At 44.1% G+C, this 144,179-nt stretch overlaps 1 protein-coding gene across 1 annotated transcript; it reads right to left on the reverse strand.

Annotated features, from left to right (window-relative positions):
- Positions 1–1,044: 1,044 nt before the first annotated feature.
- MERTK (MER proto-oncogene, tyrosine kinase) lies at positions 1,045–121,333 on the reverse strand. Its single transcript, XM_088477379.1, has 19 exons — positions 121,071–121,333; positions 105,854–106,214; positions 104,306–104,406; positions 102,556–102,729; positions 87,125–87,211; positions 77,610–77,725; positions 62,647–62,833; positions 59,759–59,907; positions 43,962–44,112; positions 37,277–37,430; positions 31,919–32,007; positions 31,536–31,631; positions 26,742–26,822; positions 24,399–24,491; positions 23,451–23,569; positions 21,924–22,033; positions 21,282–21,441; positions 5,145–5,281; positions 1,045–3,517 (listed from the first exon to the last, which is right to left on the reverse strand). The coding sequence occupies exons 1-19, from the start codon at positions 121,132–121,134 to the stop codon at positions 3,031–3,033; spliced, it is 2,916 nt and encodes a 971-aa protein (XP_088333505.1). The 5' UTR covers positions 121,135–121,333; the 3' UTR covers positions 1,045–3,030.
- Positions 121,334–144,179: the final 22,846 nt, after the last annotated feature.

Below are 144,179 nucleotides of genomic sequence, written 5' to 3' on the forward strand. Positions count from 1 at the left end.
CGTGATTGGGCACAATTTACATAGGGGGCGGGGCCAAATGCTGTGATTCATGCAGAATCACAGCTTAAGCCCCGCCCCTTCACGGAGACCCGCGATTGCCGCGGGTATTCTCCTAATTCTGTCCACTTCACTAGGAAGTGGGCAGAATGCGGGAGAAATGTCTACCCTTCCGGGGGTGCGGGGGGTTACCCGAAAAATCGGGAGCCTCCCGCGAAAACCGGGAGGGTAGGCATGTACGCATTAAACCCAGGCCTGGTGTTACTGCTAAACTAAGCTAGGCGGTCACTTAGGGAGCCAGGTTGTAGGTGTCTCCTAATACAATGTATGAGTGACATGTCACTCATCAGGCCCGATTCAGAGTTTTACGTAAACCCGATGGTTTGTGCACAACTCCGAATGGCAGGGGGACCTCCGTTGTCACACACAATGCCTACTAAGCCGCAGTCTGATTGATTGGGTATATTTACTAAAGTTCAATTTTGTTTGATTTTGAATTTATAGTGAATTTGAATTCGATTTTCATTCGATTTTACACATCAGATATTTACTAAAGGCAAAACTGAATGTAAAATTGAATATAAAACCAAATCCCGTTCAAAATAGAATATCTTCAAAACATCGGTACTTTTACATAGATAAACATAGGATCTCCTCATTTACGAACATTCGAACAGAAAATCAAACACAAATCGAACACAAAATCCCCCCAAAAATATACTAATAGCAGAGAGACGATTTCAACAACATCTATTCCCTAAACCTTCATTATGATGCCTACGAAAGTATAGATGACAGACGATATGCCGATATTTTTGCAATTGAGTAATTATTGGTAAATTCCTCATGCATATTATTCACACTGCGGATGCAGCAAAATCTAATAGTGACGCTTCTCCCAGCACCATGGGCATCGGAACGGGGGGAGGGGGGGCGCAAGGGGGCGGCTCGTCCCCCAAACATTTCAAAGGAACGGCGGCCGCGGACTGTCAGGGCTGTGCAGCTTTATAGTAATAGGCCCTGCACCGCATGGAGGAGGAGGTGTAATGTGTGGTCTTTAAGTTAAAACACAGCACATTACACTTCCTCCTCCGTGCGGTGCTGGGGCTGTTCAGCCTGTTACTATAAAGCACAGCCCCTGACAGTCCACAGCTGCCACTGAGGTAAGATGGAGGGGAGGGGCGGCGTCTGAACGATTTTATATTGCCCCCCCAACATAAAATCATTCCGACGCCCCTGCCCAGTGCTTACCTTTATGCAGAGTGATTGACAGCCAGGCACTGTTTCTGGCCGGTGACAGGTGAGTGGTGGCAAAAACACAGACAAATCATGGCTAGTTCTGGAGCGTGTCACTGGGTGCGCCTGCGAATCTGTACTAAAGCAGTCTGCCGCAGGCATCTGTTCAGGCTGCCATGCTTCGTGTCCATTGATTTAATTGGGCTGACGATTATCGATGGATGTGCGTGTGCGCTGGGAATGTGTGCGCAGTTGCTGTGCCTTGTGATTGCTCCGCAGGGCGTCTCTGTATTTTTCAGGGCTGCTGGGTTGTTTTTAAATAATTTTGCACATCCTCAACATACACAATCGCAGCTGCAATCACCATAGCATCCGTCAATGAATCAGGCCAGATATTAATAATACTGTAAAGGCTCTATGTGACAGGTCCAAATTACATGATTTTAGATGTTTTTAGCAATTTAAAAATAATTCAAGAAAAACTTTAGGATTTGCGCACATTTCTAATAAAAATGCATCCAAACATGTGGTTCACTGTGGCTGTAGGAATTATGGACAAAGATTGGCGCAGTGCACCTCGCTCCTGCGTCTTTTGGTTCCTCCACACCCAAAAGGGGGCACTGTGTGTGATGACGCAGGATCCGTTCTGCACATGCACAGTACGGGTCCTGTACATACGCAGGCGCCCCACCATCGGAGATGTACGCAAACCAGAATTAGAGGAGCCACAGTAACTTCTTGCATGTGATATGTTTGGCCTATAGGAATACATAAGGAAGTGTTTGTCGCTTTTTAATTCCATTTCATAAAATTTTATGGGTGAATTTTCGATTTTGAAATAGACATCCAAAACTGAACAAAAAACCACTATTCAAAATCGACACACATCGAATTCGATTTTGAAATCAAATTAACAATCGAATCTTTGTAAATGGGGGATTTTGTCAGTGAAAACGAATGTCAATTTGATTCGATTTCAGACGAGTTAAATCGATCATTAATTCAAATGCAAAATCGAACTTTCATAAATAAACCCCTAGAAGTCACAATAGTGCTCTGTGACACAATAACATATTAGACTGTGTGTGTCTTGTGTTATGTAATGTCTAGCTCTGGTATATGTATAAAGGGAAATGACAGGACAGAAGGTATGAAACCTTAATAAAACAGTGTATATACTGTACCACTGTGACATACACTCTCTGTGTTACTCTCTGACACGGATGAGGAACATCCTAACACATCCACATAGTGAAAGATACTAATATAATTGATGACCAGTAATGTCAGAGGATAACATAGATGACCGATATCTTTCACAGCTGTTTATGGAAGCATTCACACATTCATGTATTACACGTCTACTGTATGTAAGACATGTCCATTATCTTTGGTGGTTACTCCTACTATGTTTTTCTATAGAAATAACAATTACATGATGGAGAAAGCAATAAAAGGCACAGAACACTAGCTACAGCCATGGCAGAGAGGGGAGCTAGTGGTTTCTTCAAACAGTAAATGAGTGGCTAGCTCACTCTTCATAAAGACAACCCCTGCTTTATATTGCCTAAGGCACAATTCTGAACCACAGCAAAACCCTGCATCAATTCATATAATGTATACGCTGAATATTTACACCTTTTTTCTGTCATCAATCTCTATATAGTTCATACATTTATATACAATAGTCACCTATATTTCTATTTACAGAATCCTGAGTGGTATTTATATTGGTTCAATGGAAAAATATTTGTCCATAAGGTACAAAAAGTGAAATATATATTTATGTCGAGCTTTCTACACTATGATTTCAGAGTCTTCTGCAAAGTCATCAGCATAGAGAAGCTCCTCAGTCAATGAGTTTCCATCCAGGAGAGTGTTGCTCTCACACCACGGACCTCTTTTACTTGGGATGCTGCCAATTAATAGTGGAGCACAGGCTTGTTCCAATTCCCCAGCCTGCACTTCAGACGCCCCCTCCAGGATGTACCTCTCCTCATTGGAATTATTTCCATGGACCTCCACTGTCACCATGGTGGTGTCAGACCTTGAAGGAGTGATATGTACATACTTTGAATCCAAGTCCAGGCCCATGTCACTGATCTCTGGATCTTCTGTGAAAAGCTCACTGTCTTCGGGTAAGCTTGTGTTAATATAAATAATGTCTTCCTTGCCCAGTGCTGGAGGCAAACCTTGAAGAAACTTCTCCAAGTCATTCTTCAATTCTGTGAATGTAGGTCGATCAACTGCATCAGCTCTCCAGCAGAGATACATCAACACATACCTGCAAAAGGTTTAAGAGAATGAGCTTGCTATACTACAAAATGTCCTTAGGATCACTCTGTTTCCCTGCTAACTCAGGCCATGATTCACTACCGATCTTAACTGTGATTCCAATTTCGATTAAGCAAGCAGTTCAACTGCGATAGTATGCTAATCCATTGTGGACGCTATGCCGCCGCAGTATAACATAAGGACAGCCACTTTAGCTTACACACATCCGTAATGTTTAGCAAGACTGCTAAACCACTGGTACAATCGAGTACCATCTCAGCCTCATGCACACTTGCACAAGCTCTGACCTTGCTCAGAAATTGCTAACTTAATTGCACACTATGAGGCCTCAAGCTGTGAAGGCCACATAGCAGTGGATAATTTATGCATGCCCATGCAATGGCGTTGAAACGCACTGACACGCCTGCGTTTTGCCGACCAACCCCCATCACCACCCACGAACGGCACTTCCTGTCAATCACTCTGCGATCTCCGTGGCCAGTTCGCGCATGCGCAGTACTAAACAATCGGCTGATTGAATGCGTAATCGCAGTTCCAATTGGTAATGAATCAGACCCTCAGTAAGGACCTTCACAAACTGACCCATCAATAATGAAATCCAATAGTTGCCCGTTTATCAAACTGCTTGTCTATTATTCTTATTATACAAATTGTAACTCAACTGTAACTGTCTCATTACTTGACATCAATGATGACTCAATGATCAGCAGTTGTAATGTTGGGTCAGGATGTAGTCAGCATCCCAACAGCGGCATCCCGACTGTCAGGATAACGACCAATTGTGAATGTAAGTATCAGTATTAGGGTTAGGCACAGGGTTGGGGAATGGAGGGTTAAGATTAGGCTGTGGGATAATTATAAGGGTTATAATGCTTGCAGAAATCTGTCAGGATTTTGACTGTCGGTGTTCTGGCTGCCGGGATCCCATACCCAACCCACTGGGTCCACATGTAAGAACTAATGTAGGGGGATAAAACTGGATGGAGAGTATTACATAGGGGGCATTTAGTAGAGCAGGGACTGGAGTTGATTTGACAGAGGGCAGGAAAACTGGTGCGGTTTCAAGAAAGTCAGGAGTTTGGGTGAGGGTTTGGATTTGTACAGTAGTTGCAATAAGATTTTCAAGGACAACTCTAGGAGTGGAATTGGAGGAAGGAGATTTAGATCACATGTGTTTTGCAAAGTGTTTTGCAAAGCGATATCAGAATGGTATATGTGGGTCTGGGGTCAATATTTCAGAAAGTGTATTCCTAGATGGTTATGCAAGGACAGGAAAAAGGTCATTGGATTTGGTTGCAGACCATGGATGGTGAATTTTCAATGTGTAGTGAAGACCTAAATTTACAGATGTATGTATCTTATTGTGATGTGAGCCCCTGTGTTTACAGAGTGGCTGTGCTGTGTGTGCTTATCTCTATCTTCTCTCTAAAATAGTTCTTCCAGGCGCAGGGCATTGGACGGCACTGGTGTAAATGATATTTATTATCTGAAATGGACTAGTAGAAACTGTGCCACAAAAACAACCAAGATGCATTCAAGATTATTTTTGTTTGAAAAATAAACATTTGTACAGTCACTGCATAATAATACTCCTTTGTGCAAAATTCAGTACTCACAGTTCATCCAAACAGTCTGGTGGCTGCTTTAGCCTGTGTCCCTGTAGTAAATGGTCATATATTTCGTGGTTCTGTATCCCTGGATATGGAGTCATCCCTCTGGTTGCAATTTCCCACATTGTGATACCAAACGCCCACTGTTGATAACAAACAGAAGTAGTAGGATGATGATCTTTCCAGAAGCCCTGAATTACTCCTTTCACACTGAAAGGCCAGCTCCCAGTAACCCACTCATGTCACGTTCAGGCACTAACATTTACATGTAACAAACTAGAAGAAAGTTTTGTCACAAACTCTCTACAGAAGGTTATGTAGGATGCCATCTGTATCCATGTACTGTAACAAACAAATGGTTCTGTCTCCATTGAATTGCATTTAGCAGTCTGGCATTGTTGCGTAATAAGTGTGTTACACAAATATGACAATTACTTCAGAGCTAACATACTGTATATATACAACCAGGGGCGTTTTAAGAGAGGAGGGGGCCCGTGTTCTTTCCCTGTACGGGGCCCCGACCTCTCTCCCCAGCAGCCGGCAGCAGACTGACACGTCTGACCGCTGACCGCAGCATCAATAGACTTTGGGCACTAGAGTGTGCCCAGAGTCTACTGCGCATGCACAGGTCGCTGAGGAAACGCAATTTACCCAGCGGTTTTCCTCACTGCGCTTGCGCAAAACGCCGGAAAATAGCTGGAATGGCCATTTTCTGGCGTTTTGTGCAGGGCTGAGACACCCGACGTGGGACCTCAGAGAGGTAAGTATTAGATAATATGGGTGCAGGGTGTGTGGTGTGGGCCCCCCCTGGACCCAGGGGCCCGTGTGCACCACATACCCTGCACCCCTTATAGATACACCCCTGTATACAACCTGTTGGCAGAAGGCAGGATGTGGAATGGTACATAGGACCTAATTCTGAGTTGGGAATAAAGCAAGAATGAGTGACTGTGTACATAGAAAAACCATGTAGCAATGTAAGGGGTGCATATACTGTACATACATTTTTTTAATGCAGCTAACAAATCCTGGACAGCTTTATTTTTACATGCATATCTTAAGCTGGGTACACACTAAACAGATATATCTGCAGATCGAGTGGTCTGCAGATATATCTGTAGATGATGGTTGATCATACACACTGAACAACCATCACCTGTGTTCTGTGTGTTGGAGGGGAGGTGGGACCCGCTTCCCCGCGGCTGCCGCTGCAAGTGTACGGTCAGTCGGCTGACCGCCTGTACACACAACACGATGCCCCAATATATCTGCAGATATATTGAGCATCGGCTGTGCAGCAAAGCCAACACGATATGTCTGTGAACGACGTTGTTCACAGACATATCGCTGGTACACACTGTCCGACAGGCACCTGATATATTGGTCGATCAATTGATCGGCCAATATATCTGCCAGTGTGTACACAGCATTAAAGCAAACACTCCCTCCCCCCACAATGCAACATGGTTTTACCCAGGTGCAGTTACTTTCTCTTTCTTGCTTTATTCCTAACTCAGAATCAGACCAATAATGCATTACCAGCACTGAAGTCACACATTACATATTGTCAGTTTACAACAGGTTCAACTATTGCACAGGATCTAACACTTTTTATATTATTTATATGGTCCTCAGAATTTTTTGCTTCTACTTTATTCATGATTAAAGAATGAAAGCCCTTTGCCCTTGCAGGTAACACATAATCCACGTGACCACAGGAATCCAGCTGGCAATTGCACATCATTGGACAGTAATGGTATTTCTCACTGACAGGTGTAATGTAATGAGGTCTGTACAGTTTCATCCTGTGGAGAGTTTAGGCTATAATATATGAGAATGTTTAGTCATGCTTTGCAAATGCCACCTGGTTAATTTTGCTAACAGAGTATTCTATGTCAAAAACTTTCGTTTTTAAATTTTAAATTTTAATGTAGTTATTTATTTTGCGTAAGATACCCATTTCCTTACTGCACATATACGCACGAAAAAATGCGTATTTACATCTCCTCCTGAGGAAGTCAGACTGGACAAAGTACATTAGAGTTACCAAGACAATGTTTCAAAATAAACTTCAATGTTATTGCATTTCTTGTACATGCATTATATTTTTGCCTTCATTAAAGCTATTACTGATTGAAATGTGTCCACTCTATATATACACAATAGTCTCCTTATCCGGACAATCAAATACATTCACATTATCCCATATAAGATGTTGATCATAGGGGGCGTGGCCTGATAAGAGAGCTGAGCGGAGGTGTTTTATATCAGCTCCAGCGTTATAGCTAAAAATACCCTCTTTACTCATTAAAAAAGGGCATTAACAGCCTCTGCCCTACAACCCACAGCCTACTGTACCTTTCAGACCCATCAGAAAGGTCATATTGGACTCTGGAGGACTGCTCCTGATCCCAGGGCTCTGAGGCCTACACCGCGCCAAAAGCCGCGGCCTTGATTCCGGGTGCTGCCCGACGCCTTTCCCGCGGACATCCCTGGAGCGCTGAGGACATGGGCGGCACTCCCTCCCGCTGATCCCCCGGCCGCAGGGGACCCCAGGTACCTGCCGCTGGTCACTGTGCCCTGCTGTAACGGCCGGCGGCGACTGCTGACAGGCGCGCTGCTGAAGCGCTGATTTCTCCTGCTGCCGGCTCACTCACCTCCAGACACTGAGACCTCGGTCCACAGCCTTCCCTACACTTCTCCCCATCCGACTGACCACACATCTGAGGAGATCTGTGCCTCCTTGCTCTCACGCCCGGCGGGCTGGAGAGATCGCAGTGTACAGTGTGAGATATTCTGAAGTGCACAGCTTCTCCACACATCCTAACATCACTCGTGTGTGGCCTGCTACATTGCCCATGAATCTGTTGCTCAGCCCTCTATAATCTTTAATACTGCCACTCACAAGGGTATTTTAAATATTAAAGTATTTAGGAAATTACCTTTTACTGAAACTAAAGCCTTACTTTATTACATACTTGGCTTTAAACCCCCTTCTGTGGCCACAGGTGGATTGACAACTAACACACCCCAATTAAACCAAATTATATAGCACTAGGCTTTCTCCATTCACAGATGCCGGATACCCTCTAAAGAATCTATGGACACTTTGGTGTTATATAATCACTTACCAACTTTCATAACGATGCCAAAAGAGCCCTGAGTTTACTTTAAGTTCTGCAAAAATACTCAAACGACAGCCATCATTTTAGGATACCCACAATAACTGTGATGGTTCTGAATACTTGTTAAATAACAAGTTATAACTGCTTCCGGCGAGTGGACCTCAGTAAAGGCTGCTTTTAACTGTGCTCCTTTGTCTCTCCACTGGACACTTAAGACAAAGCTGACCTACAACAAGAAATATCGGGGTAGGAGACCGCTGCGGGAGTGATTCCCCGCAGGTATATACCGTCAGAAGATAAAAAAAATTATTGTTTATCCTTGTGCAAGTAACGCCCATTACCAGCTGAAATAACCGCAGAACGCAAGTGTACAGGCGTATATAACATACACTACCTCTCTCAGCTAACGTGAACTCCAATAACTGGGAACCTACGTAAGATATATTTGATTATTTGCATGGAAAAGTACATGGCCAAGCAACAGCATGGCTCAAGAGGGGGCACTATTCCCAAAAGCAAAGAGAAAAATACTACTGCTGACCCTCCTCGTCTTTTGGGATCCCCAGAAAAGGTGAATACACCTGACATGACCGAAGAGAGCTCCCAGTACAGTGCTCAATCTCTTCAAAGAGCTCAGGAAATATCGGAAATCATATCTCCTTTACTGGACCAAAAGTTGGCAGGAATTTCTGAGCTAAAACAATCTGTAGAATCTGCACTAGGGCAGTTACTACAACACTCACAACGTCTCGATGAGGCAGAACAGAGAATCTCAACTTTGGAAGATGAGCTCACAGAGTCAAAAGCCTTAGGGCCTGATTCAGAGCCGGACGCAATTAGCGCTCGCTCGTCCAGAAAATAGGGGTGGCTATTCAAATGAACCGTTCGCTCTTTGCGGCCTGTTCACGCCTCTAGGTGTGAACAAGCGAACAAAACTTGCGGTCGTTTTTTGGAAAACTACGCCCCCTGGCCGCTCGCATCCTACATCATATCCGCTATTTATTTGATTAATCGAGTACATCGACCAGCGTATGAACTGCTCGCTATTCTTGTGGCTCGTTTTTGCTACCACAATTTTGCGAGCAGTTCTAGCTATAAAATAACCCAGTGACGTGGTCAATGACGCTGCTGTTTTAATTATGCACACCCATAAAACGCCTGTTTTGACCTTTAAGCACGCCTGCGTTCGGATCTCCACTCCCCGTTTTCAAGCACCTTCCCCTGTTACCACCCACATACGCCTCTTTCTTTCACTCAAATTATCAGGCATTCGCTATTTTGCGAGCACATGAATTTCGACCGCACTGACTGGTTCGCGCATGCGTATAACGATCCGTACGCATGCGCAGTTGGGCAAACATCGCTCGGAGCGAACGAGCGGCCGCTTGCGAGCGGCTCTGAATCAGGCCCTTAATTCAAAAACAGGAGTTAGCCATGGGTGCATTTCACGACAAATTGGAGGACCTGGAGAACAGGAACAGGCGCAATAATCTCCGCATCATTGGCTTGCCTGAGTCCGTAAAACCAAGAGAACTGATGGACTTGGTGTCGCAATGGCTTTCTACAACACTGGGCATCGATATTAAATCTCATCCTATTCTCATTGAACATGTGCACAGGGTGGGCCCCGAAAACTATACTGAGAAGGTTCATCTCCTAGAAGCCTACCGAAAACACATTGATCTGACATACCAGGGTGCAAAATTGCTATTTTTCCAGGACTTTTCCTACAGTGTTGCTATGCGCAGACGTGAATTCTCCCCTGTTTGCAAAGAACTGTTCGAAAACGGCTTCAGATTTGCCTTATTATATCCGGCTAAATTACGCATCCTACATAATGGCAAAACTCTATTTTTTGACTCCCCGAAGGCCGCATCTAACTTTCTTAGCTCGGCTATACCGTTGTCTCCTCCTACAACTGCGAATGGCGATAGATCACCACGCAACAATCACTGATTAACTCTTGTGATGCAAATATCCTTTATTACAGTTTAAATGTTTAATTATACAATGCACTTAAGTTTGAAATTGATAGTACATTGTTTATACTTTACTTTTTTAGGTTGCTTACCTATGTTTTATAGATATAGGAATTCCTGTAAATGGGAACATGTTCCATGTACATTTTTCTTACCGAATACGTTTTATTTGTTGGTAATGGGACCATACTGGTTCCTAATTTTGGTTCTTAAAAAGACACACAATGACATAATTAGATGTAGTAAATATTTGTTAATCTATTTGAGATATATGATTATTCAGTTGAAACTGAGTCGTTCGCTGTTCCATTTTCAGTCATGGCGTGATGGCTGGGACATGCCATGGCTAGACAAAACACTTAATTACATACGGTTTTGGGTCAAAATAGGGATTGGCTAGATGTCACAACCAATAGATATAACTTTAGACTCAGTAAGGGTGAAACATTCAGTTATATTTGTATCTTGGAATGTGGAAGGCCTAAACACCCCGATAAAAAGGAAAAAAATAGTACATCAACTGAGAAGGTTTAGACCAGATGTGGCTCTACTTCAAGAGTCACATTGGAAAAATAGAGATAATAATGTAATTCGGGCAATTGGATTAAGAATTTCACTGCGGCTTCATATGCCACAAAAACAAGAGGTGTAATTATTTTATTTAGCAAATCGATACAATATGAGATCATTGACACTCTTATAGACACACAAGGGCGCTATATCTTTATGAAATTACACATGGATGGAGAAAAAATGACAATTGCTAATATTTATGGTCCAAACAATTCACAAACACCCTTTTTTTCAGAAATCTTTACCAATTTACAGGGCTGGATGGAAGGCCCATTAATCCTAGGAGGCAATTTTAATACAGTGCTTTCCTCATCCCTAGACCGATCTGGAAATTCGGGTAGGTCAGAAGGAAGCGCACCCTCTTCTTTGTTATACATGAAGGAGTCAATGCAGTTAACAGACCCTTGGCGATACCAACACCCAGCCGACAGGGAATACACCTTCTACTCCCATCCTCATGACACATTCTCCAGAATAGATTTTTGGTTACTATCCCCTTGTTTACTCCATAGAGTGATAGACTCTGGCATTTACAATATCATGATTTCAGATCATGCCCCCATTTGGTTCGTTCTAAAATTACACACCAGTCTCCAGCTCATATAACTGGAGATTTCCCGCTTATCTTGCTAATTCAGAAGATTTTAGAAAACTACTAGAACATAATTTTACAAATTATGCCACAGACAACTCACAACATATTTCTGACATTAACCTATTCTGGAGCGCCTCGAAACCTGTGATGAGAGGCCATATTATTGGCTATGTCACCCACCGCCGTAGGAAATTGATTAATAAATTAAGAGAACTTAGCCAGACACTATCAGGGACATATTCCTGTTTCATGCAAAACCCCAGGGATGACAATAAAAATAAATACAAAGAAGCCAAGCTGCTTTATGACAATGCCTGTGCAGAGCAAGCCTTATTAGATGTCACATTTCAAAAACAAAGATATTTCAAATGGGTAACAGACCTGGCAAATTATTAGCTTCCATGCTTAAACAACATACGGCCCCCAAACATATCACAAGAATCCTTTCCAACACCTCGGAGGTTCTTGCAAATCCCAACAAAATAGCGGAAGAATTTCTCCAATACTACCAACAACTTTATGAAATCCCTAATACTGATCAGAACTTAGGGATTGAATTTCTACATCAGGCAGGACTACCCACACTCAATGAGGAGGAACGCTCTAGTTTAGATGACCCAATAACTGAGGAATAAATTAAATGTATTATCAACTCCTTACCAGGAGGAAAATCCCCTGGTCCTGATGGACTGAGTACAGAATACTACAAGATGCTATTACCACACATCACCCCATACCTTAAAGATTTGTTCAACTCCATACTGAATGGTAATACAGCCCCACCACAATTTAATGTGGCTCGTATTATAGTTCTCCATAAACCTAACCGTGACCCTACCCTAACTTCTCCTATCGACCCATCTCCTTGTTAAACCAAGACTTAAAAATATTCTCCAAATTAATAGCACAAAGACTACAACCTATCCTTTCTAGAATTATACACCCATCTCAAACGGGCTTTATTAAGGGGAGACACTCCGTACACAACATAAGAACCCTTATAGCGGCAATGACACACACCCACCAAGCCAAAGAATTATCCAACATCATTGTCAGCTGCGATGCCGATAAGGCATTTGACAAGGTATACTGGTCTCACTTGATAAGAATTTTTCACTTACAGCATTTTGGCCCAAATTTTATTCATGTTTTTGAGACATTATATAACTCCCCATCTGCATTCTTGACAATAAATAATCTTAACAACAAACATTTTACTTTACACAGAGGAACGCGTCAAGGCTGCCCATTATCCCCCCTGCTGTTTAATCTAGCAATTGACCCACTAATAAGACATTTTGTACAGCAGGAGGGATGGAAGGGTATAACTATAGCTAATCAAGAACTCAAAGTTTCAGCCTTTGCCGATGACCTATTACTGTATTTTCAGAAACCCAGACAGGCTATCCCACTACTACAAAATATACTTAATAAATTTGAATCCATAGCGGGATTTCAGGTTAACACTGTCAAAACGTATGCTTTAGCTTTCCTTTTAAGGGGGCTTCTACGCAAATAAGCTACTTAGGCATCAAAATACCTGTACACCCCTCCCAACTATATGTTGCTAATCATGGTGAAATTCTAGCTCAAATGTTGAGAGACTTTAAGACATGGTCTACCTTACCCCTATCTTATATTGGACATTGTCATGTTGTGAAAATGGTGAGTTTCTCCCGAATCCTATATATAATTCAGATGTTGCCCTTGCTATTCAAGAGAAAAGATCTCCGACTCTTGAATAAAGAGATGCAGAGATTTATTTGGGCAGGAAAGAGACCCAGAATTTCTCTTTTTAAACTTCAACAAACTACTGATTTAGGAGGAGTGAACTTACCATGCATTAAAACTTATTCCTTGGCAGCTAATTACCAATTCGCCATGGACTGGATAGGTGGCCATAGTAATTTTAGCAATTATAGTATTGAACAGGCATTTAGCCCCGGAACACATCTGGCAGCTTTATTACACATGCACCCGGCTAATATCCCGACAGACATTAAAGAGAGCATACTTTTATCCACCACATGTGCAGCCTGGAGACAAACTCGATCAACATTAAAATTATCCTGGTCCCATACTCTTTTTCTCCCATTGTCAGACAACCCCCTCTTCCCTGGCGGTAGGACATCTCCCTACACAAAGGCCTGGTCCCTTCATGGTCTAAGATACTTATACCATATGATAGATACTAATACTCAGCAACCATACTCACATAGCCAGCTTCAGCAACAATTCCCTAACCTACTTATTCCTATTTTTCCTTATTTACAAGCATCTAGCTACTTACAAAGAACAATGAGAGTGTTTAGAGAAGCAGACAAGCAATTTAGGCTTGATGAAATGCTACGTCTTCAGCTGGGTGATCCTTTCCCCTCTTCCAATATATATGCACATATAAGACCCATACTGGACTTATCTAAAATAACGGGAGGATTGGCCAAGTGGAAAAACGACTTCCCTAATTTGGATTTAACCTTCCTAACCCAAGCCACCAAAAGACTAAACAAAGATTTGATTTCCATTTCATATGCAGAAATGAATTATAAAATCCTACATAGGGCATATTATACCCCTAGATTACAATACTTAACAGGGAAATCCACAAACGCTGACTGCTTTAAATGCAAATCTCCCAACGCCGATATTTACCGTTGTCTATGGACATGCCCATATGTTAAACAATTTTGGGAACAGGTCTCTTTATATATTAAAAATACGCTACACAGAGACTTTTTGATGACTCCGGAATGGGCCTTTTGGGGTAAATATGAATCTTCTTCTGTATATATATTGAGCAAATCGGAGAAACTTCTCTTGACAAAAGTAGCAGCTACAGCCAAAAAAACGATCTTATCCTGCTCTATAGAACCCAATGTACCTTCCCTTAATCTGATGATGCCAAGAATACTTTACTTATTTAATATGGACTGGTCTTCCACAACTCTAGACAAAGAAAAAATTAGCAGGGAAGTTTTTCTCAATGTGGCTTCCTTTCATACATACATTAACACCCGAACTGAAAACAGCTCTCAAACGTAGTTTTCAGTGGACGAATTGGTACAATTTAACAATTATATAAGGATAGCCACCTTTATAATATAAAGAAAAATTGAAAACTAAACGACTTAAATAGATATGGTTTTCTAAAGATATATGGTTATGTGTTTTAAAATATGTTGACAGTTAATTATATATGTCAATTAAGACAATATTACTCCAGGAGTTAGATGGAGTTGTTTAATTTGTGAAAAAGGAATACAATAAAGTCTACTGTTTTCTTAAGTTAAACTTTATACAATAACAATGTATAATATGACAAGAATTTTACATTATTGTAACTTTTTGAATTTATGTCAATAAATAAAAAACTTTATTCAAAAAAAAAAAAAAATGATGTTGATCATAGATTCTTGTGTCCTGTCCTGTTATTTAACTGTTAGTAATACTAGGAGTAGTAGCACCCTCTAGTTTGATATACAGAGAGAGAAGATTTTTCCAGAGAAATATACTAGGGTAAGATAGAAACAACAGAAATATTATTTAATAGATAGACTTCTGTACTTGGATCAATTTGATCTAGTATCCTCTCTTGTGTATCTGACCAGTGACGAATTCTACCTCAAGGCTGCAGCCCCCCAGTAAAATCCACCACAACTCCAATGAGCCTCCCTCACACCTGTAAGCCAAGATATAATTTAATTCTGGCAGCCCTGAGTTACTGAATATTGCCCCCTCAGTGGCAGTGGAGTGGCTAGCTGAGCCCTGCTGGCGCCCGCTGTAATCACCACCCCTTAAATGCCTCTGCCTGTTGATCACGCAGAACCCATTCTGCACATTTGCCTAACGGGTCGTGCAGACGCGCAGTTTCCCTATAATCGGGAACCTGCGTTCAGCATTCTACATACATGCAATGCTGAATCAGGCCCAAGGTATGCTACACTTAGAGTGCATCCGGAAAGTATTCACAACGCTTCACTTTTTCCACATTTTGTTATGTTACAGCCTTATTCCAAAATGGAATATATTCATTTTTGTCCTCAAAATTCTACACACAATACCCCATAGCGTAAAAAGTTTTTTTGCGATTTTGCAAATTTAATAAAAAAAGAAAAACTAAGAAATCACATGTACATAAGTATTCACGACCTTTGCTCAATACTTTGTTGATGCACCTTTGGCAGCAATTACAGCCTCAAGTATTTTGTCACAAGCTTGGCAGACCTATCTTTGGGCAGTTTTGTCCATTCCTCTTTACAGCACATCTCAAGCTCCATCAGATTGATTGGGAAGCGTTTTCAGATCTCTCCAGAGATGTTCAATTGGATTCAAGTCTGGGCTCTGGCTGGGCCATTGAAGGACATTCACAGGGTTGTCCTGAAGCCACTCCTTCGATATTTTGGCTGCGTGCTTAGGGTCGTTGTCCTGCTGAAAGATGAACCGTCGCCCCAGTCTGAGGTCAAGAGCGTTCTGGAGTAGGTTTTCATCCAGGATGTCTCTGTACATTGCTGCATTCATCTTTCCCTCCATCCTGACTTGTCTCCCAGTTCCTGCTGCTGAAAAACATCCCCACAGCATGATGCTGCCACCACCATGCTTCACTGTAGGGATGGTATTGGCCTGGTGATGAGCAGTGCCTGGTTTCCTCCAAATATATAACGCCTGGCATTCACGCCAAAGAGTTCAATCTTCGTCTCTCATGGTCTGAGAGTCCTTGAGGTGCACTTTGGCAAACTCCAGACGGGCTGCCATGTGCTTTTTACTAAAGAGTGGCTTCCGTCTGGCGACTCTACCATACAGGCCTGATTGGTGGATTGCTGCAGAGAGGGTTATCCTTCTGGAAGGTTCTCCTCTCTCCACAGAGGAATGCTGTAGCTCTGACAGAGTGACCATCGGGTTCTTGGTCACCTCCCTGACTAGGGCCCTTCTCCTCCGATCGCTCAGTTTAGACGGCTGGCCAACTCTAGAAAGAGTCCTGGTGGTTCCAAACTTCTTCCATTTATGGATGATGGAGGTCACTGTGCTCATTGGGACCTTCAAAGCAGCGGATATTTTTCTGTACCATTCCCCAGACTTGTGCCTCTAGACAATCCTGTCTCGGAGGTCTACAGACAATTCCTTGGACTTCATGCTTAGTTTGTGCTCTGACATGCACTGTCAAGTGTGGGACCTTATTTAGACAGGTGTGTGCCTTTCAAAATCATGTCCAATCAATTGAATTTACCACAGGTGGACTCCAATTAAGCTGTAGGAACATCTCAAGGATGATCAGTGGAAACAGGGTGCATCTGAGCTCAATTTTGAGCTTCATGGCAAAGGCTGTGACTACTTATGTACATGTGATTTCTTAAGTGTTTTTTTTTTATAAAATTTGCAAAAAATTTTAAAAAAAACTTTTTACACGTTGTCATTATGGGGTATTGTGTGTAGAATTTTGAGGACAAAAATGTATTTATTCCATTTTGGAATAAGGCTGTAACATAACAAAATGTGGAAAAAGTGAAGCGTTGTGAATACTTTCCGGATGCACTGTATGTATTACTGAGATAAGGCAGAAACATAGTTAGTTGCATGCAGTAATCTCAGTTCTGAAGCAAACCACAGAGAAAAGCATCCGTATTTTTATACCCTTAGTGGCATGGGCGTATTAATGCCCGAGGGTGCCTGTATGCAGCAGGTCCCCTCCTCTTAGCCGCACCCCCAAGCCCTGTATCTCACATTGTGCCTGCAAGCGGGTCGCCCTTCTTGTGCTTCACTATCCCAGTGATATGGCGGAAGATGGAGCATGCATACAAGATAGCAAAGGCTTTGGCACAGTGTGGTGCCACCTTACCAAGATGACACTGGGTAGATGGTGCTGTGGAGGAGGAGGAACCCTCATGCCCGCACAAGGTAAGTAAACTATGGGTGCAGGGTGTGTGGTGCGGGGGCCCCGTGGTGCCTATGTGCACTGCATACCCTGTACCCATTATAAATATGCCCATGCTTAGTGGCACATGAGCATTTTGTGTATCTGTGCTTTATAGCACCCAGAACCCATCACTTGCATGCTGTATATGATGGCACAGAGCCTATAAGTGCTGATGCCCTACACTAATGGCAGCACATTGATGCTGGTGCGTCAGGAATGCTTAAAGCTTATACCACTTTATAGGTCATTCAATTAGGGCATGCTAATCCACAAAGCACTGGTGTGTCATTACCTTAAATGTTTAGACCAAGTTTCCTCAATTATGGATCTCAAATTCTCTTATCAAGTCATATATTTTAATTGTCTTAATAATGCAGAGATTAATTATTCTTGACTTTCACTACTTATCCCATCAATTCCCACAGTAGGAAATCCATGACACGTTGAAGGTACTTGAGAACAACCTCTTCCTTCCTTGGTCAACCAGACACTATTTTCACAGCTCTACGAGAGAGATGGGAGAGACAGCCAACAACTCTAGGGAATGCTGATCCTTGTAGTTCTATATTGGGGGATCTTGGAATGACTTCAGATGAATCAACTTATAAATACATGAATATATGACACAAAATATGGCTATTATTATGTAATGTAGGACTACCTGAGCAGAGGCGCCTTGACACAGTGGCTTATCATACAGTCATGGCTGTACATTTGCAAATATATGTAGCTGAGACCCCTGCATTTCATTATTATGTAGGATGCATGCAGTGGCGTCACAAGGGGGTGCGGGCCACACCCGGGTGTCACCCGCTGAGGGGTGACCCCAAAGTGCCGACTCCCCCTCAGTGACAGGAGTCGGGTGCTGCACTGTAGCATTACATGCAGCACTCAGCTCCTGAAACAGTCAGGGAGCTGGTACTGTGAACTTACTGGTCCCCGGGGGCAGTCTGCACCTCCTGGACCCCCGTAGTGATTTAACCAGGTGTTCGTGCTGTGAAGCCACGCCCCTTTTTTCCTGGCACGCCGTGCGCACTACTAGCTGCCCAGGAGTAGTCTGCACCAGGTGTCTCACAGTAAGTGATGCCACTGGATGCATGTCTCTTATGCTGACCTATTGCAGTGTGCTGGAGGATTCTGTGTCTTGTTTAGTTATAGTTACCTAGTGGTCACATAATGTTTGTCATACATACAAAAGACAATTGTAAGTTATGTCATACACCGAGTTGCCCAACATTTCTTAATTTAGTATCTTACCCAGTGCTCGAAGTGTGCCGGTAAGTAACGGTATGACATACCGTCACTTCAAGCACTGAACTTTTTTTTTTCCAGGTTTTCAGGACTGTGTCGAGGCCACAATCAACGCCACCTGACACAGATGAGCAAAGATCCGTTCAGAGCCTTTAGCTCCGCTCTGCCCCTACAGCTCTTCCCCCTCATTGACGTGTGACATCACTTCTTGCTGCCGTCGCCGCCACCACATGGGATGCAATGCCTGCAGGGACAGTCGAGCAGGAGAACCACAGCGCCGGGGACAGCCTCAGCCACTCAGTGTGACTGCGTGTGTGGAGAAGCAGGAGAGGGACCCGCCAGGTGCAGCACAGAAACTTCAGCCAGGACTACAAGAAGGAGCCAAAGGATGTAGAGGGGCCGCGCAACAATGACTTGGAGCAGCCACAGCAGGAGGAAAAAAGGTGAGTAATATATATGTATATCCTGGCCTATCGCTTACTGTACACATACTGCCCTCCTTCCCTGTCCCCATGTCTGCACTGGCCCCATGTGTACACTGTCATCCCTCCCTGTGTATATAAACTAAAGTTCTCCCTCATTGTCCCCCTGTGTGTACTGTCCTCCCCCCTTGTCCCCCTGTGTGCGCTGCCCTCCCTCCCTGTCCCCCTGTGTGCTCTGTCCTCCCTCCCTGTCCCCCTGTGTGCGCTGCCCTCCCTCCCTGTCCCCCTGTGTGCGCTGTCCTCCCTCACTGCCCCCGTGTGCGCTGCCCTCCCTCCCTGTCCCCCTGTGTGCGCTGCCCTCCCTCCCTGTCCCCCTGTGTGCGCTGCCTTCCCTCCCTGTCCCCCTGTGTGCGCTGCCCTCCCTCCCTGTCCCCCTGTCTGCTCTGTCCTCCCTCCCTGTCCCCCTGTCTGCTCTGTCCTCCCTCCCTGTCCCCCTGTGTGTGCTGCCCGCCCTCCCTGTCCCCCTGTGTGCGCTGCCCTCCCTCCCTGTCCCCCTGTGTGCTCTGTCCTCCCTCCCTGTCCCCCTGTGTGCGCTGTCCTCCCTCCCTGTCCCCCTGTGTGCGCTGCCCTCCCTCCCTGTCCCCCTGTGTGCGCTGCCCTCCCTCCCTGTCCCCCTGTGTGCGCTGTCCTCCCTCCCTGTCTCCTGTGTGCACTGCCCTCCCTCACTCTCCCCCTGTGTGCGATGCCCTCCCTCCCTGTCCCCGTGTGTGCTGCCCTCCCTCCCTGTCCCCCTGTGTGCTCTGTCCTCCCTCCCTGTCCCCGTGTGCTCTGTCCTCCCTCCCTGTCCCCCTGTGTGCTCTGTCCTCCCTCCCTGTTCCCCTGTGTGTACTGTCCTCTCTCCCTGTCCCCCTGTGTGCGCTGCCCTCCCTCCCTGTCCCCCTGTGTGCGCTGTCCTCCCTCCCTGTCCCCCTGTGTGCGTTGTCCTCCCTCCCTGTCCCCCTGTGTGCTCTGTCTTCCCTCCCTTTCCCCATGTGTGCTCTGTCCTCCCTCCCTATCCCCCTGTGTGCGCTGTCCTCCCTCCCTGTCCCCCTGTGTGCGCTGTCCTCCCTCCCTCACTGCCCCCTGTGTGCTCTGTCCTCACTCTCCCCCTGTGTGCTCTGTCCTCCCTCACTCTCCCCCTGTGTGCACTGCCCTCCCTCCCTGTCCCCGTGTGCGCTGCCCTCCCTCCCTGTCCCCCTGTGTGCGCTGCCCTCCCTCCCTGTCCCCCTGTGTGCGCTGTCCTCCCTCCCTGTCCCCCTGTGTGCGTTGTCCTCCCTCCCTGTCCCCCTGTGTGCTCTGTCTTCCCTCCCTATCCCCATGTGTGCTCTGTCCTCCCTCCCTATCCCCCTGTGTGCGCTGTCCTCCCTCCCTGTCCCCCTGTGTGCGCTGTCCTCCCTCCCTCACTGCCCCCCTGTGTGCTCTGTCCTCACTCTCCCCCTGTGTGCTCTGCCCTCCCTCACTCTCCCCCTGTGTGCACTGCCCTCCCTCCCTGTCCCCGTGTGCGCTGCCCTCCCTCCCTGTCCCCCTGTGTGCGCTGCCCTCCCTCCCTGTCCCCCTGTGTGCGCTGTCCTCCCTCCCTCACTGCCCCCCTGTGTGCTCTGTCCTCACTCTCCCCCTGTGTGCTCTGTCCTCCCTCCCTGTCCCCCTGTGTGCGCTGCCCTCCCTCCCTGTCCCCCTGTGTGTGCTGTCCTCCCTCCCTGTCCCCCTGTGTGCGCTGTCCTCCCTCACTGCCCCCGTGTGCTCTGTCCTCACTCTCCCCCTGTGTGCGCTGCCCTCCCTCCCTGTCCCCCTGTGTACGCTGTCCTCCCTCCCTCTCCCCCTGTGTGCTCTGTCCTCACTCTCCTCCTGTGTGCTCTGTCCTCCCTCCCTGTCCCCCTGTGTGCGCTGCCCTCCCTCCCTGTCCCCCTGTGTGCGCTGTCCTCCCTCCCTGTCCCCCTCTGTGCTCTGTCCTCAATCTCCCCCTGTGTGTACACCATCACCTCTGTGTGCCTCACCAACCCTGTATACCCCCCACACCTGTGTGTCTCACTGGAAAAGTGCAGGGTTAAAGAGAAATAACGTTTATGTTTGGTGCAGGGGGAAAGTAAGGAAAGGGGAGCAGGGGTGACATGAGACATTAAGGAAATGCTGACATGACCCAATTTTGAGTGACCACGCCCTTCTGACACATGGCCACACCCATTTTTTTGCATACACGCCTACCTCCATACCCCCACTTCATAATTCCCACTTCGACCACTGATCTTACCACATCACTTTTGATGGTGTAGATGCGATCAGCAAGGCTCTCCACGGCAATCCATTTCACAGGCATCTTAGCGATACGTCCTTGACGGTAATAATCACCACTATATATTTTTTTGGACAGTCCAAAGTCAGCTACACATACAGTCATGTCATCTCTCAGCCTAGAACATGTGAAGAAAAAAATGGTTCAGCTTAAAATGGAAGATACGTGATGCAACATGGATAATAGGAAACTGTTTCAATCAATTTTATTAATTGGAGTTCCATGATCTAATTTATAGCTTAGTGAAATAAAAGACTGTATATTGATGCCACACAATAGCCTTCTGACATGTTATTGGAATATGTTGCTGGTTTTTGTACTTGCTAAAATATTTCTTTACTTTATTAGATCAACATAGAAGTTATTAAAGCACAGACAATGGCTTTCCTGACAATAGTCAATGAGATATTAAAAGGCCAACATATAATTCTGAATGATAATTTAATAAAGTAAAACAGTACATATTTAGCAAAGATCTCCTTGATGGATATAACAAGGGTAATTTATCTGAATAATTCAGTTATATGTATTGTCTTTTATAGATGAGCTTAATTACAGTAAATGTAAAAATGGACTGAAGAGAATGCACAATAGACTAACATGCAGTTCCGAGCTGCCAGGTCTCTGTGTAGGAAGTTCTTGCTGCTGAGATACTCCATACCAGTCGCAATGTCAATCATAAACTTCACCAGCGTCTGTAGAGGCACATGCTGTAAACATGCAACAACATACAGAAAGTTAGCCATGCAAGCTAATTCTATGGACTGTTATAGCAATCAGATGATTTATACTCAAATTACAGTTTTTAGTTAAATGAACTTGTTTTGAGTCCCTTCCCAGTGCTAATTTGCAAATACACGATTTTTTTAAATTCTTTGCTGAGCCTTTAAATGCCTGTTTTATACGGCCAGAGTGCCCCACATGCTTCTCTCCCATGTTGCTTTACCATCATATTGAGTTTTCAGACAATTTTACATGATTTAAAATCAAATAGAACTATTTCTGATGGTTCTATTGAAATTGTCGATTTTTGTGTTGATTTTGGGTCGATTTTGTGACAATTTTTGGTTGATTTTTAAATCGACTGTTAGTAAACGAGCTTTTACTATTGATGGCTGTGGAGAAGTACTGATTGCCTATTTGAAGTTCTATTTGTGTGTGAAGTCTAATTCTGGGGATTTTGAGTCACCTTTAGTAAATACACCTGATTGTCACCACAAAATAGAATGGAACTGAGAATCGACACTTAGTAAATTTACCCCCTGATGGCCTAATCCTCGCAATTCTCCCCAGGCAGCTAGAGTAACTCACTTAGGGGGAGATGTTTCATGCTTTGGAGAGCGATAAATTGGAGAAGTTGCCCAAGGCATCCAATCAGCTTCTAACAGCATTTGAAATGACAGAAGATGATTGGTTGCTTTGGAGAACTACAGCTGTGTCCTCATACACTATTGCTGCAGTCACGTTGAATAACCTTTCTCAGACTGCCAGCTCCTGTGCGACTCTTGCACTGAGCGTCTTCTTTTACCCCCCAAAAATGTGATTTAATCACAATGCGATGCGAGAAAACAGTTTAACAGATTGCACTGAGTAATTTGATATGCAACACTTGTATATCTGTGTGCATGTGAGACTGTATACGAAGTGCTATGATGCAGCGGCCGCTGCTTTTTTTTAATGCCATGTTCCTTTGTGCTTCGTCCATGACTTTGTACATATTTCAGACTAAATTGCTGTGCGTTAAAACAGCAACATGGCATCTCTGGAACAGATTGAAAAAAAAAGTTGCAACACTACGGCCCTTGGCACTGCCCACTCACAGAAGGTGTTTCGCATCGCATGGCGTATTTGAGGCTAGGTTTATGAGGACACAACTGTACTTCGCTTTATCTCTCTCTAAGGCTTGATACATCATCTGCTTTTTTTTAAAAAGAAAAAAAAAACCTTCCACCACAAAATCATTGGGGAATTCAGAACTTGGACAAAAACAGCTAGTTGCACACTTTTTACATTTAGTTACCATTTTACATATCTTTATGCTAACAACAAACCACATGTGATCAGACTTACTCTATGTACACGCATGTATTGACCAGAAACAACAAACAAGCCATCTGGGCAACTTGCCTGAGGGCCAGAGCCAATTCTGGAGGAGAGAAGAAAACTGTGCAGGTCTCCGTACTTCATGAATGGTAATATGACCATGGGCTTTGGGATTCTTCTGGGGCCTACTTCTAGGCAAACACCTGGAAGAGAAACACATATCATGACCTGTGAAGAGGATACCTTTACTAGGACAGAATGTGAAGAGTAAACACTACCGGTATGATCTGTTTATAGGACAGTTACAGGTCGATATCAAATATTATGCTTGATTTATCTAAATGTGTCTTGGGGGTGAAAATGACTTAAGCTGGGTACACACCTAGCAGATATACTGTATCTGCAGATTGAGTAATCTGCAGATAATGGTTGTTCATACACACTAAACAAACAACATCTACCATCTTGCCGGGGGTTGCGCCGGTTGATCACCCGTACACACAGCACGATGGACAGATATATCTGCCATCGGCTGTGCAGTACAGCCGACGCGAAATGTAGGTGGATGACGTCATTCACAGACATATCGCCGGTACACACTGGCAGGCTGACGGCCACACGATATATGCTGGCCGATCAATTGATTGGCCAATATATCTGCCAGTGTGTACCCGGCATAACTCACCAAGTGACTCACATTGACCCAGGTTTATCTGACTTTTTACAGCTAGGAAACATAGGCCAATACCAATTTGACCATACATGTATGACAGGGCCACATCACTGCCAATATAACATCAGAGGCTTCGTTGTGAAGTTGGGCAATAATCTCATCCTCTGATCACTAGTAGCATCTTGTATTCATCCTGAAACCTTTTCTGCCAATATGCCCAATAATCTCCCAATCTATTGTGATCTCATTACTTTCAGACATCGCACTACTTTTGGTGTCATAAAATTACTCATAACCCGAGGGTATGTGGTCAGCATTAAACAAAGATTTGTATACAATGGGTTATCCATGAATCTTACCAAGCAACTTAATAACATTTGGATGGTTGAAGTCTTTCATACAGGCCGCCTCGCTTAGGAATTCTTCTATTTCCCTTTGTGAGAAGTTGTCCACTGAAAGAAACACACATATATATATACACACACACATTATTATAATGCTAAAACAAAGGAAAAACAGACTTCTGCAAAAAATTTACTAAGGAGATAATTGACAATCCAATCGCATAAGACTAAAGAATGTAAAGTAAGCAACAAATGGTTGAAGTCAATAATTATAAGCCAACAAGTAAAGTTCAAGAAATACCTTTAAAATGAAGATAAATAAATATAAAAAAGAAAAATAATAATTATATAATTATATATAAATATATTACACACACAGCTGTTTTTATCCGGCACGAAAAATTTAATTCTGAAACTTTGACCTAAAGCTGTTGTGATGAACAGTTCCTTCTGCTGCCTCTTACAAGTCCACTGAGTGCCGCTGATTTGCATCGCGCTATATATATATATATATATATATATATATACACACACACACAAACACACAGAGATGTGCCCACATACATCTGTCCTCCATGCGCTATAAGTCGCACCACACAACGCGGGAGCTCAGTGTGACTCGGTGGCGTTAAGCGTCTTTCTGTGCTTCTTCTTACCTTCAAATGCATCTTAATCGCACGACGATGCGACTAGGACACACAAGCAGCTTCTGCTGATTAAAATGATATGCAGCATTCCTATGTTCTCTGTGCGAATGCGGGTGTATCTGCATGCGAAATGCTACATTACAGTGTCAGCGGCTGTAACACTGTAGTGTAGTGTTTAGCATGCAGATACACCCACAGTCAGACACAGAATATAGGCATGCTGCACATAATTGTAATCAGCAGAAGCTGCTTGTGTGGATAAGACGCATTTGAAGGTAAAAAGACGCACAAAAAGACGGTCAGCGCTACCGAGCCACGGCATGGCGCATGGTGCGACTAGAAGGGCTGATTAACGCGCCAGGAGGCTAGATGTGGACTTTTATATATATATATATATATATATATATATATATATATATATATATTTATTTATTTTTTCACCTGATTGTTTAATGCTGACTATTTGGTTTGATTTTAATATTTTGTAATATTTTTTGGTGTTCATATTTTGATGTGTATCTTTATTATATTTCAAAATGATTTTGCTACATATTTCATATTTAACCACAATTATATTTAAGATTGTTTTAATGACCCAATATGACATCTGTATAGAAAAGACTCCCTGGGCGAGATTTAGGGTGTGAGTTTTGAATAAGTGCAAGTATAGAGCTATACTTGCACATTTTCGGAACTCACCCTATGTAATAAAGTGTGAGAACATGCAAACTCGCACCTCTGCAACTCGCAATGGCAAAACACACATTCGGATGTTTTGCCATTGCGAGCATACAACTCGGGCAATGTAATAGAGTGCGAGTGTTTAACTCGTTCAATATTACTTCTGTTAACTTGAAAAAAAAAAACCAGACCTGCTTCAGCATAGCAAGTCTAGCCTGAGCAGGTCCGAGTTACACAGAAAGATACACAGATCCATGAGAAACAGAAAAAAAAAATGTAAAAAAATAAAAGACATGCGTTCCCCCCACAAGCATAACCAACCTGTCCTGGTTCTTAAAATACTGGGGAGAAATATGTAGGGTCCCCCTGTATTTTATGAACCAGCACAAGGCTCTGCTGAGCCGGTCTTGGTTGTGGAAATACAAGGGACAAAGTGAGTAGTGGTCCTCTGCAGAGCCGTAACTAGACTTTTTGGTGCCCTGTGCCAGAAAGAGCATTGGTGCCCCCCTCATTTTTCAAAGGGAGATAATGCACCCAAAAAAGGGCCATGGCTTCATGTGGAAGGGCCAGGGAAGAGATAGGAGAGGCCAGGAGATGCTGGGGAAGAAATAAGAGGAAGCTACAAGCAAGAACGATAATAAACAGAAATTTGACAGGCCCAAATAGCGCCCCCTGACCTGTGGTGCCCTGTGCGATGGCACCGGCCGCACTACCCTAGCTACGGCCCTGGTCCTCTGTATTTTCCATAACCAGCACCTGACTCTTTCTAGTGGGGGTGTAATGCCTCAGCTAGTGGCTAGTCTCATTAAAAGGTCAGAGTTTTCATAGGAGAAAACTCACCTGGACTCACATAATGTAATAACCTCGTTCTCACAAGTTTGCAGGCTATTATTACATTTGGAGACTTGTGAGACAAACTCCAACCTTTAAATGTGCGAGAAGGTCCAAGTTTGTCTCACACATAAAACTCGGACCCTATTACATCTCGCCCACTGTGTCCTTTCCGACAATAACAAACATATTTTCTTACACTTCATGGTTTTCACAGCTACACTCTGAGTTGTGTTATCAGGATAGTGCAGTTCACCCTCCATTACCGATCCAAATTCACCTAAGCAGACGAAAAAATATACATTATTGCTGGTGACAGATTCATTTAAATCTTATATTCAAAATCCACATACAGTACTTTGCACTAAAATCCACCTGCTCCCCTATGCCTGTACTTATATCTCCCAACATTTCCATAGGTGGGAATCTGTATAAAATGCAATCGCACATTTGAAAGGTCACATGTCACAGGGGCTTCCGTTGGACTGGGCCGTGCCACCAGGTCACTGCTGCTATATTATGCAGGGTGGGACATACAAATCCTGGATCAATCAGGACACTGCAATCTTGAGAGATAAGGACATAGCCCAAAAATTGGAACTGTCCCGCTATAAATCGGGATATGTTGAGGGGAATGCGTTACTTTATTTTTGTATAGCTGTGTGTATTTACTCTTTCTCTGAAATGGTGGAGCAAGATATTAAACATTTTAGTAAGATTTCCTTTGCAGTTCCTCTATCTGATGAAGGGGAAAAAATCACTTACTGTAAATGGTGGATAGCTTGCTCAGCCGTTTCAAAGGAAGAGAAAGATTTCCCAGTTCCAGATTGGGGAACTGCAGAGGAGAACTAGCTTTTTCTTTTTTCTTTGAAATAGGTGAGCAAGTGCATAATGGGGTCTATAGCAAAAATGGAGAAAGAGCAGCACATTTGCATATTTATTCAGTGTGTGTGGTCGGAGATAGAGTCATGTTGGAGCGATAGTGCACGTATATGGTAATGATATTAGGCAATACCCTACATCTGGTTGCACCACTTCTTACCATCCTTCCTCTTCCAAAACCCTCCGCCACCTTAACCGGCGCCGCTGAGATTTTGTTACCACTGAGCACCCAGTTCCTTCACTACAGCGGCAGCCGGAGGCTGGAGTTCACTCCTTAGCTCCGGCTCCCGCAGTGGGCACCAGAGCCGGATTTAGACCTCATGGGGCCCTAGGCAAAATACTAGTTTGGGGCCCCCCCTCTCTCAAACAATCCATAGCACTATATGGGGGGAATTAATTTCAACGTGACTTGAATAGCGCCGGGAGCGAGCTCCCTGAGCCATTCAATTCAGTGCGCTGTGTGGTCGGAGAATGCCGGTTATCGCACTTATTGCTCCTTAACAAGGGCGTTAAGGCACGTTAACGGCATTCTCTGACCAAAGTGCCGGGCGCGCGGCTGTTAGCGCAGCGCTAAGCAGAAAAACACTTTGGTTGGATTTCTCCTCGCATCCCCAGGAGGGTGCGAGAAGAAATCCTTAGCGCGCCCAAACAGCGCGGTGAATTGAACAGCTGCAGGAGCTCCCTCCCACAGCTATTCAACATCGCGTTGAATTTAATTCCCCCCTATGTGAGTTCCTGATGCCCTTACATAATTTTTTTGTTTTTCCTCCTTATATTCAACTTTTTAAAGCTTAAAACTTTAAAATGGAAAATGAAAACACAGTGCAAAAAGAATGTGCATATATAATATGTGTGTGTGTTTATTTATATATATATATATATATATATATACATACACACACACATATATATATATATACATATATATATAATCCTGTGACATTGTAAAAACTGTGCATATATCCAGTAGGTGTCAATAGGTCAAGTCTTGACCTAGTGACAACTACTGGATATATGCACAGTTTTTACAATGTCACTAGATGAGAAAAAAAAAAATATATATATATATATATATATATATAATTATTCCCATTGAGATGGATGCATATTTACATATATATATATACAGTCGTGTGGTCCAGCTCTCCTGAATGAACACCTAAGTGGCACGGTGACCGCACATGTTACTCACAAATACAGACGGATGGTGCAGCACTCCATGCGCTTAATGGATTTTATTAAGCACATGGGGGTAGATGTATTATAGCGGCACTTACCGTGCCGCTATAACGCTACCCGCATCGCCTCTTTACCGAGGCGAAGCAGGAAGCACTACCGATGAGATGTTAACTCCCCCCTCCGGCGCTACCCGCTAGAGACAACAGCGCATTAGCCTAGTGCTGATGCGCTGTCTCTTCCTGGCCGGCTCCGCTGAGCATGCGCGGGATCTCGCAAGTATCGCGAGATCCCCGCGTGGAGCCTGGAGCCGGCAGCCGCCGCAGCAGGGACAGCGCTGTCCCTGCTGTGGGGATAGGCTAGCGCCAGGCTGTAGCTGTCGATAACGACAACTACAGCCGGCCGAACGGTCAGACGTTATGACCGTTCGTACATAGCCCAGGCTATCGGCGCTGCTATCTTGTAGATAGTAGCGCCGATAATTACAGGGGCGCATAGCGCCCCTGTCAATTACCGCCCAGACCCCCGATCATACATCGGGGAGAAGCGGTATCAGCTGATACCGCTTCTGAGCTTCGTACATCTACCCCATGGAGTGCTGCACCATCCGTCTGTATATATATATATATATATATATATATATATAGATACATAAAGATACATACATATATATATATATATACATAGATACATACATAGATATATACATAGATACATAGATATATACATAGATATATACATATACAGTATATAAATATATATATATATATACATACATATATACATATATATACATACACATACATATATATACATATATATATATATACACACACATACACTAATATATATATATATATATATATATATTAGTGTGTATATGGCAGCTTATCAGGGTAATACAGGTCCCTACCTGCCTGGCCTTGGGTGCAGCACTGCTGCTGGTGGGAGGCGGAGTGCCTGGAAGCCTGGCTGCTGGGACGGGTCACGGCGGGGCTAGCTGGATGAGGGACAGGGCGGCGGGTCCTGCACAACCTTCCCTCATGTCGCGTGCGGCGGCAAGCGGCCACGGACACACAACAAGCTCTCTCTCCCAGAGAGCACCGACAGCCGCGCGGGACTCTCTGGGAGTGGAGGCGGGACCCCGTGACGTCATGACGTCACGTGGTCCCGCCTCCACTCCCAGAGAAGTCTCGCGCAGTGCTCCTCTGGGAGTGCTATAATCAGGGGATTTCTTCAGGCAAAGGGGCCCGTCCACGGGCCCCTTGGGTCCCGCCGGGCCCTAGGCGAGCGCCTAGGATTGATAGCAGAAAATCCGGCCCTGGTGGGCACTATGGCAGGGCACAAGAGCAGCCAGTCGGACTGCAGCGGACACTGGAGCGGGGCTTAAGGTAAGTATTGCGTGTTACTGTTTTTTTTTGAAAGGGGCACTAGTACTGGCGGCACTTCTACAAGGGGCATTACTACAGCGGGTATTACTACTGGAGGCACTACTACAGAGGGCATTAATACTGGGGGCACTAGGGGGCATTAGTACTAGGGACATTAATACAGGGGGCACTACTACAGGGGGCACTACCACTGGGGGTTCTACTAATGGGGGCACCTCTCCTGGGGGCACCGCATAAGGCGCATCAGTCCTGGGGGCACTGCATAAGGGGCACCATTACTGGGGGCACCACTACTGTGGACTCTGAATAAGGGGCACCACTACAATGAGCATTGCATAAGAGCCACTACTGCTGTGGGCATTATGTGTGAGGGGCACTACTGCTATGGGCATTGTATAAGGGCACTACTACTGTGGGCATTATATGTATTAGGGACACTACTACTGTGGGCATTGTGTATAAGGGGCACTAATGTGGGCATTGTGTAAAAGGGGCACTACTGTGTGTCGTAACATGAATAAGGGACACTACTATGTGGTGTAATGTGAATTAGGGGCACTATGTGCGGTGTATTGTGAATAATATTGTGCTACTGTGTGGCGTAATTTGAATTGGGGATACTATTGTGTGACCACGCCCCTTTTGTTTGAGACCACGCCTTTTTTTGTGCGCGCTGTCCCTTTATTAAGAAAGCGCTGAGAATGGGGTGGGGCGAGTTCCACCATGTCTCTAGAACGGACTAGGTAATTACAGACACACAAATCTATGCACAATATTGGAAATCAGGCAACTACAGTAGTTTGTTGGTCTGAGGGAAGAGGAAAAGACTTAATAAAGTAAGGAAATGTGCCCTGTGTAGTCTCTGTGCCTCAGGGCAGCTGTATGGTAAGACACAACTGTCCCTGGCCAACACATTCTGCAGCACTGTACAAAGTAAGAATTCCATATAGGCAACAAAGATACTGACATAGTATAGTAATAATACGCATGACATTCCCAGACTAAAGCAGAGAAGCGTTTGGAACAATGGAATTTGATTTAATAAATATATGACATTTGATTTCAACATATGTTGACACCAAACAGCCAGGCCAGGGCCAAGAGGGTTCCATATATTATGTTTAACATGAGGTCCGTCTACACATGCTTGTCAATTTTGTCACCTGTCAATCAAATATTCAGACTTCTCTGTCCAAATATGTACAATTTATTATTAGCATCCTTTATTTTTAAGGGGCCACACAAATTCCACAGCAGAGAATATACAAAGTAACAATGAAACTTGACATATCATAGGTAAAGTAATGTAAGCTAATATATTGTGGGAAGAAGACAGAGCAATAAACTAGCAAACTAGGTAGGAAGCTGACAAGTGGCGAGGATTGGGTAACTGACTGTAATGTGACTGGCGGGTCACAGGGAGGGGAAGGCAATACATGCATATTATTGTATATATAATGGTGGTTCATTTACATTTTTACCTTTCTCATAAAATTCACAATATGATGAACAAGCTCTTCTGGTAATAAAGTTACATTTCTTACCCTCTCCCAACACCTTCCCTAGAGTCAACAGGCTCCTTTCAACCATCACATCTTCCAGTTTCTGCTGCAGATCCTGGCTGATCCCTAAAGTACTCACTATGAAATAAATACAAAAAAAGTCTTAAATGTGCTTTTTTAAAATTCTAATAATATAATACATGACATGACATTAAGATAACCTAACACATAAACAACTGTATAAGAAATGTTATGCAACCTGTGCCCAATAAGTGGCAATCTTTATTCATATGATTGCATTTTATAATTAAATCCAGACAAAGCTGTTTACACCAACTAAGGTACAGTACAACACAGGTACATATAAAATAAATTCCACATTTTATCTGTAATTGTTAAAATTCAATGAGGTGGAACCAACTTACATGTCACTTCAATTGCTTTCCTGTTGTAGGATCTCTTTGCTTTGTAATTTACTATGAAGTCTGAATCATCCGAATTGACAAAAGCATGTCTAGATAAATAAAATGGAAACAATGACAGGTGGAAATCATGCAGAAACGCTGACATTCCATAAATGCAGTTGTGAGGAGATGCTAGGACAGTGTCTGGCCATATAACAATTAGAGATGTGCAGGCTCGGATAGGTTTGAATTTTCCCGTCAAGTTCTGATTTTTCCCGCCAAAAACCGGGTCTCAGAAAGAGGCAAAACGTCATCTTTCATGGACAAACATCATCATTCCTGGAAGAAAATCGGGTCTCAGAAAGAGGCAAAACGTCATCTTTATGGACAAACATCATCATTCTTGGACTTCCAGGAATGATGATGTTTGTCCATGAAAGATGACGTTTTGCCTCTTTCTGAGACCCAATTTTTGGCGGGAAAAATCCGAACTTGGCGGGAAAATTCTAACATATCCGAGCCTGCACATCCCTAATAACAATCAAGTATATGTTAGGGACAGTATAAACTTAAGTTACAGATGCTGTCACACTTACTGTACAATCTGTTCCATATCTAATGTATACTATACTGTAGGTCACACTTTTTACTCTAAAGCTGGGTACACACTGGCAGATATATTGGCAGATCGATTGATCGTGTGCCTGTTGGCCAGTGTGTACCAGCGGAATGTCTGTGAACGACGTCGTTCACAGGCATATAGTGTCGGCTATGCTGCACAGCCGATGGCAGATATATCTGCAGATATATCTGTCCAGCATGTGGTGTGTGCTGGCGGTTGAAGCAGAGGCCGCGGGGCGGTCCATCGCGCTGTGTGTATGGGCAGTCTGCCTACTGCCTATATACTTGTAGCAGAGGCCGCGGGGAGGGGGGTGTGACGCAACCCCCGGCCAGTGCGACCCATGGCCAGATGACAGATGATGGTTGTTCAGTTTTTATGAACAACGATCATCTACAGATATATGTGCAAATCACTCGATCTGCAGATATACATTATCTTTTAGGTGTGTACCCAGCATGACAGAAAATGTGTTTAGTCAATTAATTAGAATATCTCAGATAAGAAGTGGGAGCAGCTCATTAATTGCTATGTCAATATACATTGTGGAGGTGGTTATGGTAAATGATAACATTTCTCTTTTAAACTGTATGCCTCTTAGGATGTGTTACGGGATGAGCATATTGTTGTATTGTAGACTATTGTTGTAGGAACTAGAATGATCCAGAAGGCTTGTTACTTACACTTTTCCATTTTCTCACATTTCCCCAGGCATTCCCATTCTATTTAAGGCACTATTTACAGATAATAGCAAAGCAAAAAATGGAGCAGATTTGGTTATTTCAAATATCTGGATAGATGTAGAGCTGGGAGGGGCGTGTATTAGAAACCACTACGGAGACTACTATTACAATCAAAAAAGAGGGACTGCCGCAAAGATCTTTTATACTGTATCTTCCGCGGTACAATAATACACACACACTAGTTATAGTAGCACAAGGAATATGATTATTTATTAAACAATATCATTTACAGGCTACCTGCTGGACGCTGCAATGTTTCCATAAAAATCGAGTTATTAGGGCTCATTAATACAGAACAGTTCCAACCCGGATCAGACCCGGAATTTCCCCGGCGCTGACCCAGGATATTCTTGAGTTGGCGCCGTTCACACCGGAGCCGGGTCTGCATTGACCCGGCTTTTCCGGCGTTGAACTGGACGCTTGGAGATGACGTCATCCCCAAGTGCCACTGAAGCCGGACCAATTGGCCGGCATGCGGTGCGCTCCAGGTCATCGTGATCCGGAGCGCACCGCTCACACTGCAGGGTTTCATGGGTTATTCCCGTGTTAAACCCTGCGATTTACCTGGGATGGATTGCCGGGTCACTCGACCCGGCAATCCAACCCCTTACCCTTTTAAACCAAAGAGCTACCCGGGTTAACCCTGCAATAAACTGTGGTTTAGCTCTGGTGTAAAAGGGGTATAACTAACATTGTATTTTGCTGCACTATATTATAGCAACCAATCAGACTCCTGATTTCATTGTCAATTTTGCACTGGACTGATAAAAGCTAATTGCTTGCTGTGGCTCAGTGTCATTTTTGCACCTAAATGCAATGTCAGTGTGTCAGGCAGTGGGTTAGTGGAGACATACTGTAAATCAGGAAGGAAATTGTCTCGCTTCAACCAATAATTCCCAATTTAGGAATATTGGTCCAGCGAACTGAGATTAGGCAACAGGTATACTTTAAAGACATGAATAGATTAGCTTTTAATGGGATAATTGTATAAGTGTATTCATAATGATATTAAAATGACTTTAATTATTATGGGGTAGATGTACAAAGCCTTGGAGAGAGATAAAGTGGATGGAGATATCGTACCAACCAATCAGCTCCTGTAATTTTTCAAACGCAGCCTGTACAATGATAGTTAGCAGCTGATTGCTTGATACTTTATATCTCTCTCCAAGACTTAGTACATGTGTGCTATTATTATTGTGCGTCATAAAATCAGTCTAAATACAATTCATAAATATTAATCCAATGCCAAATAAATGTAAAATTTCCCAAAATAATGTAACTTTTATATACAGAACTCTAATCCAATGTTTTAATAATATTCTTTGATGGAGAGGTGAGATATTTTGAGCTCTGGTATAGAGATAATGGGAAGACCCAGATAGAGAGAGTCCCCATGCTGATAGCAGTACACCCTTATTTACACAATCACCCAACAAGGTTCATGCTTAGCAGGGAGACACACAGCAGGATGTGCCGCCTCCTCTATGACACACCCTTTAACCAGGGCCAGCAACAGAAATCTTGGGCCCAGAACACTTTTATCTCTGTGGCAGCAGGGCTCCTCCTTCCAGGCAGGGCCGGCCCTATCATTACGCGTGTTACACAGCCAGCTGAGTAGCAGCTGTTTAAAATGTTTTTATAGGTGCTGCTGCTACATTCATTCTGTTCCTGATCGTCGGGGCCCCTCTGATCCGGTATGGGTGTCCCCTTTGTCCCCCCCTGTCGCCGGGCCTCCCTCTAACTCCTGATATCATGTATGTGCCTGAGATGACAGAAACATAATAACATTCTTTCTACTTGCTTCATTTCCCTGGTATTTCTATGACACAATGTTTAAATTCAAGGTTCCGTTCTTCTATTAGTGATGCATCAGGGTGTGAATCACAAAAATAACAGCAGTAAAGCTGCATCTATTGTCTGCAATTGCACTTCACTTGCTTTCAAAAGAAGTTTTTCCTCACCAGATGGTTGTTTTCATACTTTAGATTAACAATCATTATGTAATTTTATACAGTGTTATTAGGTTAGGCTAAAAATAGTGGGATGCACTGGATGTCAGTGGCACCGGAATCCCGACCCATTACCAGAACACCAGCGCCGGAATCCTGACATCAGTTCAGATGCCGTCATTGGAATCTTGACAGTCAGCATCCCGACCGCAAGTACAGCGGGCCGGGTTAGCGGCTAGCCGCGTGGGGGGGGGGTTGTAGTGGATTAGGTTTAGGCACCACGGAGTGGTTAAGGTTAGGCTGTGGGAGGGGGGAGGTTAGGGTTAGGCTGAGGACAGGTGGAGTTAGGTTTAGGCACCCCCGGGGGGAGTTTAGGGTTAGGCACTAAGGGAGAGGGTTCAATTTAGACACTAACAAGGAGGGTTAGGTTTAGGCACTAACAGGGAGGGTTAGGGTACAGGGAGGGTTAGGATGCAGGAAGGGAGGGTTAGGGGGTGAAGGGGGGAGGGTTAGAATACATACGTAGCCCCTGTGAGGATTCTGAGCATCGGGATGCCGCTGTCTGTCTTTTGACGGCCCACATCCCGACTGCCGGTCTCCCATACCCAATCACATCATTCAGCCAGTATTTCCAATACTCAGAAAGTCACTTTCAGTTATTAGAAAATGCTTGAATTTGTGAATTACAGTGACATCCTCCCATTATATTTCTGCAAAAACATACTACTCTCAGGATTCTAAAAGCTGTTGTAAATTATGTGTGCAGGTGTTGTTATTGCAGAGTTGTATAGGCACACACCAGCGGATGACTCAAACTATGAACAGTCCAGTTACTTAACCAGTGGTGTTGGTTTATTGAAGGATATCAGGTTCAGCCATACTCACTGTTACATACACACTGGTAATGGAGTGGAGCGGGGTTCTATACATCTCACCAGCTGGTAAGTGTATGCTGCAGACAGGTAGTGTTGCAGGTATTAACCAGATCTCTCATAGGAGCTAGGTAGGAGACTTCTTTCTCCCACCATGTCACTCTACATAGTAAAAACAAGATGGCCCCTGCACATGCTCAGTAGTGAGCTTGGAAACCATCTTGGGACAGGGCATGGAGCCTCCCTGGAGAACAGGAAGACTGGAGTCTGCGCAGTAGCGCACTCCTCTTTCAACAAAACAAACCTGTAATTTAGTATTAAATATAACTATTCAAAAAAATATACGTAGTACATTAGCATACCATACAATATTAAAATATCTATAAACTATATTTTCATTATATATTAGTGCCAGCTAATGTGTTTTCAACTGTTAATGAAAATTCATTATAAGACATTGGTTCTCAACCAGGTGAAAACAGTACCCATGGAAATACTCACTGTGACAGTCAGGGATAGTATTTAAAACATTTTCTGCAATTGCTGGGTGGGTCGGATCACTCAGGTAATAAGGGTCTGTTCATCATTCCTTAAAGTAGGTAAAAATATTAATTTTCACCTACTTTTGTTTAACTAAAGTAACGGGGCTATTCATAACATTAGTAATTATTGCAAGAGATATCACGGATAGCTCCTGATTACCCTGCGGTCCCGATATAGTCTGCAGTCTCCATATACTAATATGGGAACCTTCATTCATCAAGCTCCAAAAACTGAAAGTTTATGGAGGTTGACTGCGGGAACTGGCGCCATGTTCAGCGAATGCCCTGTGAGCACTATTAGGCTGATCTTAGTGACTGCAAAGATCAGCTACTGACACATCAGCCCCACCCCGAGACATGCTCTGCATTAGGTGGAAGGAAAAGGGTTAATGGCTCCGGGAAGCTGTATTGTCAGTGGGGTGTGTGTGTGTGAGGGAGAGGGATTAATATCAAAATTTTATAGTCATTCAGAGTGTGGAAGGTGCAATACTTCAATGGGGATTTTTGGACACTGGAGGGGGAGGAGGGTGCTAAAATAGTTAAATAAATTTAAATAAGAAAATCTTATAAAAAATATAAGAAAATAAAATCAACAAATTTTGATGATCACTTTGAAAACAAAATTATTGTCATTTAAGTGGTCAGACTTACCCAAATTCTACCTCTTTCTTCCTTCTAAGGAACATAACGGAGCCATAAATGATCAGTAGAAGGATCATTAAGCTGCAGATAAAGCCAAGCAATATCAAGTAGGGGCTGCCATTTCCTGATGCCAGAGTTGACGATGTTGCAGATGCAACCGAACCTGAAAACAAATAGTAAAGCGTTGTCAACGTTTCAGGTTTAATAACTTTAATCCTGATGACAGTTATTAAAGCTGAAACGTTGACAAGAGGGATTATTGGTGTAGAGCCACCTGCATTTTTTGTGATCAAACAAGACCTGTGAGTGCCGCGGCTTTCCACTGCCTATATATACTGTATGTATATATATATATATATATAAAGTTATGGTCACTTGGGCCAAAAGAAAGCACTCACCAGTATCAGTAAAATTAAGTCTTTATTAATTCATCAGGGTAAGTATCACAAATCGACGTTTCGACCCCATATAAATCGTATAGCCAATCTTAAGTGACTGGAGATCTGTAACATCTCTAGGTAAAAGCGAGTTTTGTTTCATGAAACTCTCAAACATTGCATGAATGCACACTCCCGAGAAATGCGAGACCCAATTACAAATGCCTATTCGCGGTAATTGCCGCTAGTGTGTGCAATTTTTCTACAATATGTGACCTGGGAGAAGTGCATGAAAGAGGAGATCCCAAAAAGGAGACAACTTCGTTAGCAGAGTCATATAGAAGGCTGTTAGTGGGCATAATTAAAGTACTGGAGGTTTTTAAAAAGTGCAGTCTATGTATTATTTTTGCAAAAACAATACTCCTATTATAGCGGAGTTTTGCAATGCGTAAATTTTTTTTATCGGTGGAATGTAACAAGAGAGTTACTAGCAATATCGCATTTCGAAAACCACTGTGGGTAGCAAATCTAGTTTAGAGAAGTGATGTTATTTATAATTTTCGCAAATTTGTTGGCCAACACGCTGGAATCTGCAGCATTGCGCATGTGCCGGGAAAGAAGCAGAGCATGCGCATTCATCAAAACCACAAACAATTCCCTCATGTAGTCGCTCCGTGGAGGGGGAAGAGAAGCTTAGGTTAATTAATCAATTAAAATATATCATATTGTTGATCTATTTGCTTACACATATCAAATAAGTAGTTATAGTTAAAGGTTCAATTGAAGTGAACTGTGACGAAGGCTCCTGCTCACTAGTAACAAGTAGGCCAAGGAATAGGAGGAGCTGGAAAACACCGGTTCAAATCCTGACAGTGGCTGCCCGATAGGATGAAAATCCTGACAGACGCAGGTAAGTATGCTAACCTCCCCCCTATGGGTGCCTATCCATAACCACCCCCCTAAAAACGTAACGCTAACCCCGATAACTGCCCTAAACCTAACCTTCCCCCCCCGCGGCTAACAGGATGGGTGCCTCGGACTTACCTTGTTCGGGCACGCGTCGTCCTGGATTCCGTTTGTCAGGATTATGAAAAGTTTTGATATTTCGACGCCTATAATCCGACGCCAGCATTCAGCTGTCGGGATTGTGACCGGCAACTACATGCCCTGGAAAACATGGGAGGTCTTCTCATACATGGGTGGGCTCTAATATCCCTCTCTCCTAAACCTTCTTCTTATGAGAAAGCTATTTCTACTCCATCATGCGATAGACAGGAGCAAGAAAATCTGATTAATGTTTGCGAAATGTGAATGATACATTAGAAAATATCGCATTTCTTCTATTTTTGTTTGCAAGACAGAGATTATTTGATCTTCAAGAAAAAGAAAATTATCTCAGTCATCTTTCACGAAAAACCTTTAATTTCCTGCTTAACACATATGACTGATTCTACATTATCACATTTACGTATTATGTGATAAAGAAGTCAATCACATTTTTTATGCGAAATGCAGTTTGATATATCAGCCCCAGTGTCAAATGGCTGTTTTGTGCATTTAAAAAATAAATAAATAAAAAGCAAACTTTTTTCGTTTAATCACAAACGAATTAAACAGTTAAAGAAAGGAGATTTTTTTTTTTTTTGGCAATTTGAGGCCACTTTAAATTTTTTCAAACAAATTTATAAAAATTAAAAAAGCAATTATTTTTAATTTAAAAAAAAAAAACTTTAATTAAATTTGGAATACCTAAACTAACAAAAACAAGTTGATTTTGGGCTAATTTGAGGCCATTTTTTTACCACGATAATGACATGTAATTATTGGCCCTGTGAAGCTAATTGAAAACTTCCAACTGCCTAAAAAGTCATTGGGGGGGGGGGGGGGGGGGTTCTACATGACATTTTTACCTTAAAATAAAGAATTTTCCCTCTCGTTTCAAACCTTTAGGGGGGTGAGCACGAACAAATGAGAATTTCACGTAGAAAATCAATGCGAGTTTGGAATTGAATCTTAAGTGTAATTCACTGCCTGCCCTAAGACCCTGGAGATGCACACTGTCTGCCGCCTGTCCCAACCTCGGCTACATCCCTGGAGATACACCGTCTGCCGCCTGCACTGATCTCGGCTACGTCCCTGGAGAAGCACTGTCTGCCACCTGCCCCGGATGTCGGCTACGTCCCAGGAAATGCACTATTGATTCTTTTACTGAAATCTATAACTTGCTCAATTAATAAAATAAAGTTTAAAAAATAAGTAAAGATGTCTTGTTTAAATATAACAGAAACACTGTGGAAGGAATAAGGGCAAGGCATGGTAGGGCTAAAACAGGGGTGGGGAACCTTTTTTCTGCCGAGGACTGTTTTGATATATATAAACTTATTCGTGGGCCCGATGCAGGCCACACCCCTCCGTGTGATGTCACACGGAGGCGATACCACAATCGCTGGTGATTACAGCAATGCCTGGAGCATCCAGAGGATGCTTTATGGGCAGTGGTGTAACCGTCTGAAGCATCCTACGGACGCTCCAGGTGGCACTGCTACATAGATGCTGGCTGCAGGGTGCCATTCTAGGCACCTGCTAGCAGATGAGGCTAGCAGAAAAAAGCTCTGAGGGCCAGACCAAATGATTCCAGGGGCCTTATACGGCCCCCGGGCCTGAGGTTCCCCATCCCTGGGCTAAAAGAAGCTTTATCCTTAAAAGGTCAATAGAGAGTAGTTTAAAATGGTGTACATTATATAATCTGTTGGAAAACATAGACGGCCTGATTGAGAGGGGCACATAATGTTGATACTAAACACAAGCAGTCTATGTTTTAAGTTTGTGCATATAAATAAATTGGGGTCACCCTTCTGAGGATTAACACATCCAGACCTGGTAATGGGGACTCAGACCCTGATGTGTGACAACATCCTTGTATGAACTAAAAATTAGCTTTCAGTATTATTTACATAATACATAGATGGGCTCAAATGAGCTGTACATTAACATAATACCTAAAAGTCTAAATAATTGATGGGATGTTCCTAGTGTAACAGTAAGCTACATGTACAGGTGCCTTTACTTTTAACTGGTATGCACACCCAGACCACAAACCTATAACATACTATGCAAGGCATCTGGTCAAATAGGCTATGAAAATATGAATGGGCATGTATACATTTAGGGGTAAATTTACTAAAGTGAGAATTTTTAGAAGTGAGTTTTAGAAGAGATGTTGCCCATTGCAACCAATCAGATTATCTTCTAGAAGGTGCTAGTTAAATGTTAAGTAGAATCTGATTGGTTGCTATGGGCAGGGCCGCAAGTAGGGGGGGAGGTGCACGTGCACTGGGTGTGCCGCTGCACCTGCTGCCAGTGTCCTCCAGTCCGGAGCCGCAGGGAGGCTCCAAGCCGGACACCCGCTGAGATTTTATTACCAGAGGGCGCCAGGCTCCTTCCCTGCAGTTCTCTCATGAACTCCAGCTTCCGGCTCTCCCCACGGGCATTATTGAGAGACATCATGACGTCTCTCCCATAGTTCCGAGGAGCAGCCGGCCGGACCGGACGGCGGAGCGGGGTTTAAGGTAAGTAATATTTTTATATTTTTTCTGTAAGCGGCACTACAGGGGTATTACCAAATGGGCACTACTACAGGGGCATTACCAAATGGGCACTACTACAGGGGCATTACCATATGGGCACTACATGAGCATTACCATATGGGCACTACTACCGGGGCATTAACATATGGGCACTACTACAGGGGCATTACAATATGGGCACTACTACAGGGGCATTACAATATGGGCACTACTACAGGGGCATTACAATGGGGGCACTACTACAGGGGCATTACTTTATGGGCACTACTACAGGGGCATTACTTTATGGGCACTACAGGGGCATTACCATATGGGCACTACTACAGGGGCATTACTTTATGGGCACTACAGGGGTATTACCAAATGGGCACTACTACAGGGGCATTACCAAATGGGCACTACTACAGGGGCATTACCATATGGGCACTACATGAGCATTACCATATGGGCACTACTACCGGGGCATTAACATATGGGCACTACTACAGGGGCATTACAATATGGGCACTACTACAGGGGCATTACAATGGGGGCACTACTACAGGGGCATTACCATATGGGCACTACTACAGGGGCATTACTTTATGGGCACTACAGGGGCATTACCATATGGGCACTACTACAGGGGCATTACTTTATGGGCACTACAGGGGCATTACCATATGGGCACTAGTACAGGGGCATTACCATATGGGGCCTACTACAGGGGCATTACTTTATGGGCACTACTACAGGGGCATTACCATATGGGCACTACTACAGGAGCATTACCACAGGGGGCACTGCTGAAGGAGGTATTACTATGGGGGAATTACCAGGGGGGGCACCAAATTACTGTCTTGCCCCGGGTGACAAAAATCCTAGTTTCAGCCCTGCTATGGGCAACATCTCTTTTAAAACTCACTTCTAAAATTCTAAAAACTCTCACTTTAGTAAATGTACCCCCAACAGTATATGCACTATGCAGTAAAATCATCAACACATTGTACACATGTTGAATATCTGGGGCTGGACATCAGAGCTGAAGAACCTTAACTCACTGCTCAGTGATCCAGAGGCACAGGGGAGACTGGATTCCTGGCCGCGGACAGAGCTGGAGCCTGTCCCATGGTAGATTAAGGTCCACATGGGCCTGAAGCTGAAATTTAAAAAAGGGCCTATTGTGTGCACCCAACGTCCCACCCCCGTCACCACCCACAAATGGCACTACCTGTCAATCAATATTGGAAGGGTCTGCGTACACACTGCGTGTAGTCTGCGCACCCTTACCCGGTCACACTGACTAGTTTGCGCACGCGCAGTGCGATGCATATGCAAGCTTATAAATGTATACCTGTACATATACAGTATATGCACACACACATACATTATGTATGTATGTAAAAGCAGAGAGAGGCGTACTCTGGGGACTGGCACAATATAGAAATAAATATGTGGTGACAAGTACTTTTTCTACATTGTGCCCGTCCCTGTATATATTAACTGTTTCATTTTGGAAAGCACCAGGGCATCATATACTGAATTGACTGAATTACTTAAGCGTTCGGCGGCAGCAGTGTGAGGTGACAGGAAAAAGGTTTTCCTTTCAACGCTGTCAGTCTCCTATGAGCCTATTTTCAAATGGGGCCTGGAGCCACAGCTCTGAGCACATGTGAAGTCTCCATGCAGGCCCACACTTGTCCTGACCCATGTGCTGAGAAGATTCTCGCACTGTGCTAGAGTCTGCATGCAAATTTCCTCCAGGAAACTGGCACTGGCCAAAAGGTAAGTATGTGCAGAGTTATCGGTATAGGCCCTTGGCTGAGGAGCTTGTGTGCACCACACCACCTGCCCCCATTATAAATAAGGGCATGATTCAGATCTGGGAATAGAACATATTTGCCTAACTTGAAAAATAATTTCAGGGAGATTGTGAATGTAGCACCTATGAGCGCAGCGGTAAAGTGGACGTGTACTGTTACATCTGAGAGGTGTGCCATAAAATTGCAGGGACAGTGCGCGCAAGAAGGCACATTATGCCACACAGTAATGCCCATTACACATTATGCCACACACTAATGCCTCTAGGCACCTAGAGAATCAAGGTACCACTGACAATTATAATGATTACTGTATTAGGAATAAATATTAATTTTACTATAAAACACTAGTCCTGCTGCTAGATCAGGCTTAGGCAATCTGCCTCATCAATTATAACATGAGTTTGCACAGAATATAATACATGCAGCATATTACTGTCTAATATGCATTATAAGAGTATAATGAATTATGATCATGTCCAGTGATGAAATTATGATGGACATCTACATAGAGCATATTACTGTGAATGTTACATCCAACAGATGTTTTAGACTGTGAAGTGTAATTAATGTGCATCCAAATACTGTAAATAATAATAATAATAATAATAATGAGAAGAAAATACACTTCCCCTCATCAATATTAACTGAATTACCCAACATGTTTGCCGCATGCTGAAATGGACTAATATAAAACGTATCAGTTGCAGTTACCTAATTTCCTAACTATAATAGTAATATAATAAAGAAAACTAATTATAAGTAAAGTAAATAATAATCACAACAATGGGCCATAAATGAAATATCAAATTTGAGAAATTAAATATTACCAATACAGCAGTGTTGCCCGTAAGCAAATTATCATATAATAAAACCTTGTTAAACATAGCATCTGTAGCATCTGTAGAGTAGATTATAAGGAGCTTCTCACCATTACTTGGAATAATCAGCTGCACAGCTTGGCTATATGGACCATCACCTCCCACTGTGTAGCAGGCAACATATATAGTGCAGGTGGCATTAGCGGCTTTGATGGGAATAGCCACTGTAGTTGAATTGGAAGTCCTACTATATGTCACTTCCTGGGGGAAAAAAGCAACAAATAAGCAAAAAAACTGCAAGTTTTTATCATTAAAACATTATATTTTCCTGACCTGAAAGGAAGATCACCATGAAATTATCTGAGATCAGATTTGCAGGGTCGGATTAACAATGGGGCCTGGTGGAGCTTCAGCTCCAGGCCACCCCATGAAAATAGGCCCACAAGTCCTGCTGCAATGCATACTGTGTTGACAGGAAAAAAAATAAATTCTTTCCTGTCATCACCACAGAATTCTGTAGCCCCGTCCATTGTAATCTACTGGCCGACAGAATCATCTCCCATTCCACCTCCACTCCCCGAAGCCCAGCCTGCCCTCGGGCCTGCATGAAGCTCCACACCCTAGCTTTCCAAAACTCTGCCTCGGGCCATCCCAAAGCCCGTCCTCAGTTGCATTACGCTTCATCTCAGAATCGCATTAAGCTCCGCTCCCCGATACTGTATACCATGGAATGCCCAAAGCTCTGCCTCCGGGTGATCTAAGCCCCACCCATTCACCCCATAGCCCTCCCACGGCAACTGCCCTGATAGTTACCCCTCCCTCGCCAATTGACCTGGCACTGCAGCCGAACACTTGTGAGAAAAAACTCAGAAAAGTCTACTTACAGTAATCAAAGGTGGGTGTAATATCTGTCATCTGTATATGTGTGTGTGATTGTAATATGTGTGTGTGATTGTAGTGTGTGTGTGATTGTAATATGTTTGTATGATTGTAGTGTGTGTGTAATATGTGTCTGTGATTGTAATATGTGTGTGTGATTGTAACATGTATGTGTGATTGTAATATGTGTGTGTGCTTGTGTGTGTGTGATTTTAATATGTATGTGTGTGTGTGTGTAATTTTTATTATTTATATTGCTATTATTGAATACTTGGCAATAACTTACTAAAACACAGCGCTAAAACTGAATGAGTAGCAATGTACAACGGTTAAGTCCACATTACCAGCGCCTGTTATTTATTTATGGAAAGGCTCCTCTGAAAGAACCATAATATAACCATATATATATATATATATATATATATATATATATATAATGAATACATGCACGCAGTGGTAAATTGGGAGGGTAAAGGAGCTTGAGGCGCCTATAAGGGGACAATTCTTGTCTTGGGACCAGATCTGGGAGTGCAAGGGGTGGCGAGAGGAATGGATATAAATTTGCTACTAAATGTGAGCAGTGTGCTGTGTTGTGTATGAGGTAGTACAGAAAAAAGTCTGATATATAGGTTAGATACTAAGAGCTCTATTTAGCAAACAAAAACAATAATCTCTTCTCTGCCATTTTTGCTGGATAAAACCTTTCATTTTGATTGTCACTATATAGAAAAAAGAAGAGTGCGGAGATATCACTGATTTCTCCTTCTATTCTTTTCTCTAATAACAGTGCTACAACCCCGATAGGTTTTAATGGGGGCTTCACACAAACTGTATTTAATAAAATGAGAAAAGTGAAGCTTCTCTTTAAAGCTGGGTACACACTGACACATGAAGCGGCAGCTGCGGGGAAGGGGTTGGACGCACCCCCGACCCGGCCCCCGGCCAGCGGGACCCGCTGCTGTCTGGAAGATGATGGTCATTCAGTGTACAACGAATGACCATCACCTACAGATATATCTGCACATCACTCTATCTGCAGATATATCTGCTAGGTGTGTACCCACCTTAACACAAAACACCATCTCAGGATAGCGTTATCTGTGCCCTCAGGGTAGATAAGCAGGAAGGGAATGTTTTCTTCCTGGTCTCTTCCATACCATGTAGCATCCCCACCATGCGCACAAGGTACATGCCTTTCATCTCTGCGAAAGACGGCAATGGGTTTCTTTAGCTCCTCGCCAGGACAGACCTTTACTGCTAGGTCTGTCCTGCCACATAAAAAAAATTAAATATTGAGATATAAGGAAAGCAATAAACAGCAAAGTTTTAATGCCACTTTTAATTTTCCTTTTTAAATAGAGCCCTAAAAATGTAATCAAGGGGTTGATTTTTCAAATGCATATTTTTGCAAGCTGCAGTGATATTAATAATAATAATAATTATATACAAAAAAATCCTAGTAAGTGACTTTTTCTATGAATGGTCCAGTATTACCATTGCTGATATTTTTTTTTTTAAAAGGAACAGCTAAATAAAGGCAGTTCATTTATTATTTTACTGCAGTGACTAGGGATGTGGGATGAACACTTATAGAAATATGGCAATAATCAGTAAACAATTAATTTTTTTTTTCTTTTATGAATCTAAACTATTCTAGCAGTCAATGAAAGGCAGTCAATAGTGTTCACACCCTTTCACACAGACAAAACAATTACTTTTTCTTATAATTGCTCCACTATAGCCACACCCATGACACAGGCCTCACCCACACCAGTTATGCCCCCACATCACTAGTTACACCACCGCAGCGACTGGCACACTCCCTGCAGCGGCACACAATAGGCCCTTCATAAATGTCAGCTCCATGCCCATGAGAACATTAATCTGGCACTGCAGATTTGGTGTGCTTGGCATTGATACTATGTTGTTCAAATTATTTGTGTTTCAACTTAGAACAGTGGGATCTGTGTTGAGTAACAATAGCAAAACATGGTCATTTGGAATCAAAATATTTAGAATTCCATGTAAAGGAGTTGCAACAGTAATACATCGTATGCAGCCAGTATGTGTGTAAGACAGCATATACTAGCCAATATATGTATCAGTGATTCAGAGAAGGGCAAATAGCAACAGTATAACACAGGGATGTCACCAGACCCCGTAGTAAAATCTGAGTAGGATAGTCTTCTAAGCTCCCGCTCTTGTCTCACCCACTTGTATTGTTACTGGTAAACATGATCCTACGGATCTCATAAACCCTTTTTCTAATAAAGTGTTTCCCTCTTATATCACCTGTAGTACTGTAGTTTCCATTAGAGAAATGAGAGACCATCTGTTAATTTTGTAATGTACAGTGTACAGGAAGCCACATAAATAAACACAGACAAAAAGGGGTGCAATGCAGAGTTGGCAGTAAGGTAGACTGTTTTCTCCCATATGTAAAGCTGTATGCATCTGGAGATGCAGCTGCCTCTCTGCGTGCAGCATATAGACCTGGTATAGTCATCATCATCAGTACTGTATGTCACTGCACCTGCCCTATATTAGGTACAACAGATACACTCCATAACAGGTGTATATTCACTTACATGGGCCACATTTGTGTGAACATGTGCTCACTGATCTGTGCTTATATAACACCCTGTCACACCCTGGTTCAGCCTCATCTGTAGTTAGTGTCACTGCGCCATTCGCTGAATACTCTCCATACGGCATTTGCATGTGTTAATTCTTTGAATTGTTATACTTCTCTGTAAAAGTTATGAATATCTACTTAATTAACATACAAAATGCTAATTTGTGGAAGCGCCTACTTTCAGTATACTTGAATCCATAAATAGTCCAGTGATTCTTTATTTTGTTTTGTTTAATAGTTAAATCTAGTGATGCTTCTATTTGTATAAGCTCCTGTGAATAATATCTGTATAATCGCACATCATTGTCTCTAAACAGTGAGTTCTGATATCATCACTTCAGGGTTCACTGGGAAAACATGTGTATTATATAGAATTATTATTATACAAAATATGAATAAAGTATTACATATATTGGAAGGTATCTTATATTTATGTCACCAATGTAAAATCACTTAGAAAACACTCCTCTGTGATTTCTAATATTCATATAATCTACATTAGCAAGTTCATTGTGCAATCTATAATAATACTTCCTATATTGTAATTACTTCTATGAACAGCAGACTAAGGGGTCTACCGCGTGCATAAGCCACACTCATGGTAGCCCTGAGATCATGTATTTTTTAAAGGGATGCAAACAAAAATATGCGATTTCAGGGTGAAATTAAGGTGTTTAATCGGGGTGACTTGGGGCCTCATTTATCAATGAGCGATATTCTTGTTATCACTCGTTACTAATTTTAAATGGTGTTAGAACCAATCATCTCCTAACTGTCATGTGGGTGAAAAATGACACGAGCTGATTGGTTGGAGCACAGTTTAAGATTACTAACAAGTGCTAACAAGAATATCACTCGTTGATAAATGAGCCCCCAAGTCCCTGGTGTGGTATTGCTAGCGTTCAGTTGCAACAGCACATCTCAGGCATCACCAGCAATTAATTCAACCACTAAATCTAAAATACCGGCTAAATAAATGTTCAAAGCATTTGTATGTACATTTACATAATATACCATAGAAGGTGAGCATTAGAGCAAGACATGATCATTTTCTAGCAGAGGCTTCAATAAAGGACTAGTAAATCAAAATCATATTTTTCTTTCTATTCCGTTCTCAGAAATTACCAATCCCTTCCTCCATTTGTTGGTTGTTTATGGAAATATATTTGTTGGGAATAATCTGTAATTTTTAGGTATATTATATTAGTTTAAGCATATATATTATTTTTTTGCATGTTCTATATCCATAATGATTACTTTTTTTCCCCATGTGTATGTGTTCAGTACATATAATGCACACAAAATGCTTAATACACAGTATATTAGTTACACAGCCATGAAATTTCAATGTGGATCTGCTGTTTCTTTATATGATCTGTACATTTACATTTATGTCACTTCCTGTTCTGTTCTTTCCTGAGCTATGAGAGAACATACGTCATGCATTGGTGTTGGATAAGCACTTTGCAGACTCATGACAGTGGTTTGTTTTGCAACGTAATTTGCAAACCATATTTTGTCCCTTACTGAGCAGTCATTAATAAAAAAGATATTCCAATCTAAGATTTTAGCATGGGCCATCTGATTTGGGATCAAGAGCAGAAGGGTGCCAAAGCATGACATGCACCATGTTCAGAGTGCATAAAGCTAAACGTATCCACAATAAGTAGATCAGTACGTTATCCAATTTGCAGAAATAGAAGTGCATAATGATTGTTCAGGATGATCAGATCTAAATGTAAAGAAGCAAATTCCTGGATTTTGATTATTTAGAAAGATCATATTGTTGACCAATCACAATGCAATGCCGACAGGCTGAAAACGATCAGCCAAACGGATCTGCACAGGTGTGGCCGCATTACAGGGTTGTAATTCTTTAATTTTAAGAGCAGAACAACTTTATTTTAGTTTATTGGTTCATCAATTACCGATTGTTGTAACATCATTATATTCAGGATTGAAATGAAAATGCACAACGTTTAAAGTACACAAACAGCAGTTGGGTGTCAACATAGATTGAATTATTCAAAATGTTACCAATAAATCTTCTTTATACCAAAATGACTATTCATTTGTTAGCTCAGGAACACCTATCCCATTACATTTTTATACAGTATTTAGAACAAAAATAAACATTAATAGCTTGAAACTATATTGTATCAATGTAATTATCTTCATAAAAGTCTTTCAATGCTGTTAATTTCAAGTTAATACCTATATTATAAGATTGTCTTTGGTTAATGACTTCAAAGTCCAAAACAACGGGTTTGTCATACTGGAAAATCAATAACAACATAGCAATACAGCTGCTTGTGACGAGCTGCAACAGATGTCTACAAGTACAAAAAAACAAGCTTGAAGATTTTCCTGCATCTTCTAATTTCCTATGCCAGCCTGATGACTGAACAATTAGTCATATGAGAAACGCGCTGGAGGAAGTAAATCTGTGGAAGTATATAAATGAGTTGAGTCGAGGGTCCTTTAAACCTGAAACTAAGCAAACAATACACAATCATGCTGAGAATAATTGCCATACTGAAAAAGTACAATAATCCCAGTATTAATCTGTTACCAAACAATTTCTCTTCTTAGGGGGTGATTTAATTGTTTTGCATGCCCCGAGCTGGGCGTCTATACGAATAGGTGCCCGACAGAGCATTTGAATTGTTTCTCAGTTTGGGCGCCCATTAGTATTTAATGAGCCTAAAAGCACTGGGTTTAGCTGCGTAAATCGGCTAAACCCGTCTAAAAAGTGGATAGGCGCCCAAACCACCGTTGGGCCCCCAAACGGATTTTGCACACATTGTTATCGCACCACAGGAGGCTGCAAGAAGAAATGTCCGTCCCCCCGCAGCTTTAGGCATCCGTACGGGGCAACAATTTAATTGCTCCGGCAGGCGCTCAATCAAATAGAAGTCCAAGACAATTGAATCGCCCATTTAATATGGATTTAATGTTTCGTATAAAAATCTTTGCAAGCGTCAGTCTAGTGGCTGCGCACTAGGAGCCCCAAGCCCCCTCCCTTCTGTAGATATGCAGATCTGGGGCTGCGATGTTGCTCACAGTGCCCCAACCACCGCAGCATGATTGTCATGCTGCTGGCCTTTGGGGGCGGTAACAGAGTATTCCAGAGAATGGGTGCGTGCCGAAGCCAGTGGCTGCATCCTTGGAAGAAACCAATGAGTATCACCATCGGATCTAAATAGATAAAAACGCTGCTTAGTAAATTTTTTATTTTGACCTTCTAAACTACCGACGATGTCCAGCGATTTGGTTTATAAGTCAAGCACAATTCTTAGTAAATTTTGCCCTAGATCCTGTGATCTAAATGACAAATTTGCGGTTTGTAGACAGTGTCTTCTCAAAGCCTCCGAAAAGTGGTGGCTTTGAAATTTAGCAGCTTAGTAAATAAACTCCTAGGTGTCTGTGGCTTGCAGTGTCAATAGAATGCAGCATCATTTACCATTTTACATTTTTGCATTGCACAAACATAGAATTATCTTTGGTTCTGGTCAAGCATTTATCTGCAGTAATATTTATAGCCTCAATGGAGGTTTGTGGGAAGTAAAATCTTTTAATTCATGAATGTCAGCAGACTATGTGGGAACATTGGATTAAACAAAACAACACTGTTGACATTTCAGAGACAAGGCCACTGAGCTAGAACAATGCGGGGATGGCAAATCATAAGATGTGACCTAGAAATGTACGGTGTCAGCACTGAAGGAATGAGGCTAAAAGGGGGCAGAGAGAAAAGAAACCAGATCAAACCAAAAGCCATATCTGTAAACTGTATGGGCAATTCCGCACAAAGAATGAAGATGGTAGTGGTAGTAACTTGCACATCTCCTTTGGAAACATGTTTAGTCCTTCTGTTTAGGTGCCCCTTAGCTGCCCTCCCCTCTCTAATAAAGATCCAGCCTAGGCCTTCTTACCCTAACCTGTGCAGGATTGTGGCCTGTAATTTGTTGTGCTCTGTACAACAAGCAACAGAGGCAAGTACCAAAGACATCTTATACCTGCCCCTCATACTGTCAGGGGATGGACAGAAAGCCTATAAAAACAATGTGGCACTAGATGAGCTTCTACACAGTGGCCTAGGTCTGTATATATATCACGTCAATTCAAGAGCTGCGAATACACAAAAACTCATGTACATAGTAGAGATATGCAGGCACTGGTTCTCATTTACACAGTAGAGGTATGAAGGAACTGGTTCTCATTTACACAGTAGAGGTATGAAGGCACTGGTTCTCATGTACACAGTAGAGGTATGCAGGCACAGGTTCTCATGTACACAGTAGAGGTATGCAGGCACTGGTTCTCATTTACACAGTAGAGGTATGAAGGAACTGGTTCTCATTTACACAGTAGAGGTATGAAGGCACTGGTTCTCATGTACACAGTAGAGGTATGCAGGCACAGGTTCTCATGTACACAGTAGAGGTATGCAGGCACTGGTTCTCATGTACACAGTAGAGGTATGCAGGTACTGAGATTCATGTACACAGTAGAGGTATGCAGGCATTGGGATTCATGTACACAGTAGAGGTATGCAGGCACTGAGATTCATGTACACAGTAGAGGTATATAGGCACGGGGATTCATGTACACAGTAGAGGTAAGCAGGCACTGAGATTCATGTACACAGTAGAGGTATGCAGGCACTGGTTCTCATGTACACAGTAGAGGTATGCAGGCACAGGTTTTCATGTACACAGTAGAGGTATGCAGGCACTGGGATTCATGTAAACAGTAGAGGTATGCAGGCACCGAGATTCATGTACAGTAGAGGTATGCAGGCACTGGTTCTCATGTACACAGTAGAGGTATGCAGGCACTGGTTCTCATGTACACAGTAGAGGTATGAAGGCACTGAGATTCATGTACACAGTAGAGGTATGTAGGCACTGGTTCTCATGTACACAGTAGAGGTATGCAGGCACTGGGTTTCATGTACACAGTAGAGGTATGCAGGCACTGGGATTCATGTGCAGTACACAGTAGAGGTGTGCAGGCACTAGTTCTCATGTACACAGTAGAGGTGTGCAGGCACTGGTTCTCATGTACACAGTAGAGGTATGCAGGCACTAGTTCTCATGTACACAGTAGAGGTATGCAGGCACTGGTTCTCATGTACACAGTAGAGCAGGGGTCTTCAACCTTGGCCCTCCAGCTGCTGTGGAACTACACATCCCAGCATGCACTGCCATAGTTTTAGCATGCTGTTATATCAAAAAGGTGGCAGTGCATGCTGGGACATGTAGTTCCACAGCAGCTGTAGGGCCAGGGTTGAAGACCCCTGCAGTAGAGGTATGCAAGCACTGGGATTCATGCTCACAAGCTTTTCAGAGTGGTGGTTTACATCATCACGAATCTTTTGGAACGTTACATGAGCAAATACAAACATTACACACATTTGAACAAGCCCCTATACATGTCACATTCACATTTGCTAGGTTTTCTCTGTGGATGGAGTACAAGTCTCCTCCCAAGCTCTCTGAAGTAAAAAACAATGATCTTTCTTTAGTGCAAGAGGTTTCAACCCTGTTACTGTCCTGTGGAATTTGTAAATGTGGTTATAGTTTTTGTTCTCCCACAATTCCAGTAATATGAACTTTTTCTGTAAAGTAGGGTTTCCCCAAATTACAACCCAACACCCTTGTGCCTCAGACCAGGAGCTGATATTACAACACTTTTCTGCTATTTGTGCTGATCATAGTGGAATTAAAAGGCACCTATAACATAAAATGAGGCCCAGATGGCATATGACGGGTAACACACAAAGGAAGGGGAATAAGGGCATAGAATTAAAGAGGAACAATATGCAATCAGTTACAAACTAATTATTTAATTATTATTCATATTATATCATTTTACACATTACCAATTGCACTTGTCCAGTGGAGTAACTATACATTTTGCTTCCCCCGCCCAAAATAAAAAAACCCACAAAGACGAAGTTTTTCTGTGCGCTCCTCTTATAACACATTATGCCACACCGTAATGCCCCTTACACTTTATCCCACACAGTAATGGCGCTTACACATTATGCCACACAACAATGCCCCTTATAACACATTATGCCACACCGTAATGCCGTTATAATAAATGATGCCACACCATAACGCCCCTATAACACATGCCACACTGTAATGCCCCTTACAACACATTATGCCACACAGTAATGTCCCTTACAACTTATGCCACACAATAATGCCCCTTATAACACATAATGCCACACAGTAATGCCCTTTATAACACATACCACACTAATACCCCTAATAGCACATTGTGCCACACAGTAATGCCTTTTACACATTATGCCACACAGTAATGCCCCTTACATCCCACCCTGAAATATCTACTTCATTAACCCTCCTCTCCGCTCCTGCCAGTCTGTCACCTCAGCTCAAGACAGGGTGCACAGTTTCTATGTCCATGTAGAACCAGATTATTGGGAACATAGCTAATAACCTGTAAACTGCATGTAAGAAGTTAGTGCTCCTTATGCAGTTCCCCCTGTAGTTGTGCCCATTATGCAGTACGTCCTGTAGTAGTGCCCCCTATGCAATGCCCCCTGTAGTAGTGCCTCTTATGCAATGCCCTATGTAGTTGTGCTCCTTATGCAGGGCCCCCTGTAGTTGTGGCCATTATGCAGTCCCCAGTAGTTGTGCCCATATGCAGTGCCCCTGCAGTTGTTCCCATGTACAGTGTTCCTGTAGTTGTGCCCCATATGCAGTGCCCCCTGTAGTTGTGCCCACATGCAGGTCCCACTGTAGTTGAGCCCATATGCAGTGCCCCTGCAGTTGTTCCCAAGTACAGTGCCCCTAGTAGTTGTGCCCATATGCAGGTCCCCATGCAGTTGAGCCTATATGCAGTAACCCCTGTAGTTGTGGCACCTTATGCAGTGGCCCCTGTAGTTGTGGCCGCTGTTGTGCCCCTTAAAGTAGTGCCCCCTATTGTGCCCCTTAAAGTAGTGCCCTCTATTGTGCCCCCCCAGTACTTACCCGTCCACGCTGTGCATCGATGACTCCACGCAGCCGACATCTGTGCTGCCGTGCTGACTGGATCCAATTTGATTCAGGAGGTGCTGTTGCACAGGCTACTTCCTTAGCCTCTGCTCACTTCAGAGGCCAGCGTTCACAGTTGCAGGGGCGTAGCAATGGCCCCCGGCGCCCCCAAGCCACCAAGGGGTCTGCGGGGGCCATTGTTACTCCACTGCACTTGTCACTTACTTTCACATATGTCCCATCTATCCCGATTTAGATGGGAGAGGCCAGATACCAGAGGGCTTATATGATAGGTTGCGATTTGCAGCCGCTGTGGGAACTCCTGCGAGTCTTCCCTTATTTTTAAAGCGGCAATCATTTCAAAGTCAAAATCAGCTTGGTTTTTAAGATTTTTTACTGAAAAAATCACCAAGAAAACTATGGAAAAGTGTGAAAATGTTGCAAACTAATTTTCCATCGCAAATCTGTTATTAATGCAGCCATATTAAATAATTCATTTTAGCCAAAATAGAACAGTTAATTCTTTATTTTATTCTACGTTTACACAATGGAAGCTTTATTATATCCTAAAGGGTCACATTAACTTTGTTATACAAAGGGGGCACAACAAATTATTGATATTAAGGCGATACAAATATTTATTAATTTCTATAAGGGGCACTATTATTTCTTGACTCTAGTAAAAGGCCATTGCTTATAGTGAACACTTGTAGCTGTCATAGCGTTCCGGAGCCTGACTTCCTCTTATCCGATCTGGCGGTGCTGTGGTAGGCAGATGCCGCTGTTTTACCATCCAGCACTCACATCAGTAATCTGCTCCCTTCTGCCGATGTCATGAAGAAACATCAATTTTCTGCATGTTTTTTCAAACACCCAGAACCCTAGTGAATATATAGGGTGCCTTCCTATGAGTATTGCTTTAGCCCACTAGATGCTGCCTCCACTGTGTAATGGCAATAGACGCATGGGAGTAAGAGTGCTGTAAGTTGTATAAATAAAATAAATATGTAATATAAAAAAAAAAATATAGATTTGTTTTTATTTAAATAAGCCCGTAAACTTCAATATCTCTGGTTCTCCTGTTACACAATAAATCAGATCATGAGGAGCAAGGCATCAAACAACAATCCCTCTTTCGCTTTAATACTAGAACAAAGACAATAATACTGGTGGCTAACCACAAATTTGTTTTCTGCTGATTATTGGGAGGAAAATGCTAGGCAAGCTATTCTAAGTGATAAACGGAAGCAAAAAGTCACTTAGTCACCAGCTGAAAACATCAGCTTTTCTCTGGTCACAAGTCATGACATGGATGCTGCATTGCAAAACACTCCATGCACAAATTGGAATTGACAATAAAAAGTCACTGTAGAGGGTGCTGAGCCCCCATGCAGCTAGGAGAGCACAAGAAATCCAGATTATCCTGCATCTGGTAACTGAATGCCATGGCATATGGATAGCATGAGGGTGACCAACACACATTCTGTGGATGGGGGCCTTGTCATCCTTAGAAACACCCCTTTCGCTAGATGTGAAATGCTGCAACATGCAATGAAGATGATTGTGATTAATGAACTAGTGGTTAGCACTGACCTTGTCTTCTATGGCAACAACTGCACCCAAAACAAGCCAGGAAAATGTACCCCATTACAGAACCACCAGAAACCCCAATGTTGGAAACAAGCACTCATGGTCATAAGACAATGATGAAGGATTCATCAAACCATATCACCTACTTCTACTGCTCACTAATCCATTACCTGTGCTCTTTTCACTACAGAACTCACAAATGTACATTGTCATGTTTTATACTTTGCAACCAGACTATGCTATGTGCTACTCTGTGCATTTCTCATTGGATCGGACCCTTTAAAAAAAAAAACATCTACTCACTCCAAAGGTTGAAGTTTGTAGTCTACAGTTACTGGCCTGTTTTGTGTTATACTATAAATAAGTGCATTGACAGCATGATCCTAGAGACATGTTTCCACCGTAATTCCATGATGACATCACATTAGAAACTGTTGTTTATTAGAATATTACCAAGTTGAGTTGACTTGGTCTCTGAAACTCTTGCCAAATGTGCCCCAGCCATCACCTCTTCCAAAGTGACTGAGATCTCCTCTTGCAGGCAGCCACAACTAGGGCAGCCCTGCATTTTTTTATACATGACCATCCGTGACTATCTGAGATGTTATTTGCTTAAGTAAGGCAAGAACCCGGATTACGCGGAAGCCCTTGCTTCAATTTACTTGGAGTCCCTAATTTACCCAGGTGTTTCTAATTTTTTGGTCCACTATCTGTAGTTGCTAACCATCTCTAATTTCCATAGACAGTGCCAGGTATTATAGATTGTCTCTCAAAATGTTTTTCAATGTTGACTAATTTTACTGAAAAAGTAACTATGCTGGTCTCACTAGCTGCTCTGTAGACTTTCTTTGTTAATATTTATTAAAGAAGAGTATGTAAGTTACAATAAAATTGCATTAACATGACAATCAATAAACATGTCATGATAGGTAGTGCACCAAGATCTGGCGAGATTGAAACCACGCCGGTGAGCTTACACGCACCTGCTCAGCAATAGAGTGCATGGAGATGATATACAGTACATACAAGCTCAAGAAGGTGCAATACATATGGAACTATAAAGACTGACAGAATTTTCAAAAAGAAAAGGAAAATTATACCAATACCATAATAAACTATTTTTTAACTGCCATGGGTTCATAACCAGTTTGTCACGACACTGTGCCCAGCTTGCACTAAGACATGCCAACCTGACATAGCTGGGTGGTTGTGACGCAGGTTTTACCTAAGCTGCCACCACGAAGAGTATTAAAATAGCGCTCTTACGTTCGCCAGACACGTAATTCTCACTTAAACTCACAAGTATTACACAAATATAGCATGGTCCTCTCCAGGCACGTAAATTCATTAGAGCACAGAGATAACACTGATAAAGTATTAGGATTTATTGAGAAATATCTCCCGGGTTAAATTACAAGGAAAATATGTAAATAAACAAGACATACATATATACCCCTAGATTGTAAGCTCCTAGGAGCAGGGTCCTCCTCCCCACTGTCTCACAATCTTCTTCTCTAGCACTTCTATGACAGCCTTCACCTTCAGAGCTGTACTGTGTATGGAGAATTGTGTTGCTAACTTGCTAACTGTTACTTGTGTTCTGTTTATATTTTGGTTACTGTATTGTAATCTAATGTTCTGTGTACCCTTTACTGTATGTACGGCGCTGCGGACCACTTGTGGCGCCCTATAAATAAAGTGTAATAATAATAATTGTGCATCTGGTCAATGACCGCACACACTGGAAAAGCAACACCGGCAGACCAGGCTCTCAGCCCAAATCAGAGGTTGACTCATGTTGTTCTGGGCTCTCTCATGCACAGATTTGATGTCAATATGGTTAATATAATATAATATAATTAGCCATTCGACCACTGTGTGTCTTGGGGCTGCTTTACTATAGGCAGCACATAATTTGCTGTAAGAGTGAAGGGATCCCAGTTTACTCTTAGGTAACTGCTGCTTTGGAGCTGCTATAGCTACGTGCATGTGTTGAAACAGTATTTTATTGGACAAGTCATGTGTTTGTGGCTATATATTTACATTATACACTGCCATTATGAATCTGGAATCCTTTATGCAACCAACAAACACAGCCTAGAAACATTTGACATTTTACAAGCCATTCACAGCAAAGAATGCAACAACCTGAAAATAAATTGCTTTAAGGTGTACAAAAGTTGTTCTCATTGCTTTAATTCTCAAGTGTAGTATTTCTGGGGTTGGGGTGGTTTAAAATATAAGCAGCATAGTAGAATATGCAAATAAATGTAAAGCAGAACTGTCACAGGGACAAGCAATGAATTGTCATGGTCTAGTTTCCACCCATATTTAAGCAGAAACGTATAATGAATACAACAGACGTACAGTAGAGGTATATTTATGTCGGCTAAGAATAGTCTACAGACTCCGTGGTTAATAGTACACAATAATGGTACAGTATTTGTGCTGGGCATGGCCGGCGGTTCAAATCCCGACAGCGGCATCCCGCAGCAGTGAAAATCCCGATCTTCCCCAGGTAAGTATTCACTAACCTATTCTATCCCCTAACCCTCCCTTAGGGGTGCCTAACCCTAACCTCCCCCCAAGTGCCTAACCCTAATCCCCCCTCTAAATGCCTAAACCTAACCCCCCGCTTCCCGGCCGCCTAAACCTAATCCCCCAGGGGGGGTGCCTAACCCTAACCTTCCAAGGGTGCCTAACCCTAACCCTCCCTTCCCCTAGCCTAACCTCCCAGGGGAGGATTGCTTAACCCTAAGTCCCCCCCGGGAACCCTAAACCTAACCCTCACCCCCTCCCCCACGCGGCTGTCCGCGCCTGTCTTACCTTCGATCGGTAAGCCGGGTGTCGGGCTCCCGGCGTAGGGAAAATTACAGGCGTCAGGATATCGACTCCTGTCATTTAACCCTTGCCGGGATTATACAGTCGGGAAGCCGGCGGTCGGGATTACGTCAATCGGCTTCCTGACTGCTTCCCATTTGGGCTATAATTTGGATAAAATGTATTGACATCCAAACATCTGTAGTCTTTGCTCTGGATTGTTTACCACTTGCTCTAAATCAGAGTATGAATCACTTGCAAACATGAACAGTTGAAAATCTACTTGAGCTGCTAATGAGTGGTCAGGACAACAAAATTTAGAAACAACAGTAGTTACTGCACATAGAGTTCAAAATAACCTATAGACCAGACACATGGCTGTGCACTGAGCAAACAATTTCATCTAACTTCTGTTAACTTCAGGAGGTGTAAACCTGACGTGCAGACACGTAGCGTTTCTAAGTAAAAATAGAGGCTTGGGTGCGCGCCACCACCTAATCAGTATGGGAACAGGTCCAGCATTGGGATTGCAGGTGTGTGACGATCCTCTTTATACACTCGTATCACCAATTAAAAACAAATTCAACAAACCAACAGGCTTAGCCTCAGTCTGTGCACAATAGCTGGCACATTGTCTGGCATGTGAAGCATATCGCATCATATCACTATAAGCCAACCAGAACAGGGGCACTCACTATACAGGGACATCAAAACGGGCTACTATATATATACAGGATGTCGGTGCCATTTTACATAAAATGAACCAAGCATTTATTCTGCAGAAGAAAAGATTTTGATAAGAAGTCTGAAATAATATATTTTCAGATGCAACCTACAGGTTTTGTCACTTATTCACCATTAGTGTGTTTACTATAGAGATCAAAAACATTTACAATGACAGGCGTTCTAGATCAGCTGAGCAAAGGATTTAGTAATCATTAATGTTTGAAGCTTTTCATATTGGACTTACTGGTCTTCCGTAGACTTTCCATGTGTGTTTTATTTTATATCCCAGAAGAGGTCCATTCACAGCACTTAGGGAAGGCTCAGTCCATGTGACCTTCAATGAATATGAACCATTTAATACTACTGTGATGTTCTGAGGAGCAGTAGATGGGGCTAAAAAGAAATTGGCATCATTAATAGTGCAGTCAATAAAGAAACTCAATTTAGCAGTACAATGAAAGATCAAGCATATAGCTCTGGTTAATGATCTCAGACTATTTTACTTCATGAAGAGACTCTCAAGATCAATCTATGCTGACTGTTTATTCACCTGTGTATGCTCTTGAAGATATCCTGAAAACTTGTCCTGGTTTGATAACCATTGCTTATGATATTAATAAACAACATTGCACACAATAATTAAAAAACTAAAATGCTAAAAGTTGAGATGAAGCGATCAACTTAGAGACTGTGTATAAAGTTGTCTTGGTATTTTTCAAAATAAATACACAGTTTTCTTAAAAATAACGGCTGGTATTCAGTAAGTGGGTTTCTTTGGTTAATGCTACTGTGGAACATGAGCGATATTTATATTTTGCCCGTAAAACAGAGACTAAATTTGGCAGTATTAGGACAAGATGGATAGAGTCGAGATATGCACCCCCTCGGACTTAGCTATGGCTATAATTTATATGGTTGTCTTCATTTTGGTCTATAACATGATTTCCCTATTTTATTTTATATTATTTGTTGCTCAGGAATACTGAATGTGGAATGTTTTTTTTGTTTATTGTGTGTATGTTTTATTTTGTATATATTCAAAATTTAAATATGTTTAATAAAGAATACTTTATCCAAAAAAAGAAATAAGGACTGGTCCATTGATTCATTTATTAACACGTAATGCTGGTGGAGTTGGTAGCGCACAGTTTAGAATAAAAATGTATAACTCCCTGAGCTTCAATAAGAACAGAATATAAATGACTGGATTATAAATTAAAAATGTCAAAAAGGTCGAATGTAGTGTAATATGAATTGAGTAAATACTCGTATTCACTCTTACTCAGCACTCCTGTAAGGTGTAACACAAATGGCTACACTTACTAATGCTGGGCATACACTATACAATTATCTGTCAGATATCTGTCCAATCTGGCTGGTTGGAATAAAAACCTGGTATTGTATGGGAGCAAATGACAAAAGAAATTTGCTCCCAAACACTAGAAACGGACCAGATTTTCCTTCCCACCAGACAGATTTGACAGACATCTGACAGATAATTGTAGAGTGTATGACCAGCATTAGCTACAGTATTTTCAAACAAGCATTAATTAGCGGCATATAAAAGTCAGAAAATCAGGCAAGTTTATACACTTATACCAGTGGTTGCCAAACTGAGTCCCGTGGCATCCTGGGGTGTCTCAGGACACTCTCAGGGGTGCCTCAGTTTGGTGGTCCAGCACCAAATCAAAACTATTTATGTTCAATGTAAGAGATATAAAGATAAAATATGTGGACAAACAGAAGTGCAACCCTGTCCACCACCATATAACTGATCCTGAGGATGACAGGTAAGCACAATTTACTTCATCATTTTTTCCCTGAATTTCCCAATAACAAATTTTTGGCTTAAGGGTGCCGTGAAAAAAATACTCTAGGGTTCCGTGATTCAAGAAAGTTTGGGAACCAATGACGTATATTATCAGTTACTTATATATGGCCAGCATATTCTGTTGCGCTTTACAGTTGGGAACAAACAGTAATAGAACAAGACTGGGTAATAACAGACAGACAAAGAGACAATTGACATCCTTTGCTCAATAGCTAAATGGCATCAGAATCTTTATTTTCATTTCTAAATTAAAGTATTTATAGGCATCTATTGCAGCCAGCATCCTTTCTCCAGATGTATCAGGTGTTCTAAAACAGTGTTTCTCAAACTCAACTCTCACGTTTTCCCAACAGGTCATGTTTTGAGAATTTCTTTTTGTGGAAGCAGGTTGGACCATTACTGACCCAGCCAAATAGATTCATTCACTTGTACCTGATTAATGAAATCCATAAAACATCAACCGGTGGTACTTGAGGACTGGAGTTGAGAAGCCCTAAAATAAGCTTTGTAAATAAAATAAAATGTAGTAAATAAAATGTCTATATAAAAATCACCTACTAGCATAAACCGGGATTGTACTTAAAAATAAAATAAAAATAAAAATATAGGCCCTCATTCAGAGCCGTACGCTCTGAGCAGAGCGCACGCTCTGCATGAGGGCCGGGCTCCTTTTTCATGGAGCGTCCTCCTGGACGCTCGTATAGCTGTGGGTCACCACCCACAGGCTATACGAGCGTGCATTTTGATGGCCGCGATGGTCGTGACCATCGCGGCCATCGAAATTGCGAGCCGGAGCCTGCGGTTGAGGTTTTCAACCGCAAGCTCCGGAGTGATTTTGGCTCTATCAGAGCCAAAATCACTCCCACTGACATCACTAGTGATGTCAGTGGGCCGGCTTCTGACGGGAGGCGTTCCCGTGGGAACGCCCCCGTCAGGGAGGCACGCCCCCGGCACGCCCACCAAAGGGGGCGTGCTGTCAATCAACATTGACAGCACGCCCCCTTTGATCGGACACAACGAGCGAAGGAAAGTCCTTCGCTCGTCGTGTCTGGCGCATGCGCACGACGGAGCTCCCTCCGTCGTGCGCATGCTCAGTGCAGACCATCGACCCACTTGCGAGCGTACAGCCGCTCGCGAGTGGGTCTGAATCAGGCCCATAGTCCTGATGCATGTATTGTATTTTAATCATCATTGCAAATAGTTGTGAAGAATAGGTTTCAAAACATTACTTAGTTACTTTTGGCAAAGCTAATGGAAAACATAAGCAATTATGAAGTGACCATGAACTTAATGGTTCTTACCTCCTTCTGTTGTTTTGGCCGCAATCCATGAGCTTGGTGATGACCATCCTACTTCATTCATGCAGGAAATTCTGATGTTGTATTCGGTAAATGGCTTCAGCTCACTAATTAGATATTTATAAGGAGGTACTGCTATGCTGTCATCTGTCACTGAGGAATTGTTGTTCCAATCTGTGGTTTCGTTCACCTGCAATGACACAGTACTATACATATTACTGGCTACATGCCACACTCTTTCTAAGATCCTTCCAACAGTAGTCACACATTAGTTACAAATAAAAAATGTATCTTAATGGACTTCTAATGGTGCATACACACGACCAGATTTTTTCTTCAGATATGGACGATAACGATTTAAAAATCGTTCAGTCGTTCATATCTGAAGGAAAATCGTTCATATCTGACATGCCTGAACGATGGACGATCAACGATGCGCGTTCCCGTTTGTCAGATAACGATATCTGACATCTGATGGGTTTGCAGTCAGACTTGGACGATTCCATTCATTTTAATGCAGTCAAAAATCGTTCAATCGTTCAAATCGTTCAAATCGTTCAAAACTTTGGTCAAATCGTTCAAATCGTTCACATCGTTTAGTCGTTCAGTCGTTCATCTGACAAATCTGACAAGTCTGACAAATCTGACCGTGTGTACGCTCCATTAGGATTCAGAATACCATGGTGAGTAATGTACCTTACATGAACTCCTGAAAAGCACCTGATACAGATATAAGATACAGATTATATAATAGTAGTAACACTTATATAGTGAACAGTTGCTGGTGTACAAATAGGAGCTAACGAGAAGTTTAATTATAAGACCACATACTTTATACAATAACAAATTGGCCTAAAGATATTTTCAACAGTTAGGTTTCAAAAAGAAACTTTAATTTATTGGTCTGTGTAAGCAATCTTCCAACTTTTACTAATGACATTGTTTTTCTCTTTCTTTCTGTGCTTACCCACGTCTTTATATCACCAGGCGGAGCTGTTTATTACCATAGCAATCATAAAGATAAGACAGACTAGTAAAAAATGAATACAAATTAAATAAATAAAAAATTAGTAAAAGTTACAGGATGGCAAGTACAGATGCTCCTCGCTTAACGACCTAGTTCCGTACTTACAACTAGGTCGTTAAACAAATTGGTCGCTAAGCGAGGATGTATAGTGTGGCCAGGAAACAGCAGGACCCGGGCAGAGGGTGACGCACGCCTCTGTGTGCCCCACCTAATCCGAGAGCACTCCGCATCCCCGTCCATCCTCATAGCAGGCGGGGTGTGTCCAGCGCCACAGCCACCCCCCCTCTCACTGTCCTTTTATGTTTTTGTACCCTGCAACTATTTTGGAACTGCAGTGCAAGCCACAGTAACAGTTAGCTGGTCGGATCGCGGATCGTAAGTCTGAGCAGTCACTAAATAAGTCGTTAAGTGAGGAGCATCTGTACAAGCTAATAGATGAAAGTAATGTGAAGGTGGAAACCCTATTTACAACACAGTGTATCAGCATCCCGGGCAGACCATCCCCCCCTCCCAGGGGTGGTCCTAGCACAAATGCTGCAACCCAGCCTCCCAGCGGCTCACCCATCCACACCTCTGGCTCCGCACCACCAGCAGCACGACCAAGAGCCAACCTCAGCTGCACACTCCGGTCGCTGACCTCCGCAGACCAATCAGAACAGCCGTGGAACTACAGCACACCAGCAACACGCTGATCCAGCTCACCAAGTGCTGCCAAGACTCGCACCAACTCGCGGGACGCCACACAGGTGTTCCAACCCACTCTGCACATCCCCCCACCCCCCCGAGACTTCGTAGACTGTGAACCACAGGTCCAGCAGGGGTGACGTGCAAGGTCACTGAACTGCACAGGAAGGAGCCCCCTGAAAGGGTCCACCTACCTCCCCAGTCTCATCACCACTCATCACTGAACCCCACCCACCTGCCGGGGATCTCAACAGAGCAGCATTGTGACTACTCAATAAAAGATTTTGCCCCAAACTACTGTGTCTCGCTGGCCTCATTTTGATCCTATTTTATTCCCCTTTTCCCAATACTCCAAACTACACTCCATATCCAATCACACCCTCCTTCTCACTCCCAAAACACCACCACCACCAGAAGAAACATTCCAATTAACACCACTCACAAACTCACACAAGTCATCACCACTACTAGCAGGAAGAGCGCACCTTACCCCCCTACGTATTCAGTGTGGGAAAGGTACTCCCACACAAAGGTGCAGCACCCCAAAACCACAACACACCACCCCCTGGTCAACGAGAGCGCAGTTCTACCGCCCATCTTCACAGTGAGAAAGATGTAGTTATTATATAGCAAACAGTTTTTAAATTTTTTTGGACATTTGCACGATAACATTATAAGGGACTGGAGTACTCCTAAATGCGCGTATCCACTTACCGACAATGAAGGACTGAACGATTACGATATCGTTATCGTTCGTTATACTGTGTAGTGCCCACACTGAACGATATGTCATTCAGTGCAGGCACCCTCCCTCATCCTCGAACATACTAAACCTGACAATATGATCTGCTTGACCGTCATGTCGGGCGATGAGCGATACCGACATCGACCAATGAGAGCGTGCATCGCTGGTCGTTGCCGGCATTTTACCACGCGATTACTGCACGATTAATGAACAATTGAACAATAACGATGTCATAATCCTTCATTTATATCGGCAAGTGGATACGCGCCTTATACACACATTACATACATTCAGTGTGCTGTGTAACCAGTTTCAATCACCATTTATACATTTATCCCATTGTGCTGGTTTCCTAAGATTAAATAACTTCCCTATTGTCAGTTTTTAATCTCAGAAATTGTGTCTGCAAGTCCTACGCGGTTTACATTTATATCCGTAAATGCTACTAGCAGCTTTCTATGCTTTAATAAATGCACATACACAATAAACATTGATATATTATATGTACATACAGTATTTACATCACTATCTGCTGATGTAGAAACCAGAATATTGGGCCTGATTAAGAGATGTACGCAATGGCAATATTTATGCAGTTGAGTGTTCATCGGGCGACTATACATGCGTTGTGATAGCACTGCGCACGCGTCAAGATATCTTAGCAATGCCACTCGCAGTGAGGATGTGATTGACATTTGGTAACCATTTGGGGCAGTTACGGTGAGTGGCGGCAAACACGCAGGCGTGTCGCGGACGTTTATAGGGCATCTCAGTATACTACTGTGATCCAGTACTTAAACATGGCACGAGTGTCTCAGTTCCCACGCCCATTCTGCGCGACCATAGGGTTACTCAGATGGTCAATTGTCGAAGGATCTGCGACCACTGTTGCTTGTTTATGCGCACTTGCTTGGGTCTGCGGAGCAGCCGGTGGGCAGCTGCATGCATTAGCATATTTTCGCACAGCAGTTGCGATTGCATTCGTTTACATATCTGAATCAGGACCTGTGTTCCATGCCTAAAATATACAGTATGTAGCCTGTGTGGATGAATTTGTACTGTAAGAAAGGTATAACTATCTGCACAAGAGAAAAACACGTCCATAAAGCAACAACAATTCCATTGTAGTTAGTAATAGGAAACGTCTCTTAACAAGTATAATATAGCAATCATTTTAAACTAAAAATTCACTAGTACAGTGTTTCTGTTTAAGCAACATTTACAAGTATGTCTCCGAGATTGATAGGATTGTCTAATAGCTTCCATGATATTTATAGCTCTTTATATTTATAAAGGACAAAAGGTCATGACCCATTTCACACTGTTTTTAGTACAGGAGTGGCCCAATGATGTACTGTGAGACAGTCATATGAACATAGGAGAATGGAGCTTATTCAGACCCGGTCGTTAGCTCTACGAGCTCGCAACCGGGTCGATGTTGCTCCAGTGCGCATGCGCACGACAGAGCCCGCTCCATCGTGCGCATGCGCGAGACCCGACTAACGACGGCTGATCAGTCGTTAGGGGTCTCGTAGCAGACGGGGCGAGCTGTCGATGTTGAGTGACAGCTCGCTCCGTTTGCTGCGCAGGCCGGGGGCGTGCCCGGCCAAACGGAACGCTTGCCGTTTGGGGGCGGCCCCACTGACATCATCAGTGATGTCAGTGGGGAGCTTCCTGCTCAAACAGAGCAGGAAGCTCCCTGGGGCTTAAGGTTGACGAGACCCTACCTTAGGGTCTCGTCATTAGCCCCGATGGTCTTGACCATCGCGACCATCACCCTTAGAGGTCATTAGAGCTGTGGGTGTTAACCCACAGCCTAACGACCGACATGGAGGCGGCCGTTCAGGATGCAAGCGGCCGCCCTATTTCAGAATGACCGCTTGCATCCTACGACCGCCTCTGAATGAGGCCCACAGTTTGTCAATTTAAGGGTCAAGAGTAGAATAGCTAAAAAGAGTGAAAACAAAAAAGAAAAGGTATAGTAGCTGTATATATTCAGTCGCCATGTCACCTATGAACACAATAGTCCCAAATAATGTAAATATATAATTCTTATGCATGTTATGGATTTGCCTGACAGAGAATCATGGGAGTAGTCATTTGTAGCTGTCACAAGCCGCCGCTCCGCCTTGTTTGACAGCAGTGCTCTGGGTTATCCTCTCAGGCCCGTTGCTAAGAGGCCAGGACACCAGGCTGCTACTCGATGAGGTCCTCCTACCTAGCTGCTCCATCATCTCCGCCCTGTTCTGATTGGATCCTTCTCCTTTTTCACCTCTTCTGATTCTCTGCTCAGATGCCGGCTATAGTGTTTAGCACGTGTCTTCCGGTTCCGTGTATGGAGATCATTCTCGTGGTATGTTCCAGTACCTCCTGTCCAGCGTGTATCTTTTCTACTTAAGCAGTACTGTGGCGTCTGATTGGACTTTTTGTTACCAGCTTCATAGCAGTCTCAGTCGCACTACTGAGACTGAGTGGGCTTTTAATTACCAACTTCACAGCAGTCTCAGCCGCACTGCTGCATCTGAGTGGACTTTTGTTACTCCATCCCGCCTGTCTCAGCCACATCACGGCCTTTAGGCCACAGCTCAGCAAAAGACTTTCACAACTGCCTCGGCCAGATCCCAGCTAAGTATACATTAGCGCTCAAGGCTGCAACTCGGCCACAAGGCCGCATCCCAGCCAAGTATGCATCAGCCCTCAAGGCTGCTACTTGGCCACAAGGCCGCATCCAAGCCAAGTACACATCAGCCAGAAGGCTGCAACTTGGCCACAAGGCCGCATCCCAGCCAAGTACTCATCAGCCCTCAAGGCTGCAACTAGGCCACACCTCAATCAAGTACATATCAACCTCAAGGCTATTATTATCATTTCCTCACATCTCAAACCTTGTAGACATCAGCACTCGAGGCTACCACTTGGGCATAGGTCCGCATCTCCTACCTTGTTGTTTTCTGACCTTTCTGACTACTGCAGGCCTTTAGGCTACTTTCTTACCCAATCTTCTTCAAGCTCCTTGGTGTTCCTCTTTTCTGATTATTAAACCATTCATACACGGTGAATCTACCCTGGGATTCATAATATTATAGCTGGCCACAAAAAAAAAATTACAGAGGTAGAGGAGCCATCTGTCCTTATTATGAATCCCGCTCACAGCCCACTCCAAGTCTTAGCTGCACAAATTCAAGCCTTAACCCAAAAGGTCCAAGGACTGTCACTCCAGGACAAGGACACTCGAGTTTCTTTTGCTCAGGCCGCGGTTCGGGAGCCAAAATTGAACCTCCCTGACCACATCTCAGGGAATCATAAAAAATGTTTGAACTTCAGAGAGAGCTGCAAATTGTATTTCAAATTGCGTCCCCAATCCTATGGTCCTGAAATTCAACGTGTGGGTATTGTCATATCTCTGCTTCAGGGTTATCCTCAAAACTGGGCATTTGGACTCAGAGCCGTAACTAGACTTTTTGGTGCCCTGTGCCAGAAAGAGCATTGGTGCCCCCCTCATTTTTCAAAGGGACATAATGCACCCAAAAAGGGCCATGGCTTCATGGGGAAGGGCCAGGGAAGAGATAGGGGAGGCCAGGAGATGCTGGGGATGAAATAAGAGGAATCTTCAAGCAAGAATGATAATAAACAGAAATTTGACAGGCCCAAACAGCGCCCCCTGCCCTGTGGTGCCCTGTGTGATGGCACCGGCCGCACTACCCTAGCTACGGCCCTGTTTGGACTACCATCTACTCATGCAGCACTCCACACTGTAGACGCTTTCTTGTCTTCTCTCGTACTCTTATATGATGATCCAAACAAGGCAGCTATGGCCGAAGCTAGATTTCGATCACTTAGGCAGTGTCAGAAGTAAGCAGAAGACTACTGCATGGAGTTCTGCAAGTGGTCAGTGGATTGTGGGTAGAACAACCCAGCTCTTCGTAGCCAATTCCGCCTGGGTCTCTCTGATCAGATCAAAGACAACCTTGTTCAGTACTTGGTTTCCGAAAGTCTGGATGGATTAATGCACCTGGCCATCCATATTGACTGTCGGCTGCAGGAGCATAGACTAGAGAAAGAGAGTTACCAACCGCTTCACCATGATTTCCAGTATGGGTATCTCCTCCTGATCAAGAAGAGCCTATGCAGCGATTTTCCGTCTTTCATCTGAAGAGAAGCGCAGGAGACAGTCTCTTGGAATAGGTCTGTACTGTGATGGAAAAGGACATTCCGCCTATGTTTGCCCAGTTAAGTCGGGAAAAGGCAAGGTCTAGATGTACAGGGGGAGCTACAGTACATCTGGCCCTTGCATCTGTCTCTCCCATTAATTTGGTTCTTATTCCTACAGTTATCCAAGTTCTTGATAAAGAATTAAACATTTCTGCCTTCCTGGACAGTGGTGCAGCAGACAATTTCATGGATGTTTCAACCTGTCTCAATTATTAGTTTGGGTGGCAACCTTATTACCAAAAGTATAGTCAACTCCCGATCTCCTCCCATTCATCTTTCTATTAGAGCTTTACATTCCAAAAACATAACTTTCCTTCTGTTGCATTGTCCTCTGGCACCTATAATTCTGGGATTGCCATGGGTTAGGAACCATAACCCTGTTATCAACTGGCAGTCTGGTGAGGTTCTTCAATGGAGGTCCATTTGTTCTTCACGATGTCTTGCCCTAACGGTATGACTTGCTGTTACCATCCAGTCAGATTCCTGCCCCTATCGTGACTTCTCTGAAGTCTTTTCTAAGAAAAAAGCTGATATTCTACCTCCACAACTTCCATACGACTGTGCTATTGGTTTACAGCCTGGAGCCAAACTTTCGAAAGGCAGGTTATAAGTTTTGTCCCTACTGGAGAGTCAATCTATGCAGGAGTACATCCAAGAGTGTCTTCAGAAGGGCTTCATCCGTACGTCCAAATCACTGGTTGGGGCTGGATTATTTTTAGTGCAGAAGAAAGACGGGTCACTTCGACCATGTATTGATTACCGGGGATTGAATAATATCACCATAATACCATTAATATCAGTTAATTTCGACCAAAATCGTGAAGCATCCATTTATTCAAGATCGATCTGCGAGGGCCTATAACCTGATCCAGATTAAGGAAGGAGATGAGTGGATGGCCTTCAATACTCATTCTGGCTACTATGAGTATCTGGTCATGCCGTTTGGTCTTTCTAATGCCCCTGCTGTTTTTCAAATTTCATTAACGATGTATTGAGAGAATTCCTTGGAGTGTTTGTTGTCATATACCTAGACGATATTCTCATCTATTCTAAATCCCTGGAACAACATTGCCAGCATGTGAGCCAGGTGTTACAGAAACTCCAAGAGAATCATCTGTATGCAAAAATTGAGAAGTGTGAATTCGAAGTGAAGGAGGTCTCCTTTTTGGGATATGTCATTCACTATGGACGCAAGTAAAGTTAAAGCCATCTTGGATTGGGTCCAACCTTCCACATTAAAAGCCATCCAACACTAGGTTTTGCAAATTATTATCGTAGATTTGTCAAGTTCTTTTCCTCCATTGTTGCTCCTATTGTGGAATTGACTAAAAAAGGCGCAGATACAGCAAACTGGCCTGTCTAGGCGGTACAGGCCTTTAATTCTCTGAAGTCAGCTTTCATCACTGCTCCTGGTTTCCGTCATCCTGATCCGGATCTTCCGTTTATCGATGAGGTGGATGCTTCTGAAGTTGGTGTTGGCGCTATTTTGTCACAAAGGACCCCCGAGACAACAAGTTTCATCATGTGCCTTCTTCTCATGTAAATTTGCTGTTACCTAAAGAAATTATGATGATGACAGGAATCGGGAGTTGTTGGCCATCAAATGGGCTTTCGAAGACTGGAGGCACTGGTTGGAAGGAGCTAAAAATCTGATCACAGTTTTGACCGACCATAAGAACCGGTCTTATATTGAAACTGCTAAAAGATTAAATGCTAAACAAGCACGTTGGGCTCTTCACCTGTTTTAACTACATATTTTCTTTCCGGCCCGGCTCCAGGAATATCAAGGCAGATGCTCTTTCACAAAGTTTCCAACCCGTTCCACTGACTACAGCTTCTGAAGAAACCATCATTCCAGCTTCCCACATTCATTTGGCCTTGACTAGGAATTTAGCTGATATTCTCCGTTCCTGTCAGTCTGAAGCTCCTTCTGGAAAACCGCAGTGATTACTCTTTGTCCCCGAGAGATTTCGGAAAGCAGTTCTTATGGACTTCGATTCTGTTAAAGCCGTTGGTCACCGTGCATCTCCAAAACTGCTGAACTACTCTCCCGCTCAGTGTGTGGCAATCTTTATTCCAGGATGTTCGTGAATTTGTCATGGCCTGTGATGTTTGTGAATGTAGTAAAGCTCCTTGTACTGCTCCTTCTGGCCTCCTTCTTCCCCTCTCAATGCCCTCTAAACCTTGGACTTATATTGCAATGGATTTTTATTGTGGATCTACCTTGCTGCTCAGTAATTTGGACTGTTGTTCACCATTTCAGTAAAATGGCTCATTTTATTCCACTCTCCAAACTACCTTCTGCCAAAGAATTATCTGTTTTCTTCATTCAACATATTTTCCGACTTCATGGATTACCTGTGGATATTGTTTCAGATCAAGGAACTCAAGTTGTTGCTCGTTTTTGGAAAATCTTTTGTTCTTCTCTTGGCAACAGCCTCAGTTTGTCTTCCGGATACCATCCTCAGTCCAAAGGACAGACTGAATGGGTCAATCAGTCCTTGGAGCAATATCTCCGGTGTTTTGTCTCCAAATATCAAAATGATTGGGTTTCCCATTTACCATTGGCAGAATTTGCTTTTAATAACTCGTCATTCATCTTTTACCATTTCTCCATTTTTTTTGCAATTCCGGACTGCATCCTAGAGCTAATTCTTTTGAAACCATTTCTGGAATAACTTCTTTCTCTACGGCAGTCTCCAGGCTCCGTTTGGAAGAAAGTTCGTCAGTGTCGTCTCAAGGCATCTGTTCGCTCCAAGGCATTGGCTGATAGACACCGTAAACCATGCAAGTTCAAGGTTGACATCTGATCTGGATGTCCTCAAAAAACATCAACAATCGCCAATGTTCACAGACGAAGGATCCTAGATTCATTGGTCCCTTCAGCATCATCTCTCAGATCAATCCTGTTGCCTTTCAGCTGAAGTTACCCAACACACATAAGATTAACAATACATTCGATTGCTGTCTACTCAAGCCGTTTTTTTTTCTTCTGCCAGATTCAGTTTCAGATGTCCAGTCAGACCTTCTCCTGGTCTCATCCAGGGTCATCAAGAGTTTATTGTGGAGAAGATTTTAGATTCCAGATTTTCACGATGTTTGCAATCTCTGGTTCATTGGAAGGGGTGCGGTCCAGAGGGGCGTTCCTGGATCTCCAAAAAAACTTTATATGCTCCTGCCTTGAAAAGAAGATTTTTTGAGAAGTTCCCTGATAATCCCGGTTCTAGGGGTTCCTTAACCCCCTCGTCAAGGGGGGGGGGTATTGCCACAAGCCGCCGCTGCGCCTTGTTTGACAACAGTGCTGCGGGCGATCCTCTCAGGCCAGTTGCTAAGAGACCAGGACGCCGTGCTGCTACTCCTTTTTCACCTCTGCTGATTCTTTCCTCGGATGCTGGCTATAGCGTTTAGCACGTGTCTACGGGTTACATATGTGGAGATCATTCTCGTGGTGCGTTCCAGTACCTCCTGTCCAGTGTGTATCTTTTCTACCTCAGCAACACTGTGGCGTCTGAGTGGACTTTTTGTTACCAGCTTCACAGTAGTCTCTGCCGCACTGCTGCGTCTGAGTGGACTTTTAGTTACCAACTTCACAGCAGTCTCAGCTGCATCCCAGCCAAGTACACATCAGCCTTCAAGGCTGCAACTCGCCCACAAGGCCGCACCTCAGCCAAGTACACATCAGCCCTCAAGGCTGCATCCAAGCCAAGTACACATCAGCCCTCAAGGTTGCAACTAGGCCACAAGGTCACACCTCAATCAAGTACATATCAACCTCAAGGCTATTAATATCATTTCCTCACATCTCAAACCTTGTAGACATCAGCACTCGAGTCTACCACTTGGCCATAGGTCCGTATCTCCTACCTTGTTGTTTTCTGACCTTTCTGACTACTGCAGGCCTTTAGGCTACTTTCTTACCCAATCTTTTTCAAGCTCCTTGGTGTTTCTTTTTTCTGATTATTCAACCATTCATACACAGTGAATCTACCCTGGCATTCATAACAGTAGCATCAGTCATCCCAGAATAACCCTAGAATGTAAGCTCTTGTGAGCAGGGCTCTCTACCCTTTGTTTTTGTTTTGTAATCTAAGCACTGGAAAAATGTATATTTGAAAATTGTTGTATGCTTCACCCCTTTGTACAGTACTATGGATCCCTTGTGGTGCTAGATAAATAAAACATAATGTTAATAATAAAATAATAATGCATTTGTCATACCGACTGACATATTGTGTCCCATCTCTTTAAGAATCTAATGTGGTACCCAAATTCCACATAAGAGACTACACCCTTTCCTGTCACCAGCAGTTATTGCAGGAAGCAACTGCTTTTATCCAACTTCCTGAACTACACTAGAACAAAAGGAGAATAATGAAAGCTGTGCTAAAACATTTCATTTTCACTTTAGGGGGAAAAAAAATTAACCCGCAAATATATAGCGGTTACATCCCATTAACACAAAACAATGTAAAATCTGTTCATTTCTAAAAGCATGGGCCACTGTTCACATTTATTTTATTGCTCATAAAACCCATCATCTAAAATAATTTCTGAAATGGATTTCCATTATTAGTCAGGATTGACATCTGTATAAGAATTTGTAATTATGCTTTTTCCATAGTTCCCACTAGCACCTGTTTTGATGCTTATTTATCAGATGGAGACGTCTTCCTATTTGTAAATATACGCAGTCTGTGATGATATTGGTATGAACAGGTGTTGCTGGTGTTGCCCATCGCAGTACAGCTCCAGCAACAAACATCCCCATGCAAAGCAAATCACATATTTAAACAGGATAGCAGCTGTACTTGTATTGCTGTCTATCCTCCTATGTTACCGCTATCTCAGGATGAGATAACTTAGGAGATGTTATCGCTATTTCAGGATAGTAAAAATAATAAATACTTTATTATTCTAATTCAGGGGATTTCAATTCCAGTCCTCAAGTAAAGTACCCCTAACAGGTCACGTTTTCAGGATTTCTATAATCATGCATAGGAGATTTCATCTTTTTTTGCTGGGTCAGTATTTTTCCCACCTGTTTCTACAGATAGAAATCCTGAAAACATGACCTGTTCGGGGGAGCTTGAGTATTGGAGTAGAAAACTTCTACACTAACTGTAGTAAACATTTTTATTTATTTTTCATTTTTATTTTTAACTAATCTACACCTGAAAGCCATATAAATGAGGTATTTTCAGGTCTCTTTGATAAATAGACCCATTGGTTTAAGATCTTCAGTGACTCTTTATATTCTCAGATTCAACAAGGATGTCTATGTTAGAACATATTACATGGATGACATTTATGAATGTAAAAAAAATGAAGTAAAAAGAGGAATAATTGCCCATTTTATAGCATTACAGACATTTTTATTTATTCCACTTTTATAATGAGCAATTAGCAATTCCAGTAAGAAAACGAGTTGAGTACGTGAACTTAGTTGTAGTTCGAGGTATTGAATTTAACCATCACATTTGCATTTAACAGCACCATATCCCTGCATCAGTTTTATAGGACTCTTATATCACTACTCCTTGCTATTGGGGACCCTGCATCCCTGTGATACAATCACAGGAATAGACAGGTCACTGCCTTAAACATGAATAGTGCAATCAACTCCTGCTGCTGTGTACATTTCTATGGAGGAGATTTATCAAAGCTTTGGGTGAGATTTATCAAAGTTCTGGGAAGTGATAAATTGGAGAGAGATAAACGACCAACCACTCAGCTCCTAACTGTCATCTTACAGGCTGTGTTTGGAAAAATGACAGTTAGGAGCTGATTGGTTGGTAGTTTATCACTTTCAAATTTATCACTTTCCTGAGCTTAGTATATCTGCCCCTCAGAGAGATAAAGCAAAGAGAGAGAGGGGGAGAGAGAGAGAGGGGGGGGAGAGAGAGAGAGAGAGAGAGAGAGAGAGAGAGAGAACTAACAAATCAGTTTCTAACTGTCATTCTAATCTACAGGCATTGAAAAATGACAGTCAGGAGCTGAATGGTTGGTACATTGAGGTCTATGTACAAAGCCTTGGAGAGAGATAAAGTGGATGGAGATAAAGTACCAACCAACTAGCTCCTAGCTGTCAAGCTGTAAGCAACAGTTAGGAGCTAATTGGTTGGTACTTTATCTCCATCTACTTTAACTGTCTCCAAGGCTTCTTAGTACATAGATTCCTTTATCTCTCTCCACTTCATCTCTCTAAAAGCTTTGATAAATCTCCCCCTATATCCTGATTGGCTAATAAATGAAAACATGGACAAGCAGGAGATTAGAATTTAACACAAGGTGCTCAGGCACCAGCCATAACTGCAAATGCCTGGGCCATACTTGCAACATTTGCAAGTCCCTGTCCAGGAATGGGAAGTCCAGGCAGGGGCGCTGAGAGGGGTGAGGGAGCGGGTCCAAATTACCCGGGCCCGGGCTTGCTGGGGGGGCCCGGCGGGGGCCCGGGTCCAGCACCGCTCCCCCCCCTCTTATATCACACAGCAGCCCAGCACACACTGCTGTGTGCTGGGCTGCCATGGAGACTGCTCGCGGCTGCTAAGAAGCAGCCAAAGAAGTCTCCTATGCCTGTGGGGGGAGCAATCAAGCTGATCGCGCCCCCCACTGGTTATGCGCCGGGCTGAGAGGGCTCACTGCGCCCACCTCGCCAGTGCGCAGCGCCACAAAACTTTTTTTTAGCAAATGGGGCATGGCCATGCCTCCCGTGATTAGGACACGCCCCCTTTTTTTACCGAGGCCCGGAGCAGCTCTTGACTGGCCTGGGTCCAGGTGGGGGGTTTGGTAGCGTGACAAATTGGTTCATCATGGCCCCTCCCCTAGAAGGTTTTTCATAGCAAATTGCGTCATCGGTTACCTTGCCACGCTCACATTACACAGGAAGCGCCCAAATCAGGATAACTTGCCCCTATCCTGAGGGAGACTGTCCACCAATTTCAAGAATATCCCGGAACTTCCAGGAGACTGGGCAAGTATAGCCTGGGCACCAGAGGCAGAAATGCAGGAGACAATGGAAGGCAGTCGCCTCCGGAGGCCACCTCTGTGCGGGACACAATGACCTCCTCTATTGCTCCATGTCCTCATAACGCAAAGGACAGGTCTTTTCAGAAGAGCTGTGTTTTGTGTAATTATTCTCAATTATTCATGTATACGGTATCAATAATCACCATTATGCATGCGATAAGTGGCAGGATGTATTGCATAGAACAGGGGTCCCCAACCATGGTCCTCAAGGCACACTAACAGTACAGGTTTTAAGGATAGCCATACTTGAGCACAGGTGTCTTAATTAAAACATCAGTTATTTTGATTTAACCATCTGTGCCCAAGCATGGATATCACAAAAACCTGGACTGTTGGTGTGCCTTGAGGACCGAGTTTGGGAAACACTGGCATAGAATATGCGGATGCATAATATATCCTGCCCTTCAGTGTAAACACAATGTAGGAAGCTGCACAAATGTTATTTGTACAATTAGGGCCCAACCCTATTAGCCACGAAGAAGGCGAGTCGCTGCTGCAACGGCGTAGAAATGCAGGTAACGGCACCAAGTCCTTGCGGCTGAATCTCACCCCAGACTTGCAGATTTTTGTACGTAGCCCTATGGGGCAGCAAACAAAAATCCCCAAGTCCAGAGGTACTGTAAATGCAGCATAAGAGAGTTGGTGGTGTCAAGGATCACAAGAACCTCACATTACCCAGAAAATCAGAAATACAATTAAACACAGGTTGACTCATTTATTATCTAGCTGTTGTTGCAATACTTGTAAGATAACTTTACAGAATATCTCACACGTATTGCAACACTGAAGTTCATGAACTTGATTGATAATCACCTGTTATATATTTATAATATAAAAGTTACTGAACCTGTATCTGTAAACAGTATTTCCCTATTACATGACATATATCCAGTGATGGAAATCTCGCTTTCCCAGCATACTTTTCATGAAAAATTAATGATAATTCTGATGCATATTTGCGGAAACACGCGTCAATGTGGCCCTTCCCCTGCTGCTCAATGTCACAAATCACGAGGATCACACAGGAAGGGTGGACTCAGATATAGGGGAGTATGGATTCAAATAAGGCAGGGCTGATGTTCAGTGGGGTCATGCAGGGGTGAAAACATAACACCCATTTATAAAAAATGTGCAAAAAAAATTTAAAGTCTGGTTTTCTAGGTAATTATGTATAATGTCTCTCTGGTACCTAATGTATGGATTGCAAACATGAAATAAGTATGTTGTAATAGTAATTTATACTGTAGCACATTTAGCTTTATAAGCATTTACCTGTATAGTGCAGAGGCCGACTGGAGAATATCCATCAAAGCCAGGGATCCAGGAAAGCTGGATGCCATTTGCTGATATGTTCAAAGCCTTTACCGCAACTGGCGGAGAAGGAGTACCTGAAAAAATTGGCAAATTGTAGAGGAAACAGGCAGCAGACTTTTTGCATATAAAGAAAAAAATATCACCAAAACTTAATATCGAGCATTGAATAAAGTCCAGCATGTTAATATAAAATATACAACAAATAAAGAGTGATCTTGCGCTGGAAAGGAGCAGTATTCTAACCAGTGTTATCAAACTTGATAATTAAACGTACAAAATGAAAATCTCAGAACCTTGTGCTCCACTGTAGGGTTATAATATATAAACACAATTTCTTTCAATATTATCATAATTAAATACTTATACATCCTTGTATTTTTTCAATTCTCCCATCGAGCAGAATTTTCCCACATCAGGAATCATGTATGCTTACATATAACAGATGCTTTATATTCATATACCGGTTTCTTCTTTGCTCCTCCCGGTTCAGTGATACCAACAAGGGCATCTTTAGAGAGGACGGACCCCCTTCTCTCTTCCCGGCGGACGGCAGCCGACTAATGGGGCTGGCAGGCCTCCAGAGCATTAGTAAACTCTGGGCACTAAAGCGTGTCAAGAGTCTACTGCGCATGCGCAAAAGCCGGAAAAATGGCCGCAGCGGCCATTTTTCTGGCTTTTTGTACAGTGCTGACACTCGGCGCAGGACCTCGGAGAGGTAAGTTTTAAGTAATATGGGTGCAGGGAGTGCGGTGCGGGTCCCCCTGGACCCGGGGATCCGTGTGCACCGCACACCCTGCACCCATTATAGATACGTCCCTGGATACCAATACCACTCTGCATTTAATTTTGGGGATATTTATTTAGAAACAAAGCACTAAATAAGAAGAAGAATAAAATGAATACAAAGTTGCAGGTAATATATTTGCACCTGAAATCTTTTTCCTTTAACCAGGCTGATACTACTACTAGAGTTCTCACTATCTAGTAGTAGTCACTGGTTAGAAGAACTGGTTAGTTGGAACACCATACCACCAACGTGTTCGACTACAGCCTGTCTTTATCACCTTGACCCCCTTTGGTGGGCGTGCCGGGGGCATGGCTTCCCAGACGGAGGCGTTCCCATGGGAACGCCTACCGTCTGGGGCCGGCCCTACTGACATCACTAGTGATGTCAGTGGGAGTGCTTTTGGCTCTGATAGAGCCAAAAGCACTCCTGGGCTTGCGGCAGAAAGACCCTACCGCAGGGTCTCGTCGCAAGGCCGATGGACGCGATGGTCTTGACCATTGCGATCATCTTTTTGGCCGCTCGCATAAGCTGTGATTGGTCACTCACAGCTATGCGAGCGTCCAGGAGGCCGCTCCAAAAATAGGTAGGAGGGCCCTGATTCAGAGCGAGCGCTCTTGTCAGAGCGTCTGGCTCTGAATCAGGCCCAGAGTGTAGACGAAACGCGTTGGTGGTAAGTGTTCCAAGGACATATCTTCTCCTAACCAGTGACTACTACTACAATGTGAGAACTCTTTGGGGCCCCTTAGGTTTGTTTCCATACTGAGTATAACATCAGCCTGGTTAAAGGAAAAAGATTTCAGGTGCAAATATATCACCTGCAACTTTGTATTGATTTTATTCTTCTTCTTATTTATGGCTTTGTTTATAAATAAATATCCTCAAAATTAATTACGGAGTGGAATTGGTATCACTGAACCAGGAGGAACAAAAAAGAAACCGCTATATGAATATAAAGCATCTGTTATATATAAGCATACATGATTGCTGATGTGAGAATTGAAGAAATACAAGGACATACTGTAAGTATTTAATTGTGATAATATTGAAAGAAATTGTGTTTATATATTGTAACCCTACAGTGGAGCACAAGATTCTGAGAATTTCTTAATATAAAATATGTATGTATATGTAACCTATAGGCATGTATATAATGGTTGCAGTGCACACTGGCCCCTGGGTACAGAGAGGCCCTGCACTGCACACCCAAAGTATACTAATCTCGCTCTGGCAAGTGGGTCTCTCCTCCTCCACAGCGGGGAAAGATGGCGCTGCGCAGTGACAGCAAAGACTAAGTCATTGTGCCAGAGCCTATGCTCTCTAGTGCATATGTGCCATTCTCCCAAATATCACTGGGAAGATGGCACCGTGGAGGAGGAACCTGTTTGCCGAAGCGATGTAACATGCCTGGTTGAGGGTGCCCAAGGCTCAGATGAGGGGGTCCACTGCACATGGGCCCCTAAGGCACTAATATGCCCCTGTATTAACCTTTATACTTCCTACACTGACCCGTTTTGGATACACTGGAAAGTGCATCACCAGCATTTCCATCTGTTAGAGACAGTTGCGGGTAGAAAATATTCTGGAGTATACTGTGAACAGCTGGAAGCTTCAGAGAAACTAAAAGAACAGCGCATCCCAGGTAAGTAAAACCCTTCAGTCTATCTAATCTAGAGATGAGCGTTTCGGTTTTGCTGAATAGCAAACACACCTGAACTTTGGGGTTCTGAGTTGAACTGACTCATCTCACTTTGGAGGTTTGGTTTAAGTCCCTCCGTTGTGAATTCAAGTGCTGTGAGGTGGTCAAAATTGACTGGGAATAAATGATATTGATGTAAATAATACTACAGGAACAAAACAGGTCCAAGTTACATCATTTTAGCTGTTTTTATAATTTTTTAATGAAATCCAAAACAAAACACTTGAGGGTGCTTTTGCCAAAACAAAAATCAAAACATGATGAGGATTTAGGACCAAAGCCAAAACACGGGGGTTCTGCACACATCTCTAATCTAAACACAATGAACTTCACCCATTACTTTAAGCATAAGATTCAACTAAATGCATTCAAGACTATGGTTACTACCTCAATATAACCAATTGCAATTCAGTGCAAATAGAATATATATTAATGATCTGATTTATTCTGCTGCTGTCTGAATTACATAAACACTGAGGATCATTATTCTTCCGTGGCACGTTCTACAGTCTTATTAAAATATGGCAATTTTCCAGAGCTGCAGGGTAAACCAAGGGAACAGCAGGGAGTGTTAACAAGACTTAAATGTTTGAGTCTATCAGCCAAATATTTAACAATAATGTGACTGTTCACAATCCGCTAGGCTTACACACAACTGTGGTTTCAAATGACTTGTCAAGGGTCACTTTGTCTCTTTGATGCACCTTCACAAAATGTTCTTATATTGTCAATAATTACTTATCTACAGCCCCAGGGGCTACATATTAGAAAATGAATTGACACAGCTAGTGATGAATACAATTAATGTGTAATAACCTAAATAAAAAGTTTTACTGGCCAGAGTGTATGGATTACAGGAATACTTGTCAGCAAAAAAGTCATCCAACCAGCATTCCACTAGCAAGTGTCGCTTCTGTACGCATGTGAATGTATTAGGAATCTGAATAATGGACAAATATGGATTGTGAATATACAATTTTTTATAAGTGTTTATAGCAGGTTCCAGTGTTTATAGCAGGCTCAAAAAGGTGTTCTTACTACTTTCATTTTAGGAGATGTGGAAATTATACCTAAATAATTGATGCAAATTGCACGTAAAGTGAAGTCTGTATACTGTATTACTGGCATAAATGTACATATGACATTAATACTGCACTAAATTATATCTATTAGCTTACATCAAGTACTATGGCTTAGACTGCGCTTAAGATCGAATAACTACACAGAAGTATGTATCACTTCCTCCAGAAATTAGTGAATGGGACAGCTGGTAAAAAAAGGAAAACAATGATTCATTACATCCTTATACACTACTGAATTAAGTATAAAAACACTTTCCTGATTGCTGGGTGACATAGAAAACACAAGGTCAGACATTTGAATGAGTTATAAGCAGCAGAGTGACACTAGTTATATATTAGAGTTTGTAGAATTAACTGAGAGAAAGAAATTAATGTCTACCTACAAATCTCAATTTTGAGCCAGATTCAAAGGACATGTCCGTCTTTCATCACCTTATGTTATTGGTTTCTTCTGTGCTTTTTATATCTTCAGAAATTGTAATGATTTATATCTTTAGAAAGTGTAATGTATTTGTGTTGCTCCTACATATTAAACAGTTCTACAATTCTATCTAGTGAGCTACTTTGCAATACATTCAATAGGAACATAAAAAAACATTTCTACTTGATGGCATAAATACATGCCTGAAGTGCACAGAATGAAAGCTTGAAGAACATGTTATACAAGCAAACAGATAAAAGTCATCTGAGAGTAATAAACTGTTTTAACAGGATGTGATTTCAAGTAGGAGCCCACCTATATATAGTAGAGATGAGCGGTTCGGATTCTGTGGAATCCGAACAGCTCCGAACATTGGGGATCTGAGTCCACCCGAACGCTGTTTGGGTGTTTCCCGTCTGACTCAGATCCCCCTTCGAGGCCGAACGGCGGCCTCCTGACGTCGGATTCTCGCAAGAGAATCCGACGTCAGGGCCCCACTAGTGTAGGGCAGAACGCAGTGAAATCGGTCTGCCCTACACAGAATCAAACACACAGCCGCCAGCGGCAGCTGTGTGTTTGTTATAGCAGCCAATGAGATTCAGACAGACTCTCATTGGCTGCTGCACGGAGGGAGCCAAATGGAGCTCACTCTCCGCAGCGGGTGATAGAGCAGAGCGGAAGGCGGCAGGAGCGGGGATTCAGGTAAGTTTTTTTTTCTTTGTGTGTGTGTGTAAGGGGGCATACTACTGGGGGCACTGCTAATGGGGGTACTGCTAATGGGGGCATACTACTGGGGGCACTACTAATGGGGGAACTGCTAATGGGGGCACTGCTAATGGGGCATACTAGGGGCGCTACTAATGGGGGCATACTACTGGGGGCACTGCTAATGGGGGCACTACTGTTGGGAGCACCGCTAATGGGGGCATACTACTGGAGGCACTGCTAGGGGGCACTACTAATGGGGGCATACTACTAGGGGCACTACTACTGGGGGGATTACTACAGGGGGCATAACTATTGGGGGCACTACTACAAGATGCATTACTACTTGGGGGCATTACTACTGTGGGCAATGCATAGGGGGCCCAACTACTAAGGGCACTGCATAGGGGGCACCACTACTGGGGGCATTGTGTAAGGGACACTACTGCTGGGGGCATTGTGTAAGGGACACTATTGCTGTGAGCATTGTATAAGTGGCACTACTACTGTGGGCATTGTATAAGGGGCATTACTACTGTGGGCTTTGTATATAAGGGTCACTACTGTGGGCATTGTGTAAAAGGGGCACTACTGTGGGCATTGTGTAAAAGGGGCACTACTGTGTGTCGTAACATAAATAAGAGACACTGCTTTATGGTGTAATGTGAATCAGGGGTACTATGGACCTTATTCAGACCCGCTCACAAGCGCTGAGTGCTCGCAAGCGGGTCGATGTTTAGGCCCTGTGCACACGCAGCGGCCGCATTGCACGTGCGCAAGCCTCGGAGCGAGAGAGAATTTCTCTCGCTCCGGGGCTCGCTACCAACGGGGCGGCTGTCGATGTCGATCGAAAGCTCGCCCCATTTAGTAGGCGGGGAGGGGGGTGGGTTCACAAATGGAGGCGTTCCCGTTTTGTGGGCAGCCACACTGACATCAGCAGTGATGTCAGTGGGAGGAAGCTCCCTGGGGCTTGCGGTTGCCGAGACCCAACCTTAGGGTCTCGTCGCAAGCCCCGATGGTCGCGATGGTCTTGACCATCGCGATCATCAACCTGGTCAATCGCTAAAGCTGTGGGTGGTAACTCACAGCTTAGCTAGCGACCAGGAGGCCGCACTTCAAAACACAAGCGGCCGCCAACATTCAGAGCGACCGCTTGCACTTTGCGAGCACCTCTGAATGAGGGCCTATGGGCCTGATTCAGAGCCGGACGCTCTTTCAGAGCACTCGCTCTGAATCAGTGCCCTCCCTCTCTTTTTTTAGAGCGGCCTCCTGGCCGCTCGCATAGCTGTGGGTTACCACCCACAGCTATAGCGAGTGGCCAAAAAGTTGGACGCGATGGTCAAGACCATCGCGACCATCGGGCTTGCGACGAGACCCTTGTGGTAGGGTCTCGTCTGCCGCAAGCCCTGGAGTGCTTTTGGCTCTATCAGAGCCAAAAGCACTCCCACTGACATCACTAGTGATGTCAGTAGGGCCGGCCCCAGACGGTAGGCGTTCCCATGGGAACGCCTCCGTCTGGGAAGCCATGCCCCCGGCACGCCCACCAAAGGGGGTCAAGGTGATAAAGACAGGCTGTAGTCGAACACGTTGGTGGTATGGTGTTCCAACTAACTCGCTCTGAATCAGTGCCCTCCCTCTCTTTTTTTAGAGCGGCCTCCTGGCCGCTCGCATAGCTGTGGGTTACCACCCACAGCTATAGCGAGTGGCCAAAAAGATGGACGCGATGGTCAAGACCATCGCGACCATCGGGCTTGCGACGAGACCCTTGTGGTAGGGTCTCGTCTGCCGCAAGCCCTGGAGTGCTTTTGGCTCTATCAGAGCCAAAAGCACTCCCACTGACATCATTTGTGATGTCAGTGGGGCCGGCCCCAGACGGTAGGCGTTCCCATGGGAACGCCTCCGTCTGGGCAGCAACGCCCCTGGCACGCCCACCAAAGGGGGTGTGCTGTCACTCAACATCGACAGCACGCCCCCTTTGTAGCGAGACCCATAGCGACGGCTTGCCCGTTGCTATGCGGGTCTTGCGCATGCGCACGATGGAGCCGGCTCCCTCGTGCGCATGCGCACTTGGCCAACATCAACCCGCTTGCGAGCGGGTCTGAATCAGGCCCTATGTGCGGTGTAATGTGAATAAGATTATGCACTGTGACTCCTTGGGCCGTAGCCCACTTTGTAAACAAGTACTGTGATTCTGCTGGCCGTACCCCACTGGGTGGCTGGGAGGGCCCGAGGACAATACCATCTTGCACTACTTTTCATTTCTGCCACTGCTGTGTGGCAATGTGTCATAGATGTGCTTTAAAGTAAACTGTGGTGTTTGTGCCGCTGCGCCGCTGCTCTGTCGCTTAGTAACCAGTCAGCTCACTGCAACCTTTGGCCAATAATGGTGAAAACAATATTATAAGCTGTGAGGTGGTCTAAATTGACTATACATGACTGGAAATTAATGTTATCGAGGTTAATAATACTCTAGGAAGAAAAAAAAAACATTTGATGTGATTTTAGCTTTTTTTGTCAATTTTTGTAAAAAATCCAAATCCAAAGCAAAAGCCATTCACTGCAGTTTGGCAAATCCAAAGCCGTACGATGAATTAGAACCAAATCCAAATCCGACAAAAATGGTCCGGCGCACATCCCAAATATATAGTGATATGTTCCATTGAGGATGGACCTGTCTCATCTAGGATGGAACATGTCAGATAACTGGATTTCTAAAACATATCCAGCCTATAATGCACAGGTGCATCTCTAAACTGCAAAAAGCAGGACGTGGTATTTAAGCAACCAATTCGCACATTTCATAAAGCTGTGGTTGGGTTGTGGCTAACTTTTGTGCACCAAAACCAATTCAAACATTGTGTAAAGCCGCCCATACACGGTGCGTTTTGCACCTTGCGACGCGACGGGGGATCCGAAGGCCGTCATATTGGGCGGTCTCCACACACGGTGCAATCGGGTGGCCGATCGCCCAATATGCCAGCACTCCCCTTCCCCACCCACATAGCGCTGCATGGGATCGCACAACACAACCCCAGATCAACTGAACATGCAGTAAGATCTGGAGGTGCGATGTACAACCCCACGGGTGTGCGCACTATCCGATATCATGCCCATACACGGTACAATATAGCACCGATATCGTACCGATCCGTCGGATCGGCTGCTTTATCACACCGTGTATGGGCACCTTAACTGCAGAAGAAGCAAACATAAAGATATGTGCAATGGGAAGATCATGCAAAGTACAAATTGAATAAGAATTTTAAAAAAAGTCCCGAAAACACCATGTGCACATCGAAATCCATGTACAGTATCACCGTCATTTCCTTTTTCTTTTCTTAATTTACTAGTTTAAGTTCCATGGTAATCCCAGTACTAGATTCCACTTTAACGTGGCCAAAAATACACAACACCCCTAATTCAACTATACCTACCATGTTCCACTTAAAGATTAATTTATAGCCCCATTGCTTTATAATTTATACTTGTTTCTCGATCCGTCATATTCATTAAGTTAATCAAGCGTCTATGCTTTCAAATAAATCTTATCGTCACAGAATGAGACTGCATTATACTCAACGTCCAATCTGGCAGGGATATTAGAGGTTAGGTGGCTGGGAAGAATAGAGGATATTGGCATGATATGCCATGTATTGTCTAGCGACATTTATGAAAGATCCCGACTGTTAATTGCAACATTACAGCAGTAAAATCCTAAATCAGTGACACTCAAGGGGAGGTTCCTGGGAAAATAGGTGGAACAACAATAGTAACTCTGGCCAATTGGAACCTGTCATAATAATCTTGCTGATGTTGCTACCAGGATAACAACAAATTGGTTCTGTCTAACTTAATAAATGCCCAGTCTGTTAATAGTGTATAACAGACTGGGCAGGGAGGGAAAACTCCTCAATGAAATACCCTATTTCAAATGTGTGCCTGAGCAGTAGCAATCAGCATTTTAGGGGTTATATCATACAAAAATGAAGATCAGTTATTGTAATATATAGATAGTTCTATTATGGATCAGCATGTTAATGAGGATGGAGACAGTCAAAGCATGAAAGGAGAAGTGAGCACAAATGTATGAGAATGGGAGGAGAAATGGAGGAAACTATGGCCCTCATTCAGAGCCGGACGCTCTGAGCAGAGCGCTCGCTCTGAATGAGGGCCGGCCTCCATAAAAATGGAGCGTCCTCCTGGACGCTCGTATAGCTGTGGGTCACCACCCACAGCTCATACGAGCGTGCAGGATGATGGTCGCGATGGTCTTGACCATCGCGACCATCGCCACTGCGACCAGAAGCCTGTGGTCGGGGTTTTCGACCACAAGCCCTGGAGTGATTTTGGCTCTATCAGAGCCAAAATCACTCCGACTGACATCACTAGTGATGTCAGTGGGGCAGGCTTCTGACGGTAGGTGTTCCCTTGGGAACGCCACCGTCTGGCAGGCACGCCCCCGGCACGCCCACCAAAGGGGGCGTGCTGTCAATCAACATCGACAGTACGCCCCCTTTGATCAGACACAACGAGCGAAGGAAAGTCCTTCGCTCGTCGCGTCTGGCGCATGCGCACGACGGAGCTCCCTCCGTCGTGCGCATGCGCAGTGCACAACATCGACCCACTTGCGAGCGGACAGCCGCTTGCGAGTGGGTCTGAATGAGGCCCTATATACATTATACACATAGAAGATTCCGCGGTGGTGAAACGTTGTATGAAAATGCCATCATGTAACCCACGATAGAGACTGTTTATTAATATTCTGCTATTAGCAATAAATACCTTTTATATTGATATTCACGTTATTGGTTGTAGTAAGTCCTTTCTTGTTGTGAGCTTCACAACTGTATATTGCTGGGGTATCCAAACCTATTGCAAATGACACATAAAACAAGGAAAAAATCAGCTCTAATTTGTATTATTTTAATAACTTATAGTTAGAATACTGTACTGTGTGAGAATGAGTTTGAGACAATATAAATCAGTCATAGAAAAATAGGGGGAATTCTGGCGTTCTCTCCGTAGTCGCCCAGCTACTATCACAATTCTGCCTACTATACGCTACACGCTCTCTATATGGGACCTCTGCTCTGGATTATACCATCGCCATCCCTTCCATCCGCTCTTAACCCCGCTGTGGAATAACCCAGAATTTGCTCCTGGTACGGATCATCATTCATTTCATTACTGGATTAAATCTAATATCCTTTTTCCATTAGATGTTGCTCCCCTGCGTACCTTTCCAGAATTTGCTGATCTTCAAACTCAAGTCTCTCTTCCTCATAAGATATTTTACCAATTCTTTCAAATCCATCACTTTTATCATACTCTTAAAAAATCATCTTGTCAGGATGCGGCCTGGGATCGGCCGCTACTCACCATTGCGCCGGCTTCCCCTAATCTTCCAGACGGTCAGACGCCAGGTTCAGTGGAGGGTGGCGCACTGAGTATTCTCCCCGGGGTCTGCTAGGTCACCCATGTGTTGCTCCGTGATTTGGTTCCTGCGGTTACCGTCATGGATGCAGCCATGTCAGTCTACATCACCTGATTAGCCCTTTACCCAATGGTAGCATTGGTTGCTGTCAGCTGACACTATCCTCCAATGGACTTCTACCTTAGGGTATTTAGTCTGACTCCAGGAACATTTAGTTGCTGTTCAACTTTACTTTCCCAGTGACTGTGATTCTGTTACATGGCTCCAGGCTTATACAATTTATTTCCATTGACTCCTTCCAGTGCTAATCAGCGTCTGACTTCTCTAGAGAATTCCTCAGTACTTGTCTGTGTGTTAAACCCCAGTGAAACAACTTCAGCACTACTCAGCGTCTGAGTTCTCCAGTGATTGCTCCGATTGAAGGTAAGCCGGGCACCGGGCACGGACAGCCGCTGGGGGGGGGGTTAGGTTTAGCATTCCGGGGGGGGGGGGGGCTTAGGGTTAGGCACCCCCCAGGGAGGTTAGGTTTAGGCTAGGGGAAGGGAGAGTTAGGCACCCCTAGGGGGGAGGTTAGGGTTAGGCACTCTCTGGGGGACTTAGGTATAGGCAGCGGGAAAGGGGGGTTACGTGTAGGCACTTAGAGGGAGGTTAGGATCAGGCACTTAGGAGGGGTTAGGGGGTAGAATAGGTTAGTCAATACTTACCTTTCGACGATCTGGATTTTCTCTGCTGCCAGGATGCCGCTGTCAGGATTTGATCCGCTGGCCATCCTGTACCAGTCCTGCATCTGGATCGCCAGCGTGAGTACTCCGTACAAAGCATCTATGTATTGACTCCTAGTGCCATTCTCCAGCACCAGCCCTGCGTCTGGATCAGCAACATGTGTACTCAGTACAGCATCTGTGTACTGACTCCTAGTGCCACTCTCATTTACCAGTTCTACACCCGGATCTCCAGAGATACTCCCTAGTGCAACCCATGCTGGAATTCCCAGTGTTCTCACATTATGAGTTCTCTACAGTGTATGAACTTTCAGTATTCTTGCATTCATTATTCTGCGTACTCATCTCCGCTCCATATCATTACATGGAGTATGCAGTTTCTCAGTTATCCCACTCTTAGTGTTATCTCCTGGTCCTTGTCACTCCCAGGTACCTGACCAGAGGGCCGCGACCTGCTCACATTGTGCGGCGAAACCCAAATCCCAATATGAGGGGGTCACTGGTGAAGACCACCAAGTGGGTTAGACTCCGCGCCTCTGGTTAGGTCTAGCCAACACCTGGGTTTGATTATATAGGAGGACCTTAGTACTGTCACTTCTCCAGTTGCTTCCTAACCACCCTAACCACCCGGCTCCCAGTCCTCCAAATGAGGAATTCCCCATGACAGATCATGACACAGCTTCAGTTACTGATAAGATACCCACAGAATCACTCTGCCAGCATCATCATAATTCCACTAAAGGTTTAATATCCACAATATATCAAAGACTTTTTTTTTATAACCAGCCCCAGAAGGAAGCCCATGAAGTGGCCTGGGAGAGTGATGTAGGTGAGACTCTGACCCCCGAGGAGTGGTCCGATATTAGAACCGAAATTGCTAAAAGTTCGATCCCGGTCTGAATCAAAGAAAATTCTTCTAAATTTTCTTATCGATGGTACTTAGGGCCTGATTCAGACCAGCTCGCGAGCGGGTCGATGTTAGGCCACTGCGCATGCGCACGCCGGAGCCGGCTCCAACATGCAAATGCGCGAGACCCGGCTAGCGACGGACGCTCCGTCGCTCCGGGTCTCGCACCAAAAGGGGGCGGCTGTCGATTTTGATCGACAGCTCGCACCATTTTGGAGGCGTGGCGTGGGGGTGGCTTCACAAAAGGAGGCGTTCCCATGCGAACGCCTGCCGTTTGTGGGCGACCCCACTGACATCACCAGTGATGTCAGTGAGAGAGCTTCCGGCACTATTAGAGCCAGAAGCTCTCTGGGGCTTGCGGCCACAAGACCCTACCACAAGGGTCTCGTCGCAAGCCCGATGGTTGCAATGGTCTTGACCATCGCGACCATCATCCTGGCCGCTCGCAATAGCTGTGTACAGCTCTGAATCAGGGCCTTATTTCCTACTCGCTTGCATTCGATAAATCCTACTTCTTCTGAACTTTGTTGGAGACTGTGCGGACAGCGAGGAACTGCATATATGGTGGTCGTGCACTCATGTTATGAGTTATAACAGCATAGGCAATACTAGTTGGGAGTTATATATTCCTATTTCAGCTGTATATTTTTTTCATGACCACCATTTTTTTACTGTAAGTTGTTCTATGTGGTTAGTCCTTTTTATATGATTATTTGCTTTCCTTGTATTTATTAAAAGTTACGTCTTATTAACATAGACAGCTATCCTGTGCCCCAAAAAAAGAGAGTACTTTTTCTTCGTTTTCTCTATCTATTTCGTTATGTCTTGTATTGACTATCATATTAGTATACAAGGATATGCTAAAGTTCATTTGAGTCTTTCAGACAACTTGTCTGGTAATTTTCATATAAATTGCCTTAATCTGTACTGTATAGTTCTTTATATGTTCTACTAAGGTAATGAAAAACCTTAAAAAAAAAAAAAAAGTATATTTATTAAAAGTATAAGAAAAAAAAGAAAGGGGGAGTTGCCCAGAGGTTTACAATCTAGCAAATATTCATCTCAGTAGTGGTAATTTGGTCATATAACAATAAAAAAGAAGACATTATATACTGACATTTTTAAATTTGGAAACCAATGCAAACAGAAGATAATCAGACCAGAGTATCAAAATCTGCAGCTCACAGAATATATAGAGGGTCTCCCAGTCACAACCCAACATTGAGGAAAATGTGCAAAATATAAATACCGTAGTTTTCCGATGCCGATATGGACACTCTAGAGTGTGACGTTGTATGAATCAATGTTGGAACAATTGTGTCTATGACACTGCAAGTGTGGTGGACTGAGGACCTGATTCAGACCCAGACGCTAAGAAGCGTTCACTCATAACTGGCCGATGTTCGCATTCTGCGCATGCGTACGCATCGCAGTGCGCAAACCAGAGCTAGAGACCGGGAAACGATCGCTCGTTGCGCATAGACTGCCCAGCAGAATGAGTGACAGGAGAAGAAGCCGTTTGTGGGTGGTGACTGGGGCTGGCTGCTAGAAACGGGGGAGTGGACATGTGAACGCAGGCGTGCCTGAGCGGCTCAATGCCGTTTCAGAGGCGTGCATAATTAACAGGCAGCGTCATTGTACACGTCACCTGGTTGTATTTCACACTGAAGTGATCGCAGTAGGGTGTAGTCAACCTCAAGCGCTGCGTTCGCTTCCGATGGTGCCCGATGTACCAATGGTTACATACACTTCCTGGAGATGAGGTGCGCAAGTGGGTGTCTTAAGACAGGCTGGTGGGCATCTGCAAACACATAGTGATCGCACGCCAAGACATAGTGGGGAGCTTATGCTATGCTGTGCGATCGCCTGCCGTGCTGTGGTGCAGGAGCCTATATCCGCCTGCATCCAACAGCGCCACTGCATCCGCCGCCAGTGTCCCCCGGACCCCGCAGTATTTAAGTGTAGTGCGGACCGCAGTAAGAGCGTCCGCACTACACAATAACAAACACACCGCTGCCATCGGCGGCTTTGTGTTTGTTATAGCAGCCTATGAAGGTCAGACAGACTCTCATTGGCTGCTGTCCACGGAGGGAGCCGGGCTAGAGCTCACTCATGAGTTCCGCCTTCCGCAGTGGGTGATGGGAGAGGCGTGTAATGACGTCTCTCCCATCGTGCAGAGCGAGAGGACAGAGGAGCTGACGGCGGCGGGCACAGGAGCGGGGATGAAGGTAAATGTAAACAAAAAATATGGTAGTTGCTCAAATCAGCTTGATGACATACCACAGGTGCTTGTAAAGGGCGGGGTTTACACTGAACACAGAAAAAAAGGATTTGCCCTCCAGCACACTGTAGAAAAATCAAAAACACTTAAATCCTACATGATAATAGAGATTCAGAGGAATTAGTTACATACATTTGCAAATATATGAATAAGCGCCAGGACAATCGTCAAGGCTCCTCTATATTGGCATCCCTAACATTAAGGGGTTCACGTCCGAGAAGCAAGGCACCCCAAAAAATTCCAGTCAAGGACCATCCCCAGGGCATCACACGAAAAGGGGAAAAAAGGTGATAGTGAAGTGTAAAGGATAGATGTGTAAGGATAGATCAATAAGTGTTAATGAAATGTGAAACATGGCGTCTTCAGATATTAATTTAAGATCAGGTCTCAGCCAATCATCCGGCTTCGACAGGGTAAAAAAATGCATGTGACTCCTGTTTCGAAACTAAGCACCAGAATCAATTTCTGTCATCTCTAGGATATATTTGGGAAAGTTACCTAAAGTTTCAAGCAGAAATTGGGGCACTTTTGGAGTTTTCATTTTTGCCCGAGTTTTAATGTCATGGCTTAGGGAAATTTTTATAAGGGTAAAAATGTATGTGACTCCTGTTTCGAAACTAAGCACCAGAATCAACTTATGTCGCCTCTGGGATGTATTTGGGAGAGACACCTAAAGTTTCAAGCAGGAATTGAGGCACTTTTGGAATTATCATTTTTGGCTAAGTTTTAAGGTTTGGAGCTTAGAGAAATTTTTATGTGGCTAAAAATTCATGTGTCTCCTGTTTCGAAACTAAGCACCAGAATCAACTTCTGTTGCCTATGGGATATATTTGGGAGAGTTACCAATACTATACGTTACACTTCACACATCACTATCACCTTTTTTCCTATTTTCGTGTGATGCCCTGGGGATGGTCCTTGGCTGGAATTTTTTGGGGTGCCTTGCTTCTCGGATGTGAACCCCTTAATGTTAGGGACGCCAGTATAGAGGAGCCTTGACGATTGGCCTGGCGCTTATTCATATATTTGCAAATGTATTTAACTGATACCTCTGAATCTCTATTATAATGTAGGATTTAAGTATTTTTGATTTTGCTACAGTGTGCTGGAGGGCAAATCCTTTTTTTCTGTATGAAGGTAAGTGTGTTTCTTGTGTGTGTGTGTTTGTCTTATATATGTAGAGGGGCCACTACATAGGGTGGACCACTACTGGGGGCACTGTATAAGCACTGCATAGGGGGGACCACTACAGGGGGCACTGCATGGAAGAGCTACTACTGGGGGCACTGTATAAGGGGCACTACTGGTGGCACTGCATAGGGGGACCACTACTGGGGGCACTGCATATGAGGGACTACTACTGGGGGTACTGTATAAGAGGGACTACTGTGGACACTGCATAGGGGACCACTACTGGGGGCACTGCATATGGGGCATTCCCAGGGGACTGTATAAGAAGCACTACTGCATAGGGGAGACCACTACTGGGGGCAATGCATAGGGGGGACTGCATATGGGGGACTACTACTGGGGGCACTGTATAAGGGGCACTACTGGGGCACTGCATAGGTGGGGACTACTACTGGGGGCACTGTATAAGGGGCATTACATAGTGGGGACTACTACTGGGTGCATTTTATAAGGGGCACTACTGGGGGCATTGCATAGGGGGACCACTACTGGGGGGGACTGTATAAGGGGAACAGCATACAGGGGGTACCACTACTGGGGACACTGCATAGGGGGGGACTACTACTGGGGACAATGCATAGGTGGGACTACTAGTTGGGGCCCCGCATAGAGGGACCACTACTGGGGGCACTGTAAATGGGGCTCTACTGGGGGCAATGTATAAGGGGCACTGCTGAGGGCACTGTATAAGGGGCACTACTGGGGGCACTGCATAGGGGGACCACTACTGGGGGCACTGCATAGGGGGTCCCAAAGCATATTCTTGCACCTGAGACCACCACTCTCTAGTTCCACCACTGAGTATTACCCCAAGAAATACAATAGTAAATAACCTTTGGATAAAGGTAACTGAAAGACCTAAAACGTTATATACTATTAATATGATGTAGTTTAGTCACAGGTGCAATCCTACATTAACACAATAACACCAACCTATCAGCAGTAAGCTTAAATCTGTTTAGTATAAAATGGACAGGAAAAAGAAGTTGCAATTGGTTGCTCAGGTTTTATTACATTTGCACCTTCGAGTAAGGCTACCAAATAACCAGCAATGACTAGACAGACATGATTGTTCATTACCACGTAGCATTATCTTTGGAATTTTTTTTGTAAATATTATATTCCACATATTGAAATATAAATGAATAGTTACAAGTATTCAAACTCTGATCCAGAAACCAATTATCTAGAGAGTTCTGAAAAAAATAGCCACTGTTCAGTAGTTTTGTCATACACAAAAACATGCTCCCCGGGCATCTTTTCACAATCACTGCGAGGAGCACTGCTAAATAATATAACGAGATTGGGAATGCCAATGTTGGTGTGTGACTTAGTATAATATAGGCATGGTGCTCCAAATGATAAGAAAAACCCTTATCCTGAGAACCCTAAGCATTACTGAGTAGAGATTCCATATCTGTGCTAATAATGGAAACTATTAAAGTGGATAGACAACAGACAAATTTCCATGGCTAGATTTTACTAATGCCTTTGCCAACCTACTAACCAAATGAGTCTTTCAGTTACATTTCATTTAGGTTCAAAATTTAGAGTAAGCAACAGAAAGTAATCAGAAATTAGCTTGTATCTGTTGAGTGCAAGTTAGACAATGAAAGTAAGTGCCAGTTTGGCTTTGCCCGAAAGCTGCTTTAAATCTAGTGGCTATATCAACGAAATCACCCCAGTGTCCACATATCGCAGGCTATTACATTTTGGCCTTAGCGTATGCTCCCTTGCTAGATAAATCTACTTACTCACCTATAGAAATAGTTGTAATAAACCCAGAATTAATTTACCACAATACGGTAAATTCATCAACCTGTATCCATAATCATGCCTCTCCATTACATGGAGCAACAAGAATAATAGGCAGTGATGAAATATGTGAGGCTGTGGTCAAGTTGGGTACAGTATTCTAAATAATGGGGTAAAACCAGCGGCTTTTATTTTCTATGAAAACAGGTACTGGTACACCAAATACGTTACTGCTACTCACCTAGAGTTACATAAGGATACAAGATGTACAGTACCTTTCATACTCTAGAGAAGCTGCATCCCAATTAACCAACCTCTGATTTTACTAGGTTTATAAAAGAGATGTTGTTCCTGGTATTGTGCTATTATACAAATTATCTCATTAACCTCAGATATTACTTTGTATACAGTATTCTGTACAATGTAAGCTTATCACTTAATTACTAAATTATGTGTGCATAATATTAGGCATACATAATGCTGCTTGTGACTTAAAGATGAAAGAAATACTGAAGACCTGCTGTTATTCTTCATTTCTATGACATAAATGAATACAAACATTGTTTTAAAATGAACAAATGATGCCAAAAACTAGACATATGTAACTATGAAAATATATTCTGAGACTACATACTGGAAGGAATATTGCAAAAGTGATTTGTGGATTCAGCAGAGTAAAAAGGTTACAATGTGCTATTCAGCTAGGAAAGTGCTGTATGCAAACTTGGTTGTGTGAAACATCTCAAACCATGGAACACACTGTGGCCCTGATTCAGAGCCGGACGCTCTGACAGAGAGCTCGCTCTGAATCAGGGCCGCCCCTCCTACTTTTTGGAGCGGCCTCCTGGCCGCTGCCATAGCTGTGGGTTACCACCCACAGCTATAGCGAGCGGCCAAAATGATGGTCGCGATGGTCAAGACCATCGCGACCATCGGGCTTGCGACGAGATCCTTGCGGTAGGGTCTCGCTGCCGCAAGCTCTGGAGTGCTTTTGGTTCTATCAGAGCCAAAAGCATTCCCACTGACATCACTAGTGATGTCAGTGGGGCCGGACCCAGACGGTAGGCGTTCCCATGGGAACGCCTCCGTCTGGGCAGCCACGCCCCTGGCACGCCCACCAAAGGGGGCGTGCTGTCACTCACCATCGACAGCACGCCCCCTTTGGTGCGAGACCCATAACGACGGCTTGGCAGTCGTTATTCGGGTCTCGCGCATGCGCACGACGGAGCCGCCTCCATCGTGCGCATGTGCACTTGGGCAACATCGACCCGCTTGTGAACGCTCACGAGCGGGTCTGAATCAGGCCCTGTGCTCGAAGGGAATGTTTATACTCCCTCATACTTTGATTATAGCCATAGCCAGGATCTTACAGTACAGCACTTTGATAACAAAGAATTAAGGCCCCTGTTTACAGTAGTATTAGGAGCAAGACCAGCTAAATGATAAAAACCTGTACCGGGACATACCATGTAACACAACAGGGTTCTTATGTTTCTGCATGCAGGGAAAACTAGGCTTGCTTTTGCATGTAGCAATACACATCGGGCAGCTTTATTTTTACACTGCAATTTACAGTTTAACTAAGGTCCTGCCCCATCTCAAATCCAATCTAATGCTGGGTACACACTGAGAGATACATTGGCCGATCAATTGATCGGCCAATATATCTGCTGCCTGTCGGCCATTGTGTACCCCCGATATGTCGGTGAACGTTGGCGTTCACCGACATATCGCATTGGCTGTGCTGCACAGCCAATGGACAGATATGTTTGCAGACATATCTGTCCATCGTCAAGTGTGTACGGGTGGTCTGCAGACCGCCCGTACACACACAGCGGCAGCCACGGGGAGGGAGAAGACACGCCTCCGGCACGCCCCCTGACCGCCGGGACCTGCGGGTAGACACAGATGATGGCCGTTCAGTGTGTATGAACGACCATCATCTGCAGATATATCTGTCAGGTGTGTACCCACCTTTACCCATTTTAAATTTCTCACTCTGCTAGGCAACATGGTTTTGCCAAGGTGCGAATCGCACCTTCCATCTGAATTTACTCCAATGAGGACTCAAATGTGCAACATTACTAATAGATTTTTATTCTAAACATTATTAAAATACTTTTATCATTTTAATATATATACAATTCCAGGAAGTACATGGACATTTTTATTTGCGGTTACTTGGATTTGTTAATAGTGCAGGATTCTGAAAATAACACAGACAACGTGTTTTCTTGTTATATGCTATAAATGCAGAGCTTATGTATAAGTAGCTTACACAAGAGTTCTACAAAATCGTGTGACACAATAGGATTAGAACTTAACTTGAAAAACAAAATCACATGAGAGGAGCAGCTTCCATTGTTCAGATTTGCACAAACACTGCATACTTACATACAGGTACTTATGTGTCAACATGTAGAACAGTGATTCCCAACCTCGGTCCTCAAGGCACACTAACAGTCCTGGTTTTAGTGATATCCATGATTGTTCACAGATGGTTAAATCAAAATAACTGAGGTACTAATTAAGTCACTTGTGCTCAAGTATGGCTATCCCTAAAACCTGGACTGCTAGTCTGCCTTGAGGACTGTGGTTGGGAACCCCTGATGTAGAAGATAAGCTGAATGTTTCTGTCTTACCAAGTCATTATTAGCACTTTCTCCAGCCAAGGAATCAACACTAAGATAGTGTATTGTTGACAGGGGTAGTCATAAAGTGCACCTCTTGACTACATCCTGAGGAGGCAGCCATTTTGTGGGTGAAACCAATATTATTGGGATCAGTTCACTAGACTACAGTGACATTGCTGAGGCCCTTCATGAGCAATTAAATCACTGCATACTCATGAATACTGGCTCAGCTCACTGTTTAGGGGGAACAGTCTCAATAAGAAGGCTCTGTCCTGCTTCCTAATCGAGGTAGTTTGGTCCTGCAAGTCAGGATGTTGGGCGATATCTTCCATTTTGCTATGCAGAATGGTAGTGTCACTGGTACACGTGGCAAATATTGGGTGTTAGGAGAGAAGAGTAAGGCCATAAGGTGAAGCCTAGTGTGTCAAAAGAGATAGGTATATAACCCACTGAATGTGGTCAGTCCCCCCTCTACCGATTCTGGCACAGCTGTCAGTGGAGGGTTTTCTTATGTTAGCCCCAGACTTCACTGGACCTCACAAAAGAGTCCCCAATAGGATTTTAACAATCCTAAGCAACACCAAATGCTTTGCAAGGACCAGTAGAGGAAAACTGTTTTTTTAAACAAGTGTGCTGACACACTTATCTGCATATAGGGGTCAATCCTATTAGGTGCCAGAGGGAAGAATTACTGTTGCAATGGTGCCACAACTCAACCAACTTGCAGGTCGATCTCACCCAACTCGCAGATTTTTGTATGCAGCCTTCTGGGGCTGCAAACAAAAATCAGCGAGTCCGGAGGTAAAATAAGTATGGCATAGAGCCACACTTTCTTGTGCCATGAGGGAACTCACAGCTAATATGATTGAGCCCATTGAGTGATACATACATTCTCCTTCATATATACATGAAATGCAGAGTTGTGCGAAGTCTAAATTGAATTGTCTAAAATCTGAATATAAAAAGTATAACCTATAATATACAGTAAAAATATTAAAATTACTAAATAGTTTTGACACAAACCACACCACTGGGTTCTCAATGTAATTGTTCCAAGCAGAATATTTAATTTTACAGTAAAGCTTTTAAAGTTCGTCATCAACAGATGATATCTTAATACTATGCTATACAACCTGGATGATTTATTATTAAGGATTTAAAAACCAGGGCAGCCTTACCATTGATAATCCCCATCTACCCACAATATACGCTACCTCAAAGTAACGGAAGAGACAAAATCATTTTGAACATGACTGCTTATTATAGAGTAATTACGGTTAGAGATATATCATTCCCTAGGCGACCTGAGCTCTTGGCTAACTTTTTTTATGTGAGATTTATATTACACTAGGTGGGATACTCGGCGTTGCTCGGGTTGAAGACTGGACCTTGAAGTATATCTGCAGCCTTCATTTTTTACATTGCAGACCAACACTGGAGACCAAGGCATATGAAAATATGCTTGGAGGAAATTAATAACTATCAGTACAGGTGCAGTGTGACAGTTGATCCTCCAACTCCTCTGTTGGAGCTCTGCCTGCCTCCCACTGGTACATATCAGCCTGTGCCTTCAAATCAGTGCAGTTTTAGGAACTGGAAGACATCCTGAGCAAACTTGGCAACATTCCAAATCAGAGTCTCCATGGCCTACTTGGTGGGCACCATGTAGACTTCCATGGCCCGGATGAACTTCAAACATAGCCAAAAACCTAATCCTGGTCAAACTACACCACCATGCCAAATTTGGTGGCACTACAGTAGGTACAAAACTTTGGCCTTGCATGTAGGACAAAACAGACAGACACACACACACTGGTCTCATAAAGAATATGAAAACTGAATTATTACTTTTCACTAAATATCGCATTGGCTCGATGAGCTCAGGGGAAGCTGCAGTGGCTGCTGGGACATCAAGAGGGTGGAGCCAGCTCCGGGTCCTGGACACTGTGGGCAGATGACAGGGAGGTCTTGCCCGCTTCGTGACAGTGTTCATATTATGCTATCCTAAAATGGTGAATCTGAACACACAGGAGAAGCGCAAAGCAGAGCTTTCTGTTCTTTAATGAATTGCACTCACCATACTAAAGTATGGTGATGCGATTCAGCCATGGAGCGGGGGCCCAAGTAGAGAAGTAATGAACTTCTCCACGGTAACCCGCTCTGTGAATTGTACCAAGCAGAGAAAGCCTAGTTTACCGCAAAACAGGACTTTTCTCTGCTCCATGGAATAGACCCCTTTCTCGATTATTATATAGATAAGGGGGAGGGGGTGAATCAGTATAACCAGTATCCTATGTGGGGCCCCCGTGAGGTCTTAATAAGGCTCTGGATACAGTAAGCTACTAAATGATTTAGAAAGAATACGGGCAAGATAGACAGAACTTTTTTTTTCCTGATGTTGAATGCTGCCTTTAGAGATCCTACAGTCACCTATTACCCAAATAAGTAACCTGTTTTTCATTTAATCCATACAGTTGTCTGGCACAAGCAATTTTAATTGAAAACATTAAACGTTCAGCTAGGCAGCTGGTTTACTGCACAGCACTGCGTTATGTAGTTTTATGAGGCCCTGCCAGAGGGCAAAGAAAGTTATGGTTACAGTCCTGTGTTATTTATTGCACAGTTTGGGGTTAAGCTTTTTCTCTCCTACTTCCTGCCCACTAAATGTACCACATATGTAAAGCATTAAATATGTTGTTTTCTGGTAGCATTTGTATAAGACTTAAAATCTGTAGTTTACCACATCTTCAGTTTATCAGTGACAGGGTGTAATTCAGCTATATAGCATGTTTACTTTAATGTCACTAAATAAATCAACAAGTATAATGCTGGCATCAAATGCTGCAAGTTTGTTTGGTGATTTTTGTCAATGTAAACAAATTTAAACTCCATTGTACAATGTATGTGCTTAATATACCTGATCAAAATCTATCAATTGGCACCATAATTTGTGCTAGTATCTCATGTGAGTATTAGAGGAGCTTTGTTGTATTTATACTGGTGTTGCTCATTTTTTCCCTTTTTTACATGTATCCATTCTTGTATGCAGGGGTAGTGTGACCAGTGCCATGGCAGAGGGCACCACAGGGCAGGAGGCGCTGTTCAGGCCTGTCAATTTTCTGTTTATTATCATTCTCACTTGTAGCTTTCACTTATTTCATTCCCAGCATCTCCTGGCCTCCCCTATCTCTTTCCTAGCCCTTTCCCATGACGCCATTCCCCTATTTTGGGTGCGTTATGTTCCTATTTGAAAAATGGGGGGGTGCCAATGCTCTTTCTGACACAGGGAACCAAAAAGTCTAGTTACGGCTCTGCTTGTATGTAGTTGGTTGTGTGTTACATTTATGCAAAATATTCAGCCAATAAAAATGATTATCTAAAAAAAATTGATTCACATTTCATTCAGTACGGCAGAAAAACAGGTCCACCTCTGACAGCCATTACCAAAGCAGAGACACTGGATGACCAAGATGAGTAGGACTGTATGAGGCCATGTCGTTCTTCTCCAACCAGTTCAGCAAAACATCTGAATGTACATGGCCAAACTGTTCACTGATCTGTCTGCATGTTAGTTATGCCAAACCACCAGTTCCCAATGTGCCTTTATTATATTCTTACTCTGACTGTCCAGCGCAGCGGACTTTGTAGCACCTTACAAATAATCGCTAATGATGACATCATGAATAAGCATTTTCCATCCACCACATAAGGGACCAGTATTTGTGATTACTGTACTTATAAACAGAGTAAAAACTATGAGTCTGATTCAGATCCGCACGCAAACGCCGATGTTTATGCAGACTGAGGTATTGTTAGCGCGACAACAGCGCTGCACGCGCAGCAATTGAATGGCAATTATGCTTGCATAGAGGATTCACTTGCAAGCTGAGTGACAGGTAGTCAGCATTTGGGGGAGGTAACAGGGTTGTGGCTAAAAAACACAGGCGTGTTGGTAACGTTTACACACAGTTTTCTGGGCATCCTTAAGTAAGCCACTGTGCCCTTGTTCTCAGCAGGAGAACCCTCTGCGTGTCTGGAGATCCGCTATGTCTGTGACAGCTTAGACTTACTCAGGAGACTGATTGCTGCCTGATCTGCGTTCAATGTATCCAATGTTTCCGGTTTTGTCCATAAGCAGCAGATGTGAGATGCTTTCAGTGGGCGTCACTAAGCACTGGACGGCGAATGAGTCATTAGCATATTTTCACAATTGAGATCTATGAGAAATTACAGCTGCGATGGCATTTGTGTGCATATCTGAATCTGGCCTTATGTGTCTGATGCACAGTTGGGTGGATCTCAGGCTTAAATACAGATTTCTAGGCATCTTGTAATGCACTCACCACCTATCTGTATGCATGGTAACCGTCATCATTATCACTTTGCACATGCCCTATACTAGGTGCAAGAGATAGGGCCGGCTTATCCCAGTTATACCTTTTCCGTAGTAACTTAGTAAGTGGAGATGCAGTTGAAATGACTCACACAGTTCAGATACGTATGATTAACTATCTATTAGGCCCAAAGTGTCTGAATCTAAAACTATGTCATTTTCACTTCTTTCTCTTTTGAATACCACAACGGTGTGAAGAGAAAGGCACGGTACACAATAAGTATACTGGTTGCAGAAGTCATCAGTACCTGCGTCTCGTTAGTGACAAAGGGGCAGCCGCTCATGGTGATCTTAATTTTTCTCAGTCCAGATTGGTTGGAATTATATGTTGTAAGGCATAGTTACTAATAGTGCAAAGAGGTGTAAGTGTGCAATAGCTTTTATCTGTCAAGAGCAAGTAAACAATTGAAGCAAATAGCTGACTGGTTGATACAGATTTTGGGGGAGATTTATCAAACCTTCTACAGAGGACAAGTGTAGGTGTTGTCCTTAGCAACCAATCACATTCTAACTATCATTTTGTACAATGTACTAGATAAAAGGATAGCTATAATCTGCTTGGTTGATATGGGCACACTTCCACTTGACCTCTTTAAAAGGTGTAGTTAGTCACTTTAGTATAGTTAGTCACTTTTTATCATTGTCTGTAAATGATACTGCAGAAGTTATAGGGGTCAATTTACTAAGCTGTGTTAGGAGACAGAGTGCAAAGTGATAAGAAAGTGATAAGGTGTCAGCCAATCAGCTCCCAACTGTCATTATTCAAACACAGCCTGTGAGATGACAGTTGGGAGCTGATTGGCTGGCACCTTATCACTTTCTTATCACTTTTCACTCTGTCTCCTAACACTGCTTAGTAAATAGACCCCTTTGTGTAGTAATTTACAGATGACTTACCAAATACATGGAGAACTGCTGGTGACACTTCAGGAATGTCATTGATCTTTTTGCTGTTTCGGTACCAATAAATCTCCACAGGTTCAGGGGGTCCAACAGCTTCACAGGTGAGATTAAATGGAGCGTTCCGAGAGACATTTAACGTCTGTGGCTGCTGAATGAAATGTGGAAGACCTGAAGAAAAAAGCAGCTAACATGAGAACGGGGTTCTATTTATACTCACAGTACTTTATAGCAAGTACTGTACATGGAAATAAATACTGCCTTTGAAAAAAATAAACCTAAATAGATAGATTTCACAACACTCATTAAAAAAAAAAATAGCAATCCAAAAGAGGTGCATACTGTACATAGTCCACACCATAAGTTGTTCCTCTTTTACATGTGGCATTAATAAAAATATAGCTCAGCTTCTATAAATTTGTGGCACTCATGACTAAAATAACTACCTTAATATTATCACTTGTCTTGTGTATCACAAAAAAAATTATAATAGTGCAAACTTTAAAAAATGTCACCAATAAATAATTATATAATTTCAATTATATAAACCAGTGGTGGGCAATAAGCAGCCCTCCAGCTGCTGTTGAACTACAAATCCCAGCATGCATTGCAACATATTTAGCACGGCAAATTAGCAAAACTGTGGCAGGGCATGCTGGGATGTGTAGGTTTACAACACATCCCGCTTATTGCCCTCCCCTAATATAAACAGTAAGTCGCAACTAGCTGTATGACAATGTATGTGTTTACTTTGATCTTCTTAACTTTACTTAGGACCTGATTCAGAGTTGTAAGCTATGCCGATGTTTTTGAAGTTGAGCAATTATCGGCTATCAGCACATAAGTCGCACTGCGCATGCGTCAAAATCCATTACGATAGTTGCAAGCAGTGACAGTTGTGGGAGGTTACGAGGCGTGCAGATAGAAATGCAGGCTCGCTGCATCCGGTTTTGGGGTGTAAAGCTGCCTGCGTCTGCAATCCCGTGCGCACAAATCATGGCTCCGGCATCTCAGTTCAGACGTCCATTCTGCGTGACCATAGGGTTACTCAGGTGGTCAATTATCGATGGAACTGCATATTAGTAAGGAGTTGCTTGGATTTGCGATGATGCCTGTGGACAAATCCTGGTGTCTACAACATTTATATATTTTTTCACAGATTCTCTGCCTAAAAAAAATTGCAAATGCAACCAAATGCAGTCACCTTGTTATTTGAGGGATGATGTCAGTGTACAGTAGGACTTGCAGGTATTAATAATACAGCGGTCTTTCATGTTGCTAAATATCTAGAAATTTTCAATAGTATGACACATGCTGATGACAACTGCATTTTTGTTTTGTATCCATATAGAGCAGAGGTTTGCAAACTCGGTTCTCAAGACACCCTAACAGTCCAGGTTTTAACGATATCCATGCTTGACCACATGTGACTTAATTAGTACATCAGTTAATTTGATTTAACCACCTGTACTCAATCATGGATATCTCTAAAACCTGAATTGTTGGGGTTCCTTGAGGACCACGTTTGGGAACCTCTGATATAGAGCATTTATAGTGCAATGAAGATGGCACCATGTATAATATGAGAATAACCAAGAGATGTCTTATTTATATACTGCTTATGCTAATAGTAAAGTGCTACAGTTAGCGTGTGAAATTACTTGCAGACTGCCATAAAACAAACAAAAATGTTTACACCAGACACATGCTCTTTGAGATGTTTAGGTGCCTATGTGTGTGATCTTACCTTCCACCTGGATGTAGATAGGATCTGAAATTAGTTCTTCATCCTCGATTTTTAATTTGCACTTGTATGTTCCATTGTCAGACCGCTGCACGTCCATAATGCTTAAACAAAAAGATTAGACCAATATAAAGAATTAATTATTTGATTCAGAGGCCTTATAGAGCTACAGAAATGTAAAATAAATTGATACATACAGAGACTGCAAAGCAAAGTAATGGTAAAAGGGACAAACCTCCTAGCTCGATTGGGACAGAGGGACTGAGCCATGAAATTGGGAGAGTTGTTTTAATCCTGTCAAAAGTTTATTTTATAAAACAAAATCATCGGAATAAGAATTACTGGGGTATCTACTTTAAGACCCAGAATGCAACCATGTTATGAAGAGCTATCTATCACATTAGTTTCCTTAGTATGCATGTCCATCTTTCTGCAATACAAGTCTGGTTACAGGTGTACGCCGGACCTGCAACTGAGTACAACTAGGGGGCTGGAACTGTGGCAGGAATGCAGATGTAGCCAAAGTATAGTAAGGGAGTGGTGTGGTTGTGTAGTCAACTAAATGGGCATCAAATAGATGCAAACCAGCAAGCTGGTGGGGTCTGACTTGTGGGTGGTACAATCCTGGATCAAGTTGTACACTGATGATGATAACTACATCTGATCGGTTGCACACATTTATGTAAACATAGGAAAACTGTAGTAGCAGTACTTCATGATTATTAACACAGTGTACAGTATATAGCCAGAGCTGGATTAAGGGGGGAACAAGGTGCCCCAGCCACCCTCTTTCAGGGGCTCCTCCTGGCTGGAGCACACTGCTGCACTGTGCAGTCCCATGCGTTTTCTAAGGGCCGGACGACGAATGAGGCAGGCTGAATGATGAGTGGGAGTGGGCCGGGCGATGAATGAGGCAGGCTGAATGATGAGTGGAGGTGGGCCGGGCGATGAATGAGGCAGGCTGAATGATGAGTGGAGGTGGGCCGGACGACGAATGAGGCAGGCTGAATGATGAGTGGAGGTGGGCCGGGCGATGAATGAGGCAGGCTGAATGATGAGTGGGAGTGTGCCGGGCAATGAATGAGACAGGCTGAATGATGAGTGGGAGTGGGCCGGGAGACGAATGAGGCAGGCTGAATGATGAGTGGGAGTGGGCCGGGCGATGAATGAGGCAGGCTGAATGATGAGTGGGAGTGGGCCGGGCGATGAATGAGGCAGGTTGAATGATGAGTGGGAGTGGGCCGGGCGATGAATGAGGCAGGCTGAATGATGAGTGGAGATGGAGCTTACAAGAGTGGGAAGGCCAGAGGTGCGGTGGCAGGCCCCCTTATTTTAAGCGTCCTGGGCCCCACAAAGGCTTAATCCGGCCCTGTATATAGCGTTTTACGGTTTGATTCATTACATTTTATCACTGAATTAATTACTGGTGTATTCATTATTTAAATTTAAAAAGGATTGGATTTTTAATCATAGACAAATAGGATTGTTACAGACAGCATCCCTGCTTTTCACATTTATCCACAAACATGTCTATATTATTATGATGCTCACTTGCATGAAGATAACATAGTAGTCATCACACCGTCTGGGATTTCAAAAGACTGGACAGAGATATGCTCTACTGGGGAGATCAGTTTTCCATTCTTCCACCACGTTATCTGTTCTCCACTGTCCAAATGAGGAAGCTCAATAGAACAGTTGAACTTGACATCTTTGTGTTCAGAGAGAGCAATAATGCCCACCGTGGGATTAAATCTGATCCTCTGAGAAGGTTGAGTTAATTGAATGTCTGGAACCAGGCTTGTTGTTAGGATCCTCTGATTGTGCTGAGCAAATGCTTCTTCTCCAAGCTCTGCTATTACAGAAGCTGAAGGTGTATACAGCCCCTCACTCTCTCCCAGTATATGATTATCTGTAGGATTTAAAAATAAGTAAATGATTAATGACAGTAGAAGTGCAAGAATGTACAGATAAACCATATGACTAACTTACTTGGGGATAAAAAGAACAATATTAAGGTATTATTAATGGAAAATATCAGAATGGTGTTCTTTTTAACATAAATAATAATGACAGTGAGAAAAAAAAAATTTTTTTACAAGTTGTATTCATTACGCAAACACATTCTATATAATACACAATATATCTAACTAATTATTCTGCAGATACCAAAGTAAATATTATTCACTTAGGTGCCTATTCACTAAGTCTTGGAGAGAGTTAAAGTGGAGAGGGATAGAGTATCAACCAATCAGCTCCTGTCTTTTTTTTAACACAGCCTGTAAAGTGACAGTTAGGAGCTGATTGGTTAGTACTTTATCTCTGTCCAATTTATCTTTCTCCAAGACTTAGTGAATAGACCCCTGCATCACTTAACTGACATGGTCGTATGGGATGCAAATGCAGCCAATTGTGCTTCAGGTGACAAGGTGCGACCGCACCACCCTGCTGTGTTTTTGAAGCAGAAATTTGTTTGAAACATGTGCAGAACGAATCTTCTCTGACACCACGGACCCTACTGTGGCCCCGGCAATGTCTGACCGGTTTTGCCAGAAAAATCGTCAGTAAAGTGGTTAAAGCGACAGAATAATACCCCTTTTCCACAAAAATTCCGGATCAGACCCGGAATTTAGCCGGCGCCGACTCGGGATATTCCCGAGTCGGCGCCTCTCACACTGGAGTTAGGTCTGCATACAACCGGCTTTCCCGGCGTGAAAGTGGACGCTTGGAGATGATGTCATCTCCAAGCGCCACTGAAGCCGGACCAATCGGCCGGCTAGCAGCGCACTCCAGGTCATCGTGACCCGGAGTGCGCTGTTTTCACAGCAGGGTTTCACGGGCTACGCCCGTGTTAAACCCTACTATTTACCTGGGTTGGATTGCCGGGTCACTCGACTCGGCGATCCAACCCTCTCCCCTTTTACACCAGGGAGCTGCCCGAGTTAACCCTTCAAAAACCCGGGTTTTAGCTCCGGTGTAAAAAGGGTATAATATTGCCCAGCAGTTAAACAAAAAGTTGCAATGACTACATTGTTAAGATGCGGCCTGTGTAATATACCTGGGTGTACCATTGTTTTACAGATCAATAAACCTTGCCCATCACAAGAAGCACTTCATTAAAATGCTGGAAGGTGTTTTTGAAATTTGTTGTCACATTAAAATGTCATAGAGAGCACCACTAATTTGCTAAGACTGCTAGTCCTATATAGAGTCACAGGCACAAGCAATATACTATGCAGGTTGTTCTCCTGTAACAATAACAACAAAAATTTGTTAAATAAAAAAAAAGTTTATTTCAGTTGAAAAAAAAATAAAAGAAAAAAAGTTTAGGTGTGAATGAAGCCAATATACACGGCATGTTATGTTTTATTTGGCCATTTTCCCAGACCTCTGCTTTATTACACACACTTCAACAGGCTAACAGTGAAATTTACTGGTACAATGGCAAATATATTCTCCATTGTTCCTCTAAACCACTATATTACACATGGGAAAACAATACACAGTTTGATTTAATAAGGACTTTGAATAGTATTTAGCGTGTACAGAGAATCTAAATTGTGTGTAACTTATTAGGGAGAGATTTATACTCACTTGTAAAGAGGACAAGTGAAGTCGTTGCCGATAGTAATCAATCAATCAGATTCCAGCTATCATTTATCTAGTACATTCTATAAAATGATAGCTAGAAGCTGATTGGTTACTACGGGTAACACCTCCACTTGTACTCTTTAGAATGCTTGATAAATCTCCCCAAGTAATATGCTGGTTTTCACATGAAGAGATGAGAAACGAAGGACGTGTCATGATTTGGATACAAAGGTTTTGGATCATCATTATCATCTTCAATGTTTATTTATAAGGAGCAACAAAACTAATCAGCAGGGGGCAGTCAAGAGTACAAATCATCTACTATATAAAAGCAAAAATTTGTCCTTCTGTCTTTCTATGCAAATCCACAGTTTACAAGACAAGATCGTGAAATTTTACATACAAGCGTATTAAAACACGGCCGAGACAACTAAAAAAATTTGAAATCAAAATTACTGTTAATTTTTAATTCATTAAAAAACACAATTTTTTCTGGATGCTCATTGTGGGGCCTTGCTCTCAGTACTGCTGTCTGCTGCCTCCAGTGGTGATATTTAAGAACTTTCTTATCTCTACTATTTATACTATTTCTGTCCTTCTGACTTTCTATACAAATCCACAGTTTACAAGCCAAGATCGTGAAATTTTACATACGAGCGTATTAAAACACGCCCGAGGCAACTAAAAAAATTTTATATTGAAATTAATTACTGTTAATTTGTAATTAATTAAAAATCACTATTTTGGCTGTACGCTCATTGTGGGGCCTCACGGCACATGGGTAGGGCCTCGGAGCGAGCGTTTTGTGTTGTCATTTTCTTAATGTTTATTATTGACGAGAGTTTGTAACTGAATTCACTCCATAAAGTCAAAATGAGTTCAAACAAGGCTGATTAAGGATGTACAGACAGGGAGCAGAGGCTAGACATTGTTCTGTTTGTGAGACATACTGGCCTTCCCTCCCGATTTGGCCGGGAGCCTCCTGAAAATCGGGTGCTGAGCCGGCCCCCTGGAAAGACAGGCAAGCCTCCTGGCCCCCCGGCGACCCGTCTGGCCATCCCCCCCCAATTACAATATAAACCCCGGCAGCAGGGGTGTGGTGACACGATTTGCGCTGAATCGCATCATTGTGGCCCGCCCCCTGCTTCACATTGCTGTTATGTCGTTAATATGGACATTGTGAAAAGGGGGTGGGATCACGATGACGCAATCGCGCTGTCACACCCCATGCCCCCTTTTGCCATGACACGATCCCCACCATGGAAGCCCAACAGCTCCCTGGAAGGAGGGAGATAAATGTCGGTAAGAATGTTGTGAGAGCTTACAGGGAGAGATTTACCAAATCTTGGAGAAAGATAAAGTGGAGAGAGATCAATTACAAACCAATCAGCTTCTGTCATGTTACAGGCTGTGCTAGAAAAATTTCAGAATCTGTTTGGTTGGTACTATATCTCTCTTCACTTTATCTCTCTCCAAGATTTAATCTCCCCCATAATCTAAGGAGAATGGACTATTGGTACTATTGGGGCGGGGAAAGGATGTGGAGTGTAGCTGACAGAACAAAAAGAAAGTTGTATCAGGTAAGGTAGGATAGGCAATAGAGAAGAGGTGCGCTTTGAGAGAGCAGAGGAGATGCTGTCGAAGCTGGATAATTGGCTGAGACAGAATCAGTTTAAAAAATGAGATTGGAACGACGCCATCTTGTGAATGGCAACAAGACACCATTTTAAAAATGAGATCTGCACGACTCCATTTTGCGAATGGCCGCCCAGCACCATTTTAGAGAAACTCGCACTAAAGTACATATGGCAATGCTATAATTAGCATCATGCGATCGCATATTTCACCATACTCCCATACACACATTAAAATACGCACATTAGCGAATGCATAATACCCCGCGTACGGACGCTATTTATTAGCTTCATGCGTACGCATCTGCCCCAAGTTAAAAGTCCTCACTACATAAATCTAACTAGCGTCTTTTCCCAAACCCCTAATACTTACACACTGCACACTCACATAAAAGGTTCCATAGCTTCAAAGTGTAATATTCAAGGTTTATTCATGTATTACTAATGTTGTGAAATAAAGACTATTTGATATCTAAGGTTTAGTACATGATAAGCAAACTGTGTTTGGTGTTGTACTGATCTACTCTGTCTCAACAGCTTTGCGGTGTCATTGGTGAGAAGATCGCAACATGCGTTCGCTACTTATGGACTGTAGAGAGTTAAAACACTAAAATGTACTATGTAATGTTAGCAGCTTAGATTTGCATGCGGCGGGAAAAAGGAGACAAAAGGCTGTTGGAGGCTGACCTGTGTCCATTTGAATCGACCTGTTAAATCTCCTGTAACAGAAGCACCGTGACGGAGAACCAATGGAATCATGCCAAACTTGCCTATTGTATTGCTTATCCCTGTAAGGGTATATATGTGCTCTCAGACCCCAACCTGGAGTCTTCTTGCTGATGCTGTTGACGGAGGTTTCTTGTTGATGCCGGTAACTGGTCCCAGAGCGCGTGCGTATTTAATAACTGTACCTTGGGTCTGTATGATTTCTTTGCGCTAAATTGTCTTTAGATCATAGCGTGTAATCTACTGTATTTATGTTGAATAATAACCTTTGTGCGTTGGAAACACATTTCAAAGTCTGAAGGCATTTATTTACGGTATGACAGCGTACGCAAATAGCGACAATTCTAGAAGGTATAGGCAGAATTTAGAAGGTATAGGCAGGAGCGTTTAGAGGTTTAAATCCAGTATCATTAATGCTTAGGTCGGAGACAGATCAAAGAGGACGAGTCTATCATGTGATGAGGTTAGAGATGTGAGAAGGGGAAGAGTCAAGAAGTCTTTGAAGGTGAAGGTGTCAGGTTGCAGCTTAGGATCAGCTTAGGATCAGCCGTTACTCACCCCAGCGTCGGCTTCCCCTGATTTCTCAAGCGGTCAGACGTCTGGTGCGGCGCCATCTGATGCACTGAGGATTATGCCTAGGGACTGTGTGGACATATGTTGCTCTGTGATTTAGTAACTGCGGGTGCCGTCATGGACGCAGCCATGACAGTCTTCATCATATGACTGACCTCTACCCAATGGTAGCCTAGTTGTTGTCAGCTGACACTGTCCTCCAATGGACCGCTACCTTAGGGTATTTAGCTGGGCTCTGGACAACAGGAAGTTGCCTGTACAACGTCGTTACTACTGGTGCATGCTTGCCGTTGCTTCGTTCCAGGTTCGTTGCTCCTTTCCTCTTACGAGTGTTATGCCTCTACTCCTCAAAGTGATTCTCCTGTGCCGGAGGTGCATCTGTGTTCTCAGCCTGTGTACTCAGTACAACTCCCGAGTACAACACAAGTGTCACTCTCCTGAGCCAACGGTGCGTCTGGGTTCTCAGCATGTGTACTCAGTATAACATCCGAGTACTGCCCAAGTGTCCCTCTCCTGTGCCAGTGGTGCATCTGGGTTCTCAGCACGTGTACTCAGTACACCAATCAAGTACTACCCTAAGTTTCACTCTCCTGTGCCAGTGGTCCATCTAGGTCTGCAGTGGGCCTTATCCATTTCCATCCAGTATACTTTTCCTGGAAGTTATTCTGTTGTGCCAATACAGTACCAGCAAAATCCAGGATTCTCACTAGTGCTTCACACTGAAGTACATTCTCCTGGGCCTCCTCGGTGTTACATTCCTCCATTTCCCACATGTATTAGATACCTGACCAAAGGGCCACGACCTGCTTGCTGGGTGGAGCTTAAACCCATATACCGCTTGGAGGGGTCACTGGTGAACACCTAACAGCAAGTTAGACTCCGTGCCTTTGGTCAGGTCTCGTCAACATCCAATACTTGTGGATGAGGAGGAAATACATCCAGGCCCCTAGCCTCCGATTCCTTCCTCAACCCAGGACCTCAGCTTTCAGTTCCTCAGAAGGAGATCCTCCTGAGCAGACCATGACAGAAGGCCTAAATTGAACTCTGGAGGTAATTTGGCATGAGCAATCAGTGCAGGGAATTGTAGAGTGTATGTGGAACCATGAGAGAAGACAATCGTTATCACTGCAGCTTTTAGGACCAAGGGAAAGATAGGTGAAGGGAAGGCCAGATACCAGGAGGTTTGAACAGTCAAGGGGTAATTAAAAAATAATGTATTTGAGTTTTTATAACACTCAGCATAAGAAAGGGGCATATTCTGGCAATGTCTGGCGACGGGGTTTGTTCATCTTACAAACTCATTTACCACCATGCCCAATAATGATACAATACATTGCCTGATAACAGCTGCGATATTGAAGCCTATGGGCGGGATGCACGATCCTCTATTATGCAGTCAAACCCCTAAAAAATGCAGTTTTCTGGGGTCTGACCACATTTCTAATATGCACTAAGCTAGACGGTGGGCAACACCACTTTCAGATGGCGTTGACCAATAGAAGCCTATAGGCTTCTTTTCTACTTCAGCACTAAGAGGGATCCAATCCCAGTGCCCCCTGCGGTGCACATGGCGTTCTGCGCATGCGCAGAGGGACTTCTGGGTCATAAACCCAGAAGTCCCTGTATCACAAAGGACAGCTTTTATTGGGAGAGCTGTCCTTTGCGATTTTCTTAATGCATACCGGTATTATTAACGCCGACATACATGTATTGAGTAGCGGGATGGATGCTTGATGCATTCTGCCCTTTCTGTGGCAAGAAGTCCATAATATTTCCTGCTCCAAAAAGCTCAATCAAGCTCCAAGCTGCACCACAGACTACAGGTGCCCATACAGCTACGGCCCCGATTCCCCGTTCAATCGATCTGACCCAATTCGCGGATCGGTGATCATTGATGATCAGCGATCTGTCGGCCGAAAATGTCGGCGATCTGTCAGGGAAATTCAACATGTAAAAAATCAAGAGAGATTTTTCAATATGTTGAATTTTCCCAATTGCACTGCCCCGGTACCGGCAGAACGGGCACTCAGACACAGATGTATGGGGCCCTTTACATGACATTGCAAGTATTTTCAACTTCCTAAAATGTTTACAAATAGATTTATGAATGTTAGCATTTTCTTATAAAGCAGTCTGTAGTTTAGGTGTCTGCTTCCTTCTGAACCGCAGTGTCCCCGGTCATTATGAATAAAAGTGCAGGACCAGTTAACTGCACATACACGGCATACGTTTAGCACTCACTGCAGTACTGGGAGGTTGACGCACTCCATTATGTATTTTTATGTTACAGACTAAACTGAATTTTTCGAGTTTGACTTCATGACAAGTTTGTGATTTGTTTGCTGCTTTACACACATTATGAAGAAAATTCCTCTGCCCATGTTTTTGTGATGGAAAATGATTTATATTGTAATTATAGTTTAGAACTTTTTGAGGAAAGAAAAAGCTAAAATAACTGGATATGTCCTTTTTCCCTCCAGATGGACAGTCTTAATTGAAAATAAAATGAACAATCATAACTATATTCAACATAAGTAACATTGCTCTATTAAAGCAAGTGAGCTATGACCCGGAGCCACCAACCACACACTAACTGTAATGTGTCTGTGCCCTCACCTGTGGCCCCCAGCTCCTTTCTGCTTTATTGCTAGGTTTGTTTGTCTGTTATAAGTTGTAACACTTGTGTAAAATGAGATCAGTATGAAATACCGCTGGACAAATCGGGTCAAATCCCGATGCCGGAAGACCGTCAGTGAAGATCCCAACAAGGTAAGTAAATTAACTATTTCTAACCCTCTCCCCCCCTAACCCTCCTTTAGGGGTGCCTAGCCCTAACCCCCCCCCTAGTGCCTAACTCTAACCTCCCCCTTGTAAGTGCCTAAACCTAACTCCCCCTCCCCGCAGCCTAAACGTAACCCTCCCGGGGGGGGGGTTCCTAACCCTAACCTACACCAGGGGGTGCCTAACCCTAACCCCCCCCTTACTCTAACCATCCCGGGGGGTGCCTAACCCTAAGTCCCCCCCAGGAGCCCCTAACAGAACCCTCCCCCCCCCCGCATCTGTCCACGCCCACCGCCCGGCTTACCTTCGTTCGGTATGCTGAGCGTCGGGCTCCCGAAGTAGGGATAATGATAGGCGTCGGGATTTCAACACCTATCATTAGACCCCTGCCGGGATTTGACAGTCGGGAAGCCGTCGGTCGGTGTTTTGACAGTCGGCTTCCTGACTACATCCCGTTTAAAATGCCTGCTGATATGTTACCACAGACAATTAATTAAATGTAATGTTTTGACCCAGTGTTCAGTGCTCTCTTGAATGTCTGAACTTTGTAGTACCAGTCTGTGGGGCGATTCAATTGTTTTAGTGCAACCGATCGCCCGTCATATACTAAAACAACAACAAAAAATTGGCACCATCCACGTCCTCTTTTCCCATTTATTAAAGCTGGCCTCTGTCAGTGCTATACAATGTTTTCATTTTACTTCCAAATGACTGAGCTAAACATTTAAAAGTCAGATCATTAATTCCCAGGAGATGGTTTATATTTCACCCTAACGTATGCGACTTGCTGGGCTATATTCCATTAAACCAATACTGCTAACAAATATCTGTACATAGATACCCACACCACTGTCTTTGGAATTGAATTTTACCCCATTTAACCTTAGATGTATGGGCTCATTGAGTAACTTGTGATTGTTGTGTAAGTCTGCAATACAATTATGTCAAAGTTCAAAGCTAAGGGTGAGCTCACATTCTTGTAAATACTGTGCTGCATATTACTTAACCTTTTATTGTTAAACACAACTTTAATATATATTAAACATAAGGAATGTGAGAATGATAGAAAAAGAGCCAAAGAAAACTTCCAAACAGACACAAGCTGATCTCCAAGGTCAAGGTATGTCAGTGTCTGATCTACCATCCTATGTTTTCTGGGAGAATGTCCTTTAGACAGTCAAAATTGGAGCCAACTCAGCTCTATGTTCACAGGCAAAAAATTTTAACTTTCAAATATAAGAACAGTAGTCCCTACTGTGACACCTGGAGGAGGCTCATTTATGTTTTGGTGCTGCTTTTGGTGCCTTGAATCAGTGCATGGCACAGTGAAATATCAAGACTATTAAGGCATTCTGGAGCTAAACATACTGCCCAGTGTCAGAAAGTTCTGTCTCAGTTGAAGGTCATAGGTCCTCCAACAGGCTAATGATCGAAAAGATCATTAGCGGCCACATCTAGGGAGGTTCTATACAGTCCCATGGACTTTAAACTTCTTAATTATATTTGCAACTTTAGTCACAGGAATATCAAACTGATTGGAGATTGGCTCAAAGTCTTTACCTTTAACGTGTTTGTTTATAATACTACTTTTATACCTAAATTCCAGGTTTGACCCAGAGGGTAGAACAGGGGGCCTGATTCAGAGCCGGACGCTATTTGCGGACGGTCGTTCTGAAAAAGGGTCCGGATATTTAAATAGAGCGCTCGCTCTTTGCGGTCTGTTGACGCCTCTATGTCTGAACGAGCGAACAAAACATGCGCTCGCTATTTTGTAAAGATGCCCCCTGGCCGCTCGCATCATACGTCATCTCCGCTATTTATTAGATTAATCGAGTACATCGAAAGGCGTATGAACTGCTCGCTATTCTTGTGGTAGCATTTTCCTACCGCAATCATGCGAGCAGTTCAGGCTAAAAGACAACCAAGTGACGTGGTCGATGACGCTGCTTTGTTAATTATGCACACCCTTAAAACGCCCGTTTTGACCGTTTGGCACGCCTGCGTTCAGATCTCCACTCCCCGTTTTCAAGCACCTTCCCCTGTTACCACCCACAAACGCCTCATTCTGTCACTGAAATCAGCAGGCATTCGCTATTTTGCGAGCACAGGATTTCCGACTGCACTGACTGGTTGGCGCATGCGCATTACAACCCATACGCATGCGCAGATGTGCGAACATCGCTCGGAGCGAACGAGCGGCCGCTTACGAGCGGCTCTGAATCAGGCCCAGGGTTCCAAACCGGATCAGACCGGAATTTAGCTGGCGCCGACCCAGGATACTCCCAAGTCGGCGCCGTTCACACCGGAGCCGTGTCTGCAGTAACTCGGCTTTTCCGGCGTTGAAGTGGACGCTTGGAGATGACGTCATCTCCAAGCGCCACTGAAGCCGGCCAATCGGCAGGCATGCGGCACAGTCCAGGTCATCGTGACCCCGATCACGCCGTTACACTGCAGGGTTTCACGGGTTACTCCCGTGTAAAACCCTGCAAGTTACCTGGGTTGGAATGCCGGGTCACTCCACCCAGGAATCCAACCCTGCAATAACCCGGGTTTTAGTTCTGGTGTAAAAGGGGTATAACTGTCTAAAGCTGCATACACACGTAAAGATTTTCTGTCCAACCATCCAACTAGTTAATTGGTTGGATTGAAAATCTGGTAATTTATGGGAGTAACTGATGATCAGCAATTTGCTCCTAAATGCCAGAAAACAGATGAAAATGGTCATCAGACAAGTTTGTTAAATGTTTGATCTAAACAATTTGTTCAAACAACAGCTTTTGTCCATTTTCCGGCGTTTGGGGAGCAAATTGCTGATTGTCATTTGCTTTCATACTTTACCAGATTTTCATTCCAACCAATCATCTAGTTGGATGGTTGGACAGAAAATCTTTACGTGTGTGTACCCAGCTTTACTAATCTCCTCAAACAACTCTCTCCTTTGCTTTTCCTGGTCCGTGCTCAGGGCCTGATTCAGAGCCGGACGCTCTGACAGAGCGCTCGCTCTTAATCAGGGCCGGCCTTCCGTTTTTTTAGAGCGGCCTCCTGGTCGCTCGCATAGCTGTGGGTGACCACCCACAGCTATAGTGAGCGGCCAGGAAGATGGTCGCGATGGTCAAGACCATCGCGACCATCGGGCTTGCGACGAGACCCTTGTGGTAGGGTCTCGTTGCCGCAAGCCCTAGAGTGCTTTCGGCTCAAACAGAGCCGAAAGCACTCCCACTGACATCACTTGTGATGTCAGTGGGGCCAGCCACAGACGGTAGGTGTTCCGATGGGAACGTCTCCGTCTGGGCAGCCACACCCCCGGCCCGCCCACCAAGGGGGGCGTGCTGTCACTCAACATCGACAGCACGTCCCCTTTGGTACGAGACCCGGAGCAACGGTTTGCCCGTCGCTATCCGGGTCTCGCGCATGCGCACGACAGAGCCGGCTCCATCGTGCGCATGCGCACTGGGCCACCATCGACGCGCTTGCGAGCGTTCAGCGCTCGCGAGCAGGTCTGAATCAGGCCCTCAGTGTGTTGGACATAATAAAACCAAACAGAGTGACTACTTTTCTCCATTTAAATAGGCTGAATGACTGATTAGAAGATTGAAGACATGTGTGATGCTAATTCAAGAAAGCAATTACTTTGAATATCACTATAATCCAATTATGTATTATCCAATTATTATATTATAGGGGACACCAACAAATCTGCCCAGGGAATTTTAGAATTTATTTGGAGAATAAGCAATAATTATCTCTTATCACAGTTTCTTTGATTTATTCTATGACATAGTAAAGGCATGCAGGTATACATGAGATAATAGCTTTAGTTTCAACACTTTTCAAGAGGAATGAAGTTATCTTTCAATAAGCAGTAAGGGTACCAACAAATTTGTCCACATCTGTACAAATTCAGGTTTATGACAAGGTAAATGTGTCAGCATATATATTTTTGGATTCAGGTTAGTAGTATATTTTTTTAAACTTGTACTTTTTAACTCTACATATCAAATAAAAGAGGAGACTCTCCTCCTAGAAAAAATTAGTCCACAGGACACTGGAAGGCGGAGATAGAAACTCTGAAATCCAAAATGTACTAAAAACTGTAGTGGCAGGCCCCTGTCCTGTTGGGTTGTCCCCTTTATAAAAAATGGACCTGTATGCAGGGGCGTAGGGAGAGCGGCTCCAGTGGAGCGCAAGCTCCAGGCGCCGCAGGTGTCCAGAGGCGCCGTGCGCTGCTGTCTACCCAGCAGCCTTACTGACAGCCTGCCGAGTGCCAGCATTGAACAGTGAGCGCTGGCCTCTGAAGCGATCAGAGGCTAAGGAAGCCTCCGATCGCTTCAGAGGCCAGCGTTCCCAGTGATGCAGTGCGCGGGTGACGTCATGACATCACCCGCACGCTGAGGAGCCGGCGCGCTGGATATAGTTAGTCCAGTCAGGGCGGCAGTGGCAATGACAGCACAGACGATGGCCGTGATGGAACAGGTAAGTAATGGGGGGCGGCGAGAGGGGGCAGAACTACAGGTGGGGGGGCAGAACTACAGGGGCACTGCATATGGGCACTACTACAGGGGTCACAGTATGGGGGGGCAAAACTACAGGGGAACAACTTTAAGAGGCACCACTACAGGGGGCACTGCATATGGGCACCACAACAGGGGGCATTGCATATGGGCACCACTACAAAGAGGAACTTTATATGGGCACTACTACAGGGGGTACAGTATGGGGGGACACTACTTTAAGGGGCACAACTACAGGGGGCACTGCATATTGGCACAACAGGGGGCATTGAATATGGGCACCACTACAAGGGGCATTGCATATTGGGACTACTACAGGGAGCACTAGATATGGGCACCACTACAGGCGGCTGCCCCTAATCTTTATTTTTATTTATCTTTACTTTAATCCCATATGGACCCGCCTCCTCCCTGGAACACTTGAGGGGGGTGCCATAGCATGCACGTGCTCCGGGTGCTCTGGCTACACGCTACTCCTCTGCCTGTAGCGATAGTTCAAGATCTACAGTTTAAAAAAATCTGCTAAATATTATAACATTAATAATATTATATTATATTATAATAATTCAATTTACAAAAGAGATTGGACAAAGATCTAAAGCTAGGTACACACTTAATACTTTCGATGCAATTTTACTTTTGATCACAGTCACGTTCGGAAGTCACGTTCAAAGTGCTGATTCATGGGTACACAACTTTACAATCTAACTTGCGATCCAGGAAAATCATCTATCTAAAATATCTGCTGAAGGCAGGGCTGCTGCTGGAGGAGTATGGGCAGAAGCATCAGACAGAACGGTCGGCAGAGCGTATTCACTGCACTATTTGTCCGATATTGTACCATCTAATCAGATGAAAATTAAACTGCACATAAAACCTGATCCTTTCATGCGAACAGTTTTCTTCTGAGAAAACATGATGGAATGTGTGTACACACTCTTATAAGATTTCGGATGAATGGTTTGGGAATCGAAAGAATTGAATTGGTGTTTACCAAACTTAATTAATCAACTTATAATCACATTATAAAATGTGGAAGAACATCACTTTATCAATTATTCCATGGCATTATGATAGTCTAGCTTTAGCCTGAATCCCTGCTCACAGTTTTGTACTATGTAACCCTACGCCTGCTTTAATATATTTCAATTAATATACAGTAATGCTTCAGAAAAAAAATATATTTATAATTAAAATACTTATGAAAAATGTTTAACAGTAGTGCATCTTCTAAGTACATGGTACACTAATGCCAGCCTCCAAGTTAATCAGTCTTAAGAACTCAAGAGTTCTCAATGATTTATATTTACATAGGGGCAGCGTTCAAAGATAATTAAAAGGCCAATTTGTATACTTGTATATGGCAAATAACAGCTGCACGTGGCTTTTTCTATGGGATAAAGACACTTGTCCATATGTAGAGCTGGTAACAGGGTCACTTTGATAATAATGATCATGAAAATAAAATATATATTTTTCTAAAATGAGACACTGTATGACAATAAAATGTGATCATCATCAGTTAGCAGGGAGGCTTGTTATTAGAGCTGTTGGAAGTCCTATTGTATATATGCACATTTTGAAATGTAACAAAAATATATTTTTTAATAACTATACAATCTACTGACATTCCTATATCCTGAACAGGGTAATACACTGAAACCTTTCGTAGCTTGGTAAAGATTTGTGCTAAGGATATTGTGCCACACACTCTATGGGATCCATTCATCATCATTTAATTTCTACAAAGGCAGGTGAAAATTTTAAATTTTCACCTACTTTTGTATAAATTAAGGATCAGGGCTATTCATTATGAAGGTAATGCAGGAGATATCACTGATCAGCCCCGATCTGTCCCGCTAGTATGGGGACCTAAATTAATCAGCCTCCGAAAATACAATATTTTCCAAGCTTGACTGCGGGAGCATTCGCCATCTTCAGAAGTAGTTTCCTCTGGCACCCCTGCTCCTTCCCTACATCGGGGCTTTGTGAGACTATGTGAGGCCCAGTTCACGCAGGCGCACTAGCACTGCCGAGTCATACTGTTCACTGCTACGAAAGTCCAAAAATCAGCTGTGTCCGCACCAGAGCAATGTCAAATTACTCCGATGAATTTGTATCTACAGCTGCTACTCGCAGCTAGTTGGACACTTAATTATCAGGGGACCGCCCACCCCCCGATAATTAACATAATGAATGGATTCCTATATACCATATGAGCTAGCTCTGTGAATCCTTGATCACCTCCAATATTTGTGCTGCGTCAGCCATTAACAATATCTATGCATGGTATTCTCAGCCATATGGGGCCACGTGAGCATCCCTAATCATTTCCAAAAAGTTGGCTCCCATGCTCTACATAATATTAAGGAGGTATTCAATGTTCGGCGAGAGGTGCCAGTGTTACAACTGTACCTCGTGACCATTAACATCACAGATATTTCCTCTCAATCCATTTCGGTGTTCGGGGACCTAAATTATCGATGATGTGTGTAGCAACAAAATGCAACCGCATATGACTGATAATTGAAAACCCCTCATAGAAAGGAATGGCAAAACATTGCTACTAAAGCGTCAAAGCACTTTTATTGGTACTGTCCCTATGACAGTTAATGCATTGATTCATGTATTCTATTGTTTACAATATTATACTGTACGTATTTCAATGCGCTTACATCAGTCACAAACTGTGTGTTCCCAATCCCATCCTGATAACTATCACATCTAGGCCAATCATAGCATCTGACTACAGCACAGCTTGTGTCTGGTACTAGAAACATCTGAACACACATCTGGAATAAATATCCTCTCTAATACAGCAAGCTATGCAACATGTGGCTCTCCAAGAGTTGTGGAGGATTACTGCAGGTAAGGCATTGTGGAATTTGTAGTTTCACACATCAGTCACAATTTTCCAACCTCTGCTATAAAGCATGTCACACTTACACTTACCTCCTCCAAAGAACAGTGGGTGCACCAGCAGGATGAGAAGATGCCTCCATAGTTCTGCGTACATCTCTTCTATAGACCCTGGGGGCACTGTCAGGTACACCAGCACCCACTCCAGGAGACAGTGTAACACACAACCCAGGTGGGAACTACCACATCACAGCAGAATCACAACACAGTGCAACAACACAGTGCAACACACACACAGAGATCAACACTACAATGAAGACCTAACAACACAAAACAATGAATTCTGCAGCCCCAACATTTACACTGTAACAAACAAACTACTGGAAAAATAACATTATGCTGCAGAGCAGTAGCTCTTTCGTGACAATATCTAGGCAACATGCAAATGTGTTATATCAAATTTACAAGACAACAACATCTACAAACTGAAAAGTGAATGTATACAGCTGGAGAGTAACAGTACATCTGACGCAGGTGACTGTGGCTGGTGACCGGGACAGACAGAACTAGTGCAGGTTAGTTACAATGGTACAGGTTACACTGTCACACCACACACTAACTGCATAACTCCAGCAGACAAATGCACCACCAGCTGCGTTGCAGGATATCAGCGTGCTCCTTGCAGTAGGTAGTCTCTGCTCTCCATGTTATCACAGGTCCAGTCACCGCTGCTCTGTACACTGCAGAGCCTGTGACGTGCCCACTGCAGCCTCCTCACTAGTGACTGTGCCTGTGAAGACTGCCTGCCTGCTGCACACCAACTTCAGCAGTGGGAGAGGTGGAGTTTGCAGATGGGGGAGGGCTGAGGGACTTGGCACTTTTATTCTGTTTATTTTCATTTCTGGAAGCACTGGTGTTTGAGGATTACAGTCTTGGCTTTAAACCAGTGTTTCTTGACGTGTATAATAATACCTCTCTATTTTAGTACTGTGCTGCAAAAATTGTAATTCACTTTTCACTAAAAGCCCAGCACTTCTTTGCTCAGTGACTGCACATTCTTCTCCCCCCTCCTGGGAGCTATGTAATAAACCCCCCTCTTTTGTTACCAGCTAGTTTGAAGTAGGAATGCATCAGGAAAACTCTCACTTTTGTCTTTCATAAAACACTGATGAAAACAAAAAAAAAGTATATATAGATCACTATAAGCAACAAATTTGATTTAGAATTAAGGGGCCTATGTATCAAGCTGATTTTTACATAAAATTATGCAGAAACTGCAGTTTCTGCATAATTTTATGTATTGTTGCTATGTACTGTACTAGAAGCACAATGCAGGAGATGTCACAGAAATCTCAGGCAAAGTGCTAATTAGCACTGCAGATCGCAGTCCCCATTATTATTATGACCCCTATGTACTAAACCCCAAAAAGCGAAGCTTTTCGGAGTTTAACCATGGTAGTTTACACTATCTTCAGTACTACTGTATGGGGGCTCCCGGTGCAGGAGAGAGATCTTTCGATTTCTCTCTTTCGCAGCCCCCAGTCTGACCCGGAAGCTGACACTGTGAAAGACTTCTCCTAAATGCCAGGGATATAACTCGCTGGGAGAGTGGTTATCGCAACCTCTGTCCCTGTGAGTTCCCCTTGGTACATTGCCGGGATATTTTCATAAAAAAAAAAATATTCCCGGCAAGATGGATACATAATAATCACAGCAGTGCAGCGATTATTAGTACATAGACCCCTAAGGGGTCTAGCTACTAAGCAGTGTTAGGAGACAGAGTGAAAAGTGATAAGTCTGTGATAAGGTGCCAGCTAATCAGCTCCCAACTGTAATTTTTCAAACACAGCCTGTGAGATGACAGTTGGGAGCTGATTGGCTGGCACCTTATCACAGACTTATCACTTTTCACGCTGTCTTCTAACACTGCTTAGTAACTAGACCCCTAAACTGTAATGAATGATTACCTTTATTGTGTTACACTAATGATAATGCAGCAATAAAAATATTAATATCAATCTAGTCTATAACAGTAATTCTGAACATTAGTTTGTGGAGCGTCATATTCTCCTTATCGGCAACTTTTCACACTAAAAAAATAATTCTGCGGAACCTGCTTCCCATGGCCTAATTAGTCTCCCTACCAAATTTGGTGACGTTCTGGTTGTTAGATCGAGCTACAGATGGCTCAGAATAGGGAAGTTTAATAATGACCACCCTGTGTATGTGTGTGTGTATATTACATAGATAGAGAGAGAGAGAGAGATAGATCAAAAAGCACAGAGGTGAACATTCGTCAAAGTTATTTAGCTGACTATAGACATACAGGTCATACAGCTTACATGTTATTGCCTCCTTGTTCACATTTAACACATGATAGGCCTATGTAAAAACGTATGTCTAGTAAAAGACCAATCACAATTATTGCCATGATGTAAATCAATTTATGTAAGCTGGGAACTGAATTGAGGCTAACTCAGGTATACGTATCATTTTTAGTTACTGGATGAACAATTCAATCACAAGTCTTTCTTTTTATAACTTTTAATTTGATGAAATTAAGACATTTAAATAATAGTAACAGTAAAGATATTTAATTCACAGCTATTATCATTTCAACAAGCATTTAACACTGTGTTTAATGTAAGGATGGGATCAGAAACTAGCAGATAGCAAAAAAGGAAATGAAAGGGGGTAGTGAAGAAGGAGTATGGGAGAAGGGAAGTATGTGAAGTGAGCATAGTAGAGGAGATGAGGGGGGTAGGGAAGAAGGAGTGTGGGAGGAGGGAAGTATGTGAAGTGAACATAGTAGAGGAGATGAGGGGGATAGGGAAGAAGGAGTGTGGGAGGAGGGAAGTATGTGAAGTGAGCATAGTAGAGGAGATGAGGGGGGTAGGGAAGAAGGAGTATGGGAGGAGGGAAGTATGTGAAGTGAGCATAGTAGAGGAGATGAGGGGGGTAGGGAAGAAGGAGTGTGGGAGGAGGGAAGTATGTGAAGTGAGCATAGTAGAGGAGATGAGGGGGGTAGTGAAGGAGTATGGGAGGAGGGAAGTATGTGAAGTGAGCATAGTAGAGGAGATGAGGGGGGTAGGGAAGAAGGAGTGTGGGAGGAGGGAAGTATGTGAAGTGAGCATAGTAGAGGAGATGAGGGGGGTAGGGAAGAAGGAGTATGGGAGGAGGGAAGTAAGTGAATTGAGCATAGTAGAGGAGATGAGGGGGGTAGTGAAGAAGGAGTGTGGGAGGAGGGAAGTATGTGAAGTGAGCATAGTAGAGGAGATGAGGGGGGTAGGGAAGAAGGAGTATGGGAGGAGGGAAGTATGTGAAGTGAGCATAGTAGAGGAGATGAGGAGGGTAGGGAAGAAGGAGTGTGGGAGGAGGGAAGTATGTGAAGTGAGCATAGTAGAGGAGATGAGGGGGGTAGGGAAGAAGAAGTATGGGAGGAGGGAAGTATGTGAAGTGAGCATAGTAGAGGAGATGAGGAGGGTAGGGAAGAAGGAGTATGGGAGGAGGGAAGTATGTGAATTGAGCATAGTAGAGGAGATGAGGGGGGTAGGGAAGAAGGAGTATGGGAGGAGGGAAGTATGTGAAGTGAGCATAGTAGAAGGAGGGTAGGGAAGAAGGAGTGTGGGAGGAGGGAAGTATGTGAAGTGAGCATAGTAGAGGAGATGAGGGGGGTAGGGAAGAAGGAGTGTGGGAGGAGGGAAGTATGTGAAGTGAGCATAGTAGAGGAGATGAGGGGGGTAGTGAAGAAGGAGTGTGGGAGGAGGGAAGTATGTGAAGTGAGCATAGTAGAGGAGATGAGGGGGGTAGTGAAGAAGGAGTGTGGGAGGAGGGAAGTATGTGAAGTGAGCATAGTAGAGGAGATGAGGGGGGTAGGGAAGAAGGAGTATGGGAGGAGGGAAGTATGTGAAGTGAGCATAGTAGAGGAGATGAGGGGGGTAGGGAAGAAGGAGTATGGGAGGAGGGAAGTATGTGAAGTGAGCATAGTAGAGGAGATGAGGGGGGTTGAAGTGTGGGTTCTTGACAGAATATTTAAGATTGTAAGATTTGAATTTTTGTATCAATTAAATTAATATGAAAAAGCAAGAAGCCCTGAGTATCGCCTCTTGATACAAGAACACACATGTGGCAGTATGGAAAATGCAAGTATATGAAATGTTATATTGTTGCAACCAGAATAATAGCAAAAGTGGAGTATATCGGCTTATATACATTTACTTACACTTACTTGTATGACCACATATCCATACCACCCAAAAATGTGGGGGGTTAAATTCGGTAGCAGCGCGCACCAAAGGTGTGTGCCCTAAAAGGTGACTTGGCCTTGTGGAACATCCCCATTTCCATCACTGTGAGGGTGTGTCCACTGCCCAGGAGTCCCAAAGATGTTGGGCTTCCCCCAGACTCTGCAACAGAGAACCAATAAGAGCACAAACTGATGGAAAATTACAACAATGTTTAATCAAACAATATATGATAATAAAAAAAACAATATCAGATAGGATCGCCATAATGAAGTCACAATTGGTAAAACTGATAAACTGTAACTACTGTTGAAAGGACAAATACGCGAATGGAAAAACATAAAATGATAGCAAAAGATAAAAATACATTACCAATACACTTCTGAGACCATGCGTTTCAATCGCAACTAGGTCTCTGCACGCTCACCCTTTGGGGCGCATGCACTGTGAGAGTATTTAGCTACTTAGACCAGTGGTTCCCAAACTGTGTGCCGTGGCACCCTGGGGTGCCTCGGCACACTTACAGAGGTGCCTCAGGTTGGTGGTCCAGCACCAATTAAGATTATTAATGGTCAATGTAATGTAAATATATGGACAACAGAAGTGCAACCCTGTCCACCACCACATAACTGACCCTAAAGATGACAGCGCAATTTACTTAATTTTACCACATTACTAAATTATTTTCTGAATTTCTCAATAAAACTTTCGGCTTAGGGGTGCCGTGAAAACAAAGCTGATACTCTAGGGCGCTGTGATTCAAAGAAGTTTGGGAACCACTGACTTAGACCATTGTGCAGTTGAAAAACATTGACCAAGTCATTGCGCAAATATCTGCATCGTATGCTACTCAGAATGATGCTCTAGGTTTTCCCACTGCAAAATCTCAGGTTAAAGTGGCTAATTTAATCGACCCCTTAACCTATTTGCCATAACTAAAACTTGTCTCTCCACTGCCGACACCACTTCCCGCCATTGGCCCTTGCATCCAGGTCTCTTTGACCCCCCCCGGATTTACCTCTCCTCCACTGACCTGTCTACCTCCATCCACTTTCGCGTCTTCAACTGACTTTCTGACGAATATCCCTGGATATCACAATGTGTTTTTTTAAACTTTGTATGACTAAGCTGAACAGTTATTTATTCTATCTCTTATTTGGTAACATCACCCTCTTCACTGTCCCTTACTTGTTTGTGCCTGTGCCGGATTAGGTATCCTCACACCCTCACACGGATATAGTTCACTAGTGCGCAGTGGTATATCTAGGGGTGTCGAACGGGGCATGTGCCCTGGGCACTGTTGGATCCAGTGGCGCTGCCATCCGCCGTCTGAGGCAGTGCGGTCCGCAGCACTACACACTAAAACAAACATGACACCCGCTTCGGCGGTGTGTTTGTTTTAGCACTGCAGCCAATCAGACAGACTCTTATTGACTGCCGCGCCCAGGGTCGCAACTGAGCTGAAGCTCATTCATGAGCTCTGCCTTCCTGGTCCCACAGTGGGTGAAGGGAGAGACGCAGGGGCGTCTTTAGAGAGGAGGGGGCCCGTGTGCAATCCCTGTCCGGGGCCCCCTCATCTCTTCCCGGCGGCCGGCAGCCAACTGACGCCGCTGGCCGGCCACTGGAGCATTAGTAGTCTCTGGGCACTAGAGTGTGCCCGGAGTCTACTGCGAATGCGCAAAACACCGGAAAAATGGCAGCAGCGGACATTTTTCTGGGTTTTTGTACAGCGCTGACACCCGGCGCAAGACCTCGGAGAGGTAAGTGTTAAATAATATGGGTGCAGGGTGTGCGGTGCTGGCCTCCCCTGGACACTGCACACTCTGCACCCATTATAGAATCACCCCTGGAGAGATGTCATGACGTCTCTCCCATAGTGCCAAGCGGGACCGGAGGAGTGGATGGCGGCGGGCACAGGAGCGGGGATTCGGGTAAGTATAATTATGTGTGTCTGTGTGTTTTATGTGTACGGTGCACTGCATAAGGGGCACTACTGGGGCACTGTATAAGGGCACTACTGGGGGCACTGCATAAAGGGCACTACTGGGGGCACTGTATAAGAGGAACTACTGGGGGCACTGCATAAGGGGCACTAGTACTGGGGGCATTGCATAAGGGGCACTACTACTGAAGGCATTAAGGTGCATATGGAATGGAAAGGAATGTTCCCAGAGTGACGAGAAATGGTGGCATGTGGCCATGCCCACTTTTTGTGCATACATAATTGGGGGTCTCCATTTTTCATCTTGCCCTGGGCTCCAAATAACCCAGTTACTGCTAGTGCGTATGGCTCTGTTGACAAACCACATCTTCCATGAAATGGGAGTTTCTTGACAATAACTTGGGCGCGACCATGGTATCGTACGGAACTCTTCTGTTTTGTGGGAGTGTCGCCCGACATCTGTGCTCATTTGCAGCGTGCAGATGGAAATGGGATGTCTGTTTCAGACTGATTTTTTGTACCCATGATGGGGCTGGTGTAAAGCTGGGTACACACTATGCCGATCACTCTGCAGATCAGACAAACACGCAATCGGTAGATCGGTATATTATGATCACAGAGGATATGCATACCGATAACAGAGCGATTGACAGGAAGTGCCTTTTGTGGGTAGTGATGGGGGTGGTCGGCCGAACGTAGGCGTGCCAGTGCATTACAACGCTATTGCATGGACGTGCATAAATTAGTCATTGCAATAGCAGACGCTGCCTGAGGTTTCATATCGTGCGCAGAATTAAGCAAATCCTGAGTAAGGTCTGGGCTTCATTAACTGTGTGTATGGGTCCGATGTTACTCGATGTTACTGATTGTTTTTCTATGTTGGCCAAGTATACGGATGTGAGTAAGGGGAATGTGGGCGTACTTATGTCAGGCTGTGGTCGCAATGCGAATGCAAACATGTAAATATCACAGCTGATATTAGTAACTGCGTTGCATGTGTATAAGCAGAATATATCTGTAGTGAATCAGGTCCTCTATACATAAGAACTTGCTGATAATTACTGTAGATCTGTGAGACGTATGAGATAAGCATATATAGCATTTTTTTGCTCTTTTGATATCATCATATAATATACGGACCAACTATCTGCAGCACTTGTGATACCAGCCTAACCGGCGGCACTTATACAGCTGAAACTGCTATTGTCTGCTGTGTGGTTTGTGTTCCTAACTATGGGGTTCACAGCTCCTGCACAGATGATGGCACCTGTAGAGTCGATACTTCTCCTACCCCTACTTCTACCTGCTGTGCCATCTTGCAGACCTATACTCACAGCATCCCAGCACCCACGGTACCCACCAGACCGGCCAGAACTTGGTGTCCTGGCATCTACACAGGACATAGACCAGGAGTATACTATGGGCCTGATTTATTAAGGATCGCTATTGTTAAAGCGTACGCAGATGGGCGATTGTTGCATACTGCGCATGTGCGAAGGCACCACTGCAACCGCATTTGCGATCACACAGACCACGGAGAGCCATCACAGAGTGAGTGACAGGCAGTGAGCGTTTGGGCGTGGTATCAGAGGAGTGGTCAGAGAAACGCAGGCATGTCTGTCTGTTTGAACGCTGTTGCATGGGCGTGCATACATTAGCCAGTGGGATTGCATATGCAGCCTGAGTACTTACTGCGTACAACGAGGTTAGTAATTTCTAAGTAAGGTCAGGGCTGCTGTAATTCTGCATGAGGGGCCGATGGTACTCGATGTTACCGATGTTTATGGAGGTGTGCAATGTGTTACGGATGTGAGATAGTGGTAGTGGGAGGCAGTGGGCGTCTCTATGCTGGCAGTGTGATGCATACTTGCCTACTTTTGAAAAAGCATTTCAGGGAGATTGTGAAAGCAGCACCTATGAGCGCGTGTTACAGTGGGTGTGTACTGCTACATCTGAGAGGCGTGTCATATACAGTATGTGATGGACATGTACTGCTACATCGGAGAGGCGTGTCCTAAACCTGACTTACATACAAATGTAAACCAGCCCAAAAGCAGTTAGTAAGATCTGCTTTTTGATGAAAACACACTGATACTTTTCAGAAATTCATAGGGATCATTGGGCCTGATTCAGAGCCGCTCGTAAGCGGCCGCTCGTTCGTTCCGAGCGATGTTAGCCCAACTGCGCATGCGTACGGATCGTTATACGCATGCGCTAACCAGTCAGTGCGGCCGAAATTCATGTGTTCGCAAAATAGCGAATGCCTGCTATTTTGAGTGACAGAAAGAGGCGTATGTGGGTGGTAACAGGGGAAGGTGCTTGAAAATGGGGAGTGGAAATCAGAACGCAGGCGTGCTTAAAGGTCAAAACGGGCGTTTTATGGGTGTGCATATTTAAACCAGCAGCGTCATTGACCACGTCACTGGGTTATTTTAGAGTCAGAACTGCTCGCAAAATTGTGGTAGCAAACACCAACCACAAGAATAGCGAGCAGTTCATACCCTTGTCGATGTACTCGATTAATCTAATAAATAGCGGACATGACGTAGGATGCGAGCGGCCAGGGGGCGTATTTTTCCAAAAAACGAACGCAAGTTTTGCTTGCTCGTTCAGACATAGAGGCGTGAACAGACCGCAAACAGCGAACGGTTCATTTGAATAGCCACCCCTTGTTTTAGAACGAACGACCGCAAATAGCGAGTGGCTCTGAATGAGGGCCATTGTGCCTTATACCCAATGCAAGGAAATTACACTAATGATCCCATTTGAATGTATATATCTCTGTTTTTTAATATAACAGCCTCATAATATAGGTAAGGATGAAATGAGGGAGATTGCTAGACTCTTCAGAGAGACAGGGAGATTGCTACTATTTCAGGGAGTCTCCCTGACAATGAGGGAGAGTTGGCAAGTATGGTGTGATGGCATTGCAAAAACAATCATTAGCATATTTTTGCAGCAGAACTGCGTGCGATTATAGAGCTGCGATCGCAATAGCAATCCTTAATGAATCAGGTCCTATGTACGATATCTGCTGACCTTATTAATACAATTAGGGATCCATATGTTTTGCTGTAAACCTCAGAATGTGGTAGTTTCAGAGGTTTTACTGCATTGTTAGTAATATACGTCCTGCCCCTGGAGTGGGAAAGCAGTGGAAGATCCAGAGCAGGAGGACAGAGAGGAGGCACATTACTTTCCAGATGATGGTAGCAACTGATAAAACGGAATAGTTAATTGAGATTGGCAACCGTAAATTGGTACCAGAACTATGGGCCTGATCAGCAAGGATCGCTATTCTACTCATACGCACGCTACACTGTTGCTAATATCAGGGGTGAAATGCAAATGTTTGTATTCACATTGCGATCGCAGCCTAACATAAGGACGCCCACTTCCCCTTACTCACATCCGTATACTATGGCAACATAGCAAAATAATTGGTAACATTGAGTAACATCGGACCCACATGCACAGTTAAGGCAGGTCAGGCCTCACTCAGGAATTGCTTACTTCAGCGCACGCTATGAGGCCTTAGGCTCCATAGGGCATCGCAGTGGATACATTATGCACGCCCATGCAACGGCATTCAGAGGTGAGTATGGATTTTTTATTACTGGTACCCCTATAGATTCCTGCAGGAGAAGGGGACATGATGTCATCAGGGATACTAGGTGAGTATGGGGCATATGTATCAAAGCTTCATGTGAGATAAAATTATGAGATATATATCACCAACCAATCAGCTTCTAACTTACATTTTGCAGGCTGTGTTTAAGAAATGATAGATTGGAGCTGATTGGTTGGTGATATACATTTCACAATTTTATCTCACATCAAGCTTTGATACATATGTCCCTACGTGTGATAGTGAGTGTGAATGTGTGTGTGCATGTGTGTGTGCATGGATGTTATAATAAACGTTTACTGACAGAGGCCTGGTTCAGAGCCGGACGCTCTAAACGAGCGCCGGCTCTGAATCAGGGCATTTTTTATTTTTTTTTGCGAAGCGGCCTCTTGGATGCTCGCATAGCTGTGGGTTACCACCCACAGCTTATGCGAGCGTCCATGATGATGTTCGCGATGGTCAAGACCATCGCGACCATCGGGCTTGCGACGAGACCCTTGTGGTAGGATCTCGTTGACTACAAGCCCTTGAGTGATTTTGGCTCTATCAGAGCCAAAATCACTCCCACTGACATAACTAGTGATGTCAGTGGGGCCGGACCCAGACGGTAGGCGTTCCCATGGGAACGCCTCCGTCTGGGCAGCCACGCCCCCGGCACGCCCACCAAAGGGGGCGTGCTGTCACTCACCATCGACAGCACGCCCCCTTTGGTGCGAGACCCATAACGACGGCTTCCCCGTCGTTATTCGGGTCTCGCGCATGCGCATTTGGGCACCATCGACCCGCTTGCGAGCACTTAGCACTCGCGAGCGGGTCTGAATCAGGCCCACGGTGTGTGTGATGTGTTTTGTGGAACTACAGCTACCAGCGGGCTTGTAATGCCCCGCATGCTGGTACTTGCGGGGGAGGCTTGTTGTGACGCGTAGTACCACAGCTATAGACAAGGGCCCTCATTCAGAGCCGCTCGCTAGCGGCCGTACACTCGTTCCGAGCGATGTTCGCACATCTGCGCATGCGTACGGTTTTTAGTACGCATGTGCGAACCAGTCAGTGCGGCCGAAAATCGTTTGTACGCTATATAGCGAGTGCCTGCTATTTTGAGTGACAGAATGAGGCGTATGTGGGTGGTAACAGGGGAAGGTGCTTGTAAACGGGGGAGTGGAATTCGAACGCAGGTGTGCTTAAAGGTCAAAACGGGCGTTTTAAGGGAGTGCATAATTAATACAGCAGCGTCATTGACCACGTCACTTGGTTTTTTTAAACTCAGAACTGCTCGCAAAATAGCGGTTGAAAAAACCAACCACAAGAATAGCGAGCAGTTCATACGCTGTTCGATGTACTCGATTAATCTAATAAATAGCGGACATGACGTATGGTGCGAGCGGCCAGGGGGCTTTTTTAACAAATAAACGAGCGTATGTTTTGCACGCTCGTTCAGACTTAGAGGTGTGAACAGACTGCAATTTGCGAACGGATCATTTGAATAGCCACCCCTTGTTTTTGAACGAACGACCGCAAATAGCGAACGGCTCTGAATCAGGCCCAATATTTTAACTAGGGGTGTGCACCGGCCACTTTCCATAATTAGTTTTTTGGTTTTGGATCTGGATCTTTCTTCGTGTTTTGGATCTGGATTAGTTTTGCCAAAACCACCCTTCTGTGTTTTGGGTTTTGGGTTTTGTATTTTGGATCCGTATTTTTTTGGGAAAAAAGCATAAAAACAGCTAAAATCACAGAATTTTATTTTTTTTCTTACTACGCTATTATTAACCTCAATAACATTAATTTCCACTAATTTCCAGTCTATTCTGAACACCTCACACCTCACAATATTGTTTTTTGGCCAAAAGGTTGCACCAAGGTAGCTGGATGGCTATGCTAAACGACACAAGTGGCCAGCACAAACACGTGGCCCATCTAGGAGTGGCACTGCAGTGGCAGACAGGATGGCAGTTTGTAGAACTAGGCCCCAAAGAGTACATACTGCAAAGAAAAAAAAGAGGTGCAAGATGGAATTGTCCTTGGGCCCTCCCACCCACCCTTATGTTGTATAAACAGGACATGCACACTTTAACAAACCAATCATTTCAGCACCAGGGTCTGCCACACGACTTTGGCTGAAATGATTGGTTCGTGTGGGCCTCCACAAAACAAGCTGGCAATTAATCTGTCCTGCACAAACTGACTCTACAGAGGCAAGATGTCATCCTCATCCTCCTCATCCACCGATTCCTCACCTTCTTCAGTGTTGTGTACATCCTCATCCTCACAGAGTATTAATTCGTCCCTGCTGGAATCCACAGGTCCCTCTGTACTTTCTGAAGGTTGGTCTTCCTGGAAAAATTGATAATTTGTTTTGATGAACATCATCTCCTCCACATTTTGTGGAAGCAACCTCCTACGCCTTTGGCTGACAAGGTTCCCGGCTGCACTAAAAACTGTTTCGGAGTACACACTGGAGGGGGGTAACTTAGGTAAAATAGATCCAGTTTGTACAGGGGCCTCTAAATTGCATCTTTTTCTTGCCATTACAGGTACGGACTGTCTGACATGCCTACTTGGATGCTGTAACCGATGTAATCCTCCACCATCTGTCAATGGTGACAGTGTCATATGCAGTGACAGTAGACATGTCAGAAATTGTTGGCAGGTCTTTCAGTCCGGACCAGATGTCCAAACTTGGTTCTGCCTACCCTGCATCACCGCCAACGGGTTGATTAGGATATCTAAGTTGTTTCCTGGCAGCCCCAGTTGCGGGAGAAAATGAAGGAGCTGTTGATGTGTCAAGTTCCGCTTCAGCTGACAGTATTTTCACCAGCAGGTCTTTGCACCTCTGCAGGCTTATGTCCGCCAGAAAGAGAGACACCACGTAGGCTTTAAACCTAGGATCGAGCATGGTGGCCAAAATGTAGTGGTCTGATTTCAACAGATTCACCACCCTCGAATCCTGGCAAAGCGAATGAACGGCTTCATCCATAAGTCCCACATACCAAGCGGAATCGCTGTGTCTTAGCTCCTCCTTTACTTTCTCCAGCTGCTTCTGTAAAAGCCTTATGAGGGGAATGACCTGACTCAAGCTGGCAGTGTCTGAAATGACTTCACATGTGGCAAGTTTGAAGGGCTGGAGAACCTTGCACAACACGGAAATCATTCTCCACTGCGCTTGTGTCAGGTGTATACCCCTTCCTTTGCCTATGTCATAGGTGGATGTTGTATTTGTATTTTGGGCAGCATAGCCCTGCACCACTCAGGGCAGCCCCTCTAAAAATTATTTGTATTTTTGGGCAGCATAGCCCTGCATGACACAGGACAGCCCCTCTAAAAATTATTTGTATTTTTGGTCAGCGTAGACCTGCACCACACAGGATAGCCCCTGTAAAAATTATTTGTCATTTTGGGCAGCAGCCCCTTGATAGGAGTACAGAACCCCTGCACACCTACCTACGTCGATGACAGGTGTGGCTGGCTAACACGGCATGCACACAGAAAATATTTATATATTTTTTTTTAACACTGGTGGTGGTAGGTGCAGAGAGCACCCCTGAAGGACAAGCACCCCCTGAACACAGCACTACAGCCAGCCAACCAGCCCCTATGGACAGGACAACAACCAGCCCCTATATGGACAATAGTAGCCAGCTAGCCCCTATGTATATGAACAACAGTAGCCAGCCAGCCAGCGCCAGCAACAGCTCCCAGCTCCCTCCCTCTTCACAGTAGCCAGCCAGCCCAGTATTGCAATGTATATATAAGTAGTGTACTACTAAGTTTATTATTTATCACAACAGTACAGTAGCCAACAGCTCCCTCCCTCTGCCAGCCCCTATGGACAGGACAACAGCCAGTCTCTACATGGACAACAGTAGCCAGCCAGCACCTATGTATATGGACAACAGTAGCCAGTCAGCCAGCGTCAGCAACAACTCCCAGCTCCCTCCCTCTTCACAGTAGCCAGCCAGCCCAGTATGTAATGTATCGCACAACACTAGCCAACAGCTCCCAGCTCCCTCCCTCTGCATGCACACTCCACAGCCGGAATGAAAAATGGTGGCGATCGCGTCACCTTTATAGACTCCAAAACCCGCGAGAATCCATCAGCAGGATGATGACGTTTTGCCTCGATTTCAGTTCCGAGCCAGGTGGGAAAACCCGAGCCTGACTCAGAGCTGTCTTAACAGCAATGAGGGCCCTGGGCAAAGCAATGGTCTGGAACAAAATGTAAATGGTCAACAAAATTAAACCTTTAGAGTTAGAAGTACTTTCAACAAAATCAGTTTAAATATATATAAATATATATATAAAAAAAGTTAAATAATTGGCAAACCGTACAGTATGAAATAACCAGAGGAGTGGAGTTTTTAGTCAAAATAATGCACAGTAATGTGTGAGGGTCTCTCCTCAATGCGCTGAGAGAGCAGCTCTCATACACTCAGTATATAGTAATAGGAGATATATAATATTCAGTGTGACACAATAATTATGCGCAGTACTACTACCTACAGTACTGTGTATATGCTGCCCAGAACAATAATATCACACAACCACCATATAGTACAGAAGAGAGCTTCTTGTAGGAGATCATGTAACATCCATTCCCAAGCCGTATTGAAGGATGCAAAGTATAATAAATGCCCAGTCAGACCCTGTTGTGGAAAACAGGCTCTTACCTGCCGGGTCGGGAGGCAGTGGCTCGCCTGGCAGAGGAGTCTCCTGACTCCTCAGCAGGGCTGCCATCAGAAATTGTGGGGCCCGGCACTGACAAAATAGACAGGGCCCCCCTCAGGGGGGATGGCTGGTGGAACCGTGGGTGCTGGGGAGCGGTGTGGGCTGGCTGGAGATTGGGCTAGGACTGCTGCTGCATACTGCAAAATTCTCCCTGACAGGTGTAATAGGTGCGCTATGATGAGTACCCTCTCTCACTCACTGCAGTATCCTGGGAAGTGACCACCAGTCCCTGCCATCCCCATGTGGTGCCTTTGATGGCTATCAGTGCTACTCAGCCCGCGCTCCTGAAATTGTAGCACTCCGTGTGTATTTTTTCTTTTCAAAAAAGTCTGTGCACATTATGTCTGACATGCTCATACAAGTACATTTTCTACCAGGCTTCAGTCTTCATATACAGTATATCAAAATAACATTGATTGCTTTTGTTCTGAGAGTAGTGTGTGTGTATACTATATATATATATATATATATATATATATAATGTGTGTGTGTGTATATATATATATATTATACATATATATATATATATAAAACACACATACATATTACATACATATACACATACACATACACACACACACACACACACACACAACTGTCTCGCTGGCACTCAGTGATTCTGACTTGTGTCTTACTGAACGTGTGCCCTCCATTGTTACAGCAGCTGCTGAAATACAAATACATGCACAGGTACTTTACTAAAATAAATTTGTTCTATCTATCTAACAAATGTGGGGTTTCCACCAATTATATTGCATCTGCACACTATGGGGGTGACTGAGTCGGACGCAGGAAAAATATCATGCACAAGCATTCATTGTTTTCCCTCTGTGTGTGTATTCAAGGATCACTGCGCATACGTACCAATTAAATTGCATGGAGATCCATGCAATTTCGATAGGTTTTTCTGAGTGGTAACTGGGAGGGTGGGTAACAGACGGGGACGTGCTGGTGACTGGATGTAAAGAGGCAGTTGCGCTGACACTGGAGGCCATGGTCCCTCAGATATTCTGCACCTGTCATAGGCAGGTGCAATATCTGTTGGTGATGCCGTTGGTCCGCTGATAGTGCATTATTGTTCGCATATCGGCGGATTCCCGTTGCTGCTGGTGGGTGTCTCAATAGATTGCCCAATGGCCACGGCATTAAAATAAAGACGCAGTATCAGCTGTGGCAAAAGTCGCAGACGCTACTGTAACTGCATCCATCTCTGAATCATCCCCCATATGCTATGCAGTACCATACCCCCCAACCCCATCTCTTTTTTAAATCTTGACTGTCCGTTTACTGATATTAGTTTTGAGCAGTGCCCCCTCTGCTCTCCTTCAGGGACAGGCTGAAAACACACACACAGTATACACATAACATATACACACACAGTATACACATAACATATACACACAGTATACACATAACATACATACAGTATACACATAACATACATACAGTATACACATAACATACACACAGTATACACATAACATACACACAGTATACACATAACATACATACAATATACACATAACATATACACACACAGTATACACATAACATACACACAGTATACACATAACATACATACAGTATACACATAACATACATACAATATACACATAACATATACACACACAGTATACACATAACATACACACAGTATACACATAACATACATACAGTATACACATACACACACAGTATACACATAACATACATACAGTATACACATAACATACATACAATATACACATAACATATACACACACAGTATACACATAACATACATACAGTATACACATAACATACATACAGTATACACATAACATATACACACAGTATACACATAACATACATACAATATACACATAACATACATACAATATACACATAACATATACACACACAGTATACACATAACATATACACACACACTATACACATAACACCCGCCGAACCCCCCCGACCCCTGGAACAAGAACTCAGTCGATCAAACTAAATAATTTCCCCGAATGACAAAGGCCCTCATTCAGAGCCGTACGCTCTGGGCAGAGCGTACGGTCTGAATGAGGGCCGCCCTCCATAATTCTGGAGCGTCCTCCTGGATGCTCGTATAGCTGTGGGTCACCATCCACAGCCTATACGAGCGTGCAGTTTGATGGCCGCGTTGGTCGTGACCATCGCGACCATCGAAACTGCGAGCCGGAGCCTGCGGTTGAGGTTTTCAACCGCAAGGCCCGGAGTGATTTTGGCTCTATCAGAGCCAAAATCACTCCCATTGACATCACTAGTGATGTCAGTGGGCCGGCTTCTGACGATAGGCGTTCCCTTGGGAACGCCCCCGTCAGGGAGGCACGCCCCCGGCACGCCCACCAAAGGGGGCGTGCTGTCAATCAACATCGACAGTACGCCCCCTTTGATCGGACACAACGAGCGAAGGACTTTCCTTCGCTCGTCGCGTCTGGCGCATGCGCACGACGGAGCTCCCGCCGTCGTGCGCATGCGCAGTGCACAACATCGACCCACTTGCGAGTGGACAGCCGCTTGCGAGTGGGTCTGAATCAGGCCCAAAGTTCCTTCTGCATAAATCACTCACTGAGGAGATTCGGCATCCTGTTGATTGCGCGCAGCTCCGGCTCCTCCACTCTTCTTCTTGGGCACTCAGTCATACACAGCGTGACATCGTCATGTCACCAGCGCCGCGCAGGCTGCGCCTCATCTGCAGATAGCCATTTGATTTGAGGAAGCGGGCAGGGGAGGTGGAGCGCGGGTTGGGAGGGTGCAGCTGTCACAGCCAAGTAAGTGCTCCCGGAAGGTCGGGGGGAGGGACCTTTGTGGGTCTGGCGGATCGAAGCACAGTGTTTTAAAAAAAGAAAAAACATTTAACAACTGGCGGGCTGGCGGGCCCTTTGAAGCTACGGGCCCTTGGGCAGCTGCCCAAAAAGCCCAATGGAAGAGACGGCCTTGGCCTGACTCGTTTCCCGGCTCGGATCGGGGTGGTTCGGATTTCGGAAATCCGAACCCGCTCATCCCTAATTTTAACTTCTACTTTCTACTTTTCCCTTTATTGTGGGGGGTCCACACCTCCACAGGGATCCCTAGCCTGGGCTGACTAGAAGTCAGGAGTAGTTCTTTGGCTGGGGAACCCGGTGAAAAGGTTTCCCCTGCTAGAAAGAGTCAGGTGCTGGTTATGGAAATTACAGGGGACCCCTATTCATTTTGTCCCCTGTTTTTCCACAACCAGGACCAGCTCAGAAAAGCCCTGTGCTGGTACTTAATACACAGATACCCCCTACGCATTTTTTCCCCTGTATTTTTAGAACCAGGACAGGCTGTACAGAGCCCGAGGCTGGTTATGCTTCTGGGGAGGGGGTGCACATCTTTTTATTTTAAAACACACAGACAGAAGCCTTCACGGATCACACTGATCTATTATGGCTTCTGTATAACTCGCACCTATTAATGCTAGTCGCATTAAAAGGTGTAAGTTTACATAGGGAAATACTCGCACAGATTTGCATAGTGTAGTAGCCTTGAGCTGAAAAGTTTGCAGGCTATTACATTTGCGATTACCGGCACCAACTCGCACCTTCAAAAAATGCGAGAAGGTGCGAGTTGAATTTTTACTTTAAAACACGACCAATTACATTGGTCGCTTCCTACCTGATCTCCCACAACACATTGCGTTGTAGGCCCCCTTTCAGCAACAGGCATCCTCTGCAGGGCCGCAACTAGGGGGGCACGTGCTCCAGGAAGGGCCGGATTAAGGATTGTGGGGGCCCTGGGGCAACTAAGTTGTGGGGGCCCCATAAAAAAAGGTAAAACGCAGGATTTAGAGTGGAGATATATATATATATATTATATAGATAGATAAGTTAGATATATATATATATATTTATAGATAAAGATAGAGATATAGATACAGTAAAGATAGAGAGTGGGGGGAGGGGAGAGGAAGGGACAAGGATGGAGAGAGAGGGAGTGGGAGAGAGAAGGAAGAGAGAGAGAGGGAGGGAAGGAAGGAGAATGGGAGTGGGGGATGGAGTGAGACAGAGAGATGGGGAGGGAGACAAAGAGGGAAATAGAGGAAGAGGGGGAGAGACAGAGGAAGGGAGAGAGAGGGAGGAGGGGACAGAGGGGAGAGAGAGGGAGGAAGGGAGCTCACACACTAACCTCTTGCACCTGCAGCAGGCAACCCATCAACTGTTCTGATGGGGCAGGCACTTCACTGCATTAAACCCTGCCCCCTACGCGTGCACCCGCAAATCGCGGCATTGTCAACAAGGGGGCGGGGCTTCCATACAGCCACTGTCGGGTGAATCTCAGAGGCAGTGAGACTGTCACTGCTGTGATGCTGCCGGGACCAGAAGCTGGCCAGGGTGAGTGGCCTGGATACAGTCATTATTCTCGTCAGTGTGGGGGCCCCCAAGGTGTGGGGGCCCCTGGACGACCGCCCCACTCGCCCCTCCTATAATCCGGCCCTGGCTCCAGGTGCCGAATTTAAAGGGGGTGCCGGGGAGAGGCTGCCGGGAGGCTAAGTTGCTGCTCTTGTGGGTTTGGAGCCGCAGCCTGGCCTTGAGAGGCACAGAGACACTGTCAGTCTAATGTGGTGCCGGTTTGCAAGCCAATCGGTGTTCGCAGACTGGCAGCCAATCAGCAGAGGCCACATTACAATGATGGCAGTACTGACAGTTCTCCAGCGTGTGGCAACCCCATCCCGCACCACCCCAAGCTCACCCACCGCATGGCCCTGGCAGGTAAGAGAAGGGAGATTGGCCCTTCTGTGGCTTAATGTAAAAGAGGCCTTAGTGTGGCATAATGTGTAAGGAGCCTTACTGGGGCCTTACTGTGGCATAATGTTTCTGACTATTGCCCTACACTAATGACTAACTCTACTGTTTCATGTTGTCTGAACTTCTGCCTATGGTTATTGTTGATATTGCATCCTGCATAGAATATTTATTATTATTTATTCAATATTTACTTATATAATTCCTGTCACAAACAAGGGATGTGGCCGCTCATATCCTGTCCTGCGATGCTTCTATAAGTAGACCATCCTGTTCCAGGGTGATGTCAGTGCTTTCCTTAGGTGCATGGGGGCAGCCATGATGGATTGGATCAGCTGATTGCCAACAACCTGTCTGCTGCACTCACATGACTGCTCTTTCCCACCCCTTACAAGAGCAACCTATTTAAAGCTGCGCCTAGGCGGGATGCAGCAAGGGGAGAAATGCGGTCAACACCAAGCCTCGGAATGTGATGCACTCTGGGGCTTGGTTGCGGTGGGTAATGCCATCTCCTGATGGAGTTACTCTATAGGAGCCTATGGGCATCTATCAGGTGAGTGCTGTGAGAGGGATCCAATCAGATCCCTCCCAGCACCCCCCCCCCCCCCACAGCACGTGCATCCTTCAGCGCATGCTCAGAAGAACACCAGAGGGGCTCCTGGGTCTTAGACCTGGAAGTCCCTCATTCGGAAAGGGCCGCTCTTACCATTAGAGTGGTCCTATGCGCATTCCTTCATACATACCAGCGTTACCAATGCTGGCATGCATCCCACCTATCACGACCCTGCATTGGGGATCCTCAGTCGGGGAACTGAGGACCTCATTCAGAGCCGGACGCTATTTGCACTCGCTCATTCTGAAAAAGGGGCTGGCTATTTAAATTCAGCGCTCGCTCTTTGCGGTCTGTTGACGCCTCTATGTCTGAGCGAGCGTCCGAAACATGCACTCGCTATTTTGTAAAGACGCCCCTTGACCGCTCGCATCATACGTCATCTCCGCTATTTATATGATTAATCGAGTACATCGAAAGGCGTATGAACTGCTCGCTATTCTTGTGGTAGCATTTTCCTACCGCAATCATGCGAGCAGTTCAGACTAAAAGACAACCAAGTGACGTGGTCGATGACGCTGATTTGTTAATTATGCACTCCCTTAAAACACCCATTTTGACTGTTTGGCACGCCTGCGTTCGGATCTCCACTCCCCGTTTTCAAGCACCTTCCCCTGTTACCACCCACAAACGCCTCATCCTGTAACTCAAATTACAAGCCCCTCGCTATTTTGCGAGCACACGATTTCCGACCGCACTGACTGGTTGGCGCATGCGCATTACGACCCATACACATGAGCAGATGTGCGAACATCACTCGGAGCGAGCGGCCGCTTACGAGCGGCTCTGAATCAGGCCCTGAGAACCGGGTTACTATGGTGAATAGGAAGCTGTAAGCGGGGCAATTGGATGTACATCTTCTTCATAAGCTAAATACAGGTGTTGGTGAGATCTGTCCAGAGGCGCAGAGTCTAACCCACTGGTGATTTTCACCAGTGACACCTCCAATTGGGATGTGGGTTTTGCTGCAACCAGTGAGCAGGTCGCGGTACTCTGGTCAGGTACCTTGGGATTAGCGAGGAGACTAAGTGACAGGAACAAAGTAATGAGACTGGCACTGATGTTTAATTTCCATCGAAATGATTGCGAGGAGCCAACTGAAGACGGGACTTTGGAGGAGCAGAGGTAGAAGGAGGATTCATGGGTAAGGGTGGAGAGGGAGCTGGGGTCAGTGAGGCAAGAGTGGACTGAATGGCTAGAAGTTGAGTGGGTACTTTCTGGAGATATTGTGCCACACATTGCTGAGCTGCTTCCTGGTTCTCCATACAAGAGGCTAGGTTTTCTATAGCTCCTTTACCCTGAGAACCAGCGGCTTCCATTTGGCCTGAACAAACTGTCACGACCCTGCACTGGGGATCTTCAGTCGGGGAACTGAGAGCCGGGGTACAAGGGTGAATAGGAACCAGTAAGTAGGGTGGTTGGATGTAAGTCTTCCTCTTAAACTAAATCCAGGTATTGGTGAGACCTGTCCAGAGGCGCGGAGTCTAACCCACTGGTGGTTTTCACCAGTGACCAATCTAATTGGGATGTGGGTTTTGCTGCAACCAGTAAGCAGGTCGCGGCCCTCTGGTCAGGTACCTGGGGATTAGCGAGGTGACTAAGTGACAGGAATGAGGTAATGAGACTGGCACTGGTGGATAATCTCCAGAGATAACAATGGAGCATATTACTGGAGAATAACACTGAAGAATATCTCTGGAGAATAGTACTGAGGAATGGAACTTTGGACTAACGTTGGTGAGGATATGCAGAGGTTCACAGCAGAGTTTCACACAGTATATCTCTGGGAATGAGTACACAGTATTGCACTGGAGAATTTATACGCAGTATGTAGTACTGGTATATAACACTGGGGATCCAGATGCAGGGTAGTACTGGTATATATAATTGCTGGGGATCCAGACGCAGAGTAGCTCTGGTAAATAATTCTGGAGAGCCAGACACAGGATAGTACTGGTAAATCACACTGGAGAATAACGCTGGAAAGAGTCACTGGAAGTGAACACAGTATGGAGCCAAGAACGATACCACAGCAAACAGTCACTGGAGTAGTGAAGCTGTTCAAGCAACTTCCTATTCCTGCAGGCCAGCTCTTATACCCTTAGGTAGCTGGTCATTGGAAGAAAGAATCAGCTGAGTGACCGCAGGACTACCATTGGAGGAAGGTCCAGTCAGGTGATACAGACAACATGGCTGCACCCATGACAGCAGCCATGGAAAACCCTGCAATGGAGCATTGCATAGAAGTCTTAGCAGACCCCAGGGATAATACTCAGCGAGCCACCCGCTGCCGCACCTGGCGTCTGACCGCCCGGGAGATCAGGAAGCCAGCGCTGTGGTGAGTAGCGGCCAATCCCAGGGCGCATCCTAACAGTACCCCCCCTGGACAGTACTCCTGACACCTTGAAGGTTTACCAGGAAATTTCCTATGAAAAGCACGTACAAGCTGTGGAGCATGTACATCAGAGGCTTTAATTCATGCACGTTCTTCTGGTCCGTTTCCAATAGATCAAATATTGGAGATTACCTAATTGGTGTCTAGAATCAAGAATTTGATCTACCTAAAATTCAACTCCGCATTGAGTATGAACTTGTGGAGTCTTAGGTTTCATGTGTTGAAACTGATTGAGAACCAAAGGTCGAATCAAGGAAACGTGAAACGTATGAGGAATCCTTAATTGAGGAGGTAACTCTAATTTATAGGCCACTGGGTTAATGATCCTTTGGATCCAATAAACACCAATGAAACGTGGGGCAAATTTCATACTCTGAACTTTTAGCCTTATGTTCTTTGTAGAAAGCCAGACTCTGGCCCTCATTCAGAGCCGTTCGCTATTTGCGGTCGTTCGTTCAAAAACAAGGGGTGGCTATTCAAATGATCCGTTCGCAAATTGCAGTCTGTTCACACCTCTAAGTCTGAACGAGCGAGCAAAACATACGCTCGTTTATTTGATAAAAACGCCCCCTGGCCGCTCGCACCATAAGTCATGTCCGCTATTTATTTGATTAATCGAGTACATCGTACAGCGTATGAACTGCTCGCCATTCTTGTGGTTGGTTTTTTCAACCGCTATTTTGCGAGCAGTTCTGAGTTTAAAAAAACCAAGTGACGTGGTCAATGACGCTGCTGGATTAATTATGCACACCCTTAAAACGCCCGTTTTGACCTTTAAGCACGCCTGCGTTCGAATTCCACTCCCCCGTTTTCAAGCACCTTCCCCTGTTACCACCCACATACGCCTCATTCTGTCACTCAAAATAGCAGGCAC

The sequence above is a fragment of the Taudactylus pleione genome, unplaced genomic scaffold (genome assembly GCF_031769625.1).
Source record: "Taudactylus pleione unplaced genomic scaffold, aTauple2 ptg000201l, whole genome shotgun sequence".
Classification (NCBI taxonomy): Eukaryota; Metazoa; Chordata; class Amphibia; order Anura; family Myobatrachidae; genus Taudactylus; species Taudactylus pleione.

What these genes read in the sequence shown, in the direction of transcription:
- MERTK (XM_088477379.1), bottom strand. Translation starts at nt 121,134, where the DNA reads ATGTACGCAGAACTATGGAGGCATCTTCTCATCCTGCTGGTGCACCCA. An exon ending in ACTATGTTATCTTCATGCAA is followed by an intron (nt 104,407 to 105,853) that starts GTGAGCATCATA and finishes TTTTTGTTTAAG; the next exon opens with CATTATGGACGTGCAGCGGT. An exon ending in CCAGACTGTTTGGATGAACT is followed by an intron (nt 3,518 to 5,144) that starts GTGAGTACTGAA and finishes AACCTTTTGCAG; the next exon opens with GTATGTGTTGATGTATCTCT.